Here is a 131,037-nt window from a genome sequence, read left to right as displayed (position 1 = left end):
GAGAGAGAGAGAGAGAGAGAGAGAGAGAGAGAGAGAGAGTGAGAGTGTACCCATGTGAGGACTAGGCACAAGCCACACACACACACACACACAGACCATCAGAGCAGTGAAGCTATATTATACTCTCATGATGACAGTTGCATTCAATAATTGCTCAGGTGGAACTCTACTTGTCTCATCTAGTTTCAGACTCATAAAGCGAGCCCCTAACCCTCCATTAGCCACAATTAAGAGAAATTGCTTTTGTGTGTCAGAGCTCCATTCCTCTGTTGTGGGGAAAATCAAATCCCCAATAAAGAAAACTGACACAGAACCTTGATTGAACCAGAAGATTGGCACCCTTTTTTTTTTGTTGTTGTATTTCAACACAGCCATTACCGCCCTGCATCTGAGGCCTTCTACTCAATTAAAGGCTCTCGTCGCACTGAATAAACAAGGTATTAATTACGCCCTTAATCTCTGAATCCAAGTAGGGAGTCTCTGTGTGTATCAAGTGGTGTTGAGCACATAAATGGCACATATGCTATGAGTGAAGAGATAGAAGGGGGAAAGGGAGAGATTGCAGTATAATTTAAAGGCCTTTTTGCTTTTTGGGAAAGATAAATATAACTATATAGAGATAAATAGCCTGGATGAATTTCACTGACCTACAGTAAATAAAGAAATAGTATAGAAATAGTAATATAATTGGTTATTCTATTTATTGTTATTATATTAATTTTCATGAGTAAGGATGTTTTGTCATTTTGATTAAAGAAAACTGTCCACCCTAGGATTTACCCCTCTTCAGTGGTACTCAGTCTCTGATGTGAATAGAAGCGATGAAATTAGTCATCGCCTTGATTTGTCTTGTACACAATTCCTCATTTATCTCCACCGGCTGTTTAGATGATATTAGATCCTATTGCTGCTGTGCTCACTTTACCTTGCTCTTGACAAATCGCATAGCGTCGCTGTCTCTGTCATGATGGATGGGCATTACCACGCCTTCATAAGCACAAACGTGCAGTTAAGGACACAATATTAGGCATAATGCTAATGTGTCGGTGTCCCTTGGAACCAAGGGAATGCAGCATCACCTCTGAACACTTTGTCACACACACAAACACACACACACTTTTGTGTCTCTCAGCACCACACTTCTCCGGTCTAAATGTTGAGGTTTGCATGAATGATAGCAATGCCTTTCATGTTGAGAATGTGAGACCCAAACGTGGGAAGTTAACCTTCTACTGATGCCTTAATCTCAGGCCAGAGGCTAATTAAGTAGTTGGAATTTGATGTTTGTGTGAAAGACATGTCTACTTTTAGCTCTTATGGGACTGTGTGTGTGTGTGTGTCTCTGTGTCTGTGTGTGTGTCTGTGTTCTTTAATTCTACACCACGCACAGTGAGACAGAGACACCAGTGAAGCAGCACAAAGGCCAAGGAACAGTCCTGTCTCAAAGACAGCAGGTGTTTGTTTTAAATGGCCTTCTGTGAAAGCGAGTTCTTTTGAACCCCTGCTTTGTAGCTACCTGGGGACACGACGCATCAAGTGAAGGCAAATTAAGAATGCAAACACAAAGATGGAGGAGAGAGAGTGGCCAAAAAAGGAACAACAAAGCTAATCATGTGTGAATGAGGTGAGTGAGACCAGACAGAGGGGACTAGAGGGAAATGAAGACATCTGTTGCAGGAAGAATACAACTTGTCACTAGTCATGACATGATTAATGATAGTAAGGAATCACCCTCCTACAGATCTTGCAAACTCTTTTTAAAGTTTGTCAGCTGCAGAGTTTGTCTCTTCCCTGGTCCTCATGAAGGCACATGCCAGATTGCTGAGGCCTCATGTTCGGTGTGAGCTGTACAAGGATCTTGTTTGTAGGCCTCATCCCAATCAGTAGTGATTACCTTCTCACCGTGAAAAGTTGAGTCAGCTAATCAAATGACACCCCTCACTTCTGTGCTCCTGATTGGCTGTTACTGTTTATGGCTCGATGTGAGACATTTTGTTTGTTTCCCATTTAAGCCACTTATACATTGTTGCATACTTGTGACAAATTTAATCTGACAGAGCAGAATGGTTTGTTTTCATGCTTGCAATGGTAACTTATCCTTCTACTAAACTTCTATTTACAAGCATAAGCAGTGAACCTGTGTTAGCACTTAATCTACTGGTGGCAATGATGATCTAAAGCAGCAACCTTCTACCATATATTAATACCTCCCAGTAGGCCTAGATTAGAAAGAGCAGCACCAGTGAGTTCGGAGAAAAACTACCCCTTAAAATGCAGTGTGTTGCCAGTGGCAATTGATTTAGTCCTTTTTACCTCTGCCTAAAAATAAAGTTGTCTGAGACACAGGGTGTCTGGCATGAAATTGGGCATTTTGGTTTCCATGGAAACATAACCACACAGCACTGCACAACAAACCTGGAGAAAAAAACAGCAATAAGCCTTTGTAGTTTAGCAGCCAATAAGTCAAGACCGATCATATCATAACTGAATTCACATTCACAAAAGTGTTTTTACTAATGGTAAACATAATAATTCTGAGATCATTCTGGTTTCCTTCCCAAAGCTGTTGAGGGTTAGCCTATGTCTCCCAGGCAAGCTTCTAATGATAAACCACTACGCCTGGGAGCTGTGGAGACTGTGTCATGCAGAAAATACACAGACATGTATTTCAGACCAGCCTTTACACAAACATTCTCACCAAGCATGTTAACAAGGAGGGGTTTCTCTCGAACAGAAGCACATTAAAGATACACACACACACACACAGAGAGGGAGAGCGAGAGAGACAAACACATTCGCAGAGAGAGAACTTTGGCTGCATTTGTCCAACATGCCAGGCTCTCAAATAGTAATCATGCCTGTCATCTTTGAAGAGGTGGGACAGTTGTTTCTTGCACACACATACATACACGCACACACACAAACACATGCCTAACATAACATTTATGTGTACACAGTAACAGAGCTACTGTCGCTATAACAGCATCATATTCTTAGAACTGAGAACAACAGAGAAAGGTTGAGTGAACATGACTAAAAGGGAAAAAAAGACAAATTCACATCTTATCTCAGATGTCCAGATGTGTTATCCAGGAACACCATCGCCAGTCTTTGTTATGAAATTGGAGCCGATCCAAAAATGCAGACTCGTATGGTAAAGCGAGGCATAGGCCTACCCCAGGACCCAGAGACAAAGAAAGGCTGGCTCGTCTCGAGGGCCATGCGGTGGGAACTTATACTGTACTGAACTGGGATGTCTCCAAACGTATTGTGCCATTGTATTAGTCATAATGGACCAGCAGCAGCACTCTCCCATTCAAATGTGTGTGAATGTTCAAGAGTGGACGCAGAAGTGAAGTGCAAGGGGTCGAGGCCACAGTGCACAGGCTTAAAGACTAAAGTCTACATACTACAGATATGTACAGAAAATACATCTGAACGCAGTGGTAGTCTTTGAATTTTTTTTGGAGAGTTCTGCCTTTTTTTTTTAGTATGACAAATCCTGTAGTAGTTTTAAATCACGTCCTCATGCCCACGGGCCCTCCTCTGAGAATTTGAGTTATCGTTGAATGATTCTTTTCAAAAGAGAGAGTGCATTCACCTACCCTTGCAAGGGAATGGGGAAGAAGGAGTGACAGGCTCCCAGAGGACTTAGCCGAGGAGAATGTAGTGAACGCTGATGGAGCGCTAGCTAAATGTGCACTTTGTGTCTCTTTTCTTTAACTGCTGCTAAGGCCTGACTTTCAGAAGCTAAATGAATGCAGCTGTACTTGCATCTACAAAAACAGGGCTCATTTTGTTCCCTGTTCAAGAGAGAGAGAGAGAGAGAGGGGAGAGAGAGAAAGAAGGAGAGAGAGACGTGGGTGGGGGGTTGAAAAGAGAAAATGGTTGGTCCTGCGCTGAGCCTTAAACACTTGTGAAGTGACACATGTGTTAATCAATGTGACAATATGTGGTTATAATTGCACCTCAAATTGTTGATTCATTGTAGCCCTTTAGATTGCCTGGCTGGATCTCGGTAAGTGGAAGGTAGGCTCACAGGCCTGTTTGCCTGTAGCATTTCTGGACATTTCAAGAGATCCAACAGCCTTGGCCCTGCTGTGATAGAGAACAGAGCCGTACTTCCAGCTGGACTTCAAAAATGGATCACAGCACTGGTAGAGTTAAATTCAACTGCTTCCGGTCTTTGATGTATGGGCACAGTCTAGTCATTATAAACCTCCCCTTTGAGCAGGATAAACCGTTATCCAGCAGACATTGCAAATGCAGACACTGATGCATTGGCAACCCTTTGTGCAATGCAATGGTTGGCATGCTAAACTGACTATAATGAAGTCTAACAGGGACAGCAGTCTGTTCACATCATCACAGAATATTTAAAGTATAGAACGTTATCTCTTAGTTATTTTAAATTACACCTACTGCAAAATTTCACACAGAAGTCCACAAATCCACAAATGAATCCAAATGAAAATGGTCAGTTCACACAAACTTTTAAACTAACAAACTATTATTGTATGTACATGACATTTTTAAATATTTTTCCACATGGGATTGTCATACAGTGAATGATACAGCACCACTAACTGTAAACAAATGGGGGGGAAATGTTATCCCTTCAAAGCTGGTTTAACCTTCATGTTGTCCCTTATTGGTGTTCATTCCATACCAAGTGATGGATCCCACAGAAAGAAGATGCACATGCAACAGGTAAAACCTACCTGACCACCAACACCCACCAGACCGTGCTACTACTACCATTCTCACCTTTCAGTTCTAAAAACACAGTTGCTCTTCTATGATAAGGTTAAGTAAAAGGTCAAGTCTCTTGAGATTGTTTTAGCTGGTATATTTTAAGATGTGGATCTGTCTATCTGTCGCAGGCCACAAGCCCCCTTTTATGCAGTGTGGGAAATTCCAGGATCTGAAATTCTTCCGCAGCATTTTGGAGCAACCATGTGGGTTTAGCCATTAGCACAGTTCTTGGTTCCAGGGAGGGTCAAACTGCTGATTGAGATCTGGCTCACTGTTAGTTGAAACCAAACCATTAGAACCTCCCTTTTGTCCACATTCCTCAAGCCCCCCTACATCAACACCACTGGCCTCTAGCTCTCCTTAATCTTTAAAACTGATAAAAAAAAAAATGAAGCGCTTGCCAATCTCTAGAGTACTGAACAATTTACAGGATTAATTTGATTCCTTGGCCAAGAATGTTTTTGGATAGCCCTGGCCAGTTTTTCCAAACAACAAACCTGCTTATCTGACTCTTTCCTTGCCGCTCCTGGAGCCAAGTCCCAAGTCTATGATCACATTTTCACACCGCTCTCCACCTAAGCCCATCCCGAGTTATGCCACACATCTCCACACCACAGGCTCTTAACTCTCGTTAAGTAAAGAAGGCCCCAAAAATGTGAAAAATCATTATCTCTGCTGGGAAAATTGTTCAAAAAGTGTCTCCACTCATAAATTTCATGCCGTTCTGCGGTTTTGCTTGATGACATATCACATTTCAGAGTTTCAAAGTAATTTCAGAAATTGCATAAGACTGAACTAATCTCTAACGTCTGTTAGACACAGTAAATTTGCAGCAGGCATGCAGACTCCACCCGACATACATTGTGTTGGAGAAAAAAAGGGAATACCAAGGGAAGAGGCAGAAGCTCAGCACGAAATGCCATTTAAGGTTTATTGTGATATCTGATAGTTTACAATACAGTGAAAAACAGACATATGTGACATTTTACTAGGACAGAATGCAAAGCAATGTAATCAAGTAAAAAGAAAAAAGCATATTTTTTTGCTTTTTGAAGAAAAAAAAAACAGGCACGACTTAATAGAGCCATTATAAATACAACATGCTTTAGACCTTATATTTTAACAGTCCTAAGAAAATAATTCTTCAAACTTACAATCTTTACCTTTGCATACCTATGATGCCTTAGACTAATGTCTTTAGTGACATCCTATAGATGAACATTTCTTTGAAACAATAAAGAAGATTGAAGCCAGTGTCACCAAAAGAAATAGCTTGGGATAAACAATCTCTTTTGGCAGCCAACGACAAAGATCTACCTCCTGATGCTGCCGTGGGAAGAAAATAAAAACAGTTTGTTTAGATTAGAATACACATTTCATAACCTTACACATCTATTCAGAATGTCACACTTGGTAAACGAGAGGCCACAGCATGTTTGTTTGTTAGTTGTTGTTTTTTTTGGTTTTTCCAAGTGTATCCAGCAGTGTGAGATTCTTGATAGTGAATGTATTTCAGGAGCATGGACTTGTTCACCCTTTAGAAGTCTCCATAGAGCACAGTAAATTATTTGGTGTGCACTTACAGTGACACTGGCCTCAGCAAATGTAAGTTTTTATTTGTTTTTGTTTGTTTACAGTCTTTAGGGAAATCTTGTGAGAAACGGTCTTGGTCGATGTTCTCCTGGGAATCGGCAGGAGAATCCAGCTCACCCCACCCTTCAGTCCACAACACTATAACATGACCAGCCGACTGCACTTCTACTAGGCTTTCGCCAAAGGGTACAACTTAAAGTAAAAAGAGGAAAACAAAACACACACACACACAAACAACAAACAAAATCGCCTTGTAAAAATGCTCCAGAAGCCAGGCTTCTATAGCATGCCACTGTGCTTCGAGAGCACTTACTGACTACTCAGTGTGACAGCACATATGACAACGAGATCTAACACAGAAGTGAAATGAAAAGAAATAAGGAAAAGCAAGTCAGTGGCTACAAAAATGGAAATCAAACCGAGGGGAAAGTAACAAAAAAAAACACACACACACACACACACATACACTCACACGAAGACATACACACATACAAACGTACACATAAAGCCAGAGGTACGTGAACAAAAGTGCTTCAAGTCGGGGAAGTAAAAGGAACTAACCCAGTAGAAATATGTATAAAACCTTAAATATTTTACTTTATGTACAAAACTGTAACAGGGACAATGTCTTGTCTGTAAGTTTTTTTTTTTTCAAGTAGGATACCACTACACCTATATAGTTTGCATTGTCTTTGTTTTGACTGATTAAAAGGTCATGTGACCTGACTGACCTGGACAATGAACACTGAAGCGTCCACTGCTGATTTTCCACCGTCCCCACACCTCACTATTTAACTACCTGCTCGGAGTCACTTTCAATACAGGCCTACGGGAAACTACCCAAACCTTTTCAATGGAAGGAGAATATGCCCCAACCCTCCCTTCCCCATTAATGTCCCACTACAACTAAACTCTGAGGAATACAACCCTTTAAATCATAGTAACTCTCATAACTTTGACAGGTAGACTTATGAAAAAATAGTAGATGATTTGTTTTCAATAGTCTCTCTAATTGGATATAGTTCTGTGAGGTTGAAGCTGTGAAGCTTGTTTTATTTTATGTATATATATTTTTTTTTTCAAGATAAATTTTCTGCCCATGTGGGCTACCGTAGATGTGCTGGGTTCATTGAGTCATGCACTGCACAACAGAGGAGAGAGGGAGGTTTTTTTTTCTTTTTGAAGAGGCACATGATTCATGCTGCTTAGAGGCAAAGACATGGAAACATCTAGAAACAACATGGCCATTCGTATGCTCTCGGACAGCGGTAAAGTGCAGAAGATCAAAAGTGAAAGCGTGTGGGATTGCATCTCTCTAGCAGCAGCAAAATATATTGCAAAAAAAAAAAAAAAAAAAAAAAAAATCAAATAAAACCATGATTTCATATCCACCAAAAGGAGAGGGTAGCTTTGAGTCATGCATCTATCCATGTGCAGAGCGGAGAGGTGAATCAAAAAACTACTAGTGTCTTTAGAGAAACTGTGTCGGATCAACAGGAAAGCAAAAAAAATAAAGAAAAGAAAAAGAAAAATTTCGCCTTTGCCGTCACGTAATGCTCTGAAAGGAAGGAGGAACAAAGAGGAAGGTCGACGCAATGGGGAGATGATTATGCCTGCAATCATCCAGCCCTGCGTTGCATTCAAAGCATCTTGTACAATCATTCAATCATCAATGAGAAAAAGGCCATAAAAAGACAGACAGACAGACTTTTGCCTCTAAACTCATGAACAAGGCCTCCGCAAAGTGCAAACAAAGTTATCTGCATTCAAGTATGCGATAATGTAATGCGCAAACAAATACACAGTATGCATGAGCATGTCCACACCTGTATGCGGGAGTATGTCACGTCTGCATACAGATGAACATACACATGGATAGGATTATTCTGCTGTAACGTTCCTGGAACGGTTAGGCTACACTACGACACATTTGGCATGGTTGAGGAAGGGAACAAAAAACAGTTTTTTTGAGTAACACGGACATTCTACTCACGGCTTGACAAAAGAATCAAAAGTTTCCCCTACTGTCCAGTGCATTCAATTTGCTTTGATCTCTTTTTTTCTGTTTTAAATCCTATTTTTTCCACATCTAGTACTGCTGCAAAATGGGACCAGCCACACAATGCCACGTAATAAAAAACAAAACAAAAAAACAGACACAAATGTAAAATTGAACAAAAGCACCAGGAACTGCGACCGATGCTTGACAGGGTGAGAGGGGCCATCCTGGTACCTGGGATGGGAAGGTCCCAGTGATTGCATGGTGAAGTCATCGGAGAAGGAGGAACAGAAGGGGTTGGGAACAAACCACAACACGACAGATAAACACAGGGATGTCAGAGACACAAACACAACGTCATGCCACTGCCAAAGCCGCCAATCTCCCCGAAAATAAAAGTAATATCAAACAGAAAATAAAAACTCAGAACTGCTACATGTCCAATCCCAACTCCAGCCACCCCCCCCCCCAAAGTCAATCCCCAACCCCTACCCCAATCACACAGCAAAGAAAAAGCATGCTTAGGGAGGAGGAGGTGAGAACACTTGACACAAGAGGAGAGAAATGCTAACCAGTAACATCAGTCTGCCATCAGATAAAAGATTTCCGCAAAAAAGAAAGAGCGTTAATGAAAACAACAACAACAACAACAACAACAAAACAAAAATGGACATGAAAAGCTAACAACATGTAACACCTTGTCCCAGGTTCATGTCCAAAAAGAAAAGAAGCGTCTTCTGAGCACGGTTTGCCTGTTCTCACACTTAGCAGTACACGTGTAGTTTAAAGCACAACAAACCTGTAGAGGAGGAGAACAACGAAAGAGGCTCTTGTCCACCCACAGACCATACAAAGAGAGAGCATGGATGTCACTTCGACAAAAGTTTATGTGACCACAAATGGAGGTTGGAGGGAGGAGGAGAGGGGGGAAGAGTCTCCTTGTGTCTCTCGCTCGCTCTCTCCTTCTCGCTCGCTCGCTCTCTCTCTCTCTCTCTCTCTGTCTGTCTGTCTCTCTCTCTCTCTCTCTCTCTCTCTCTCAATATCCCTTACTCTTTTGCCATGTCCCTGCTATAGAGCTTCAAAACAGGCCAGAGGCCGTGGGAGACTGGGGGGGGGAGTGTTGTTGTATGTGTCGTTGAGAGAGGAGAGGCAAGAAAGTGGCAGGGGGGGGGGGGGGGGGGGGTCGTCAAGTCAGTGTTGTGGTGTGTCGCCCTGTGAAGTCCGATGCAGGGCCACCCGCCAAAAAAAGGTCACAAAACAAGGGGGTAGAGAAGATCCTGAGGGGTCACTCCCAGCCATTGTCCTTGATCATGTGGGCCAGCTCGATGATGAACTTGCCCTCCTTGTACTTCTGACTGCTCTCGAACGCGTGCTCCTGTGGAGGGACAAACACCAGACGTGAGGAAACATGGCCCCCAAATCAGCTGACCAACACCACAACAATCAGCTGCTTGTATGGTTGTCCTTGTCACATTTGAAAAGTTACATACAGATAGTGTATTTGACTTTCTTGCAGGAACTGAGCTACAATAGCAACATGGATGCAGAACCACACAGAGCCCTCCAAAAAATGGAACACATAATTGATAACCATACGCCAGCACGCACAAATTACATTCTGCACCATTTGTGTTGGGACCCGAGAGCGGCGTGAGAAAAATCTGTCCCTGGGACAAACCTCAACTCCCCCGTCCAATAGTAATCTCTCAATTACCTGACAGACGTTCCTCTTAAGCGCCTGACATTTAAATCAGAGAGAGAGAGAGAGAGAGAGAGAGAGAGAGAGAGAGAGAGAGAGAGAGAGAGAGAGAGACTGGAGGTCCCTGGAGAAACAGGTCCGACTGCATCCTGGAACGAATGCCTCCCTCTGCAATTACTCTGATGGAACAGAATGACTCATCCAGTCCTGCCCTCTCTCTCTCTCTCTCTCTCTCTCTCTCTCTCTCTCCCTCCCTCTCTGAATATCTGTCTCAGTGCACATTAAAGAAAACCAAACTTCCATTCGCCTTTCATTTCTCAGCGGCTACAAAAAGGACCTGGCTGAACCGGCAAGTTCTTCCCCTTTACTCATTTAAGGGTGACTGTAAAGTGCTGTTAAGAGACACCAGTGCCAAATGTGCAAGTAATGTGGACACAAAGCGCTAAGATATCAATTAGCATCAAGCCGGAAGCAGGTGGTTCCTCGATGTGCTTCGGAGGTGAAAGATGTGTTGGATCTGTCGATAAGAACCAAACCCATGCTGGTCTTAGTAATCACAGATGAAATTCTAAACCTGGCCATTCAAAGGCAGCTGCGTCTCTTTTTTGCAATGAGAACTTTCTCTGTGGGCAAATGCCATTTTAGGCCCCCGCACAGTGCTCCAGTAGCCCTGACCACGGCTCAGTAACCAGATAGCCTGATCATAAATAAGTAACCCTGGAATAGGGTGTCGGGATGAGCAAACAGCAGCAACCACAGCAACAGTCCAAACACTAGCTTCACGACCACAACAATACACACAACTCCAACAGTCAAAACACTGGTGGCCACCATGCCGCAGTAGGTCCAAAAGCCTGGGTGAAAGATCCAGCATTAGCACTGCTACAGTGACAAGTGATCTACCTAATGGCCCTACAAAAAGTCTACCTAATGGCCCTATAAAAAGTCCATTCTCATGTTTTGGCCAAATAGATATAAGCTAACAGGGTATTGCTATTATCGTTAGTCATGACCTCATAATAGGCCTTACAGTGCGGTTTTAGGATACAAAAAATAAAGGCCACCCGGACATTATTAGCCCACTAGAGTAGTGACCCTAGTCCAAATCATTACTGCATACCAGTGCAGACGCTGAGAGGGGGATGACACAGACAAGTCCAAACAAGTCTCTCTACAGCTGCTTGTCTACATGTTTGTGTTAATTTTAACACTGTTAACCCCGGTACTAAGGCCAATTGTAATGTTGGTCTTTGTCTAGTTACTGTCTTCATGACCAAAAATAACAATGCATCCAAATGTTTGACAGCAAAACATTCTGGTGTGTTTACTTACGTATTTCCAGCCCAGAGTGGTTTTGCAGTTTTCACAGTAGATGTCTGCTACGGCGTGTAAACCTGTAAGAAGAACCCGCTCCTCGGCAGGGCCGCAGCCCACGTTCACTCTGCAGGGGAGAAGGAGAGAGGACCATCTGTAAACACCACGGAGTCCAGCCACTAATGGCAAACACACACACACACATGCCAGTTAGACTCCAGTCAGCTGATGTAAACATTGACTGCAAGAGGCTGTGGAGCTCAGTGGCTAAGAAACGCAGTGGCGTGGGGGAGAGAGCGCTTTCACTATTCTGCAAGACACACTGAACTTTAAAGGAATTATCCGGAGTAAAATGCACTTAAGATCAATTTACGGATGATTGGGAGTACATACGTTGAGTTGACATCAAAATCATGTCATTCGGATGTGTTTTGAGAAAGTTCAATTTTACCGTTTTTAGTCAAAACTCGTTAGCCTGGAAGTGACCAGGGCAAGTCATTTCGCTGCTACAAAACGCTATTTTTATACCTCTTCTACAGTGCATTTTACTCCAGATAATTCCTTTAATGCTTGGGCAACGACGACATGCGAATGAAATGTGACACTCTGACACGCCATCCATAAAAATGGCAACACAACTGAGCTAACTACCGTTGACAGCATTTCGCCCAAGACCCCCATGTGGCTCCTCCTGAACGTCTTTTCATGGTTCTATTGTTTGTGTGTGGGAGGAATATTTCTGACTGTGAAATTGATGGTCACGATTTCCATGCTTTGTCAAGCTGGCATTTCAAAGGCCATTTAGCACTGTTATCTGTCGCAGCATGACTTCACTGTCAAGTCACTTATGCAGGCCGACAAAAAACGTGTCACTTTGGATGCTGCGGTAAAGTGATGGGACAGATGATCCACTGATGCCAATCCAATCTGTATGGAGATCAGTGATCAGTGTCATAAAAAAAGAATGGGAGCGAAGGCTACTCTTTAAGTACTGGAAGCCGCTGAGACAAGTTTGTCCTCGGATCCAGCCAATTCCAGGCCTGTAAACACATGTATGAAAAGCAGCTGTGGGGGAGAGCTCGCCATTCGTGTTTGTGTTTACTGTGTTTACTGTGTTTGTGTATGAGTGTTGTGCCATGGCCAGATGCCATCTTGGAATAGAGAAACGCCTCCTAACAGCTGGTCTTGGTCATAACAAAAACAGTCCTGTTCTGAAGCGGCAATTGGCGTGATGGAGAGAAATCCGGGGGAACCGCAAGATACTCACACAGAGTTGAAGAGGTAGGCTCGTCCCTGACTGCCTTGGAATGACTGTGGAGGAGAGAGAGGGGGGAGGGGAGAGGGGGTGAGTGATCATATAGACACATGTGCACAGAGGTTGGCAAGGATCCTGCAAGACAGCCACGTGCATGAGAACACACGGCTCCCCAGAGGAATGCTCACATGTGCACTCCTCTGCTTCGCTACCTCATGTCTTTCACATACAAGGAAGGGGGGGGGGGGGGGGTTAGAAACCAAAAAAGAAGGGAGGTAAGAGGTGGTACTGCTGAAAACTCCCTTGAAGCTGAGTCTTTGGCTTAAGGCAAGGGGTGTGTGTGTGTGTGTGTGTGTGTGTGTGTGTGTGTGTGTGTGTGTGTGTGTGTGTGTGTGTCGTTTCTTAGAGAGTTCTTGTTACTCAGGGGCTCACAATGAAGAAACAGTATAGGCACAAGCTAATGAAAGCACAAAAGAACCATGTAGCTGAGACCAGTCAGCCTGCTTTTTCCCCTGTTAGCACTAGTGTTAGCACTAAAAAGAGCAGAGCAGGCTGACAGCATTAGCCTTATCCCCCCCCCCCATTACAGTGTCTAAGGATGGATCATGTAGGTCAGAGGAGATTGACACTTTGCAGCTTGCGCCACACAACAGAGGTAATTTAATTTGACTTCCTATATTTACAGTTTAGCTGACCTTTTCCACAAAACTCTTGACTAGCTCATTGCTGAGCCATCCTGATTAGCATACTGGTGAACCACACTGAATGGGTTAGCATATTGGTGTATCATAATGATTAGCTTATTGTTAAAAAACAATGACATGCATGTTAGTGAACCACTCTGAATTGACCAGCATATTGGTGAGCCATACTGACTGCTGTATTGCTAAAAGACTGAATAATAGTTCATTGTTCATTGTCACTCTGACTAGAATAGGTGTTAAAATAAGGTCCTGGAGTGAAACCAGGATGTTTTGTGATCACATTCAATGTGAGCTTCATAAGGCTTCTCACAGCCGTCTGCTTTCCATACAGCGTTGAAAACATCGCAAGACTTCATGTGTTTGGCAGTCACTGAATACACAACCTCTGTCTATGCGTGTCAGCTGTTCCCACAGTCATCATAAACTTTGGCTTTAGTCATGGCTGCCACGGCAATGTTCACACAGAACAGTGGTCCTCTACAGAGAGCGTTCAGCCTGTGTTTATGCTGTGTGCGCTCCAGCCAGTGGGTGCAAATGCTCCTCATTAGTCATTGGTCACAGACGTCAATGGTTACACTGGTCTGCCCTGATTCAGTGCTACCTGGAAGAGTGCAGTGCAAAAACTGATTTTGATCATCTGAAAAAGGGTGTTGGTGAGAGTGAAGGTTGGTGAGGTTTAGTTACTTCAGGTTTTCAGTCTGAATCATCATGCGTCATATGACATCACACACAAACACCTTGGCTCTGCATAGTGTACGTGCAAAAACAGACACAAAAGTCTGCGTGTGTGTGAAAGGGTGTCTGTATCTTTTTCTTGTTGTTGTTGTTGTTGTGTAGCCACTGGCCTGTCTGCCCCTTGTGGCCGCCTGTCATCCTCGGTCAAGAGCAGCGGGACAGACAGCGACCAATCGGCTTTTCTTTTTCCATCACTAAAGTCCCCTTGAGGCCCCGGGTCTAATGCAGGCTAATACAGCCACCAGCTGCTCCGCAGACTCTTCTGCTGGACTTAGCAGGAGCCAGCCAGGCGCAAACCCAGCCGCTAACCCAGCCGCACACACCCACGTGGGCCGGCCTCAGCAACCCCTCCGCAGCTCGGCGAGCGCTGGTAAACCAAAAGGGAGGAATATAGATCCTTCATAAAGATGCCAGCGCCAGGGGACAAAAGTTCCCCTTTTATTCCCCCTGTGTGCTGAATGAATCCCATTTGCAACCTCAGCCTCTACTGCCTATTTTTGTCCAGCCGAGAGACAGAGACAGGAGGGGGGGGGTGGGGGGGGGGGCATCACACTGTTGGATTTTATTATGGACAAGCTCCCTGACACAATTGTGTTAGCAACTGGCCAAAGGAAAGTGTGTCATTTACGGTAAACTGACACTGAGGACGACCGAGGAGGAGCCAAGTCTAAAGCTGTCTAAAGCTACCTGGCCTTTAGCCAAGTAAATTAGTCCATTTCACAGCATAGTTACACATGCTGTGTAACTATCACACTGTTGGATTTTATTATGGACAAGCTCCCTGACACAATTGTGTTAGCAACTGGCCAAAGGAAAGTGTGTCATTTACGGTAAACTGACACTGAGGAAGACCGAGGAGGAGCCAAGTCTAAAGCTGTCTAAAGCCTTTAGCCAAGTAAATTAGTCCATTTCACAGCATACAGCAGGTAAAGAAAAAAGATCTGATAATACAGGATTCTCAGCCATCACCCAATTATTCAATTATAATGAGAGCCAGAAAAGATTAAAGTATTCATAATTAACTATGGCAGGAAACGAATCTACTGTATGTCATAGCTTTAGAGGTTTACCGTGCAGGTGCTTGGTTTTAATAGGCTTAATTCAGGTCATTCGGCTGCACAGAGAGAAGACAGCAATCAGCTACATGTACTTTTTCTTTTAGGTGGTTTGGCAAATGGGCCGTTTGAACGGATATGTGACTCACATAACTCTGCAGGTTACCCTGCGTTCCGAGTTCAGCTTCATGAAAATGTTTGGGAATGTGTTGTATTGAACACCAGCATGCCAGCACAGCCGTTGGCAAAACAGATTTAAGACCTTAATGGCAGCCAGTCATCCTGTTTCCAGACTGTCAGGGCGGCGATTCGGGGCAGAGAAGTTCATGATTACACTGCCTATAAACAGGATGCCTGTTAGTCATTTTGGGTAATAATTCAACCGCCACTGCTGGTCAGGCTGCCTCCCATACCCAGCACACTGCATATGGGCAAGCGCTATCTTAGTAGCATAAACAGGCGGTGATTGTAATGACTTCTCCTCAAATTAGCTGATTTGATTGCACTGCCCCCACAAGCACAGAGTACAGGAACAGCACTGACCCCCCCCCCCCCGCCATCACAATTAGCTGTAATTGATGTAATTACACCAGTGCAACAGTAACAGTCTTTGACTTTGACCAGCTGACCTGAATTTTCCCTGGGGATCAATAAAGCATCTATCTATCTATCTATCTATCTATCTATCTATCTATCTGTTTCAGTGTATTTCATTACTTTTGGAGGCAGGTTGCGGGGATTAAAAGTTCCTCAGTGACTTCAGTACTTCCTTCAAATTGAGTTGTACCCTGGAACACCAGACTTTCAGGGGACAAAACCATGAGGAGATTGTATGACATATTTGTCATCCTCGCCTCCCAGTCTAGAGACCCTCTGGGAAAACTCAGGGGAGGTAATGTTTTGCCAAAATGTTTCACCCAAGCAAAGCATTCCTTCACAAAACATTGGGCCTGGCATTAAGACAAAGGGCTATTCTTTCAAATGGATTCATAATCTTCATTTATGTGTCGTTTGGGAGCTTACGAAAGACCAGCTGATTGCTGATGTCAAAAAATTATTCCCTTGTCAGAAGTGTAAAATTTTTCATCTAAACAAAGATGTCAGCCCATGCACCGTTACAGACATGTTTGGAAACACTCCAGATGTGAGCTCGGCCTCTTAAGAAGGCTTGCGCAACGAGTGTGTGATTTCAGAGACGACGCTGGACTCTGGCTGGCCAGTGGAGGATCTGCATAGCTGAGGTGAAAGTCACATAGCTGTCTGGAGTGCGTGACTATGACTCCCCCATTACCTGAGGATGACATGCTGCATTGCAGCCTCTGATCAGCTGTTCAAAACTAAAAAAAGCGTGCACACACTCTGCCATGGCGAACGTTTGATGCTGCTCCAACGGACCAGCATTGGAAACAGGCATTTCTTAAGCCAATGCTGAATTGCTAATCCCCTTTTTTTATGCCTCTCCAATTTTTTTGGCAGACGCTGACATCACAGCGTAGGAATTGTGAAACCTCTCTTCCAACCGAGGCGGGCTGGCACACTTCTGTGAATTGTCCCTTTTTTCCTTTAATGCTTAGAGACACTTCGAAGTCTTCTAAGAAAACATGTTTACAAGTGTGGCATGCATTGCTCAACATCAGACAAACTTTGCTACTTAAATGAGGCCATGACACAGTAACCTGCCTCCGGCAGCCTAGTTGGTAATCTAGAGGCTTCTAACAGAGGAGGAAGCTCACATTCTGAGGAGCAAGCGTCTACAAAGCCGTGACCGGCAATCGGCTCCTGATGGGACAATAGGATTGGCTTTGTGCAACCACTTTCATCAACACCTCCGCTTGACGTTACGGTTGACGGTAGCGAGCACTGGTTCTGTTGGGCTAATCCTTGCCCTCAAAGTCTCAAGACACAGACCCAATCAACATCAATGACAGGCTTAAAATAATAACAGGCTTGCTTGCAAAGAGGATAAAACATTAATGATCAATTCCTTTTTGTATACTGTCAGTTGCTCACATTATTTAATGATTATTCATTTCAATTACTTAATTATTTTACACAATTATGCAGGAGAGCCTACTGCTAGAGGCGAGAGGGACTTTTGCCATCTCCTCGACCAGTGACATAATCAGCTTATGGATGAAGCCAGGCTGAGCACGCAGCCACAAAGCACAAGTTCTGAGACTCAAGTCATACAGAGATTTTCCAGACTTTCCACTAGCTTTGCAAGAAAAATGGGGGCATATAAAGTGCCTCTGTCGAATGGCAAGACCTTTCCAAATACCTTCTCAAAAGGGAAGGCCATGTGTGCGCACAGGTGAAGGGTGTTCGATCCTCTGCTGGGGTACAGTGGCAGAGTACTGCTGCCCAACTCAGGGACAATCCAATTATTCTCAGGAATGCCACCAGCCATTAATGCTATTTGTGGTCTCACCCTGAGGCACTGGTTTAGTAAACCATGACATGGAAATGACTTCGTATACATTTCCTGGTTTTGCTTAACTGCAAGAATACCCCTGGTAACAACACTTGGGCCTCCTCCAGATCACAACAGTGTATTCGGCCAAAGGAAAAACTCCACAATACAAGGCGCCTATTATTTGGGGAACAGAGTGTTTTGTTGGAAAGGGTTCTTTTCAGATGTTGGGAGAGATCTTCGGCAGAGCTTCTCTAACTAACTTTGTGGTTCAGTTTACTTGCATCCTCAGGGTTAGTTGTCTGGTATGGGCAAATAAACAACATGCAAATACTTAATTATCCTACAGAGCAGGCATGCATTAGCCACAGCCACATGGTTGTATTCATTTAGACTTGTCTTGCAACATTCTGTTCCGACTTGCTAAAAAGCATGCCACAGCATGCCACAACACAACAAAAGAGAAACCTGAAAACACGTCACACCACCTAGATTAATAGCATGTTCTGAGGTGTGCTACTGCCAATTAACATAATTCCCTAAAGGCCTACTCAATGAATGCATTTCCTTTATTTTTTGATACTTTTGATTCTTTGCATACTTGTTTTTATACTTAATAAATAAAAGTGAACTTTTATGTAATTGTTGTGAATGGATGTCAGGTAACCTAGAAGCTGTTTTCTATGAAGTATTTCCAAAAGCAGTATAATGAGCAACTGCCAGGACCAATCCACCATATTATCAGGTAAGCAAAAGGCTCTTCTAAAAGGTTGAGTCAATCAAGCTCCTTGAAATGAGGAAACCAGTTTTACATGACAACGTTGAAACTTGGTATCAAATATGTAAACAAACCACAAGTTTTCTTTGTCAGTTCACTATACAAACCAGGATAAGTACTATCTACCTAACACTGGGATGTGGTTGTCTTTACATAAGATGGCAATCACAACAAGACATTAGCAGGGTGATATTGCTGTACGTTTCACGGTGTAACACGTTGAAACTTGGTATCAAATATGTAAACAAACCACAAGTTTTCTTTGTCAGTTCACTATACAAACCAGGATAAGTACTATCTACCTAACACTGGGATGTGGTTGTCTTTACATAAGATGGCAATCACAACAAGACATTAGCAGGGTGATATTGCTGTACGTTTCACGGTGTAAGACAGTGTTTGTGCTGCACGCTGTGTCTGAGGTTCATTACAAGAGCAATTTGCTTGGTTCTTGTTTTGTTTTCAGCTGAGCACAGAACAAGGAAGTTTGAGGTTAACCATGGCTATATCTTCCGTCTTCTCACTTTTGCTGCTTGAGATTGTCATACCTAGTTCTGTGTAATTAGATCATGGATTCTAAATCCTGGAAGAACCGGTGTGAAAATGATACTTGTGTTATACTGTAGCTCACCAGGGACAAAACACCAATAGCTGTACATTTAAAACTGACAAAGGACAATTTTTTTGAGAATTGTCAAAAAAGGAAGGGCCTTGCAGGTGTGTGCATGCATGTGTGGTTGTGTGCGTGCTCTTATGTTTTGCTTACTTTTGAGATTAGCTCATCATGGTTGGCTAGGTGAGCTCGGCAGTGGATGCAGCTGTATGTCCGATGACAGTTGGGCAGGTATGCCTGGAACGTCTTGGACTTGGTCATCTTCACCATCTCACTCTCGTGCTGCTCTTCGTTGGGTTCAGGACTGGCGCTGGATGAGTTGCAACTCTGCTGGACTTGCTGACAGAAGAAACACTGGAAGATGCAAGCAAAAGCCGTCGTTGTTCTGGAGTGGGTGTGTGGCACGTTCCACACAAACACCACAGGAGAAATAGCAACCTAGAGGAGAGAAGTCACAAGTTAGGTGACACATTTCGTTGGATTAAACTGAACCCTAGCCTTCCTTAAATTTGCCCCTACTTGTACTCCCTACTTGTAGTATATAACTAATCCCAAATAAGGCCTACATTCAGGCCATCTCACTAATGACTCCTAAATGACTCTTAATGAGTACCCCCCTCTCCCCACACACACACACACACATCAGTGAACACACCTTCAGCCCAAAGATTGATTTAACTCTAATTTCTTCAATATAACATTTTATTAAATAAGTTCAATGTCTTGTGGAAACGTTGTTTTCTAAACGGCATAATGCAATCTCACTAAAGGCATAGTCCTACTTTGTTGTTATGCCCACAACTGAGTACCATTGGTAATAATAATAAAATAATAACAATTGATTTAACTGTTCTGATAGGTGCTTGTGATAAAACGTTTACTACGGTGATGTTTTTAAAGTGCCTAACTTGATGCAGGAACTGAGGCCAGAGCACGTTGGTAGTTACACAAGCTGACTTCCGCATTAGAACAGGAAACTTAAAGCGCAAGTCGCGCGCTCACAATTGCGAGTGCAACAAAACAAGGTTGAAGCGCGCAACAATTTCCTCTATGCATTTCCAACAATATGTTCAGGTTCGTGTCATGCTTCCTGAGTGAAACATATTCCAGTGAGAGTGTCTGCTCTCTGATTCTACAAAATAGATTACAGAAGGAGAGGCTTCATTGTGTAAGAATAGAGAGAGGTAGGATTTGTGTTAATAGCTCCCTCATTTTTGTCCAGCTGGTCTATTTCGACGGTTCAAAAGCACATTAACTGCAATTCCAATGTGTTACACGAGTTCGCAGTTGATAAACCAGACCCGAGCCACGACCACATCAAAAGAACACAGCTATCGCTACTTCATTACTGCAGGAAGTTCATATTTCTACGACACAGACGCCAGTATTAGCCTACTTCTGCTCCGTTTATAGCACAGGTCAGATAACATTACAAACTGTTATTTACCAAGTTCACTGTGCATTTAGCGTGACGGTACATGAGGAAGTTGTGGGAAGAAAAAACGCAAATGTAGTTTGTCGAGGCTAGAAGTCCATTCCTGCCATGTGTTGCTGAACAAAGGAGGCTAAACGTGCGTGTTAACCTGGGATCGATTCTAGCCAACAGGAAGCGTGTCCCAAGGATAAAGCTAATCTTGAGCAAATCTGGGGAGTGCAACTGTCGGATTAAGGGTACATTAAAGGGAATAATGCAGATTATAAATCCTGTTTTGCAATAACTCCGATAGGACATAACTTGATCAAACAAAAATCCAAGGAAAAATGTAATGTGCAACTATATGCATTGAAACATTACCAGAAACACGGAATAAATGTTTTCTTTGCCTTTTATACAGGGTTACACATTAAAATGTTACACGTGGTTGAACTGCCAATCTATACAAATTCCTAAAACGGCTGCTTTTTGTCATTTTGCTGCCAGGCACAAATCAATTGTCTAGAGCTCTTCGAGTCACAACAAAGGAAAGCATGTGGTGATCTGCCTCAGAGTGGCCAGCATAGCACCACCACCGCATGCGGGCTAAAGCATTTTCAAAACAATGGGCAACAAAACCAGCCTTTTTCTTTGTTCAACTGAGTAACAACTTCCAATATTGCAACAACTTGCCATTGCCGGTCTAGGCAAGAGTCTGGATGAATTCCATTCTTGCATTTCCACATCACTCGATCATTTAGTTGTGAATCCACTGTCTCATTCCAGCGAATTAATGTGCCATCTAACTTGATATGGTGCACTAGATGTAGCCTGATTTCATTAAGAGAGCTTTTCATAAAATGCACCGACCCAATACGTCAATTACCTGATCCTGTAACTTTTCTGACGTTACAGATCCATAGAGTGCAATTGGTGTCAATCTAAGTCAACTACTTGTCAAAATTTAATTGCGTTCTATCAAACACCAACTTCTGTTCATGCATTCGTTGTGGATCAACACTCACCACCTGAATTTGATCTCAGAACGAAGCCTATCACATACGTCTTTCGATGTAGTTGATATCAATAGTTTTCATGGCACGACGAAGACAGTGTCACCCCTCAAACATGTCAAATTATAGAAAATGTCCCGAAAAAACATGAATAGATTCTAGCTGACAGTCTTGTGTGCCAGCTATGGTGTGCATTTCTGTCGTCTTTGTTGTAGTCTTTGTGTGCGTGATGGACTAGCCTGGCTGCTTTGGGATGAAAACGTCACTAGAAGGACGGATCAGGGTAATGACTGACAGCACCGCTATCCAATATTCAAGCGAGCAAGGAGGGACTACATTGTAGGTCGACGACACACTCCCGGATGTGTAAATAAATACTAACAATGATCACTAAAAAGTTAATATCCCATAATTTACCGTATGTGACAGTTACTTGAAAAGTGAAATATCCCCCCCCCCCCCCAGTGACACAAAAAATGATTGCTATAACGTCAATCAATTAGCTCATTATTATTATTTTTCAGTGTGAATAAATAATCGAATTTCCTAAATTGATAATTCAGTATGTTGGCAGTAGTATGTTTTATTTCTCAATTTGTTTCATGAGTCCAGTTCTGACTTCTGAAACAAAAGGATAACCGCCTTAGCTTCCCCAGTTTATGCGTCATCTATGCCTTATAAATAATGACTTGGGCTCCTAAAATAAACAACGGTCACGTAAGCCATTCTGCAGAATTTTTCTCAATAGATTCCATTGTAGATAATGATAATGGTGCCTAAAATTAGATTATCAACAACACGACGTTACCAGATCATATCTACATTGGCAGTATAATGTTTTTTTTATACTGTTTTATATATTAACCGTCTTTCTGAATTGAGGGTGGCCGTAAGTGGTTTTGGGTAGAAGAGGAAGCGTGTCTAGCCATGGCAAGGAGCCTGATGATGTCATATGTTTTCATTTTGCAACCATTCTTATTAGCTAATAACTTGTGATGCATTTGAATCGCACAAGGCGGTGCCCTATCCTGGTTTCTTTTGGCTCTACAGACAACAATAATACACTTTTAAAATATCGTTTATTAAATAGCACGACTGTTTATGAGCTCATTTGTCTGACTTGCTATCGCCTCCACTACATGGCATGTCGTTCATATGTCAATGTGACCTTTAGAATACTTGCTGATAAAAGGTATGCTCTATTGCATCTCTATTTAGAGTTGCGCTGATCATTAGCTGCTTTTCAATCAAGACAAATGCTATGCGTTAGGCTACACGCAGTCTCAATTTGGTGCAGCCAACCATGCATTAGGTAATCTGGTACATAACACGCAAGTTCTTGTGAGATAAATAGCAAAGAAAACTGTACCTTTCGGGTGGAAGTGGAGAAAGTATCTTCTCCACGGTAATGTTATCTCTCATTCACAAGCAGTGTGTCCACCACGACTGTGGCAGGCTACGACGATTCTTGAGAGATGCTCCTCACTGTGCTATATTCATTCTTCTGAATTGATTCCGCTTTATTGAATGAGATGGTTGTCTCCTCAGGGTTTCAACGGCGACAGTGAGGGAGTTTGCTGAGCGCTCGCCAAATAAACGGGTATACATTCAGAATTTGATTTCCCGTTTACTTTATCAGACTGCGCAATGAGTCCGTTATTCCAGTAATGCCAAGAAGGGTCTCGAAATACTAAGAGACGAAATGTCGCTTAACTCAATTCATTTTCCCTGATTGAAACCTACGTAGAACAAAACTTCTTGGTTCCCTTCAAACAACATTAGTCATACATGGCTGCATAAGAAGTGCTCAATGAAGTAGCAAAGATGTAGGCTAATCGCAACCCACCGACTTGCTCTAAATAAAAGGATGATCAGGATACCTTTCCTAAAGGCAAGATAAACTCCAAAGCCTCATAGGTGTAAAGCCGTTCTATTTAGTGGATAGTCTATACAGTTGACAACTGACGCCGCAATGTTTCATCTTACACTGTCTGCATAAGATACCTTTTGTTTTGACACTGTGGTGTGGCCACAAATATCATCGAACGCAGTATGAAAAAACAAGCAGATATTGACGACATTTCCCTCTACAGTATAGAGACCAATTAAAGACAGAATATACTCTACCAACCAACCCTGTTAAAGCAAAGACAGCCTGAATCGTGACTGGCCAATCATTTCAATCTGCTCGATCGACGACCATGCGCACAACGACGTCGCTTGTTTTTGGTTTTGCGCGGTCACGTCAGTAACACGTGCCAATTCTCACGTGAGCGCGCCGTAAATAAATCTCCAATCGAAGCATCAAGCATAGCCTATGTAACACGACTGCGTTAGCCACTGGAAAGGTTGTTTGCCCCCCCCCCCCCCCCATGTGCTACTAAAACACGTAATGTAGCAGCTAGAGGTTATCACATTGTATGTGTCTTCCCAATTCATCCAATGAATGATGTGAGATGCAATATATATATATATATATATATACTCTTTTACCTTATATGTATACCTTGATTTTTCAGTGAGCAAAGATAAAGCTCTGTAGCCAAATTATGGGGGGTCTTTAGCTTAGCATATTTCATTTAATGGTTTTAACTTAATATATCCTATCCATTACAGTAATTTAGGCTTACATTGGCCATTTAATGCTGCATTACCTTGGACCGTTTACTTTTAGGAGTCATTGTTACCTCCTCCAAGGAGGTTTGGGTCGTCTGTCTGAGGATAAGCTGCACAAAAACTTGGTAGAGGAAATCATCTTATTTGAAGCAGATCCGAATCAATGAGCATATCCAGGATTAGTTTTCACTCTATGTAAAATGGCAACATGGGGCATAAGTCTGTTGGCCTTGCCGGAGGTCCCTCCGACTTTCCCTCGTTTCTTTATGTAGCAAGGTCATGCGCAGCATCAGTCACCAGAGCCGTTTATTTATTAGATCTGTCAATCACTTTCCTTTGTCGCCACCTGCTGGGTGTCGAGATGCTACTAAGCAAAAATCAACTACCAGAAATCAAAAGAAAATTAAAACAAACTGTTTAGCCAAACAGTGCACGTGCTAAATAGCCAGATAGCCTAAAAGAGATAGGATTAATTGTCCTCAAATGTGATACTGTTCTGTCCTGTTGAGCACAGGCAAAATCTGTAATCAGTTATTAAGGTAGGCTATAATGTAGCACATAATTTGTCTTCTTGATGAAGCTATGGACAATTTACCAAAATGTCAGTTTCCATCCAAAATTAATTTATAGGCTATAAGGCTATTTATATAGAAAATATAGTTGTGGTGAATAACATTGACAGAATGGGTGACTGATAAGATCAGAGCCAACATGGCTGAATTAGCCTAAATAACTTGAAAAAGATAATTGCCACCATAAGGGGTCTGATATTTGATATTTGGAATTCTAACAGAGATGTTGAATTATGCATGTTTTTTTTTAAAAAGACCTGTATGTTATTGGCTAATAATTATGACAAATAAACATATTGGCTGCTCACAGGAGGGTTTGAGTGATACAGGATGCATCAAATCAACACCTATTCCTTTTGAATTAATGATGATAATGCATGTGTCATTGCTTCATCATGAAGAGGCCACCAAGACCACTGTCCTGTTTTTTTTTCTTCTTTTAACCAAATCCGTCACTGTCAGCAAGTGAACCAATACCCTGTAAACAGTAAATACTGTTAGTAAGCCTATAAACTGTACACTCTTTCTTTGATGACTAGAGAGTGAGTGATCAAGTACCTTTAAATTGCATCAGGGCTGCAGGTCTAAGAGACTTCTCCCCCACCTCTAGAACTGTGCTCTGCACCTTTAAAAGGTGGCTGACCTTGTGACACATGTGAGCATCCCTTTGCGTAGAACCACGGAAGAGTAAGGACCTCAAAACCATTTCTACTATCTCCGTTTTCCACTGCAGAGTAGTGTGGTATCAGTTGAACGTGACAAGCTGAACAATGGACTTGTATGTGTGCCACTGCCCACCACCCCTCTACTCCGAGCCCTTTATGAGCCCTGAAGATGCTGATACCAGTTGTCAAGGACCACATGCTTCCAAGGCAACAGGTCTATAACAGCCACACAGACCTAACAGGGAAATTGGTTTTAAGCGCCATTTTCCTAATTTTAAACCTGGTCGTCCTCGTCTTATCATTCCCACTACCTCTATTCAGCCAACCAGCAGCCTGAAAGACAAGAGCACCGCTGTTGCCTTGCCAACTGAGTCCTTTGTAAGCCTGTGCATTTATACACTTAGTCTGGTGAGCATTCAAGACTGGGGACATCTGCCATCCGCTGAGAGACCACAGACAAATACAGGATAGTGTTTTTTTTTATTCTGCCGTTACTAGGTTACATGATTTGACAGAGTTGCAAAATAAATCATTATCTGTAATTCAATATGGCAATCTTCATCAGAAGCAAAGAGGCATCTTCTGTAAGGGAATTCCTTCAGGTGATATACAGGACTTTAATTAATCTATTATGTTTTAATATTTTAATCACTTTGAAAACAATCCCTCCCCATCCCAGTGCTTACACAAAAACCCAAATGCACATCCAAAGAGACACAAATTCAAAAGGGACTCAGTCTGTAAGTAAAAACTTACAATAAAAGATCTGCTGATCTGCACATACTTACAGAAGAGTAATTTAATATACGGAAACAACTTTTGAACAAGATTAATATTCAATAGAAACATGACATTCATTTTACAGTAAAAAAAAGTGTGCACAAAACATCCAAACCAAGAAAGCAGGTCTAGAGAGGGGAGGGGGGGGAAAGCAGAAGTAAAAATCTTCACTTTTTAAACAGAATCACAATCACAATTCGCTGGCAATAGGATTTAAAATGAAAATATTCATGAGGATTAAGTGTCATTATTTTTGTTTGTCGTTTTTTTTTTTACTTTAAATATATACCTTTAAAGAATATACTTGGAAAACAAAAATCACAACTAATCCTCAAAACAAACAAAACAAAAAAAAAAACATACAAAACACAAACAAAAAAAGCTGCACAATAAATCTTGTTATTCATGACGAATAAAAGGCACACAAAAGAGACAGGTTGCACACAGATGTCAGCAGAAGCTATCTTACAGGGTTTTGCAGTGTTTCAGAAATAAACTGTGGCCCTGGGCGAGGGTCAGCACAGCACGGCATGTCCACAGCTGGCCCCCAGGACCCCCGGGCACAACTGAGGAACATGAGACTAGATATTAACGTGGGTGAGGACGCCCCACTGAACACATGATAACTGCTAGGTTCACACCAGTGAGACATCAAGAGTGAGTGCCGCACGAGGAGCCGTAATGTAAAACACAGCCGACTGCACCTACGGGAGAGTCCATTACTCACCCATGCCCGTGGGGCCAGGCAGGACTTGGCTAAAATGTTGTTCCGACCACTCGTGATGCATCAGCTTTTAGGTAAAGTTTTTTTTTGTGTTTGTTTATTTGTTTATTTTGTCCCCGACCTCAGAGCCTTATTACATGATATAGCTATATACATAAATCCACCTGTGTCATCCCATGCTTTATTTCTGCTGATCTTCAAATATGGCCATCGTTGACTTTTTCTTCCCTGTGAAAAATTGCCAGCCCATCCTCCTTGGGCATTTGCACAGGATTTTTACTTCCTCTCTCAGCAAACTGTCTTTGTTCATTTTGTGTTGAACAGGCTCAATTCAATTTTAAATTATGCAAAACCAAATTTGAGGAAAAGAAAAAGAAGAATAACTACAAATTAAGTGTTTTTAAAAAAAACTAAAACAATAAAGGAACCCTTTTCTACACTTTTCTAAATGGGACTTGTGAGACCACCAAAGATAGAATAACAAAAGTCCAGAGGTTCCCAGGTGGAACTCCCAGTTATGTGGCACTTACATAGTCTTTGTATAGAAAGCTTTTTAACAGTCATGCAAGGGCACAGTCTCGTTTGTTACAAGGCGAAGGGAATGAGCTTGAGAGAGCTGAAAGATAGACAGAGATAGCGAGAGAAAAAAAAGAGAGAGGGGGAGAGAGAGAGCGAGAGAGAGAGAGACACCAGGTAAGGAAGAAGGAGGCACCATACTTTTTAAAGTACAAAAGCATCACGTTGATTGTAGCACAACTACAGCTATTCCCCAAAGCTATGTCGACTGTGGATTTGCTTTTGCGACTATGCAAAACCCGAAGTGTCAACGCTAAAAGCCGTTGGCTGTAGCCCTGTCTTGTTTTGTTTTGTACCTCTGTGGAGGCCCAGTGTGCCTGTGTTGAGATGGCGAGGACCGGTGCCTGAGGTCATCCCAGTGTGATGCCGCCCTGCCTGAGCTGTGGCCCCGCTCCACACACGGCCTCCGGCCAGACTCATGTGGTTCCCAAAAAATATGGCAGTGCCATCTTGTATAGTCCCAGCACTATGTGTGGCACGACACTTCCTGTGATCGCATTTTTACTCGTCAGTACCAAAATACGCTTTAAAAGGGTATGTGCAGGGATGGGATCAGGGGAGTGTTTTGGGCTGAAGTACTAAACCAGCCCAGGAATGGAGCCTTGACAAAAACTGCAGAATTTTTTTTAGTTTTTTTTTCTTCAAAAAAGTGCATAGAGGGCATGTTACATGCACCCTGTAACTGAGCATCAGACCACTGCATACATCACATGTGATAAGATCTCTGAGCTCTAACCTCTCCCTGATCAGAAGTTTGGCCTCAGTTGACAGGGAGAGACAGAGGAAGAAAAAAAACGCTTTAGGAGACTTTCTGTAAAATGACACATTACCAGAACAGTAGCTCTATCAAATAATAATAATAATAATAATAATAATAATAATAATAATAATAATAATGAGAGCAAAACCGTTGCACAATCACAATACAGTACCTTTTTTCAAACTGAAATGCAGGACAGAAGAGCCTGACCAGGATTTGTATAATAGTCCAAATTCCCACTGATATGAAACACTCGTCAGCTCGGCTTCAGTCACACGTCGTGTCCCTACACTTCCAGTCCACCACCAGGGCACTCGTCTCCCGACATGAGTGGTAAGCATGCGACAGACAGGAGAAAAAGAAAGGAGCAGGGAGGAGGAAACGCTAGACTAGAAAGGAAGCAGAGAGGTTCAAAGAGGAAGGGGGGTGAGGGGGTAGGGGGCTAAGAGTGAGGAGGAGAAAGGGAATGGGATCTTTCTTATGCTGTTCCTGAGACATGGACAGACAGGAGGTTGGTTGAGGACAGGCTTTTGCCACAGACGTTTAAAACAAAAAGGAAATAAAATGAACCAAAACGATAAACGGCACACAGTGGAGATGTTGCTGGCAGAGAGCAGCCACAGCCAGTCAGGCTCATCACATCTGCAACGAGAGAGAGGGAGGGAGGGAGGGGGGGGGGAGAGAGAGAGAGAGAGGGAGGGAAGGGGGGAAGAGAGGGAGGGAGGGGGAGAAGAGAGAGAAAAGGAGAATGAAACTCAACGTCACCCATCACAGTCACAACCAACCCATAATTATTAAAAAAAAAAACATTATAAAGTCATCTTTAATTAGATGTAACACCCCAATCAGTCACAGCTAAGTGAAGAAGTCATGTCATGACATGTCAAGCCCTTACAGTCTTCCCTTAACCTACAACTATTTCAGGTTTAATTTCATTATTTAGAACACCGTAAAAAACATCTAGAATTGGAAGCAACGTCCTAATCATAGTCATAGTTAGGTAAAGTTGTATTATAGGAAATTGCTGTAAAGTGATTTCTGACACTGATTAGTTGAGACTCCAGTTGGTGGTTACCTACGGGTGACTTTAGGGCCTGAAGCCGGGCTGGAACCGAGCAGTCTCCTTGAAGATCAAGTCCTTCAGTGTCTCTTTGGGCAAGTCATCCAGTTCCATCTCAAACTTGAAAGGGGCTTCAGCAACAGGCTACAGGGGAACAAAAGCAGAGAGGACACCAGTTTAACCACCTGAGCATTTGATTAAAAGCACATCCAGTTGGGGTCTTCACATGTTGTCTCGCTTCTATGATATGAATCTAAGACAGTCTTTTGCTTTCAGCAGGTTGTGCTGCAGCATGCATTCCAGTGGTCAGTTCACTGTGCAGACATTTCACACACAGCGGAGAACCGAGGGGCGCATACATGAGGCTATGGTATGCGCTAGGCATCAGAGGGCTTCTCAAATACCTTGACCTCCATGGTTTGCTTTCTACACGCCACCACCCTCATGAGCACTAAACCCTGCTGATAAACAACCTTCTCTGGATGGGAAAGGATCAACAGCACCCATCACAAGTTACTTACTCTAATACATTTAACCTCAACATGCCATTCACAGCTACTATATCTAATAGTACATAAAGCTAATGTTATGAATTCATTTGGTTGACTTGTCTACACTTGACAATGCCAAGTCTAACTAACAGAAGTGGTGGAGGAGACTGGGTGTCTGTAGCTCACCTCATCTGTGGGGTCGTAATACTGCTCCAGGTAAGGATGAGCCAAAGCCTCCTCCACCTCAATACGCTTGTGAGGGTTGAACGTCAGCATCTTATCCAACAGGTCCAAGGCTGCATGAAACACAAGGATTTGATTAAATCACTCTCCCTCTGTAATTCAGCACAGTGCAGCAGTGGAGGTACTATATTATATCTGTAGCTTAGTTAGCTTTCGTTGTCTAGTGCTAGTAGCTTTGGGATATCAGATCAGATGAGGGGCAAGCAGGAAGTGAGGCAGGAACGACCTCTGACCTTTGGGATCAGCATTGGGGAAGAGGCGGTTCCAGGGCACCTTGCAGCGCAGGGGGAGGGACAGCAGGTAGTTCCTGGCCTTGATGTTGATGATACAGTTGAGGTCCTCCTGAGTCGGAGACCCTAAGATTCCTGAGGCGAGACGAGACAGAAAGCACAGCTTAAGGACTCGTTCCACACCCTCCCGGTCATCTGCTTTAAAGACCCCACATCTGCACATCGGCTGTACTTCCCCATCTTTACTTATAAAATAAAAAAGGCTGTGGGCTCATGCTAAACATAGACTTTGTAAGCTAACAGACACACAGACCTTTGGCAGTCTATGATTAGCACCGAAACCAGCCATTCAACACACCCAACAGAGAGAGGCTTTCAAGTGCAATGCAAACAGTGTGTTTCCTTATGATAACGAGGCGGAGAGGCCGAGATGGGAGTGTGGTGATGGCGGCCTCCTATGGGATAATGATAAAGGGGGATCTAAATAAGGAAATGACCTGCTATATCATTAGGGAAACATCTGCTGCTCAGCACAGGGGAGGGCTACTATGGACCATGGGGAGCACACGCAGCAGTGACCCCCCCCACCCCCCCCCCCCCCAATGCACGAGGGAAGAGGGGGAGAGGGGATCCGATTCCTGTTCACAGCAGTAGTGACAATTCAAACATCATGAAAATAACATATGGCACAAGATCTTTGTATGTTGCATGAGAAACAGGGGATGTGTCAATGTAAGGAGAGAAGAAAAAAAGGATACATTTTGATAGTTGTAATACTATCAGTATTGCAGTCTCGTATCAAATTGTAAACAGCTTTTTTCCTTTAAATTACATTTAGATTGTTGTCACTCGGCAGATGCTTTTATCCAAAGCGAGTTGAAAGCAAAGGAAAGCAAATGTGAGGAAAAAGCTACAACAAGGAAAGGACAGCAGCCATGAATAGCCAAGAAAAAGTCAATGCCAGATTAAAGACAGAGCATTATTGATATTAATGTGCAAACTTCTATGAAATCACGTTGATGAACTGTCCATTATTTGGCAATACAATTAAGTTGTACTAATCTGTCTTAACAGCCTCAACAGTGATTCAGAAACTGATGTTGAATGAACTTGCGATGGTGACATGTCACAACTATACAATACATGAATGCCTTAAAAGGTGGCAGTACTTCTAATGGGTTAAACTGGTGCAGGTTCAGTAGCCTGTGTGATTTTACAAATATGGTCTTGTTTGTGTGTTAAGGCTTCAAACACATCATGTTGGGAAACTATTAAAATGAGGAGGATGTCATTTGTTTATAGACTTGTAATGATTTCTTGATTGAATTGTTGTGAAACATCTCGGTTGGCCAAGGAAATGAGTCACTCATTATTAGGAGTTGAATAGATCTACAGAATATGCCCCAACAATCAATCATGTCATATAAATGTTCATATTAAGACTGGAATGATTTTAAGTTATTAAAACCATCCTCTGAAACCACTGCTTGAAAAGCCTGGAGATCTTTATCTGGAAACTGTAGCAATAATAATGGCATGCAGCAGGTGTACGGTATAGCTGCTACTTTTAAGGCTGGCCAAAATCAGAACAAAATGTAATAAAAATTGTAAAGCTCAAAATAAAATGCACTGTGCTAAATCAAAAATGATCATGCTCCCTCAGTCAGAGAAGAAATTTTGTAAAATGACATCAATATCACAACCTCCAAGGATGCTAAAAAAATAAAGCCTCCTTTGGGGCTCTGAGGGTAGGGTAAAAATAGCTCCTTTTCAAATCTGCATTTGACAGATTTGTTTTGCTGTTTTCTTTTCATATTGCCTTTTCACAGCTGGTGTTTCATGCAGATTTATGAGACCCACATTGAACGGTGCTCACTAAATGAGTAGCGTCACATTCACACACGGGAAGTCAGCTGTTAGAGGACAACAAGTCTGCATCGAATTGTCTTTCACCATCGCTGACGAATGAGCACGATGCAATCTCCTCAGCTGATAAAATGGCTCCAACGGCCGATGATTTGTCTTTTTCTCTTTTGGTGAACGGACGTTAACGCCTGCCTCCATCACTCATCTTCAGTAGACCAGCTTAAACCGGCCGCCGTGCTTAGAGACGCCTGGGACAAAGAGACACAAGGGCATAAAGTGAAGGGCAACGATTTAATACCTAGGATGTGGTTGAGTTGATCCAGGTAGTGCCTCCCGGGGAAAATGGGCCTGTTGGACAACATCTCAGCCAGGATACAACCCACGGACCAGATGTCAATGGATTTAGTGTAGCCCTGCGAAGAACAAGAGTAAAAAATAAAAACTTGGCCAAAAAAAAAAAAAAATTACTTGGCAGAGTGCTTAACCATCTCTATCTATTGGCTCATCTTTGGGGAAAAAACTTGGCAGAGCTCTTAACCTACTGGCCGGTCCTTTGTGTGAGGCATGCTATGTGTGCATGCCTCAGTGTGTGTGTGTGTGTGTGTGTGTGTGTGTGTGTGTATATCTATATCTATATCTATATATCTATATATATCTATATATATATATATATATATATATATGTAAGTGAGGGAGTGGAAGACCGAATGAACACACACACACCAAAAAAAGATATCAAAAGAAAGTGGGACACCAAACAGCGTTCCATGAGTCAATGCTCAGTTTCTGAAGCAAAGAGCTGACCAGACAACAAGTCTGCTCCAGCACTACGGTAGCAACTCCTCATTGATTGGTGACCATTCCAGCCTGCCTTTGGGCCTTTTACAGACACGGGAGGCTTTTCAAGAGGCCTTCACCTAAGGCCTCTTCACATCTGCTTCACATCTAAATTTGATGACATCTTTAACTATTAAAAGAACTAGCAATTCATTTGAGTAATTCAATTAACCTCAGCCTCATGGGCAATGAATAAACTAGTTAATCAATGACTGAAATCCTGCTGAACTACTGATGTGAAAGCTAAAGTCAATGGTAGCCTTAGAAGTGGTCATCAGTTGAAAAGCTTTTGTCCTTAGTGGTGGTGGTGTGTGAGTGGGTTGTGGGGGTTGACTGATTAGCTGAGGGCCAGGCTGCTGTGGCATTTGCCCTTGTTCTCATAACTCTAGGCTGTAAATAAAAGCTGTGTAATTACTCTGTGCGTCGCCTGGGGGCATAATCAGCGGCGGCCAGTGCCATCCATCACCGCCCATCAGCCAATCAGCCGATTTTCACCACAAAGCACGGCCCCGCGCTCCACCCAACTAGACAAGAGTGGACCAACGCGTCAACGCCTGTCTAAGCGTCACAGTCAGAGTAGGATGAACTGTGTGTGTGTGTGTGTCTGCGTGTGTCTGTGTGGCTACATGACTGTAGGTCCGATTAATGAGTGTGGAAGGCTGAGGGGGTATGTTTTTGTTTGCCTACGTTCATTCATGCGGACTTAAGCGAGTGTCTGCGAGTGTCTGCATGTGAACATGCCTGTCTGAGCAGTCATGGGTGTGTGTGTGTGTGTGTGCCTGTGAAATAAAGAACAGACGCATGCCTGTGCAGGTTACGCACCACTCCCCCCCCTGATACTGATACTTGGAGCTTACCTTTGAGTTGAGCATGATCTCGGGCGCTCGGTACCAGCGTGTGGCCACGTACTCCGTCAGGAAGCCGGTGTGGTCATGGTCGGGGTCCGCCACACGGGCCAATCCAAAGTCACAGATCTGCACACACAGAGCAACGGACCAGCTGGCAATGAACAACCAATCAGCAACATGGCTGAACCTGCTGTTCATCTTGTACTGAGCAGGATTACCATTACAACAACATGAAATGAACATGAACTATAATTAATATAATGAAGGCTTCTTCAGCCATTGTTCAAATAAAACTGTATTTTCCATTACATTTACATCAATTGAAAAAAAATATCTTCTGACAATCTGGCAACACAGTGAAAAACAGAAAAGTACATAAAATAAATTTCAACAGCAGCAGTCATTTCAAACCAGTGTTACAACTAATGTGATAATATTACAAGACGTAAGCCTGAATAATGTCATTACCGTGACAACTATCAGCCATTTCCCAACTATTAGCCATTATTAGCCGCGGCTTATACATTGATTTTGCTAAATTTCTTTAGCTATGAAGTTAATACAAAGGGGCAGTTAAATATGGTATTAATATGGTTTTGTTTCTTTTTTCACTTGCATAAAACAGTCCTGACCTGCGGCTTATACACAATTATACGCTACTGTGCGTATAATAAATGTGGCTAACACACAGGAAATTACTGTATGTTTTTAGCTTGACGCCCTTATCATCGGTGATGGACTAAGCACCCAAACATCAATGAAGTAGTGTCACCTTATCTTATGTATGAGAGGAAAGTCAAACCACAAACAACCCAATGAGGAAGAACTAAGGCCAGCTCAGATGCTAATCGAGCAGATGCTACCAAACCATAAACAGGTTAGCAAGAACATGTGGCCAGTACGGTTTGCACATATGATGCATACATCTCCCACGCCATGCACGTCATTGCAGTTCAGTGCCTTTCATGTTTTGCAAATGCAATTCAAAACCAGAGCTCCAAATCTAGCCACGTCAAAATCAACCTTCTGAAAATGATGGCAAGTCCCAGTTAACTGCTGCAAGTCTTATCAGCCAGACGATTTCAAAAGCTGCAGAGCAGCTGCTTTCTCAAAGGGCATCCCTCTCTGATGATGCTTTTCACTGCATTTCCATGCAGCTAGCATGCAAAACAAATGCACACATGAATCACAATGGAAACAGCAGAACGCCAACCTGCACATTTCTTTCGTCTTTATCATAATCATGATTACAAGAGCTCTGGCAAGCAGTCTGATCTTATCTGATCGACCACTGAAATGTAACACTTGCACTTGGTCACTGGACCACATCACACATTAATGGTAACAGAAGAAACATTTTTATTTTTGTTGTTGAGAATAATAATGCATCCATCCATCCATCCACCTTGTTACAGAACTTCTCAAGCAGCTCGTGGCATTGCTGAAATGGCCTCACCTCGAGGTCAGTGTGGGCTACAAAATGCGCTGATTGTAAATAGATTGTGTAAGTAAGCTGTTCTCTTGAAGCTCAAATGGCAGAGCCAGGTGGCAGGGACCCCAAGGTTAGAAGCTTGATGCTTTAGTCAGATTTCTCAGTGGGTTTAAAACTCACTAACTCACTCATCTATAACCTCATGCACAAGCTCAACACAATTTATACGACGCAATTCATATAATTAAAGCATTCACAATAACAACTGTATCTGCGCTTAAAGAGAAAGAAGAAACAACCTCATCTCGAGCGCATCCTCTATGGAGGGCCAAGTCAAGATGTTGCCATCTAGTAGTGTCTGGCTCCACAAATTGAGCTTCAACACAATTTCAAAACACGCTGAACATACAAAGCAAAGGCCATTTCCCTCCAAGGTCTTCAAACGCTTGCCTGTCCTCTGCACATGTGCTGTTCGACATGGCTCATAGAGCTTGGTCATGTAACCTTGAAGCTCTTCTGGCCAGTCCAACATATCAGCACTCCTTTGCAACCATGTGGCTGCTTACACTACAGGTCAGTCTAATTTTTTTTCCCCTCAAAGATTTGGTATGTGGGAGCAATTCACCAGAAAACATCTAAAAGGGAAAGTGGACGAGATGGAACCACAGGTTCCAAAACTAGAAACTATTAGACAGACACACATAAAGCCTACAGCAGCAGCTGAAGACGACAAACAGATCAATACACTCATCATCACCACCCACTGGCCAAACTCTTCACCCCCCCCGCCCCCACACTATACCTTCAGATCGCAGGTAGTGTTGAGGAGCAGGTTGGAGGGCTTGAGGTCGCGGTGGAGCACGTTGGCCGAGTGGATGTACTTGAGCCCTCGGAGGATCTGGTAGAGGAAGTAGCAGATGTGGTCGTTGCTCAGGTGCTGCGTCTTCAGCAGCTTGTACAGGTCCGTCTCCATCAGGTCCTGTACTATGTAGCTGCGCAGTCAAGCGTCAAGGAGCTCACCACTCTTTAAATAGTACCTCTTCAATAACTCATACTTCATACTATTTTAAATAGAGACATTATATTCAAATGCATGAGTACTGTGCTATCCACTGAGATGCTTTTACTTTAAGGCAGAGGAGCATGCTAGTATGTATGTGTGTGTGTGTGTGTGTGTGTGTGTGTGTGTGTGCGTGCGTGTGTGTGTAGTGGGAGCTGCTTAACTGTGTTAGTGCTTAGTTGAACTTGGGAGTGACGACCAGCTCGTCAGCGAAAGGATACACATCTTTCATCTGGTCGATGCTGGGCGCTCGGATGATGTCGTTGATGCCAATGATGTTCTCGTGTTTGAAGCGCAGCAGGATCTTGATCTCGCGGAGTGTGCGCTGACAGTAGGTCTGGTGCTCAAAGGGGCTGATCTTCTTGATGGCCACGCGCACCTTGCCGTCCCGGTCAAATGCAGAGCTGTGGGGGGTACAAAATGAGTGACACGCTTAGCTGTAGGGGGTGGGGGCAAAGTGACACACTTAGCTGTTTGGGGGGGGGGGGTTCAAAGTGACACGCTTAGCTGACATGCACTTCATCAGATGATCAGATTTTGTGCTTTTTCTGCTGTCCAACACACGCTCTTAGATAAGTGGTGAAGACTGGGAACAAGATCGCAATGGCCCCTGCGGTGGTCTTTATTTACACAAGCTCGAACAGTTTGGTACACTTGAGCATCGCACAAAAGACAAGAGGCTACGGAACAAGTTTTGTAGTGTCGCTCTGATCTTGACAGCGTCTACCGCTCAAAGTGGGTCAGTCAGACTCATGCGAACAGCCAACCAACTGCTGACCTTCAGTCTCTTTATCTACTCTACAGCCCACCCCCTTTCACACACACATACCACCTCCATCTCTCTAGATGGAGTGTGTGGGTGGATGGTGCTCTCTAGCCTGCGGCTCGAGCGTCAAGCTCTGCCAGCTTCAGTGTGCTCCTCCACAGGCCAGGTGCCAGGAGAGGACCCCCTCCCGAGAGCTGAGCGTACAGGCGCTCACACAAGCCCGAAGCAGGGCTGCTAGCAGCATTATTATCAGTGCTTTCACTAAAGTGTGTGTGTGTGTGTGTGTGTGTGTGTGTGTGTGTGTGCGCGCGTCTTCTATTATTAGACTTGCTTCTGGGACAATACCCATGCAAGATTTGCGGCATTCTGTGGGGTTTGTAAATCAAGTGCTGGATTAATGACGACGGCCAGTTGAGACCAGCGAACTTGGAGAACATCAAACTAACATTGGTGTATGTGTGTGTTTGTATAGGCCATATATGAGAGAGAGAGAGAGAGAGAGAGAGAGAGAGAGAGAGAGAGAGAGAGAGAGAGAGAGAGAGAGAGAGAGAGAGAGAGAGAGAGAGAGAGAGAGAGAGAGAGAGAGAGAGAGAGAGAGAGAGAGATAGATAGATAGATAGATAGATAGAGAGAGAGAGAGAGAGAGAGAGAGAGAGAAAGAAAGAGAGAGAGAGAGAAAGAGAGAAAGAAAGAAAGAAAGAAAGAAAGAAAGAAAGAAAAAGAGAGAGAGAGAGAGAGAGAGAGAGAGAGATTGTTTCCACGGAGACGGACTACAAGACTTTACATATATTGCGGCAAGCAAGGCTGGTTATGCAACAGGCTGTTGCCATGACGACCTGGCCAAGTGAGTAGAGGAAGGCGCTCGCACTGCCATGCTTGAGCTTCTACAGAGCGAGGGAGCGGACAATCTCTGATACCCTTGAGGCAACAGAAGCACATACACACTAAAAAAAAACCTCAAATAAATCTGAACACTTTTTTCCTTTTCATACCGCCAGAAATACAAATTTTTCTACCCTCTGCAAGGCCTTTTAGGCAAAAACCAGGCTGCAAGTCGGAGAAAGACTTGGTGGTGGGGGAGGGAAGAAAGAAAACAAGCAAATGTGACCAGCCTTTGACAGCGGACACATTATGGAGAAAAGCTCGAGACAACCTGCCAACCTTTGCTCTCCTGCTCAAGCTCAGCGACGAGAGGCTGGGGACAGTTAGACACATTAGTCCAGGAGAGAGGCACAGCGGGCTCAGGGCAGCCATGGAGCGTGTGCCAATCATTTGGGTGGCAGAGAGGAGGAGGAGAGGACGGCAATGTGCCTGGCTCTGCCAACAGCATGGTAGAAATGGACACTGTTAACTTGTTTTCAGAGAGAGAGAGAGAGAGAGAGAGAGAGTTGGCCATTTCCTGGTGAATGACACGATTAGATTGGGTCTTTGCGACAATACCTGTACGAAACAGATGTGTACGAAAATGAAGCAAATACACTTGGGAGGTAACTGTACAGGTTAGAGCCTAAACAAAACGTATGTGCCAATGCCTACTGCTATTGTAACCACACCTTCTGACAACACACATTAACACACGACAATGCACCTCCTACTCAGGAAGTAACACTTGACAAGTTAAACCCTCAACCAGCCAACCAAAACACACAGCCTGTGTGGCAATGTCGACTGCTTTACCAACAGTACTCCATGAATATAACAGGGCTAGGCAACTTATCGAATCAAACGATTAATTGTCAATTATGACTTCAAACAATTATGAAAACAACATGATCGAGGTGTAATGATTATTTTGCTGCATTCCGTTTTGCAACAACGCTCTCGTTTTGTGAGTATAGATCCAGCACACCACTTTGCTTTACAGTGGTAACTGTTACATCATTTGTTTTGCATGCATTTTCTATTTGTTTTTTAGTTTTGTATCTACCGTTTGTTGAATTTGTAGTTTAGAAAACGGACGACGTTTTCAAATTCATCGGGTTAAAATATTAGGATCTAAATCAATTCAACTACAAAATAACCATGATTATGTTTTTTTTTTTTTTGCCATAATTGAGCCGGCCTACACACACCAGATCTCTTTCTGCCCATCAGAACCAGATTGATTTGAGTGTGGGGCGCTGACGTCAGCCCTCGGAGAGGTTGCCTTGGCGACTGGCGTTGTGGCAGAGTTTGGCAGAGCAGCAAACCCTGGCAGGAGCGTGAGCAAGTGAGCGCCCGTAGCATGCATACGAGAGAGGTAGTGGTGGTGCTGGGGACCAGGTTGGCAGAGTGGAGGTCAGACGTGGTCACCAAGGGCTGGACAACGCATTGGTGCTAGTGGCTGTGGTGAACGGTTCCTTTTTTCAGTGCTCTGGGTACCTAGAAAGGGATTATGTAAATGTAATGTGTTGTTATGCTATGAAACATGGTTTCTAGCATATCTATCCAGGTCACTTCAGGAGTAAAGACTGGTCTCAGAAGAAGTGGTCACTTTTGAAACGATAGATGCTCAATCCAGTGTTTTCGTAGAGATCCATGGTTAGTCCTGAAGTTGCCTGGATAAGCCAGTATCCTTGCTCTGCAAAACAACCCTCTTTATAGCCAGGTTTAATGGGGGCTGTCTTCGCCCTTATACTGCCAGCAGAGCCAAAGCTTGTCCCCACACTCTGCCAAAACTACCATGACATCAGTTTGGTCACCAGGAAAAAGAGGGATGGGGGGGGGGGCTGCTGACTGCGTCAGCACATTGGCCTTCACCTTGCCAGAATCCAGGCTCCACTCCCAAATGTTTCCTGTCTGTGGCCACTGAAAGCCTGCGCTGCCGTCTGCCATTTGATGTAGGCCACTTCAAAGTGACTCAGCCAGTGTTCCTGAGGGAACCTTTCACATAAAAGCTACCAACATTTACCTCAGATAAAGATCCTCCTCAAAATGTAAGTCACATGTAATAGTCAAATAAAAAAAACTAAAAAAACTTTAAGAAGCTTCAGCAGAAGAAAAACAAATGTCTGAAAACTAGCACCACTTTGCATACGATGACACGCACGCATAACAGAACTGTGTTTGCAGACTAAATAATTTGGTTAACAAAAGTAGTGCACAGCGATATCTTTGGATCACAAACAGCAGATAGGCAAAGCTGCATCACTCAACACTGTCTACAACAGAGCAGGAGTTGGGATTCTACCCACCAGCAAAAACTAACGACCAGTAAAGAAGGTAACACATTTCCACTAAGTTCAATGCACAATTCACACCGGTCATTTTGGTTTGTTTGACCAATGGCAGGCTTTTCCACTATCAAATCATGATTATTGAAATGACTTCTACCAGAGAAGGCAATTAGTAGCACCTATCCTAATTGAAATTGCATTGTAAATCAAATAAAGAAGGGGTAAATTCTACAATCATTAATTCCCTAAATGTTTCTCCACTGACACTACGGTCAGTTTTAGGTGTGTTGGAGGGAAGGTAAGATAAGCCATAGGCTAATAGGCACCACATTAACAAGGCGGCCATTGTGTCACGGAGCCAAACATGCTCTCCCCTTATCCTAGTGAGCTAGTGATTATGCTGATAAGGACTTTCTGTTTTGAGTGTGGAGTGCGAGTTGTCCCAAACAACAGTCTTTCTGGTACAATGTAGACTCTGAAGCAAGGCTATCCACTAGCTTTTCATCATGGAGTAAACGTAGATTAGGAGTCCACCAGCTCCAGATAACCTGCTTTGCATTAAGAGGGGCTACAAACTATCTAGACCGTGACTTATCCATGATCTCTGACCATGATATCATTCCATCATGTGAGAACACAGACAGGTTGAGCAACTTTCCCTACATAAACAGGTTTACACCAAAGCTCATCCAAAACAAAAAATGACTGATTTCTGATCCAGACATGACCGAACCCATAAACCATAGCTGATGATGAATCAGGACCTGTCCTACATTGAGAGGCTGACAACTCACAAATGTCACCACATTACCATAACCAGACAAGTAACTACGCAGAGAAGCGCCAACATCGGAAAACTGAAAACTAGAACAGGCTGATGTATAGAAAAACGATGCGTTAAGAAGAACAGCGCTTTCGAGGAAGCTGAAAGATCTTCAGGATTTCCTGGCCACAAAGGATATCAAACTAGGATCTCTCCAAACAGGCCAATAGACACAGTGCTGCTCTTGAGATAAGGCTTTTAGGCGTCCTGTACCTGATCGTAAGATGGACACCAGCAGGTCACTGCAAGCAGGATAGATCAAACGGTTAAGTATGTACTGCTGCCACTGATGCATTGTAGCCAGGTGTTTTAGCACAGGCCTAGCCTCCAGTTTATTCGTGTGCCACTAGCACTTCAAGGGGGTGTCAACATCTTCTATAGAAATGGCAAAATCTTTGGCGTTTCACAAAGACAACATACACATACATATTACACACATAGGCTAAGCACAGAAAGACAACCATGCCATGTAAGGCCTCAGATGCCGAATCTGAACGAAACTCCACAGCTACCACGGACAGGTTACGCGTATAGCACACCTCTCTCTGTCTCTTTCTCTCAAGATGCACAATGCTGAGTGATATGCTGTTTCTGTGTGTGTGTGTGTGTGTGTGTGTGTGTGTGTATGAATGAGTCCTGAAGCTCACAGCCACATTCTGAGCTCATTGCATCACCATATGCTCTGCAGAGAAAGGCAGATGATGTGGACTGTAGCAGTTTTGGACACACAGGGTCACTAAGGGTGCTGATTTGTCCCCAAAACAACCAGTTCGGATCCACTGTGTGGAACATGCCGTAGTTACCTAATGTCTCACATTCAAATTTCGGCTTCTCCTGGCGTGAGCCAAGAGTGTCCACAAGGTAAAGCCATTTCTGTGATTAGACGGGCTGAGCCAGGCCTCCCATGTTTCCAGGGCGAGAGGCGGCCTGGAAAATTCTGATGTTAGCCAACAGCAACGGCGCTGCTGTACACAAGAAAAACAATCCAAAAGAGAGGGAGAGAAAAAAAAAAATGTCACTTCCTAGTTCCTCATAATACCCCCCTTGGGATTGCAGAGTGATTACACTTTGTGCTAATTTAATCTACTACTTTTATGGAGATGTGCAATTTCTTTCTGATACCACTGATCCGACTGATGGGTTCATCTCAAAGCCTACACTATCCAGCCTCTACTTAACGTGGTTGAGTGTGATGTGTGCTGTAGAACTTCTTCACCTATTGTTCAGAGTGCTGCTACACGTTCCACTTATGCGAACATCCACGTGAGGGTTATTTTTTCCAGCATGTTCTTCAGCAGGATACTCAGAACTGCTACTGACATAAATGTGGCTTTGCGGGTTTTCAGTGGTAGAGTGGATGGGAAATTAACTGGAAGGGGTAGTTCAGACTGGCAAGGGCAAGATGGCTTGGTAAATGTCCCTTAATGTTTAGAAATGAAAGACATGCAAAGTAATATTAACAATACGGATATATCATTAGATGATGCAACAACCGTGATGTGTTCAGTCTTTTCAAAGGAATCACAAACACTGTGTTACTGTGCACAGCATCTTTTCACAACCAATCTATACACATCTATTTAACACCTCCTCCTCTGACTTTCACATCTGAACTCTTCAGTTGTAGCCGTTGATGTGCTGCCCATGATAGACTTTTAAATGCACATCATAAGTCATATTCGGATTTGAATGTAAGGGTTTCAGATATCATGAGCTCCCACAATGTTAGATTCAGAATCATTATGACTGCCTGCAAACTGGGCCTGTCTCCTTGTCCAATGACTCTAATAATAACACACACACACACAAAACTCACGGCTGGCAGATGTTTTCCACCTGACGCGATTCGAATATTCGCTTTCCGATAAATAATTGCGGATTCCTTATGTCGGCTTTCACTGGTGTGATGCATCAAGGCACCATTGATTGCACTTGTTTGTAAGCGCGGTATGACAGATGACCTTGAGCTTGAATAATGGTTTCTGGTATAAAAACATAGGCCTGACCTGCATGCATACATTGAATGAGTATCATTTGAACATCGAGTTGCACGGTAGAACATTAGCATAGGGGGGTAGAAATGAGCAGTGTGGCGCATCTCAAAGCATCCTGTTCAGCTTTCGCATCGGCACCCACGCCACTGTGGTGGAGCCTACAACAGGGCTTGCTGACATCCTGTTGCTCTTACAGTTGTCTTACTGTCGCAGCAAGCTCCCACGAGCCAATGCCAAACAAAGTATTTCTATACATCAGCTGATGCATTCATTTTATCTGAACCTGAAGGGTAGGATAGCTTTTTGTGCACGTTGCACGTTACCAAATCACTGAAGGCAATCGCCGTCGATATTATGGCAAAAGCTGGTTTCAAATAAACCACTTAAACGCGTGGTTTCAACTTAATACGAGTGTTCGCGACATTAATGACAAACTGTAGCCTATGATTAAAAGGCTCCGACATATAGCAATAGGAAGACGCTGGATTTCGACATTCTGTAGCCTAACCAAAGAATTCAGTATAACAACTTGTTGCTGATACAGTGGCGGCGCGTCAGGATTCATACATCAACTTAACTGCCTTATTATGGAAACGATTGGTCCAGATCATTATCAAATGAAGCTTGCATCAATCTACAACCTAGGTAGCTACTAGAGTAATTTGAAAAGGACACTAATTATGTAGCACTAGGCCTACACTTTAACAAAGTGGTTCAACAGATTGGCGTTAGTTTATAAACTATATAGCCTATAGGCTATCCAACAACCACAGCCATCAAGCAACCCAGATCTGGGAAATAAGACCACAGATTAACAAGTAATTTAGTAGCTACTTAGATTTTCACTCCACCCCTGATGTGGCAAGGACACATTGCAAGCATTAGTATCTCCATCTAGCCATTTTACGTCCCGCTGGGTAACGTTACTGTAGGCTAATAGTTAACATTTAAAGGGGGTCCTTGCTGGGCATATGGAGATTCATGATACGTTATCTCTTAGCTAAACATCTAACACAGCGAAGTTAGTCATCTTCACTAGTCAATCTCGGCAGAAACAAACACTTAATGTAACTTACCAGACCATACCGTAGGCCCCCTCTCCAATGTAAGACAAATTAGTGTAGCGGGGCCCGACATCGAAGGCCTGCCCACGGACCAACTCAGCCCCGGATCCGGGGTTGGGGCCGCTGCCTGCAGGGCCAGATACCGCAGCTGTCGCCATTGTTAAATCTGAGCTGCCTTCGATAGCTCCTAACGTTCCGTAATAAAATATCAAAATCTTAATTTAAACTCGGCTACAGATGAAAACAGCTCATGTAAAATACAGACTTCTCAATATAGCCAATGCCAAGAATAAATGGCAATGCCTGCATAAAACAAGGTTTTTAAAATATTGCGATACAGTATGAGCAGCCTAACGTGCACTTTCGTTTGGTGCCGTGTAGCCACACAGACTGCAACGGAGTCAAGCATCAAATGTTGCTGCAGGAAATAACGGGAGGGGGAGATCACGTGGAAAGAAAAGAAACGATACGTTATATCGCGAGAGTTGTCTGATGCTCAACTAATTTTCAGATTGAATAGGCCTTGATTCCTAAAACCTTAATACATCAAACCAGAAAACAGGCTGTGATCAAACCGTATGCGATAACAGCTTACAGAAGCTAAATGGAAATATAGATGAATTAAACACACGTTTAAAGCTAAAATGAAATAGGCCTACCAATTAAAAAAAAAATTCACACATAATTTGTATTTTGTATATTATTCTTTATCTTCTACAGTCCTTATTGCTTAGTTGTGTTTTTTATATTATATACTTTTAATTACTTTTTCTGCTGTTATTGAATGTGTGTGTGTGTTGTCTGTATGCTACTGAGACCTTGAATTTCCCCTAGTGATCAATAAAGTATATCTATCTATCTATCTATATACACAGGGATCTCTGTTGCATTAGCCTATGCACTTGAACAAGTTTTGAGGGCTGGGCTGTTCAAAAATGTTGCTTAGCCTAAATGTTAATTCAATATACTATATCTAAACTATGGGCCTTTTGCAAACTCAGAACATATGGCGTTCAGAAGGTTGCATGAATTTCCATCAATTGTTTAACATGCAATCGAATTTTAAATGGGTGGCTCTTAATCAACTAATCTCAAGCTCTTAATCAACTAATAGTTTCCATTCAAGGTGTAACTATTTGGTTGCTTGGGTACAAAAAAAACATGAGTAATGACTTTCCTAATGATCATTTTCTGAGATTGCTTGGCATTTAAAGTTGTAGCCTACTAATGATGTGTTACCAGTGCCACCAGTATAGGAACAGTACAGGTAGCCTACAGTGGCCTACTTCTTTAGTCCTGACTGGCTTTTTACTGATGAATTACCAACAAAAGATACAAAACACTTAATTTAATCAGTTAATTTAATCATGAAATTGGTTATTCTGAATACATTTATGCTAAAATGTAATACTGTAAAATTGCTTCAGGAAATTGTCATACAGTAATAAAGTTTGGCAGTTAACCTTGATCACAGACATGATACATCTCAATGATATGTACTAAAGTACAGTGTAACATCATAAACATGTACGTTAACCCTAATAACACAAAAAAAGACTACACAAAAATTGACGGTCCAGTTAGAAATGCAACCCCATCCCTGTCCCCTTCATTGACCATCAATGATTTGCAACCAACCATCCATTAAGATTTCTGCCCAGCTCATCTTGTTGGGGTCATGAGGAGAGCTGTTTAAGTTGAGAAATGTTAAGATCAGGGGTGAATTAAGGCACTACTATGTCTGGTTGAGAAATGGAGACAAAACAAGTAACAAAATGTACTGAACAGCACACACACAAAAAATACTGAACAGCACACACACACACACACACACATAAAATAATTGGCACAGAATATCAAAGCTCCACAGCCTCAAGGGTGGCACTCTTGTGTAAAACAACATGCGGTCAATTATATTTACAGGTCAACACACTCCAGATTTGCTGATGTTTGTGCCTTGTGAGACATGGCAAGAAACAGCTTTACCTGTGCACTCAGCATTCATAGTAAAAGTATTTGAGAGAGAAGTGTAGACATCAACGACTTGTGGACAAGTCACCTCATTCACAAACACAGAGCCAAACTGTGCAAAAAATAAGGCAGTCATGGCACAGATTTTTCTCTCTGATGGGCGTTGACAGATTTGGTTTGTTGTATTTTTTTGCCTCTTAGAATTTGGACAGGTAAATTATATAATTAAAATGGTGACCACAAACTGCTGGGTCAGATGAGATAGGAGGGAGAGCTTGGATTTGAACAATGAGGTCATGCTACCTTCCCATCAGTCCAACAAATGCCACAGTGGGAAATGCTGATTCAGTGGAGATGGAGGCGGCAGATTACCTCAATTACTGGCAATGATCTTAATCTCCCCCTGCACGGTAGATGTCCACACTAGACAGGCACCACATCAGAAAGAAAAGCTCAATGCACTTGACAGCTGTACAGAAAATACAAAATACCTACTGCAAAGTTCTAACACAGACAGCTCAAATTAAACCATTATTTTAGGTTTAACAGTTAGTTGCTAACAAATCTCTCTCTCATATATATATATATATATATATATATATACATACACACACACAAAACGGCATTCTAGGTTTGGAAGAGAGAAAAGCAAAGGTCAGTGTTTCTACACAAAGCAGTCAATGTTCTTGGAGCTGGTATTGAAATAACATTTTGATTAGCTGGACTGCATGCTACATTGTCCATTCCTCATTGAAGATCTCCTTTTAAGACCACAAGGCAGATGGCACAGTTTACAAAAACGACAGATGACCACTACAGTGAATTGCATTGGAAAGTAAATTAAACAGTCCTTATATCCAAGTTACACAAAAAAGCGCAGACATGTTTAAAGCTTTGCACAACAAAAGCAAAGCCAAACAGCTTACTGCGCTCATACACAAAAACCTTATGTAATACCATTGACTGAAACAGCAGTTCTTAAGGAGTTCGGTCCAGGAAAGCCAAGGTCACCAGGGTGGGGGGGGTGTTAGGGTCTGAAGTATTTTATTTCACTACATCAACACTCAGATCCCTCTCCCCTCCCGCCCTATGCTTCAATATGCACCAGACCTGGCCTATAAATAGCACTATCGCATTATAGCCACGCGCCGGCTATATTAGCTACATGTCACAAGGCTTTCAAATATTCATGACATTTGAGCAGGCAGTAATTTGAGACACTAACGACAGGCCAGCAGGCATTAGGACGTCAGACATCAGTCTACTGGGAAGACAGTCCGTTAAACACTCAACAAATCAAACTGCTGGACTTGAAGACACATTTTGCATATTGCAGATTTTGACACTGTATGAAAGAATTCGAGAAAAAAGGCCCCCATATGGGAGAGTAGAATGAATACTGATATTGAATACTGGTAAGAGAAATCTAGAACATTTTATATAAAATGGTCCTGAATGAGTCAGCGTTGGAAAGAAAATTGTGGTAGGTGGTCCTTAAAGTAAGTGCTTGACCTGACTCACCAAAAAAATACTGAACGTCGTAAATGCATTTCCACATTTGTGGGGAAAAAACAGACTAGCTATGACTATGTACTGCTGTTGTTTTGATCCCTCAAGCAGAGAGGCTATTGTTGTGGCACATCACCGAAAAGTAAAAAGGGGTTTCGTTTCTTTCCACCAGGGGAGAGCAAAGAGCCCGTGTGGGGATCAAAAAGACATCAGGAGAGAGAGAGAGAGAGAGAGAGAGGAGAGAGAGAGAGAGAAAGAGAAGGTTGCAGCACCAGCAGCATCGTCTCCTCCAGTATGACCTGGACTTGGCTGGCAGCCCTTAGTCCTGTGTTGGTGCGGCAGCGGCGGCCTCCCCCAGGTCACTCTGGTCCTCCAACAGCAGCTGACCGGGCTCCCGCAGGAACACCACCATGACGGTGATGTTGTCACTGGAGCCGGCCGCCTTGGCCTGGGCAACCAGGTGCTGGGCCACCTCCTCGCAGCCACCACGGCCCTCGGCCTCCCGTAGGGCCTCCAGGACCATGCCCGGCACCTCGGCCGGACGCACCACATCGAAGAAGCCGTCGCACGCCAGCAGGACATAGTCCTCGTTGCCGGTCAGCTTTGTCGATGAGCTGTCGGCCATGTTGGAGACGTATGGCTTCTGGTCAAAATCACCTGATCAACCAGGGACAGAAGTTAAAAAGGGAAAAGTGGAGTTAGAAAAAGACCAAAGAGTTCTATATTCAAATAATAACAGAAGTTACAAATATAAATAACACCAGAATGAAATACTAAAGTCTGAGATTTACTTCATGTAACATTTCATTTGCTCGTCTATTCAATTTGAAAGTAAAATGTAATCACAGTATTGAGCCAAGGTTTTGCTGGAAAGTGATAATCAATTAGAAAGCATCGTCATCCTGCAAGTCACTGATGATGTAGTGTAGTAACTGACATCATCCTTTTCCAGGATCCGATCGACATACCAATCGCTCGAGAAACAGCGTAAGTGCCATTCACACGCCAGCACCCCATGAAGGCGATACATCCCCCCAGACTCTCAATCCGCTGCTTTTCATCCTGAACAGGGGGAAGGAGAACAGCAAAGTCAGCTTGGCTCCCCACAATATTGAAGTTTCAATACAATGTCTAGTTCTGTATCTAGTTCCATTGGTTCTGCCAAACCCACACTCACTGCTTTCACTATGGCCAGTAATAATCCTGCTGGATGCAAATTGGGCTGTTGACATATTATTCAAATACTCTCCTTACAGTACAGTCTACACTGTCAGGTTAATTGAATTGTTTACGTGGTGCGATGTACATTAATGTATGTTCATGAACATCCTTTAAAAGTGGACTAAATTTGTTGATGGGCAATAGTTGCTGGTCAGCAGTCTACACAAATCAGTCAACTTTGTAACATGAGGAAATGTCTCATGTTCACGCGCAGCATTACAGCTAAATGCTAAGTTACACATTAAACAAGATATTGTTAAGAAATAATACTGTAGTTGGGTAGCCTTAACAAAATAGTGGTGTTTTCAGTATGAAAGACTCACCTCTCTTTCTGGCTTGTGGGGGTCCATCAGGGTGACCGGCTCGCCCTGTCTGACCAGCATGGCCTGAGAGTCTCCTAGCCAGGACACATGCAATGAGTCCCCGGCCAGCAGTACTGCTAGAGCAGTGCTACCACTCCGCAGACGCTACAGGAAACACACACACACACACACACACACACACACACACACACACACACACACACACACACACACACGTTTAAACTTCAACATAAATCAATGAGGTAGGTCATCTCGATTACCAAGTGAGTGGACTGCTGTCTGTTTTTCGCTGACCTCTCGCTTGGCCTTAACCTTGAACATGTCATCCACTTGGGTGAAGGCACTCTTGAATGCAGCAGCTGGGTCTTTCACTAGGTCCTCTTGTTGGCTTAGAACAACGTGCAGATGGGTGGCTGCAAATGTGGCAGCATCTACACCTCCGTGTCCATCAAATACAGCATAATACTGTCTATCCACAGCATCCTGTAACGAGAGGACAAATGCACTGTGATTCTATTGTTCATATAGGCAATGGTATAGCAGAGAAAGCATACAGAGATGAGCATAACATGCAAAGTAAAACAAATGTAGGAAATCATGGAAGGATATGAGTAAAAAATGTGTGACAAAACTGTGAAATGATGAGCTGTTTCCCATAAAAACTGATAGAACACTTGAATCAAAGTGGCTTCAGTGGCTTTGCCTAAATTGAACACTTTGACATTAAAAGCAGACAAAACACAACAAGAACATCTGACCATATTGGACACTGTGTCCTGATCTAGCACATATTACCATCACCAAACCCCAGCTGTCTTAGAGCTGTTGAAACAGCGCCACACTGTGGAAACTGCTGATGTTTACAGAGCTTTTGTTTTTGCTGATGTTTTTTGAGCTTTTCTAGCCTCTATTGATAGAACAGTGGAGAGAAGGCAGAAAATGAGTGGGAGTGGAATCGAAAAAAAAATGACCTCAGGCTGGACTATGGGCACTGGGCCCGTATGCGTTATGGGATGCTGGTGCTCTGACAGCAGTCCCTCACCTGTATCCCAAAGAGCTGGTTGAAATCCGCTATGGTGACGTGACGGTCCTCCATCTTCCTGCGCGTATTGCGGATGGCGTGCACAGAGCAGCGGTTGAAGCGTTTCGATGGCCCCTGGGGGGTGGGCAGCTGCTGACTCCAGGAGGCCGCCACATCGCGGAGCTTGTTGAGGAAAAGGTGCTGCAGCCCCTCTGACTCCAGCACTGCACGACAGGGAGGACAGAACATTACTGTCATAGAGCATGGGGTCAGAGTAGAGTAACATTACTGTCATAGAGCATGGGGTCAGAGTAGAGTAACATTACTGTCATAGAGCATGGGGTCAGAGTAGAGTAACATTACTGTCATAGAGGACGGGGGTCAGAGTAGAGTAACATTACTGTCATAGAGGACGGGGGTCAGAGTAGAGTAACATTACTGTCATAGAGGACGGGGGTCAGGGTAGAAGAGCATTTCTCTTCCTCCGCACCCAGCCCTTTTTACATGAGTATGACCAACCACACCCAATAAACAGGCGTGAGATAAACAGAGTATGATCATGTGCATATAGAAAGAGTGAGGGTATGAGTGAGTGCATGCGTACGAGTAGGCGTGCTCTTTGGAGATCAGTATGAGTGTGTGCATGCGTACAAGTAGGCGTGCTCTTTGGAGATCAGTATGAGTGTGTGCATGCGTACAAGTAGGCGTGCTCTTTGGAGATCAGTATGAGTGTGTGCATGCGTACGATTAGGCCTGCTCTTTGGAGATCAGTATGAGTGTGTGCATGCGTACGAGTAGGTGTGCTCTTTGGAGATCAGTATGAGTGTGTGCATGCGTACGAGTAGGCCTGCTCTTTGGAGATCAGTATGAGTGTGTGCATGCGTACGATTAGGCCTGCTCTTTGGAGATCAGTATGAGTGTGTGCATGCGTACGATTAGGCCTGCTCTTTGGAGATCAGTATGAGTGTGTGCATGCGTACGATTAGGCCTGCTCTTTGGAGATCAGTATGAGTGTGTGCATGCGTACGATTAGGCCTGCTCTTTGGAGATCAGTATGAGTGTGTGCATGCGTACGAGTAGGTGTGCTCTTTGGAGATCAGTATGAGTGTGTGCATGCATACGAGTAGGCGTACTCTTTGGAGATCAGTATGAGTGTGTGCATGCGTACGATTGGGCCTGCTCTTTGGAGATCAGTATGGGTGTGTGCATGCGTACGATTAGGCGTACTCTTTGGAGATCAGTATGAGTGTGTGCATGCGTACGATTAGGCCTGCTCTTTGGAGATCAGTATGGGTGTGTGCATTAGAGTGTGGCTACCCGACCCGAGCCCGACGGGACCCGACGGTACCTGACGGGTTGGGTCGGGTTCAGACAAATATTTAGAAATTGTAGTCAGGTTCGGTTCGGGTTCGGACACATGGGGGCAATATGCATTGGAAGCTTTACATTTAAAATAGCTTATTATTTTGGGTAACCAACAGATCTGCTTTACATGATGCAAACGTTTGTTTTTTGAGAATAAAATAAAATGTAAAAAATACCTAACAAATGTCTTCCTTTATGCAAGATTTGTTTATGTAGCCGTGACAACGCATGTGCATTTCAGGCGGCACGTCTTGGGTGACGTTAAAAAAAAGTTGTTAGCCTATCAGGAGATTTTAAGACCAAAGAAAACTGAGCAAATTAAGTCTAGGCCTACTATGTGAATAGGCTACCGATAGGTCGTCTCGTTCAACTGGAGGAGGATTTCCTTGAGTTGCCCCAATTAACGTTGATGCTGCATATGGATCAGTGACAGAGGGACTGTAGTTTCAAAGACTGTTGCAGTTCATTTCAAGACTTTTCGTCAATGGTAAGACTAGAATTCTACTTGCTTGGGCCTCTTGTTAATGTGCTGTGTGTGACCTGCGTGTGTGCACGCTCATCTTCTATAGACAAGAATTCCATTTGTTGTTTGTTCCGTTTAATGGGTAGGGATGTAACGATTACCGGTATAATGGTAAACCGCGATAAAAATGTTGACGGTAACAATTATCGTTTTCTTTTGAAATATCATAATTATAACGGTTGATTACCGCGGTGTTGAATCTGTGTGTTTAATCCTTCCCAGCTTCATCCGAGCCTGCTTTTGACATACAGTAGGCCTAGTACAATGAAACAAAACTGGTACCCTACTGATTCTGTTGTCTAATTGATGGTTTTAACTGCGATTCGGATTAGGCTACATCTGATTTTAAAAGGCGGAACAATTTCACCGCAAAACGTGCACTGTATCATTTAGCCACTCTGCGTCTTTTTATGTTCGCGTCCACCTGAAATCCATTCCACTCACGTTATCAGGAGAATGCCATAGCCTAAAGTTTTATTTTGAACACTTACTTTGGTCTCACTCATTGGATCCAAATAACAGAAATAGCAAACTCCATATAAGCACATAGCCAATTTAATATGAAAAAGTGAACGGGACACATTTTGAAACTATTTCAGCTTTTGTAGGCCTATCAGTGCTTTCTGAAGATATTGAACACACTTTTAAAAACACCGTGATAATACCAAAAAACCGTGATAATTTTGGTCACTATAACCGTGAGGTTAAATTTTCATACCGTTACATCCCTATTAATGGGCTAAAGAAAGACAGGCTATCCACAAATGTGAACGTTTAATCACTAGCATGGGAATAACTGAGGCATCATCTGCGTCGGGCTCGGGTCGGGTTCGGACATAAAAATGAAAATGCCTGTCGGGTTCGGGTCGGGTTCGGATGCAACTCTGTCGGACGTGGGCCGGGTTCGGACAGAAATTTGCGGCCCGAACCGCACTCTATTGTGCATGAATACGAGTAGGCGTGCTCTTGTGAGATCAGTATGAGTGTGTGCATGAGTACAAGCAGGCGTGCTCTTGTGAGATCAGTATGAGTGTGTGCATGAGTACAAGCAGGCGTGCTCTTGCGAGATCAGTATGAGTGTGTGCATGAGTACAAGCAGGCGTGCTCTTGCGAGATCAGTATGAGTGTGTGCATGAGTACAAGCAGGCGTGCTCTTGCGAGATCAGTATGAGTGTGTGCATGAGTACAAGCAGGCGTGCTCTTGCGAGATCAGTATGAGTGTGTGCATGAGTACAAGCAGGCGTGCTCTTGTGAGATCAGTATGAGTGTGTGCATGAGTACAAGCAGGCGTGCTCTTGTGAGATCAGTATGAGTGTGTGCATGAGTACAAGCAGGCGTGCTCTTGCGAGATCAGTGAGTTTGGTTGGTATTTGCTTTATTTCTACTTGCTCTGCTCTACTCTGGTGGCTCCCTCTTCTCCCGCCCATGATCAGAAAGCTCTAGTTTTGATATTACATTATTCTGTCGCCTCCTGTCCTTTCATTACTACATTGTCCTTGCTAAACAGTTAATTGGTAAAGTTACTTGGTTGACCACTAATGGTGTAGTAGTCATGCATTCTGGACATTAGTAATATGGTACAATGACACATACACATTAACTTAAAATACACAAAACTTAGAGATCAATCCAAATGCAGGATCCTGATCTGAACACTAGAGGGCATGCACTCCCTTATGATTAACAGACCAGTAAATCTGCAAGCCACCAGTACCTCACAACATATTTATATGCTATTCTCTGCAGAGAGCCAGCTTTCATTTGCATGAAGCGCCAGATATCATCACCCTGTCTGTGTGTGAAAAAACAGAGAGAGAATGCTTATCTCAAACTGCCAAGCATGACCAGCATGGCAACAATGCCAACAAAGATGTCACTCGAACACTACAGGATATTACAAGTGCAGTCTTCTACTATAATCCGCTACACTTCTTGAAACATTTGTCAAAACTCCTCACATTTTTTTAGTTTTCCATCCAACTTTGATGTTCCTGCACAGTCCTGACTGGGATTGTGGATGGGAAACAATGAAAGTAAGCTTGGACAAATCAATACACTCCTTTATACAATCAACACATTGATTCAGGAGCGTGTAAAGAGGGGAATAACTCACAGGCAGTAGGTGGCCCGTCCTCTTCTTGTTGCTGTTCTGCGTCCTTTGGAAGCTGAAAGGGTGTGAGGTCACTCCTCATCAGCTCACACACCGCTGCCTCACACAGTGCCACACTCAGAGACAGAGGGGTATCCCTACACACACACAGTTTTTTTCATGCATATGCAAAACTCCAAATGATTGATCAATTTTGAGTTAAATGTACTGGAGTTTTCCTGATCCTGATATTTCCACAAGATAATGATTCAACTTAATGTATGATAAGTGTGTTACAAATGCAAAGTAATTCATTTTATTGTTGACATTTTTTAACAAAATAAATGTTTGAGGTTATGCATTTGTGGAAAATAGTTGTTCTGTACCAAAATAAATGATGTAAGGACTTTATTTTAAGGAACCATGACAAGAGGAATATATGCATTATCAAAACAGGAAATAAATCAGAGAGCGACTTAACACACTTGTGTGTGTGTGCATGTGTGTGTGTGTCTATGTGCCTTCATGCAAGCTGGAAACAGAATGGGAAAAGCAGGAAGTGACTGGAACAATGGTGATTTAACACACAGGAAGCCTGTCTTTACTGACAGACACATCCCCACTACTTAAAACAGCACATGGAAAGACAAACTTATGCCTCAGTTCCTCAACATATTACCCACAATTTAATGTGGGATGCTTGTGCAATTACAACTACGCACAACTATTCATTAAAACTAAGCTGAGAGACGGTATTCCATTTTCAGTCTCTCATATTCATTTTCGTTCAGTAACAAACAGAATCTAGACTTGAAGTTAAAACATTAAATTATTTTTGGTGATTAACAAGTCCCTGTGACTCTGTGAAGTGTACATTCACTGGGATCCTCACTAGAAGAGAAAAAGTGCGTCCTTGCCGTGCCCAAACATGAAACAGACAGGATGGACATGATTGCTTCTGCTTGACTGGAATCTCAGGAATGCACCACAAGGGATCAGCCAGTATGTAATGCATTCGTTACTTTTAGCTTGAAGTTGCAAGCCTTGACATTAAAGGTTAACCAGAGTTGTTTTCTTTTTTCGCAAAAGCTTGGCTGTAAGCTGAACACACCCCCAGATAACATACAACATCAAAATAAAAGATAATATTGTAAACTGAAAGATTATGTTGCGTGTTATTAAGGTGCAGAATTCATTGTTAGAGAGGGTGTTGGTAAAAGTGGGTTGAAGTGAACTGTAGCAAGGAGTTGAAGTGTGTCTTGCAATAAAGATAAAACAACATTCTCTCGTGATCAGGATCATACCCCCACAGGGTATCCTACCCTCATACTTATGCATACTACTGTGTCAGGATTACTGTTTAAATAAATAAATAAATACATAAATGTGTGTGCATGGTGCACTCACTAGCAGTCCTACCAACACCCACCTGGCTGCTAGCAGGCGGAGGCCCAGGTCCAGGCTCTCCCCCCTGATCTCCTTGTGGCTGATTTTGCGGCTAAGGGGGTTGACAGGTGGAGGGTTGTCTGGGCTGAACGGCTCCGGAAACTCCTCTAGAAACTTCTCCAGGAAGCTCCGAGCCACGGCAGGCTCAACATTACCCATCATGCCACCCCCTCAAAATGCAAACTCTGGGCGATACAGTATCATCCACAGGGAGCAACCCACTCCTTATGTCTAACTGTCACTAGTCAAACAGATGCAGCACCTGTGAGTAGCAAAATTAGATAAAAGCACAATATGCTCTAGGTGAAAAAGAGGACATGCAACAATTACAATTCTATTTTTCTATACATTAATGAGTGTCAACATTCTCAAAAGTTTCTGGAGGTTCCATAATGTTGCGATAATTTGATTCTGCAAATTATGTCCAAATACATCATTATCCTTGTGCCAATTATATCTCAATAAAACTGTCTGCACGTCAGTGTTTGAATTGCAGTTGTAGCTGTTACCTACAGCAGAAGACCAAATTATATCCTAAACAAATTCAACAATGTCTATTACCAACTTGAATAAGTGCACGTAGGCCTTTATGGAATTGTATTTGACTCCAAAAAGTGTTACATCAACATTCTAAACAACCAGTGTCCACTACAGTGTATCGTAGTGTCAACAATGTATCGCTGTCGCTTGCTACTAGCGTTTTCCCGTAATGTGCAAGGCTGATTATGCCAAGCTACTGTAACAACAACACAATGCAGGCTAGGCTACTGTTTCTGTTTTGGTTTCATGTTTCATTTGTCGGTGAAAATAAAATCTCTTACATGTTTTAAAGTTACTGCGAAAAAAGTATTCAACCAATTATCAACTCATGTTAACATGTTGCGGTTGGCTCTGCAGAAACTCAGGCGGTGTCAGACAGGCCTTTGAAAAGGAAAGTTGCGTTTCCTTAGGTTAATTTCTAAGACCCAGAACAAAATTATTTCAGCTGTTTAGTTGTAACTGCATAATAGGTAAAACTGAGTGATTATGATGAGCACACAGGGTTGTGTTTCATACCTTGGAGTCTTTTCTCTGTGAAGCAGGTACCCCTTCGTACACAACCAGTTTAAAATCTCGAGACTCGCGTGGCTGTAGAGCGGCTTTAACACGCCCTTTCGGAGGCTAAACAAAAAGCTAGAACGTCACGGAAGTCCCAGCAATTTAACAACATTCACATCCTGTACGTGATAAACAGTATCGTTAGGAGAAATTGCTAATAAAACAAACATGTGTGATGAAAGGCCAATGGCGCTTGTACCATCCACTTCAACTAGAGATTGGCGGAAGTTGAACAGTGGTCTGGCGTTTTGAGCTTTCAGACATGAAATAATTTGCCCCTAGTGGTTGGCTCCAGAAATGATTTAAAACGGGCCATGATAAATAAAACCAAGGAAGATACGCAGCTGCTGCTAAAATACTGTATATTTATACTACCTTACACATCAGATTTATTTTATAAACGAATCTGGAATATGTTGCAAACTATTTACACTCAGGAATAAGATTAGGCTAACGGAATGTATGACATCTCTAGAGGGTAGTGTTTTCAAGAAAACAAAGGTGAGATGCTTACCAGCATGCTTACAAACAGCTGGTGTATTCGGGAATCTTGCCCCCTTTCAAAAACTCTCTACTTGTATATAATTTACAGTAAATATTAAATGGACATTCTGTGCAGTTGTGAGTGTAACGCCCATAAGCAAAACCAAATCTACCCTAGTTATAATGTACTGTACTGTATAATGCTGAACCAATTATACTATAAGCTCATGAAAAAAATAAAGAGACCACTGGAAAATTTGAATATGACAATCAACTCATTAGAATGGCATTCAGCAACAGTAGGATGACATCAGAATAATTTGCAGTGGTCTCTTAATTTATTAAAAGTTTAAACTAAGAAAATAAAAACTGAAATACCAAAAACACTTTTCCATCTCATTCTAAAAGTTTATTATTATTAACAAAAGGCGAACACATTTTTGTGGCAACAGATTATTCGGAAACAATTTACACAAAGTATGCTGCTAGGGCAGCCATTTTGTCTTTGGGTTTTTTCGGGTTTCCTCTGCCGCCCGGGCGTCGACCCCTACCCCTTCCCCGGCCCCCTCTCCTCGCTCCTCCGCCCCGGTGCATGGGGTGCCTCATGGTGGCGTGCTTGAGCTCCACCAGATCCTGAAAGATGGCGTCGCAGAATACGCAGCCCGTGTGCTGTGTCTCACCGTCGGGCAGCGGCGATCGTGCCTTGTTGAAGTCGACCACCACCAGCGAGGCCTCACAAGCCTCGCAACTGTCGGCGGCCACCTGCACCTTGTGCGCGTGCTCGAAGAAGTGCACCACCACGTTGCACTTGTTGCAGGCCATGCGCCACTTGGGGCCCGAGGTGGGGTCGAACACCAGCACGCCACTCTCACACTCCACGCACTGGCCGATGCCCAGCGAGTTCAGAGAGTGCTGGCAGGTGGGGTGGGTGCACTCGTTGCAGCCCATTCCTGCAAAAGACAAACGGCAGCAGAAAGATTAGAGGCAGTTGAATGCAGTATGAAGGCAGTTCTCAAGGACCACTAGAAGGTGCAAAAAAAGAAACCGTTATCCATTGGTAGGGGAAATGGGGAGCTTCAAGGAAAAAGGCCAGATAAGGCCTATGGGAACCTGTTAGACTCTAGAGGTATAGTAAGAGGTCCTTGTCTGTGTCCATAAGTATAACAACAGCCTAACACTAACAAAAATAATTTGTATATCTGTGCATGTTCATATGTATTAATTCATACACAAACATTAATGGCAATGCTCTGTACCTTTCTTCATGTCCCTGAAGGGGGGGTTGCTGAAGCAGTAAGGGCAGACAGGGTAGCTCTTCCCCTTTGAGCCGGAGGTCCAGAGCACCAGCTCAAAGTCGTCCAGCGGGCAGCGCAGCTCCTTGTACAGCTTGATGGCTCCCATCTGGGGCAGGCTGTACGTGTCGTCACAGTGGGAGCAGTGTAGCCGGCTTGGCTTGGCCTGGTGGGGGGGGGGGGGGGGGGTCACATCATAGGGCCAGTCAACAGTCATGCTTCCATGGTTCATGCATCATGCTTGTGAAGGATAGAAAGAAGCAGCTCACAAGGCAAGGATGACTTGCAGTTCAAGGAGCTACAGTCGTGCCCATAGATTCACAGACCATGGCACAATTTGTAAAATGTGTACCGTTCTTTTAAGAAAACACAAATGATCAGACAAAACACATTGCTTTTATTTGAATGGGATTCAAATTAAACCATAAGGCACCACAAAAGAGTGTAATCATTAACCAACACATGGCAATAAAGAAAAAATTTAGCGAATATTCCATATGTTATCTTAATGCAGAGGAAGTAGATTGGGAACCAAATAGAACATTCAAGCATTGTTTTTGTTTACCTTGTTGAAAGGGTCAATAAAAACAAAAACAATGCTTGAACGTTCTATTTGGGCCCCAATCTACTTCCTCTCCATTAAGATAACATATGGAATGTTAAAAAGGAAGTCTTGTGGGACCAACTATGATGCTGATAATGGAACTCTCTTGAAAGGGTCCATAGAACGCCGGTCATTTTTGGGAAAATAAGTCCCGACAGCGCGAACCGGACCCCGACGCGCCAGCGGAGGCGTTCTATACATTATCCCGCTTATTATACGGTACTTGCCAAAACGAAAAAATAAACTCCATGATATGTCTCTTTACACTTATTTGTTACCGTTTCGTCGTGGCTTTTGCTGAGAAACAAATAGTTCGCAACACACGCTGAACTTGAATCAAACATTCTTTAGAACACAGCTGATCAACCGTCTGCTTTAACTTTTGAATGAAGTTACAAAAAAACTACAGTTTTAAAAGTGCTAAGTGGATTGTGGTTTCTGCAAGATCAATATGGATTATAGGTCAAAAGTTGAATAAACGAGTACTTACGTACTTTCGATTTCTTACAGGTTGGGTCATTAGCTTTCTGCTAATGAATGACGTCATTGACACGTTTGAAAGGCTTTTTAGAACAAATAAGTGACTCAAAAAATATAATACTCAGCGGTGTGTATTTTCACTGCCCTCACTTTCGCATGCAACTGCCCTCACTTTCGCATGCAACACTCAAATTTCTGGCCAAAAAATTATATCCCGAGAAAAGTGGATTTCAGGGGTACAGCTCCATAGCCCTCCATTCATTCTGCACATTCTGCACTCTCGGAAAACTTCTGGTTTCTGAACTGGTTGCAGTTCCTTCTGTGGTTCCACATGAGGGCGCTCGTCCACGAGTGCAGAATGCATGGAGGTGTATGGAGCTGTACCCCTCAAAATCCACATTTCTCGGGATATATATTTTTTCAAGTAATTTGAATATTGTATTCGAAAGGGGAGGCAAAGACAATACACTTGGTTGAGTATTATATTTTTTAAAGTCACTTAATTGTTCTAAAAAGCCTTTCAAACGTGTCAATGATGTCATTCATTAGCACAATGCTAGTGTGTTATGGGCAACAACAACCCAACCTGTAAGAAATCAAAAGGACATAAGTACTCGTTCATTAAACTTTTGACCTATAAACCATGTTGAAGTTATACAAACTACAATCAAATCTGAGATTTGTCAATGACAATCAGGTGAAAGAGACAAATTTAGCTGTCTAGCTCCATTGACTCCCATTCATTCTGCACTCATGGCGACCGCCCCCAGTGGAACTCTGGTGGAACTGCAACCAAAATTCGGTACAATGGGACTTAATACGGAGTGGCCAGGCTCTCCGTAGACGGGCTCTGGATTAGGGTGACCAGATGAGATTGGCTGAAATTCGGGACGCTTTTTTTTTCGCGGGGGGGGGATGGTAGTAGCCTACAGCGAATTTTCAAACCTGTAGGCTACCAAAACACATTTTTATTCAAACAGCAAGTCTGCCTCAAAATACAACAGAGAAATCATGAACTCAAAATGTCATTGTGGGAAAAAAAACTAAAAACAATGACTGCGTAACAGTGCAAATCTAGGGTGACCAGACGTCCCGAAAAAATCGGGACAGTCCCGATATCCAAGCAGTTGTCCCGAATCCCGAATCCTGCCCTAATTGTCCCGAAAATTATACTCAATCAGAATACTGAGAAGTTATTTTCTGATAAACATTAAAAACTGTCCGTAGAGAGCAGGGACGGATTAAACAAATATGGGCCCCTGTGCACAATATCAAAAAAGGCCCCCCCTCCCCCTGACCGCGACGCGCGCGGGCGCGTTTGCGCATCTGCGAAGCAGCCAGCGCTTCTTTCTTTGCTGTCGCTGTGCAGGCTGGTGCACAATTTCACACAATGAAAATGTAGTACATTATGTCATATATTATAACTCAGGCCCACCCAGAAATGAATTCCAGCAGCTGTTTTTATTATTAGGCTGTAATCTCCCTTTGCTAGCCAAACAGTCTACAGCAACATTTTTCACTAAACGGACCGGACAACAGTTGTCATATTTCTGACGGACCGGTATGCAGGGAAGTTGATAGTATTTTGTGAGAGGTGGTGCTGATCATATTAGGGGGGTTAGGGGGTGTCTCCCCCGGGAAAATTTCGAAATTCTGGCTGTTAAATATACCCTTTTAACGCAGTTTGGAAGGGGCATACAAACTTTTAACAGAGCAAGCAGGGCCCGTTTTCTGTCTGACTCAGGTGACGTGAACATTGGCTACCTGCATGATAAGGTTTTCACTTCACTGCTGCTTGACACTACCTTGCATGGAGACATATTTCACGTTAACAGTGGAGATGTTAGCAAAACTATAGCGTTTGGTAAATGGAGATGCAGATCATCTCCCTAATTAATTTATTTGCGCAACAGCCCACATTATGCGCTCACTCATTATCTGTAATCGGCATCGCCATAGGCTATTAAATTTGCTACGATATAAGCTACTGTTAGGCCTACAACAAGTCGCGATTTATTAGGCTATCCAATCGCTATGCTGTTTTCATGAACATTACAGGAATCCACTTCATTCACCTACCCACGAGTGGGTCAGTTTCACTTTCGCAAACACGCATACATTGAATGAGCACTCATAGCCTACCACTTCCACCTAATGTTATGCCTCTATATTTTATGAATTAAGAAGTATTTATTGATCAGGAAAACATTTAGTTTATTTTTCTTTCGGTCCGCGGTTCCATAACACCATTCAGTTGTGCCGCAAATTAACAGACAGAAGCACCGGGCATAATCTAGCCTAAATTCATGGCGATTTTTTTTTTTAATCCGAGGGCCCCCATTGGCTGAGGGCCCCTGTGCACGTGCACACTTGGCACAAGCCATGATCCGTCCCTGGTAGAGAGGTTGAGTCGACTGCATGCAGCCCCCGACGGCAGCTAAGTGTCTGGATGCAGCCCGGCTACTTTGTTTCTTTTTGACGTTCTATAATTAGGCGCGAATATGAACTGATTTCGCGAAGCCGAGGACATTGAATGTGCAGGCAGCGCAGCAGGCAGAGCCAGCGTGTGTGCAAAAAAAAATAACTTAATCTAACAATTATTTTGTATTCTTACTTAATGACCCATAATTTTGGCAAGGCTTGTTATTAGCGTTAGGCTATTATCCTTATTCTGAAAGGTCTGATTTGCACTGTTACGCAGTCATTGTTTTTTTTTCCCCCCACAATGACATTTTGAGTTCATGATTTCTCTGTTGTATTTTGTGGCAGACTTGCTGTTTGAATAAAAATGTGTTTTGGTACAGGTTTGAAAAGGTTCCCCACCGCGAAAAAGAAGTGTCCCGAATTTCAGCCAATCTCATCTGGTCACCCTATGCAAATCAGACCTTTCAGAATAAGGATAGGCTAATAGCCTTAGGCTAACGCTAATAACAAGCCTTGCCAAAATTATGGGTCATTAAGTAAGAATACAAAATAATTGTTAGATTAAGTAGATTATGTTAAAACGACATGGACATTAGGCCGAACTTCCGACGTATTTTTTTTGCACACACGCTGGCTCTGCCTGCTGCGCTGCCTGCACATTCAATGTCCTCGGCTTCGCGAAATCAGTGCATATTCGCGCCTAATTATAGAACGTCAAAAAGAAACAAAGTAGCCGGGCTGCATCCAGACACTTGGCTGCATGCAGTCGACTCAACCTCTCTACGGAGAGTTTTTAATGTTTATCAGAAAATAACTACTCAGTATTCTGATTGAGTATAATTTTCGGGACAATTAGGGCAGGATTCGGGATTCGGGACAACTGCTTGGATATCGGGACTGTCCCGAATTTTTCGGGACGTCTGGTCAACTAACGACTGGCCTTTGGCCGTAGCAACCATCCATTTAGAACTAGTAACGGCAGTTTGTTCTGCAAGTTGAGAAATTAGTTGATAGGCCTATGTGTCGGAAGAAATTAGTTCTACAAACAAGACAGTTTTAGCGATTAAAACGTTAAAATTGTAACAGGAAATGAACACAAAGCAAGTGGCAACAGTGGAATAAGCGGGATAATGGACTCCACGGTGGTCTGTTGTTCACAGAAATTAATGCACTTACGAGGTTTAAATGGCCCCCTTAGCTTCGCGTCGGAAGTCCATTATCCCTTAGCCTAGGCTACTTAATTAATCATTTCCTTATTTAAAACTAAGTTTGATATGTAGAGGTGTAGTCCATATGACCTTGGTCCCAAAACATATTCGCATGTATCAAGGGCCACACGTGACCATGGCATCACATGCCAACAGTGCAGGTGGAAAGCCAAGAGCTTTTCCTGTCAATAAAAAAGTCATTGACGAGGGGCTCGGGATGATTAATTCATGACTTGAAAAAAGACTAATGCTTACGACCATGTCTATTTTCAAGGGCACTGCTAAAATAGACATGGTCGTAAAAGCAGCCCTCAGGATTGTGCCATGGCGAAGGCTGCTAATGAGGGCTCGGCTCATGAAAGCGTGACCTATAAAGGCCGCAGATTAGGTAAACATCCACCCAATGATGGCGAGCGCCCACCTGATATGAGTCAGACCCACTAGACAAATGACCGGCTCTTTGAATATGCATACATACAGGGCACATGTGGGGGATGGCAGTTCAAGCCAGGTGGCACTGACCAAAAGTCACGTGCCCGCCAACACATGCCATGATGACGTCACTGAGTCACTGAACCAATTACATCAGTCATCAGAACCTTCAGTCCAGTTTTTATATTATCAATGCAAAAGAGACTTTTTTTTTTACCACAAGTAGACATTGCAGACAGACAGTGACACGGCACTGTCACTGATAACAGATGGCAGATAATGTGGGCATACAATCAATATCTTGTCAGAGATCAATGTCAGTCTTGGTAAATTACTTAAACTCAGGTTCCAGGAGTTCTGAGTTTTAAAGTGACACCAGGCAATTTGCAAGTTTCTCTACGAAACTCCCCCTCGCTCGGTCTGAAGCTCTTTTCCTTTTCTTTGCGTCTTCTGTCAAGGGTTTTCGTTGCTTCTTCGCCGGCTCTGCCATTATACACACGTTTGCAACAATCTCTAGCGTTTCGTTGGCCTGCCTCTGTGCTGTCAACTGAACCTGCTTTGGTCGGCGGGTAGGATACACCGAACTTGCAAGTGGGATATTCTTCCTACAGACAGTAGGGGCGGGCGAGAGAGCCTTCATTCGCCCCGTAATGAGTCATTTAACCATATACCAACTTACGAAGATGATTAATTAACACGAACACGTTGCCTGGTGTCCCTTTAAGACTGGTGAGAATTGACCCTCTCCCACCTGATGTCAGAGGGGACAGACATGACCCAGGTAGAACTGCAGATACCCATATGAAAAACGAATTCTACCAAGTGCCTACTAACCAATGCTACTGCTTAAGGTGAAAATGCTCATTTAGAACCCATTTCCTACACTGATGTTATGTGCTTAAGCCTACTTGACATTTTTTGACTAGCACGGGTTGAACTCTTACCTGGATGTATTTCATGAAACGATGGCACTTCCCACAGCGGGAGAGGGGTTTCCCAGTAGCAGCAATCGGTGAGAAGGACACCTCCATTAATTCATCCATACCTGAAGCCGAGGGGAAAGATGGGTGAATGTCAGTATTATCACAATGTTCCTTAAAATTCCTTAAGGGACTCAAAGGGCATACAGACACACACCTGCAATTGAGTCCACAAAGTAGTGGAACTTTCTCTTGAAGATGTCTAGGGTGTGTTGGAGCACCTGCTGGAAATTGGCTTTGCCCAGAGCGATGAGGGTTAGCTGCTTCTCCACCGCACTACGAATTGTCGGCAAAACCAGCTCTGCATCTGTAACACACACACACACACACACACACACACACACACACACACACACACACATCATAACCATCAATCTCTCTTACTGGTGCTGTCATACTCACTCAAACTCAAAAACACAAAGAGGTTTGATCGGGTTTATACACTAAAACACAATGAACAATTCATGCAGCCACACCAGCAGATATACTCCATACCCTACCCATTAGCCAAGGAACTGTGGTTAAGGGGAAGCCAGATGGGTGTCACTAAATGCGGTTTACTTTGTGGCATTAGATCTTAAGAGTGCGGATTGTGCGTGATCATAATTCTCACCAATTTTGTAGTACCCATGGACAAGCACGATGCCCAGGTTAGTAGGCTTCAGCCTGCGTCCACTCTCCACCGTCACATAGTTCCTCTGGCAGACGTTATTGATGTGGACGGGGATGCTGGCATCAGTGCCTTAAGAGCAGAGAGTTAGCTGTCTATAGACTATGCAACCAAAGTGCTACCATCACTACCAATACCTGACAGTATCTTTGCAATTATTAGACGCAGAAGAGAGGAGTTGTGAACAGTAACCAACTTAACACTTTAGGCTTAAGGAAACAATAATACAAAATATCAAAAAAGATTTGATGTGAATTTGAAGTGTGTCCGTTCAGGATTTCCTATTCAGATGTTAAACATTAGACAGATGTTTCACATTAGAAAGCTGACTTTACACCTGTGCTTGTGCACAGTGCTTAGGACAAATCCAATCTCAAAGCATCTGAAATATGGCTACATGTAAATATGAAATACAGGGGACAGCCCCTTTCTCACCGATGCCGTGTTTCTCCATGAGCGTGATGAGCTCTGCTTCGGTCAGGTAATCTGGGGGATTGGTCTGCTTCTCAAGCAGCTTGATCTCGTCCACGGTGAAGGAGTCGCCCCTCTCACACACAGGCATGGCCTCCTCTAGAGGGATACCTTGCCAGGGCATGACCTCTGTGAAACCTGTGAGTGCACACACACACACACTTTTTTTTTAACTGTTTTTCTGTATTATTCTCCCTGTCACCATTAAGCATTGAATTTGACTGGGCTGGGTCAGTGGTGAGGACCTACCGGGTGATATGAGAGTTTTTCCACTACAGGAGAAGCCTTCACAGCCGACGCTGAAAGTGATGGTGGTCTGAAGGTATTTGCAGTCTTGGCTGATCGTTGCAATGAAGTGCCGTGTGATATAGTCATAAAGACGCCAACCATCACTGCCTGCATTTAAACACACACCACACACCAACACACACCCACATCATTAATGTAGACAAACTGTTAAATTAACCAAGTAATAAAGATAACTGATGGTAATTTGTACCGTTAGTGTTCAATACACTTATGACAGCAAGCCCAAAGTCCTGTGTGTGGTCTACTTACCTAGTTCACTCTCTGATGCAGACCTCATGGGGGTGATGGGCGGATGGTCTCCTGCATCCGCTCCTTTCCTGGGTCGGTTGATCCCCTCTGCAAGCAATGCCTTCACCTAAGGCAACAAAACCAGACATGGCATCAATCATATTGCCAAACATATGACCTGTGAAGAACCTGTGAAGTCTTCCATTGAGGCTTTCGTTTAGCCTTCACACAATGAGACTTAAACTACCAGGCTTCCAAGTGATCTTTGGTGGAGTGGCTTACAGAGTCGGCCCAGAAGGGGTTGTTAGCCTGCTGCCTCAGTGTGCCCTTCAGGTCAAAGTTCTCGGGGTAGTGTGTGGTCTCCGTACGGGGGTAGCTGATGTAGCCCGACGTGTAAAGCCTCTCGGCCACTTGCATAGTGTGCTGTGGGCCCATTCCTTTAAGGGTTTAAGGGAAAAGAAGTGCATGGGTGGACACAGTCTCCTGATTTGTTTATATTTTCAACTGAAAGACAGTCGATCAATCAGCACTGATTAAAAACACTTTCATTATCCATATTATTGTTGTGGATTCGTTATTTTATCATCCTGTTTATGTTGTATGTGATGTCTTTAAGCTACTGGGACCTTGAATTTCCCCTTGAGGATAAAGAAAGAAAGAAAGAAAGAAAGAAAGAAAGAAAGAAAGAAATAAAGAAAGACTGTCTGTCTGTCTGACCATATACAGTTTTGTCATATAATGTACATCACAATCCTATAACACACTGACATTATATGGTCCTACTTTTACCTTCAGGATTAACTAAGTATTTCTTATCTCATTTAATGACATGAACGCTCATACAGTTGTAAGGCTACTCACCCAAGGCTGAGCTGGCCACTCTCAGCATCTCCACAGTGTTCAGGGCCTGTGGCCGCTGCTTGGCTTTTTCCTTCTTGCTCACGGACTCCACCTGAGAGTGAAAAGGTGAAACTGCTTAACCTCTCGTACAAGCACTCAATCATCAAGGTCCAGCTAAAGGACTGCAAGTACCAAGCCAGGAGAACTGTATTAAAAAACACAAATACAAATCATGAAATACAAACCTTTGCCTCTCTAGCTGTTTTGGCCAGATTGACAAACATTTGGCCAACCTCTCTGTCAAACACTCGTCCCCGATCCCAGTCCAGGGCCAAAGGACTCTCCTTGCCTTTGAACACCTTCCATGAAGAGGAAACAAAATAGCAAGCTAGACTGGTGAGGGGTTTTTGGGCTATGCTCCATAAACCAAACCTTCAAATATCACTATGGGAGTACATGCAAGGTTCATTTTATCACTTCAGTATAGCAGTGCAATTAAATACCAGACGCCTAAGAACGGGAAATCATACATCCATATTCTATAGCATATTGTAGGATTAAAGCTGAAAGAATAGCAACTGGAACAGATGCAGTGAACCAGTGGCAAAGCACATGAACATCATACAGGGCATGACTATGGTTATACCTTGGCCTGGACGACCCAGTACATTTCAGGTTTAAAGGACTGGATTTTGTCGTGCCGCTCCACACAGAAACCCAGAGTAGGGGTCTGACAGGGTCCGAAAGAGACGAGAGAAGAATCCAGGTTCCCATATTTGCCTTGGAAGTATTTGGTCTGAAAACTGGAAGGGGATAAAATAATTAATTTCAAAAGGTTATCATAATAGTCCCCTGCAAATACACCCTTGCAAACTTGATACATTTTCAGATTTAAGTAGCTGTGCTTAAACCTCTGTACTTAAATGTGTGTGTTAATCTGTTACACATGAATGCAAAAAATAAATAGCGCCCATCAGTCGTTGCAGAGGAGTTTCCTACACAACTGCATCTTAAAGGGACACCAGGCAAGCCTGATGCTTTTTCTCTACGAAACTCCCCTCGCTTGGTCTGAAGCTCTTTTCCTTTTCTTTGCGTCTTCCGTCAAGGGTTTTCGCTGCTTCTTCGCCGGCTCTGCCATTATACACACGTTTGCAACAATCTCTAGCGTTTCGTTAGCCTGCCTCTGTGCTGTAAACTGATCCTGCTTCGGTCGGCGGGTAGGATACACCGAACTTGCAAGTGGGATATTCTTCCTACAGGCAGTAGGGGCGGGCGAGAGAGCCTTCATTCGCCCCGTAATGAGTCATTTAACCATATACCGACTTACGAAGATGATTAATTAACACGAAAACGTTGTCTGGTGTCCCTTTAATAAAGTGCTAAGGAAATCAACATTGATTATAATTTCAATCCAGCAAGCAGTTTGTGCATGTGTGTGTGTGTGTGTGTGTATGTGTGTGTGTGTGTGTGGGGGTGTGTGTGTGTGTGTACCGTGTGAAGGCACAGCCAATACGAAGGTCCAGCTCTTGGCGAGCGTCCACAGACAGTGCCTCGTTGCGGTTGGGCTCACCCAGCTTGTTCATGGCATTGCAGATGTCCAGGTCTGTGATGGAGCTGAACTTTGCACGATACACTGTGCGGTCATTGCCATATGGCTTGTTCATGACTGGGTTAATGGCATCCAAAACCTTAATCCAGAAGCATACACGTAGATAAATTAAAATTAAGCGAAAGATAAAGAGTGGTGCTACAAATTGTATACAATTTTACAAAAAATGATATATAATGATAAAATAATAAACTTATAAAGTTAAATTTGGATATATTCTTCCATCTACCATCAGGGATGTAGTGGAGGCTATACGCAAGTAAACACAATTTAACCACCTCTGAAATGTCAGAAATAGAGTTTATCCACCTCATATTGGAGTTTATCCACCTCTCAAAAGAGTTTATTCACCAATTGCAATTCAAAAATCACACTATATTTTCCACATTCACAATATGTACACTCATCAACACTCCAGGAACCATTTAATACAATTGGTATTGTTATAAACATTGGACAATAACCTCCACCAACATCAAACATGTTCTGATGCCTTTTTTACAAATCCGATACCGCAAGTTGCAGTCCACCTCACCGTGATCACAGAATTCAAAGTTTACCCACCTCTTATTTTACCACTACAACCCAGTCTACCATGGTAACCTAATTTTCACTGGCAGCAATTTGACAGACCTCAAAGCAGATATTCTCTCCCTCTTTGTCACAATCCAGCCACAGCACCACGTAATCACATCCTTTGGCCTCCACCTGTTAGTGGTACAGAACAATGGTTAAAAACTTGGTCAAACTCAGTGAATAAAAACTAAATACAGAATAATTTATTAAAGAATAAAATGCTAAAAGATAAACAAAACCATTTTTCAGCACAAGGACTGTTTGTTACTAGAGGTCTGGAGCCACAGAACCAACTTGCCTGTAAGAATTTCACCATGTTTAGTTTTGGATTGGCCTCCTTCTTCTCTGTGGGGGCTTTGCTGAAAAGCTCTGCTGGGTCTACCTTGTCCCAGTTGTTGTACTTCCCTGTAGGCAACAGAAAATGAGAATTAGAAAAAATAAGGCTATGCTGGATTCCCCCACAAAATTTCAGTTCAACTAAGGAAGACCAAAAGCAATCCCATTCACACTTGTTGTGTTCTAAAAGTTGTCAGCAGATAAACACACATGCCATTCCCTCCACAGCAAGAGTCCTTCATTACTCTATAATGCTGCTCCGTGAGGGAATGGATTTCCCAGCCTGTTCAAAAGGCCTTACCAAAAAGCAACAGCATTCACACCTACTGTGTTCTAAAACGGGTCGGCCTTAAAACCAAGTGTATACACATTTAATCTGAGTCAACAAGCTCAGGGAGCAAAAGCCAATCTTTCTCCCCATCAACTGAAGCTGACTTTTGCAATAGACCCCAAAAAGACAAAGGGACACCCCGTACCTATGAAGTCGAGGCTCATGACATGACCACACACAGATGTCATCTTGAATCGCACGCTCTGCCCCATGAAGCTTCCCGTGTACTCGTGGACGGAGCATGCTCCATTCAGGCCTTTTCGTGATGAACAGCTGCCTGAAGGTCAAGGACAAAAAGGTCAAGGCTCATGGAACAGATCGGTAAAAGGGTCAATTATGTTACCAATTTTGGATGCATGCATTTCTCATGGTAACCTTGAGAAATGCATGCCTTCATGGTAATTTTCTATGGCTCATACAAGAGATACAAGGTATGTTGAAACCAAACACCTGGAAACCTTGTTATAACATACCGTGACTGAGGCTCTGTTTATATAGGCTTGGAGCACTGCAAATTACACCATTAGACCATTCTGTTATTGTTTACATATTTATATTTTTGGATATGACAGTCATAATTGCTCACATTTTGACAAGATTACATGTAGTTTTAAAAATCAGGTTAAGCAGTTTGTTTCAAAACTTGAAGTGTCATGCAGGGTTTTTTTTTTTTTATTAACTGAAACATCAGTTTGAGGGTAAAAAAATGTTGGGTCAACATATGGTATCTTTGTACTACCATCAATTGTGCTAGTGACAATTCTACTCATTAATAATATAGGCCTATACAATTATCAATCCTAAAAATATATTTTGAGGTACACAGACATGTCAGTGATCTTGAGATAGGTGATCTCAAATCTCAAGCGCTGAAATGACCCTTATGCATCTTCACAGCCAGTATCATAATAGCTACCCTTACCACTAGGGTGACCAGACGTCCCGAAAAATTCGGGACAGTCCCGATATCCAAGCAGTTCTCCCGAATCCCGAATCCTGCCCTAATTGTCCCGAAAATTATACTCAATCAGAATACTGAGTAGTTATTTTCTGATAAACATTAAAAACTGTCCGTAGAGAGGTTGAGTCGACTGCATGCAGCCCGGCGGTAGCTAAGTGTCTGGATGCAGCCCGGCTACTTTGTTTCTTTTTGACGTTCTATAATTAGGCGCGAATATGCACTGATTTCGCGAAGCCGAGGACATTGAATGTGCAGGCAGCGCAGCAGGCAGAGCCAGCGTGTGTGCAAAAAAAAATACGTCGGAAGTTCGGCCTAATGTCCATGTCGTTTTAACATAATCTACTTAATCTAACAATTATTTTGTATTCTTACTTAATGACCCATAATTTTGGCAAGGCTTGTTATTAGCGTTAGGCTATTATCCTTATTCTGAAAGGTCTGATTTGCATAGGGTGACCAGATGAGATTGGCTGAAATTCGGGACACTTTTTTTTTCGCGGTGGGGGGGATGGTAGGCCTACAGCGAATTTTCAAACCTGTACCAAAACACATTTTTATTCAAACAGCAAGTCTGCCTCAAAATACAACAGAGAAATCATGAACTCAAAATGTCATTGTGGGGGAAAAAAACAATGACTGTGTAACAGTGCAAATCAGACCTTTCAGAATAAAGATTAAGTAAAAATTTTTTGCACACACGCTGGCTCTGCCTGCTGCGCTGCCTGCACATTCAATGTCCTCGGCTTCGCGAAATCAGTGCATATTCGCGCCTAATTATAGAACGTCAAAAAGAAACAAAGTAGCCGGGCTGCATCCAGACCAAAGATTCTAGAACAGAGCTCTGTTCTAGAATCTTTGATCCAGACACTTAGCTGCCGTCGGGGGCTGCATGCAGTCGACTCAACCTCTCTACGGACAGTTTTTAATGTTTATCAGAAAATAACTAATCGTGACCAGATGAGATTGGCTGAAATTCGGGACGCTTTTTTTTCGCGGGGGGGCTGGGATGGTAGTAGGCTAGGCCTACAGCGAATTTTCAAACCTGTACCAAAACACATTTTTATTCAAACAGCAAGTCTGCCTCAAAATACAACAGAGAAATCATTAACTCAAAATGTCATTGTGGGGAAAAAAAAATAAAAAAATGACTGCGTAACAGTGCAAATGAAACCTTGCGCTATTTTTACATCCAGTTGGATTCAGTTTTACTGTGATGCACATGATGTTAACATGACAATGAGAGAAGCTAACCGTCCAAATTCAAATTTTGGCTTCCAACATTTCATATTCTTTACCTAGCCAATGACGCTGTCTGCTAATGCGATTTCTTTCTGAAGGCCAAATGCTAAACACAAGTAGTCATTATGAATGTCTACGTGGTTTGACGTAGTTGAAAACCCACTGGACCCCCCTGTTGTTCCTTTCATACTTTGGTAGATAAAAAGGCCCGTTGACAACTGATGGACACAGAACATCTCTCCATCACCAGTTGAACATCTCCCCTGCCCGCAAAGCATCCTCCATCCACCAGACTATAGCCTACAAGATGTCACAGCTTCAGGTGAGTCGCTCTTTTTGGACAGAGGAGAAAAGATTGACTGAAGAGTAGACTCGGCAGTAGTGGTCACAGGACAGAGTATAGGTTATCCTGTTAGTTCTGTATGATTTTCTGCTTCTTCTACTACATAGTTTTATTTTTATTAGTTTGTTGCTTGTTTAGGGGCATAAAAATGATCTATCAGCGTTCACTCATTCCATTCAGGGTTTACAATAGCCAGATGAATGTCGTTCCGCTTAGCTCCGCCTAGCTTCACTGAGTGGAGCTAGGCCAGGGGTGGGCAAACTTTTTGGCTCAAGGGCCACATTGGGTTTTGAAAATTTACCGGCGGGCCGCAAAAAAACCTCACCCCCCCCCCCCCCCCCCCCCCCCAACACACATAAAAAAATACATTTTTTATAGCGTATAATTTCGTATGAAAAGTGTTTGTTTTAAAATATTATTTGCTTAAAAAATACTGCTAATTTGATGCTGTTTAACAAATGTATCAATTGTGCACTGTCGCTTTAAGACAGTCGCTTTAATTCACGTTTATTTCTCAATGATCTTCTGCCTGCTCCGCTATGGCTAGTGCTGTCTACGGCTGTGCCCTCTCACCGTTTTTAAATGGTCAGTAGTGGGAACTACTGTTGCCTTCATGATTTCCTTTTAAAAGTTTCTTATAAGAAGGAGATATCATTTATCAACAATGACAAGCCAGCTGGAACCTGCCGCTCTCTGTCCCTCTCGTGAGTGCAGACGCGCTCCCAATTAAATGGATCGCATAACGTTCACGTTAGATCTGCTGCAAAAAAGATAACTAAGAGTAGGCCTATCTCTATTTAACATGATGTTTTGACATTGACATTGTAAACGTTCTTTAAGGAGAGTGAAAAGCAGTTTGCAGTAAAGCTAACCAACGTCATCTCCATCGCAGGAAAAAAATAGCGAGCAGCCTGATAACCAAATTAAATGCTCGGCGGGCCGGGTGAAAGTGCTTGGCGGGGCCGCAGTTTGCCCACCCCTGAGCTAGGCGGAGCGAAATTCATCTGGCTATTGTCAGGTTAAAAAAGATTGGGTTTATTCAACCATTCCGTTTAGATTTTAAGTTTAAGTGATAGTGATTTGACATCAATCAATTTACAGTAGCCTAGAAGTCTTAAAGTTCTTAGGACTGAATTTCAGTTTGAATATTACATTTGAAATAGATAATACGTTTATACCACCATAGGTTAATTAAGTATTATATTGACATATTTTGCCATAGGATTGCACAATACTGGCCAGTGCAATATTTTCTTTAGGGGAAAATAGGCTATATTGCAATAACAAAATACCAAACATTTACCAGGTGACTTGAATAGCTCTATTTCGAAAGAATGGACCATTTTAGAATGGTTAAGGTGATTTTGCAGGAGTGTGTCTACTGTCTACATAGAAATAACAATTACAAAAGCTGAAAAGAATTCAACTTCCTGTAGTGTTAGTACCAATTTCAATAACAATAGCTTGGCAAATAACTTCTATACACTCGTCTCTTCATTTAAAGCCAAAAGGATGTGTCTGCCATGGGTTAGGTGGCTAACTGGCATTCTTTCTCGTTTATCAATACAGCTCCTGGGACTCTTCAGCCTTGTCCTGCACCTGCTGTGCCCCTGTTTGGGGAATCCGTTTACTGACCGCTGTGTTGACAAGACCTTCTGCACTAACAGCTTAGAGGAGTACCATGCTCAACTTATAAACCTGCCAAACAGAATCAACGAGCGCAGCGTGGCACCATGGAACTATGTGTGAGTACTTGCAAGAGAGCTGATGGGTCATTCCACGTCAATTCAACCAGGGCCCACGCACTTAGGTCTCAAAAAATTTTGAAAAATTACCAGGTGTACCTATGTTACCCAGGAGACACACTGTAAAATTACTTTTATGTAAGATCAATACATTCCAAGATACAGAGGGGGTGACGATTTTGTTCGGCCTCTTTTTTTGTCAAAGTTCACAAGCCCATAGCGCAAGAACTAAACCATGTAGGAGGCTCAAATTGTGCATGCTGGTACATAAATAGGAATAGTATATAGCAAAATTGTCACATTTTGTCTGGATGATCTTGCATGGTAATAGCTGTCCCTCAAAGTTGATCAAAATTGTATTGGTGTTTTTGGCTGGGCTCTGTTTAGGCCTTCAGAAGACATATTTGTACTCGACATAGGCTCTTGATTTATGTTCCTTATTGAGAGAAGTAGAAACACTTTCACAAAAAGCAATGAACAGAAAATAAATCCATTCAGGGTCTGAACAGCAGACCTCACAAGTCTGAAAAAATGTTTGGTTCTCATTTTCAGAGCACCCAAACACCTTGTGGAAATACACAAAACTTTTTTTTATATATTTTTCTTTATTCTCCATGATCTCTTCTTTTTAAAAACAGCAATTTGACTTGTCTTATGCAAATGTTTCTTTTTTAATGTATCTTTTTTATTTTCCACCCTGAACATGGGCAAAATGCACCATTGAGATCAATATGTTTTATATAGAGTTACCACAGTGCCACCTGTGGTTGTATAGAGTAACCTGTGGTAACGCTATACAAAAAATATTGATCTCAAAGGTGCATTTTGCCCATGTTCAGGGTGGAAAATAAAAAAGAAACATTTGCATTTGTATGCCTCCTGGTAATTTTTTCAGAATTGTTTGAGACCTAAGTGCGTGGGCCTTGGTTGAATTGACGTGGAATGACCCTGATTATTGTCTCTTCCACTAATATAACTGGCTAATTCAAATGAGGCCATTTTAGAAGGCTCTGACAATCAGAAAACACTAAAACAGAAAACACTAAAAATAATTTTAAAAAACTGCAAATACTTATAATATAAAACAATAATAATAATAACAACAATTTTTTTGTTGTAATGTAACAGTGTTGTAACAATTGTTTCCAACAAATTATTTATAATGTCATGTTTTCATGTTTGGCAGTGAGAAAGTTGACTTAGACAGAATGCCGCAAGTCATCTTCGAAGCAGAGTGCCTTTCCAGCCACTCGTGCAGGGGAGTGGACAGCGCTTTCAGTCTAGAGAACATCCCCATCACTCTGAAAATGCCAGTGCTTCGCAGAAACCCACGATGCGCAACATTCTCCCTAGAGTTTGAGCCAATCAATATAGCCTGCATATGTGCAACCTCCAGACATGGCTAAGTGGTTTGAGTGTACTTAAAATATCATGATGCCTTTAATGCCAAACCCATGAACGCATACTTTCTTCTGTAACAGATCTCTCCAATATTTTCTTTTGTTCCTTTCAAATGTATACTGATGCATTTGGTTATTTATTTAACATGGTCAGTGCACATTATTGAGCATCTGTATATGCCAACAGACCCTTCTCATCACAATACTTCACTTCAATTACAGTAATAATGCCATTCATCATAGCCATGTCTACAACGGAGTCTTTAGTGTCAACTCTTGAAGCTTGCAAGCAGTAATAATAAAGAAATATGTTTCATAACAAAAAACTTGCTGTTCAAACTTAAGTTCTTTAATCTCAATAATTTGGTGTAAAGGCACTACGGTCCAAGTCAGTGTGGACGGCTTGGGTGGGGGAAACGTTGTGAATTCTGATCCGCCAAAAACACATTCATAAATTGCATGAACTTCTATTTGGCCACTCTGTGCACGTCCCGTCAGTTTGGCAGACACTTCCTTGCAAACACTTATGCTTGCTAGCTAGCCATCACAGCTTATCCCACTCACCATGAACATTCACTATAACAATTTTAGACGTGAGTAGCCTACCTGGGGCACACGGTGATAGCACAGTAACACTGCATAGTCTATGTAAGGGAATATCTGGTGGAAGAAACTAAAGTGCTGTAAAGCTTGTATGATGATGTGGCTATCTGAAGTGGCTTGAGAACTAAGCAAACAGACACTTCACTTACTTTCGTGTAGCCTATTCGCATCTGGTTTCAACAATCAGAGGCCAAATGACCTAAACTAGTTTATAGATAAATGTACCCACCTTTTGACAAGATTTTCGCTATAGATTGTGCCAACGACGGCTTCTCTGCTACCATCAAAACAGTCCTCATTTTCTTTTCATACAGGATAAAATGTCTTCTTCTGCAAGTTATATGGCAGATTTCCCGTCATATGGCGCATTTACCGCCACCTACAGTTGGAAATCATGATCGAACCAGTTACAGAGATGCCACTCAATTCTGTCCACAGACAGTAGCCTAGTCTATATAACATATAGGCCTACAATGCTTTTAAAAAGATACCATTCAGCTATTTTAAACCTATTTGCATCCGGCAAACTCCACATTCCGCCTGTCAGAGCTGATGAAAAAAAAAAAACGTTCTGATATGATCTGATTATGTTAATCCATGTCAAGGCTAGAGGAATCATCTGTAGGCTACAATGCAAGTCTGTAGGCTACCACAGTGTCCTCATTAAGGCAACAAGTGACTAATACACCAGACAATTCAAAGGATTAATACTCAAACATGATGAGACTCAGGCAGCAGTGTAGCAGAGGGAGAAAGCATCCTCAACTAGCCTCGGCACTTAGGGGACAGTACTCAGGGACAGTCAAGTTTAAACCCACTAAAGACAAACTTTTGGACTGAACAGAATAAGCAACACACTCCTGTCCATGCAATAAGTCCAAGACTAAATCACAACAGAGAATTCAGAGTCAAACTCCAAACTATGTGACCAAAACAGCATGTTGTCAACAAAACAAAGACAAAATCATGTAAATTCACAGAGTACATAGCTTGGGGATTAGGCTGAAAAATGCTTCTGACGCTTGACTCCAGATGTCATGGAGACACATGCACAGCAAGAGAAGGCCTAAATCTGTGCATACAGCTTAAAGGAAATACAACACAATGCCTGCCCATTAAAATCGCTTTAAACTGTCCAGTGGAAATAACAGCCAAGTAAACAGCAAGTTTAGGTGTTCAGCACCATACCCACAGGACAGGGCAGTGCTTACTGTTTGCAGTTTTTTAGGTTGTTGCAGTAAATGAAATATCTTTGGATAACAATATCCATGTGGACAAAAAGGCATTTGAGGACATATTCTCTGGGAAACACTCACTCATTGACATTTTACCATTTTCTGACATTTAATGTATAGTTTAATGTATATATAAACAACTACCCAATTGAGCATATCGACAGATTAATCATCTATGAAAATAATCATTAGTTGCAGCCATAGTTATAGCTTATATCTGACATCTATTATACTGATATCTTGAAAATTCTCTTGTCTCTTGAAAATGTTTGCGGCATTGCTGTCAAACTTCAGCTCATATTCATCAGACTCAGAGCTTTCTGTGTACCGATGGGGGGGGTGGGGGGGCAGAAAAATGGATATCATAGTTTGATACAACACTTTCAGTCTGACATATATCCTGAGTACATCCTATGTCTAACCAAGGTAACTTCATTCCGTTGTGTAAACCCAGCTGCTGCCACCAGCCTCGGAGTCAGAAGACTTGCAAGTGGACATCTGTATGCCCTGTTAGTTAGTCCGTGCATCTAGATTTTAGTGGCTCATCTTCTGGTCAGTGCTATGTCACAATGACATAAATATCATTGTGTCCTGTCACTACTGGGATCCTAATTATCTGATGTTACAATTGAGAGTAAGGAAAACAGAGTGCTGTCGTGCATTTTACATTGTCATGACTTGCATTGACCACTAGATGTCAGGTGAGTCCAAAGCTGAATCCAAATCAACTCTGGGGAAGCGCAAGCACTGAGAGACTAGAAATTGAGACAGTCCATCAAATCAGTACCACAGTAAAGTCAACTGAAAAAAAGATGATCTTGCACATGCTTCTGACTGTGAAGGGGATGGATTACTTGTTCAGTGTTGTGGTTAAAATGACAGCATAAGTCTTTGTCAGCATTTGGATGTCTGTGTGTTCACTAAATCGTTGTGTGCTGTCCTTCTTCAGCGCCCCCTCTCCTCTTTCTGTAGCCCCCAGAGTAAAGGGGGTTTGATCCATGAGAGGACAAGGGATGCTGGACCACGGGGGCAGTGCAATATGGGGGTTAGGGGACCTGGGGCTTTTTTTTTGTGCTGGTTGACATGACCCCATCACAGATGGCAAGGGGTGGGGGAGGTAGGCCAGAGGCTGGTTTCTATACCTCAGCTCCTCCAAAGGGGTGGATAATAAATGAATGCATCCTTTCAACAATGTCTCCACTGCTGCTGATCCATCAGGCACTCTTTGAACATGTGCGTGAGCTCACACACACACACACACACACACACACACACACACACACACACACACACACTACACACACACACACACACACACACACACACACACACACACACACACACACAATCATATACATATACACATCCCTCTGAGATGTCTTAGGGGTTTACATGTTCTTGATTTCAAAGTCTCCATTACAACTTATTTACTAAAACTACGTCACTTACTACGTAAATATGTGTGTGCATAATCAGCTCTACTGGTCCACGGAGCATACAGACCCTCATAAAGATTCATATGAAGAGCAATTTTTGTTGGTCTTTCTTTGTCATGCGCATGTGTATAGTTACACAGTCACTGTAACTGATTGTTCCATCATTGAAATTATTTTTAAAAAGAGAATGCAATATCAATTGATCAAAAAATCGTTAAAAAATCCATTGAAAAGCATGTTTAGGGACAAGCAGGTGCACACCAATCCCTCTCTCACTCCCGGTTCCCTCTCACACACACACGCACGCACGCACGCACGCACGCACGCACGCACGCACGCACGCACACATGTTCACACACTCACACACACAGCTTAGAGCTTTGCCCAGTCATTGGAGTGTTTCAGGCTGTGGTGGGGTAGGCTCTGTGTAGCGGAAAAGGTGCTGGGTCAGAGGGATTCTGGAGCTGGGCAGAGCAGAGCATGGAACAGAGAGAGAGACAGAGAGAGGGAGAGGGAGAGAGAGAGAGAGGGAGAGAGAGAAAGAGAGAGAGACAGAGAGAGAGAGAGAGAGAGAGTGCACTGAGTGCATCAGGGAAAACAATGATGCTCTCCTCATCTAATCTCTTCTCTTCTCTCTCGTCTCTTCTCTGCCCTGAATATGTTCGCATGAACAAATGGCATATGGCTGATCCCAGCCAATCAGCAGTCAATGAAACTAAAACTAGAACTAACACTCTTATAGTGCTGATGGTCAATGAAGATGGGCAACACTCAGCTTGATGTTGCTGTAAATTATTTTTGTACTGCAGGAAGACAGGAAAGCAAAAACTATTAGTGTCTTCTACTGGTGTCTTCAAGGATGTTTTTACACATTTTTATATGATTGATATAACTGATTGTCAACATTGTTCCATGAATATCCTTAGACGCAAGCAAATCCAATATTTGGTTACCTTTCTGTTACTTTTTTCTCATTGTATATTTATTTTTTTCATATTGTGTACATTATCATTGCAATCGTAAGGTGTCAGTGGAAGTCAGTAGAAATTAAAGAGGTAAATGTTTTGGTGAAACACAACATAGCTCATTCCTTTTTGTCACTGGCGGAGACCATTTATTATTCAAAATGATGCAGTGAAGACATGCGGTCTCTGTTACACAAAATCTAGCCATAGCTGGCTTTAGATCAAAACCTCAAAACAAACCATAACTGTTGATGGAAGCTTTGCATCAACAGAGGCGCTAAAAACACACGTCTTTCCAAATGATGAATGAAATTGGATTTTTTTTATTCACATTTAATCCACATAAGTCTGTAATCCTTCTTGTGAAACATCCCCCGATTTAAGGCTAATCAAAGCATATGGCACAGTGTACTTAAGATTAAGTTTCAGATATTTGACACAAGCACTTTTGCTGGAAGCAACTTCTGAGTGAAACAGAGACATTGTTGCATTTAGAAGATACTTTCAGAAGATGTGTATCATGGATCCACTGAGTTTGCCAAACACAACAAATGAAACAACAGAAATGGAAAAAAAGTGGTTTACATTTAACATTAACATGTCTCTTAACAAAGCAACACAGAAAAGAAACAAAAGGAAAAGCCCTTTCAACATGATAGAATAAATGTTTTGATGAATTTTTTGGTACAAATAGTTTGACTGTTATTTCCCCATGCAGGAATGTAAAAGACTATGACAAACACTGGTGGAGACACCATTCACAAATATAAAGATTATGTTTTTTACAAGTTAGTTTTTCCAAAATAAATTAAATAAATCAAATTAAATCCTGAAGAATTTCAAATGTTACCTGGGGATTGCTTTAGAAGAATGACGGTACAACAATTGACTTAATTGGTGAGGATGACATTGTCCCCAAACACTTATAAAGAATAAAAACAACCTTGACATATGTCACATGTCAATGTAGTATTTTTTAGCTCTTTTTATTTTAGAGGGAAAGAAAGAGAGAGAGAGAGAGAGATTCATGGAACTAAACTAAACTTTATGGGATTAAAAAAATATTATTTATCAAAGTATGCATAGAAATCTACTATTATAAGTTTGCTGAGAATAACAGGATCTAAAATATCACTAAAATTCAAAGGCACACACATACAGTCAAACAACAATCAACTCAAAGTCCCAGTAAAAGCCCAAACCATTGATAGCTGTGACCATGACAACACATCAGATAAATGTGTGTTTCAGCTTTGCCTTGAGCATTGGCTCAAGTGACTAAAATACTTCCTGCAGTGACGATCGAACAAATTAATGAATATTCCAAACTAGATACACCTGAATGACTACATATTCTGCTCAAATTATAACTAACTTGCAAATGACTTAGTAAATATTTTCTGTATTGGTCATAACTGACTAACAAATTCTACTGTAAATATTGTTTTTTTCTCTTCATTGACCATAACTGTGTGACTACATGTAAATATTTCACATTGTTGACCACTCATGCACGGTGCCCTGCTTCACATTCACCTGTCAGGTATGTTGGCCCCGAGCTGCACCTCTCCAGGCAGCCCTAAGAGTCAGGTCACACTGCTCTGCGGTGCTAAGGATTGTCACACATATCTGTTAGAAAGGGCTTTATATGTGTCAGCTGGGGAGGGAGAAAAAACAACATGTGACCGAAGGAAAGGGAGTCATCTAGGATTTTCAGAGAGATGTTGTCAGAACTTTACCATTTGCTCACCAGTGGTTATGTGCTATCGAGTACAGTATTTATACTGCATAATGTGACTTTTGGTGACCTCAAGAGCATTCAAAAAGCTGCATTATTGCAGCGTCAAGAGGAAAGTTCCTAACGGCTTCCATCATTTACCCACCAGTTGGGAGACAGTTAAGTCAAAACCATGAGTATACTAGGGGTGCAGGCTCATAGCTCTGTGAGATTATTCTCTTTGTTAATAAATATGATTGAATTGAATTGAATTGAATTGAATTGAATTGAATTTAATTGAATTGACTAAAAGAGGGGAACCAGACATAGTTATTTGGACGCTGCTTCAAACAAAGGTGACTGCAGTCTGTTAAAGGGGAAAGTTGTCTCCTTATGTATAAAACACTGAGAAATATCTCTCCGGGGTTGGGAACAGAGAGGACACATGTGAAGTTGACTCATGTTTCAGTTCATTCCAGACCACAGGTAGGATGGTCAAACTCCAACATCCTGGCATTTGTGCATCACATAAAAGACATTAAGATATAAAGACTCGTTTAACAGTAATAATCTCCTTCTAAATCAATGTGCACTTCATTTGAATCAACATTTAAACCCTTTTTTATGACAGTTTTAAAACTCTATTGGTGGACATTATTTTTGGCAGTCATCATAAACAGATGTAGTTGGTTGTTAGAACTTCAAAAGGTTCCAAATGTTGCATTATTCTACATGTTATGGTTTGTTTTATGGTTGAACACTTGACACACTATGACGTGAATCGTAGATTCATTTAGCATTTCAATGCCTGTCTTACAGGCTTTTGCATGGTGTCCCAGTGTTTTTGTGAATACCTGTCAGGTTTGAAATGGGACTTCTCCAAATCCTGTTTCCTTGACAATATGTGGTGGCCCTTGAATTATACAGTATATGATGGATATCCTTGATGCACTCATTCTTTATGTCCTTTTATATGGCCTTCTTTGGTGGCACGATAGCTTAAGAGCACCCTCTTATTTTTCATGTAGTATCTCTCTCTCTCTCTCTCTCTCTCTTTCTCATTGTCACCCTCTTTCTGTCATAGCTTGTGAGGAGATGAGATCTTTTTGGAGCTTCTCCGAACACTAGGATTCTCAGTTGGTCCCTCCATTAAAAACAAAGCACAACTCTGAGCAAGGCGATTCCATCCCCAAGTGGACCTCTTCCACCCGCCTGAAGAGCATCTGCTTCTCTCCCTTGTTTTCCAAGTTCTAACCTGGAATTCCAGGATTGTTTGAACAGGGCCCTCTCGTCATGGAGATGCATTTCGCTCTGGGCCATTGCCCTTTGACACGCTGTGCATTAGGTATGCGATTTGTAGTCTCAAAGGGCTGGAATTCCTCTGAAGTCAAACCTGTATACTTACACACACTGTAGACCAGGGGAGCACTAAGAGGCCAACGGCAGGGTCTTGGAAAACAACATATCTCTCTCCTACTGACACACAGGGATGGACACTTAAAACCGCACATTTACAACAGAGTAGCCTAACTAACCCCTTAGCACCCTTCCCTTTTCTGACATATAGGAGACACATAGCAGCAAGCCCAACGCAACAAACAAGAGCAAAAGAAGAGAAGGATTGAAAAGGGATTGAGAGAAAGTAAGAAAGAGGGAGGATATCTGGACATATGGAAACTTGGATGAAGTTTATATATAAATGTATTGATGATATGATTTGATATGATATGATATGATTTGATATGATATGATATGATTTGATATGATTTGATTGATATGATGTGCTCTCTTCTTCTTCTTCTTCTAAGAGCTGATTGATTCACTATCCTACTAGTGTGAATATAGATAACTATATAAGTTGTGTTATACAGTGTTTGAATTGTTTTGAGGATCATAGTTTTTATTTGATCAGGATATTTTAGATTAGTGAATGGGTGAAAGATGTTTTGTGAGAACTGTTCCAATTGTGACTGGTTAAAGCATTTCTGAGTAATGTATTTTTTAACAACATTGGATCCTTGGTTAGAGTCATAAGGACCCACATTGATTAACTGACGCAAAACATCAGATGTTATGAAATGGCAAGGATTTGTTTTATTCCTGAATACAACAATCCCTGATAACCATATGGTCAGATGTTCATAACAATCTAAACATCAACCAAAACAATGTTGGAAGCATGGAAGCACACTATCTGAAACAAACATCACAATATCCATTTGGTTGTTTTAATTGTCCCTGGCAAAGCACAATCATATTAATCATTTAACAATTTAAAACAAAGCTAGGCATGGACAGATACATAAATAGGAAATTATTTCCATCTTAAAATCTTTATTATCCCCCACTTTGGGTTAATTGTCAATGAGATGTAACTTCTGTCTCAAACTTCACCTAAAGTTAACTCACTGAAGCACTGATGCTATACTCTTTATGACAAAAGTTTAAACTTTTATTATTTTTTGTGTTTCAAACTAGCTTCCCAATGTTTCAGATGATCTGAATGATCTGATGAACTTGAATAAAATATAGCTACCTGGTTTTGAAAAATGTATCCCCTTGGAGACAATGTTAAAGCCTAAAGATATTAGTCTAGAATAACTATTTGTCAGAAATGTAAACAAAAATGTTTCCTACCTGAGGGTCAATATTTTGGAAAAGGCATAACCTAAGAGTAACACTTCTTCATGACTAACCTAGTATAATTTGACATTTCCATTATTTTTAAAGACATTAAAAGGTATCCCACAAATGCCTTTATGAAAAGAGAGACAGAGACCCTGGCTTCTTTAAGGACTTTAAGTGTACCAACGAATTTTACCCTCAGATCTACACACAATCATAACGTTTTTTTAGAAAAATTCGTTCAAAATAAATCGGAATATTTTAATGAGTTCAGCCATTAAACAATTCTTGTGAAGTTTAACATTCAATATCACCGTTCGAAAGAATAGAGTTGAGATTCTGCATTAAACCGCTGATATTTTTCAAGGTAATTTATTAGGTGAGTTTGAAAAAAAAAAAGGATCACAACGTCTCCCACACAAGATGAATCAGCTGGGTGATGAAGTGTAGGCTACCTTGTAAACTTCCGCTTTAAATCGTTCAATGATTCGTCATCACGGGCTCGCGTCTATTTCCTTCCTAACATGTGAACGATTGTAAAATGGATTTTTGTCCAACAAATTAACGAAAAAGCAATGATCAAATGCCTAACAATATTTCAGGCAACTATTTGAGTCTCATCCCAGAACTGGAAAACCGTCAAAAACAGACACGCCTCTTTTCAATCTCTACCGTGCCAAACAGGGCGTCTGTATTAGTTTATTCCTGGTGTAAAATGTGTTCATTCATCCATTTTAAGAGCTAAAGACTCACCGTATTCACAAATATACATTTTAATGTTGCAATGGCATTATTATTGTATTCTAACATGTGTTTGTTTAAGTCTAACCAGATGTTTATTTTTAAAAACCTAACCTAAACCAAACCTAAAAAAAACTAATTTAAAGCACAATAATCTAGTAAGGTGTATTCTCAGACATGATATTAAATCATACATTTTGCTTATAAATTAACTTGTAGTCAGTATTATTTGAACTGCATTCTTCCTCTATTTGAAAATGTCTTTTTCACACAGTGTGGTCTATGGATGAAAGTGTGTCATTTTGTCCTTACATCAAACATGTGGTTTAGCATATATTTCTGCAAATGTGGTTTCAGGTTTTACCTTGATTTCTGTCAAAGTAAGTGGGCACATTGTCATAGCAGTTCTCTGGTTGTTATGAAGTCCCCTTTGGAGAGATATATGTTGCTGGAGTTCAGGTATGCGCTTTAGCTCTGTACAGCACTATATAATACTGCAAAGAGCAGAACTCAATGGCGCCGCAGAACCCTTGGGAAACATGAGCCTGCCAGAGTCAAGCCTGACATCTGGGAATTCTGTGGAAGTTGACCTGAATAGGTCAAAGGTTACACAGGGGTCCAACAGTTTCCTCTTTTAGTGGCAGTAGCCATGATGGAAAAATTTGGCAGAGTGCTGCTTGTTGAAAATTTGAAATTTTGCCAAAACAAATGAAACCCATATATTTCATAAATTCAAGTAAGTGGTAAAATAACATTCCTTGCTATACGTAACATGTGAAAGTTCAATACAGAGACAAAAATCTTCATTTCAAATTAAATTAATGTGTCACAATATTGATGACAAATCAGAAAATAACAAAACAGAGATCACCTTAATGATGAATTACAACAAAACAATATAAAGATATACTAACGAATTCACTGACGTACATTTCTACTCACATGACCAGATATATCATTAACTGTTCACTTAGTGCTACAATTTACTGACAAGTTATGAAATCAGGTAAAGGCTACACTTTGATCACATTTTCTGAAGCACAGTCTTGTAAGGTGACATTTCCAACCAGTTATATCATTTTGTGTTGTAACAGTTTCCAACAAACAAATTATGGCTCTGAGTTAGACCAAAGGTCAGGACTCTCCAAACAAAAACTAAAAGAGCATCCAAAAATAAGTGAGGGTGTGTGGTGTGTGTGAGCGCTCAATGGTCAGTGGTATATATGTGATACATCCCTCTCCATTTTCAAAAAACTCCTGAAGACCCAGCTCTTTAAAGAACATCTCTCTCATAGCACCACTTACAACAAGTCTTGCTGATACTAGCACTTACCAGCCGTCTTGAACTGACACTCAACTGTTTAAAAACAGCACTCACTGATGCACTTATTCTTATTGTACTCCGTTTTTAAATTGTCCTAAAATTGTTGAGAGAATTGCTTTAAAACTGTTACCATGTTGTTAGTCGCTTTGGTTAAAAATGCATCAGCCAAATGTAATGTAATGTAATGTAATAATGTATCCTCATGCACGTGCATGTGATTGGACGCTGGTGCACTCTCCACAAACACCTCTTGTCTGGTGATAACTGTTCACAGCACATGCAAGGGAGACTCCATGCCACCCACCCAGTTGGAATGCAGTGCATGCAATTAGTGGCGATTGCAGGCGGAGCTGGGGGCTGGGGGCCAGAGAAGAAGTTGGAACTGGGGGTTGGGGACTGGGATGGAGGCCTGGGAGGTGCCTCCGGAGTCAGTAGGGAGAAGGGAGAGGGTCCTGCACTGAAAAGGGTGGGGGTAGGGTGGTGTGTGTGAGTGTATATTTGTGTGTGTGTGTACGTGTGTGTGTGTGGGGGATGGGGGGGTTAAGAGGTGGATGCATATGGGTGGTAAAGGGGGGGGGGGGGGGGTGGTCTGATTCAACAAAAAGGAGAAAACGAGAACAGACTGGCAGTTCCACACCTCCCACCAACAAGTAATCCTTGGTTCCTTCCCTCGCAGTCATCAATACCCATCAATGAAAACTGGCCTCCAGACCTCCTTTTGGGATAAGGAGAGAGGGGGGGTTGTGTGCTGTGAAACCCAGGGGAAGGGAAGGGAAATGGTTGTCTGAAACAGGGTGTGTGTTTTTAAACATGTTTTAAAATGTATGAAAATGACAGAAATACCAAATCAGTTTAATTTAATTTAATTACAAGCAAAAAACAAAAAACATCAACAAAAATATATATAATATTTCAGCAATTATATGACTAATAAAGGTATAAAAATTTGGTAAGAGAAGGTAAAAATGTACATGTGTAAGATTACTGCAAGTCAGTTTTTGGTGTAAAGATTTCCTGGAATATATCTGCCCTCGTGCTTTATTAAGATCTGGTTACAATAAAATTCTTACATGTTGAATTAATGTTTTCATTCAATTTGATTGATTTTGAATGAACATATCTTGATATAAAAATAAAAAAGTAAAACAATAGACACGTTAGACATATGATGACATGTTTGTTTTGGTATAATCTGACTAACCATAACTGCCCTGTAATATTTAGCTAGAATAACCATTGAATTCTTCTTTAACCTTTAAATACATTGTAGTTTCTGGTAGCTCTGCATGTGAAAATTCATAGTATATAAATTACAATATATTTGTATTAATATGTCAATAAATATTACAAGTAATTGAGCTATGCAGAGAATGTTATTAGTACATCATTCATTAAAGCTAAGACCTTTCCACAAACCTTATACTTGGGGCAAATCCAAGTATACTCTGAAGGGCTACTCTCCAGATTAGGAAAGGAAATGATAAAGGCCTCCCTTTACTGTGCAATTAAAAACTCAAATGGTAAGAGTATTGTGTAAGGGCTGGGGGCCACATGGGTTGACCCCACACACTGAAGGTGTGCCAGTGGCCACGTCACGTGACTGCAGATGGGTGGAGATTTTGAAAGGGGAAAAAAACTCCATTGATCTACAACAGCGCCTGCTGCCAAAAGCTAGCCAGAATGTTTTTGACAGAAAATAGGTGACTACATTCATGAACACTTTTGGACATGATACAGATAGATAGACTGGGAGATGATGGCTACTGAATCCGCGTGCTTGCATTTCGTGTCAGAGATGTGTCAAAAGGGACACAGAACTTCTGAGCTCTATATTGCCTACACGGGAACTCACTAAATCTGCGTTCTGTTCTCTGCAGCCAGAGAGGGAAGTGGAAATGGAATTTGTGTATGGCCCATTCACACCCTTTCTCATAACTGATATAAGTAGCGAATCTTATCAACTGATCTTGCATGGGGCCTTTCATGAAAAAAAAACATTTGTCAATATCGATACAGGTTACAGATCACAATTCGACTGTTTCTATATGCGTCTATTTGCTCTATATGCGTAATTGCGCACGTATTACCAAGTATTACAATACTACCATAGTACCATCAATCACACAGGATTTGTATGATTTTTGTAAAGGGTCTAGATTTATTTGAACCCAACCCGCAGTCCTCAAATTAATTAGACTACGTCATGTTGGCTCCGGGCACAAATCTCGTAGAACTAAAAACTTGAAACCTCTCTCAAGTCAGACACATCTAACACATAGCTATAGCCTATTATATTCTAACACATGTAAGATCTCATGTCACTCATGTGGTAGTGCCCCCCCCCCCCCCCCCCCAACCACAAACACACACACACACACACAAGAGAGAGAGAGAGAGAGAGAGAGAGAAGAGCTCTCTTCGTCTCAACAAACAAGTAACATGGTCCCTCCCTCTTTTTCGCTCAACTCATACATCTATCTATATGTCAGAAGAGAAGAGAATAAAAGAAAAGACATGAGACAAGACTAGAAGAGACGAGAAGGGAACATATATCAGCGCGAAAGGGTATCCTCAATGCTTTCGTTGCATATTAAGTTCACGCTTTGCTCTGGATCAAACACTCTGCCGATTAGCTGCACAATCAGGTCCCAGCCGCAAACGGGGAGAGGATGGTGGCGAAAGGCGGGTTCTTTTCCGTTGGACAATGCCATTATTTGAGCTCCATTGGCCAGGAATGCTGAATTTCACAGGCCGCTGCCCTCCTCCAGGCGTCAACCAGAGCTTCTCCAGGCTCCCCCTTTCCACCATGCTTCTTATTGAGAAATGCGGTCCATAGATAGGCTACATGTACCTATGCCATTGCAAAAGCGTTCGCCCCTTTCAGACATATTCATGGAAAAAATACCGTCGTATGAGAGAGCAGTTACAACATACTTTATATATAATATTTTATAATACTCATATTTTTATCTCATATTATAGGGCGACCAGAAGATTTAAGAAGACAACCCATGAGTTCTTTGAGTTAGATTATTTAGACTACTTTGATTTGTTGCGCCGACATCCAATAGAAAATAATCAGGAAAAAAGCAGTCTCCATCCAATCCACCATACCATAGGCTGATTAAAAAATGTGCTCTTAAGATTTAAGAGAGCAACACATATAAGGGGCTGAAGTATTTAGTTTTTTTCCCCCAGCACTTTGGAATTTACTGTAAATATTAAAGTAAACAATCTTTTGAAATCTCTGTGCGTCGTTTGGATAAGCAGATAGATATTGCAATTTGCGCACCGTCGAACGTCGTTTACAAATATTAGTCTGTGGTTTCCATTTTGCACGCAAAAGATACATTACTAGAAATTTGTGAATGGAAGGGTTGTATATGAGTGCTCATTGTTAAACTAAAAGTATACTGTGACGCTCCTTGGTATGTGACCAATCATGAACGTGATAAGATAGTTAAATACCTCAAAGTTCAACCAATGATTCGTCAAGCGGCAAAGACTAGCGCAGAAAAGGACCAATCGGAGAAATGCATGCAAATAAGGAATTTGCTTCTGCAAGAGCTGAATGTCAACTAGTCAAAGATGGAGTCTGGAACTAGGAGGCCGCCAGGCTGAACTACACTTTTATTGTAAAATCGCTACGAAGACAGAATGTGTTTTCTCTTGGACAACACAAACAAAGGCTGGATAAATGCGGCGAGACAAGCGAGAAACATCCACGGCGCTATAGGCAATCGGCCCAACTTTTCTTTTTGTCGTTTTTTCTGCTTTCAAGGATTGTCCCTCCCTTGGCCAGGTACCATTCATGAAATTTGGGGGTCCTCTCTCCGTTTGTGAGTAGCATCCGGGTGATTGGGTGAAAATGGCGGGAGCTGAAGGCTAAATAAGGCAATTGACTGAGGTATGGTGGAAAAGGTAATTGTCTGAGGTACAGTTTTCGGTGTTGGGGACTGACTGGTCAGAGGGAGGCGTTGCATTCGCCCCTCAGACAGTGGTTCCCGCAGAACATCGAACTGAAAACCCTGGAGATGGACTATCATTTTATTACTGTGGTGTGAACCTTGGGAGTTGTTATCATAGCAAGACGTCATATCACTTAGGCTAGTCTAAATTGTCCAGTTTTACATGCTTGAGTCTTTCGTGCATGCGTACTCTCGTGCGTGTGTGTGTGTGTGTGTGTGTGTGTGTGTGTGTGTGCGCGCGCGTGCGTGCGTGTGTGTATGTGCTCTCTCTCTCTCCTTCTCTCTGTGCGTGTGTAAGAGAGAGATAGATTGTGTGTGAGTGTGCAAGAGAGTAGGCTATCTTCCTTAAACTGGCACACTTCTAAATCTCACCAAATCGGCATTTCTGGAATAAACCCATATCTTTCAATCAACTTGAAACGAGCCTGTTGTATAGTATGGAGGAGGTCCATACTACTGCATAATGAATTGTTTCAGAGCAAATATATATTCTTGAAGCCCATCATCACAGTTGTGGGTGATCTATATTTAAATAGAAGTCGGGGAATGATTTAGACGGGCAATTAAATCTGCGATATCCGTGCCACTGTACCTCTGTAGATGTTGGTGAGATCCACGAGATTATACTAGCAGGCAAAATACAGTAACTTAATGACACTCTGCCGAAGTTTGTTGTTAGTTTGTTATTCTCTCTTTGAAGAAGAGAGAAACTCAAATAGTGTCTGGCTCAAATTTTAAATGACATAGATGTGTTAAACATTGAAGATTACATCCCTGTCAAGCCTCCGCCCCCTCAGTATGTCTTCTAGCGAGGAGCGGGGTTTCAAATTGCCACTCTGGTAGAAGGGACAGGAATAGTGTGTATTAAATGATGAGGGTTTCGGTATAGGCAACTATGGTGGAATTTGCTCTTTGCCCTATATATTTTTTTCTCCTCCGACGTATCGTTTGGAGAAGGATCGTTGCTTACGAAACTAATACACCATTACTATTAAGTGTTTTATATTTTCAGCTCTAGGATTCGTCGGATTAAATAATGCTTGCCTTTTAAATAGCGTTTAGTTTTGATTAGATTTTACAGTTCTGCAAGCAGGTTTATAGACCATCTTTAAAAATAGCAATTTAAACATTTAAAGACTTCGTAGTAGTACGACATCCTTGCATATTTTATATTGCAAAATGGAAATTAATACATTTTAGCATTGGTTTGATCCTAGTTTAGTGACCAGGACAATATTCGGACGAAAGAGTGTTTTTATTTTATCCAACATTTTCTTCCTAGCCTATTGCTATTGATGAACTGTTTGGTTAGTCATGTAGGCCTACTGTAGCCTACTTTGCAATATACTTACGACTTCCTGGCGCATTGCTTATAATTTAGTCACTGATCCAAAATGATGTTGCTGTTTTTTTCTGTTGGCTTATAGTGGCCTGCTTTGTGATGTTGTCCATGGCCCTTTTTCTGTTGTACTACTGTGAAATCAGTTGAGCAGTGCAATATTAAAAGGGCATTGGCTAACAGTAATCTCTACTCCTACACAGGTACACTTCCCATCTAAATATGGACATCACTAATTTCATACTGTGTATTGTTTTTCATATCTTGTTTGATTGTTGTATGTAGCATAGCCTACTCTATCTTCGCAGCACCTGGGCCCACTTGCAGATCAGGATTTCAACATCTGTTGTTTCAGGTTATAGCATTTCCTTGGACATTTTGTAACACAGAAATAGATAGCATTTTAAATGGCACAGAACAGTGTTAAACCGAAGGTAAATATAGCCCGATACTGTCAATGCTGGCCTAATAGAGAACCACATCCACTGCTAACATCAAACATTTGAATACGGTTCAAGATTTTGTGATTTTGTGGCCTATTCCTATCACGGCACATGGTATGATAAGGCAGTATACTGAGGATGTTTTGTTATAATTTGTAGGCTATTTCTGACAAACATGGGTGTCCTTCTCACAATAATATAGCCTATCAGTAGACTCACAACATGTGTAGGTAAAAGATCTTTGTTGGATATGTTGTAAGGCTTTAATGCAGAAATGTATCTCTTTTAAGCTCTTTAACAATTTACCCTTCTATAGAGCTGAGGTCTGTTGCTTTGACGGTGTTGCACTACTGTTCCATTCACTCAAGCAGTGCAATGGTATTGTCATGGCATTCGGCCTTCGCCAGTAGGCTACTCACCTCAACCATAAAACATCTACAACTTGAGTTTGTCGTCAGGGGCGTGGGTGGAATTTCTCAGATTTTCTAAGTCAGTGTTTCTTAAACTTTTACAGACCAAGGACCACTTAACCATTAGAAAAAACCTCACGGACCACCTAGCTAATAGACACAATATAGGCTAGGCCTACTCACTGAACCACCTTGCTTATTGTCTTTGCACCTTGCTTATTGTGTCAGAGGATTCATATGATTTAAATTGTCATAGCTTACATAGGCAGTATTGCAGAACTTTGGATTTACATACAAGTTGGTTCAATATTGCAAACAACTCATCTATATTATTTTTTACAACGTCTGCTCGCGGACCACTTGGGATAGCTTGCGGACCACCAGTGGTCCCCGGACCACACTTTGAGAAATACTGTTCTAAGTAACCTATAAACCTATGTGTTTGGTACCGATGTTGCTTTAGAATCATCTCAACAGTTTCGGTTGGGTATGCTATGTCACCTTAACCCACAGGCCAACGACATCAACGTTGACTACTGAACACAGTTCGTCCACAATGCTGGCAGTATTTTTTTTAAACTAGAAAAGGACGACAGACCACGCCTCTTTCAAAGGAACATTTTGTTCAGTTGAACTTCAGAGGTCATCTTCGTTTTCACTGCGAAAGACACGTGTGAGATTAAATAACACTGGAGATATGTTTAGAGAGCTTCCCAGATTATCATGTGTAGTGAAAGGTTGTGTGGCAGGAATGCATGGCTTGCCACCAGTGACCAGTGATAGCAAAGTATATTTGTTTTCAATAGTTTTAGGCTATTGAGAAAAACTTTCCAGGCAGCCTGAAACAGTAACGCTACATTATTGAGTTAATTCAGAAGAAACTGAGTGAGGAATAATACCTGATTTGCTTATTAGAGGTCCGCGACTCATTGGACCATACCAGTCATCTTAGTAGGCCTATTCACTATTTTCAATGGCATAATAGTCATTTTAAAAACTGGCACATATAACAGTCATCAGAATTAATTATTTCGTGGTTATGATATGGACAGTAGGGCCTAATATTGGATAAGTATCAAAAACGTTTTTACGCATTGGACTTAAAATCATTGTGTTTATTTGTAAAAAAAAAAAAAAAGAACTCATGATATATCTGCAGTAAACAGCTATTAAAATATGTCAATATATAGAGGACCACGTCCAACATAATCCAGCGACTACAAGGCTTTAGAGACCACACATTTATCAAAATAGGTGCATGTCAAAAGCCATTAATTCTGAACATCTCAATAATATTTCGTGACTTTTTATGGAGGAATCATTATACCTTTTTCTTAGCTCCACTAGTCAATAATATTTTAAGAAGTAATGGTATGGGTGGGGGGAGAGGTGAATTTCCTATTTGTGGAGGTCTGTGGGGGGATGGGACTACTTTGTGGAATGCAGGGGGCAGGTTCCTCTCGGTTGGGAAGGAAGGAAAATAGCGTCTTGGATAAATTCCGCTGTTGGTGTCAATGGTCTGATGACCGAAGCATATGAGTGTTAAATTGACAGCTTATACTTAAGACCCATTATAAGAAAATTATCTGCATTAGAGAGAAAGAGAATGCGTGGTTTTGCTTGTGTGTGTGTGAGAGAGAGAGAGAGCGCAAGAGAGAAAGAAAGAAAGAGAGAGAGAGAGAACAATATGCATTCGCGCCCGCCAATGTTTCAACTAACTCGCTCTTCAAGTCATCAGCATGTATGCCTAGGCCTCTAAACTGTCATCTCCGAAACAATTGTAGCCTATCGTGTCAAACCACAACAAGCGAACAGCCACCCAGTCCTAGTTTTTCCACTAACCCAGCGTCAAAACTAGCTTCTTAAATATACCCATCAAAAAGACATCTGTTATGTAGGCTATTTTACTGTGCTTGGCCAGTATTCGGCTACCTAGCACGGTGGACATATAGCCTACTGGAGGACATGGCCTATTCGTTAAATCATTACGAGTTGCCTAATATGGCTGCGACCCTAACATACTTTAAATGGATATTTTCTTTCACCAAACACACACGCAGTAAATATAGAACTTTATACGTTTGAAGCATATAGGTAGCACAGTGAACTGAATTGTAAATTAATGTTGAAGGAGCACGTTAACAGGAAAACTGTGGTTTTATTTTGGGGTGGCTTCGCATGCCCTCCCCCAGCTTCCTCTAATTCCAGATCCGGTTTCACTTAAAGGAGGGGGGATGGCAAGTAAATTCATGCAGTGGACCTAAATAGGCTACGGAATCCCCCAAGACAAAAAACAAAACAGAAAAGATATCGTGTAGAAGCTTGTCGTATGCTTCAAGGCAAAAGTTGGAATGCATGGAATGGCAAGGCGGGGGTATACCCTTCATAGTGTGTGGAGGGAAAAATTACCAATCTTAGGCACCATAGCCAACTGGAATACGTAAACGTCTTTCCAAAAAAATGTATGAAGCGTTCTGATTTAATTTCGTTGTAGGCTAGTCCAGGCCTACAACGGACCATGCTTCATTCTCGACTATACCGGATATAACTAAGAATAGTTGCAAACAAAAGTATTTCATAGTTTGTCTATGACATGAGTAGACAGGGTTCGACAGGTCATTAGGCTACTATGTTAATACTTTTCTGCAACTGCAGATATTCGCAAGCAGTAGCCTGATATACATTTGTGTGAGGAAGTTACTGTCACCGAATGGAAGGAAATGGTTTTCCAGTGTTAGGCGTGTTTGCCCAGTACGTTTCTAACGCCCAGATCAATTGCATTTGGACACAAGGTGAGCTGCAAACACATTTGTAACAAGGAATTATATGTGATATGACACTGAGTTTCCATTCTTTGACATATTCCATTCTTTTAGGAATTATGATGTGACTGTTTAATGTAATTAATGTTATGGTGTATGTTGGGGGTGCTTCAGTAAAAGAGATAGCATGTTTGAATTTATGGAACAGTAGCCTATGATGCTGTCTAACTCCTTGTAGACAAGACCCTATCAATATTGCCTCTGCTTTTTTGAATGTGAATGGAGTAGTGCAATATTGCTTATAGGGTCTTGTCTTTGAGGGATGACTGCAAAATATCATGTCATGATCTGGGTAGATATTAGCCTTTTCTGTTAGTAACCAAATGATTATTGTTTTTTAAATTAAATCATACAGGTGGAGGTAAAATAAAATCATGATACAGATTATATAATCTCATCTAGATTTTCTGAGAGATATTGTCTCCTTTCAGATTTCTGTGAGAGAAGATAATAGTTTAATCTGTGGATTTTTGTTGTTTGTAAATTGTTGATTATCCTAAAATCTTCTTGAACAGCACAACATGTGGAGAATGACACCCAGGAGCATGTTTTTCTTTTTTCCTCATCTTTTAACCATCATTGCACTTTCAAAGTCACTAGTCACTGTAGTAGGCCTACTCTAGTGCATGGCTTCTGAATTACAAAGCGGGCGAAGTTCAAAGTGTGATTTATAAAGGTGTCAGGGGTCACCAGTGGCCTGTAGCTCCTTCGTTAAGGTCCAGTAAACATGCCAACACTTGATCCTGCTGTACATAATGTTCTCACTATAGTTGACTTTCAACTTTTAACAGGTAGCACAATTTTAGAATATTATAAGTTAATGAGATAGTTTTGCTGAGGTTTTATAAGCTATACTTACTGACCTACTTCATCTTCAGTGGGCTGATGGCAATTACAACACCAACTGCTCTGAAGTGTTAAGTAATACCAGAACTGGCTGTTATTGTTTCACATTTGTATTGATAAGACCGCTCTCCATCGCAGTTGTTAAGTTAAGTTTAGCTTGGTGTAAAACTGTATTTCTGTAAAAAACAAACAAACCAACAAACAAAAAATAAAACAGACAACCATTAAAAAAAACCTATTGCCTGACACTCTTTCCCTGTTGCACTACTGTGGGAGCAGTAGCAAGCAGTGCAATAAAGAAAGGGCATCAGTCAACCAGGTTCGACTACACTACAGTCTTCCACACATGCTATTGAAGCATACAATAGAATATCTTCATTTTGAGAAACTAAACTATGACTGAAGGATTTCCCATATCATGTATTATGTCCTCATGGACAATTTGGAATGAAACGGAATTTATTATTCCAAGGTAAAATGGTAGTAAGTAGTAGTAAGCAAGTAGTGGTTGATAGAAGGCTGTAACTTCTTCTGGAGGGCAACATGTTGCATAGGTCTTGCCATGGAATAGGCTGCAAGGGGAAACAACTTTGTGAATCAGCTCAATTCAACTGCCATTTCATTTATTTGATGATTGATTAAATCACAAGCTGGCCTACATGAATAACACTTGAGCATATTAACACTATTACAGGGTCCATGTTTATCCTGTTTATTGTCACATTTAGTAAATTCCTTGAGCTGTGTCTGATAAAAGGAGTAGCTTAGCCTCCTGAAATAAGCAGGATGGTAAGAGAGGGTGGATGCCAGACCGTTTGAGCAGCTTTGCTCAGTCCTCTGCTCAAATGCTACATGTAACTATAGGCTACCATATGAGACACAGTTTCTCTTTGAGGTTGCAGTTGGTTTTGATAAATCAAGTCATCTGTTAGGCTTTTGCGGAAGACCTCCGGGTATGGCGTCAGGCGTAAGGTATTCGTGTTCAGTGAATTAACCACTCCCACCCCCAAGTTGTTTGACGAACTGCCAATGCGTAAATAGGCTATCATTCACAGTAAAATATACTGAGATTAAATTTTTCTTCATTTGAAATTTCGCAGCTTTAGTCAGCCTCAATTTCCGGTGTAATCACAACTTTCACTTGAGGCTTTTCTTCAGACAAAAGACGAAAAAATCTTCAGCCTTACAAATGAGCCTAGTAGTGGTAGTTCTCCATGGTAAGCATTGTGTTTATGGGCAACGGAGAATTTCCTTGAGTTTCCCCTGGGGATCAATAAAGTATCTATCTATCTATCTATCTGAGAAGGTCTTAATTAGATCAATAGGCCTACATGGCCTAGCTTTAGCAACAAAACAACAAAAAGCACCACGGTGCATTTGGCCTGATTAGCGCATGCCCATCATTTGCTTGAGCCTCACTCAGGGTGCATCTATTTCTTTTGCTCATAATAGCCAGTTTATTTCGTTTAAATCTGTCTTCCAATATAGTCTGCAGTTGGGCTATTAAGCTAGGCTATAGATAGGCTATTCTTTTTAGGCCAACATTTAGGACCGTGGTCCGAGGCAGTAGCCTATCATGAACATCAGATGACTAGGCTATAGCCTATGAATAACACAATCTTTAAATCTCACCCTGTGTTAGCCTAATGATTTGATCTGTGATTTTGATTTAATTAGAATACTGATCATATATAATATAGGCTATTATGTTGTAAGGCTATTATTATTGTTATTATTGTGATGATTATTATTATTAGGCTACTAAGATAATGTGTTAACTTGGGGCACAACAGTCTTAGACCGATAGCCTATGGATATGGGGTAAACAAACCTATAGTTTAATTGTTCTTCCCATAAATAAGATAATTCATACAACTTGCCCATGGACCGCCTACATTGAACGGAAGGGGCCAGATGATCGACATGCAGAACGTCGAACCAGAGTCCGCCACTTGCACGACGTTAAATTAGCCTGATGTCTCTCGCAGACAGTCCACAATTTTGATTATTGTAGCGATTTAGCCTGATTTCACTACACGCTAACTATCCCATTATTTGATCTGCAAAACCTTTTACCTGATGCACTAAAAATAAGTCCCTACGGCACATTGTATGGTGCTACTGCCTTGGTCGACATTGAGAACATCCAATTTAGACCAGTTGGTTGATTTTATCAGTAGCTTATTCCCATCATTATAGCAATCAGACGGCTTATAGCACAGCGTCATTGCACTAGATCTAGCCCAGATATGAAAAGTATCAAGCAAGGTCGGGGACATCCAAAGCTTTTTATTTCTAGGCCTATGCCTATGCTTTTATCGCCATCTCCTGGTGGTCACTTAAATTCAGGACAACGCGAAGATACACAGGCAACAGCGATGCGGCCTATCAGGCTACTTTTTCACGGTTGCAGACACAGGCCTACCCCAATAATGCTGTAAAGTAACAGTGTTGTAATGAGCCAGATTAACAACAACATTCAACATGTGGTCTTGCATCAATTTGCAGCAGAGGTGTCATGGAGAATAATAAGTGTAAAAAAACATTTTAGTTATTGGAGAGTTTCCTTTCCACACTGAGAGATATTTTTAAGAGTTATCTTCAGTGTCCTGTCGGCGGGATGGTTACCCCACCTCCCCCCAACATTCTAAATCAATTGTATGCACCATATTGCTATGTAGCATAGTAGGCTACTGTTATACACCATTTCAAAGCTTTGACTCTTGGGAATCCAAAAATGACAATGTTTTTCATGTACAATCTGTATAGTGTGTTACATTCTTAGATTAATCTTATTATGTCTCAATTAAATTTGATCCAAAATGCCCCCCCCCCCCCCCTCCGCTTTTGGTGCTACCCTGACTTCTGGCTGCAGTGTAGCTGCAGCACAATAAGAAGATGCATATTGGGTAGGCCTACTGAAATATTCACAAGAATCCATAGAAATTGAATCTTCATGTTGTATTATCCAATATTAGTTGTACAGATGTAGTCTATTTTATACACACTCATTGAACCAACAAAGTACATGCAAAAACAGAGACTTTTTTTGTAATTATTCCATATTTTGTGTAGTCAGTCTATATCAGAACACCTGACATACAATCTAAATAGTTCACAAGAAACCTCAAAGTTACCTTTCATTTGAGACCAGGATTATGCTTCTACACAAAGGGGTTCATGTTGTGCAGTAAGCATTTGATTGTCAGTATGCATTTTGGATAAAAAGAAGTCCTATGGGAAGTTTCCATAGGCCTTTTACAAAACGCATGAGCATACCTTGGCACATAATAGTCTAAAGCACTCATATTTTCATTCTATATTGATCTACTTTTGCACACAATTTCACAAGACCTGGTGCTAGGGCTCAGTTGTGTTTCTAAGTGATATCAAGTGGTTAGAGGTTCTCAGCTTTCTATAGAGGTCCAACATTTGATGGTAGGCCGCAAAAAAGGTGAGAGGTGGGAACAATGCCCTTGTAAGGCACAGTGCAATTTCAGGCAAAAACATAGTATTGAGATCAATGTGGTTAATTCATACCTCAAAATAAACCCACATCAATTACCTCCACCATTTTGTTTGATGTAGCCTAGTAGAGAAAATCATTTGCACTTGCATGAACTAAATGCAGTAGGCCTAATTTCTGTAGGCCTACTCTGATCATGAAAATCCTGTTTGATCCTGTTTGTTTGTAGGTTTTATTTGATTTTATGTGACAAACTTTTCTTTAGAAAACAAGCCCCTTTCAAAAAACGTGGAGGTGCAGAAAGTCTCTTTTCATTTAAGGAATTAGGCTACTTATCTTCATAATATGCAGAATATTCTGAATAAGGAGTTACGCTTAAGATAATGATTTGCAAGCTTGTTGTATGTTAGCCTACCTACAATGTAAGTCCATGGTTGTAATGAGCAAATAAAGATGTACAATCAAACCCCGATCCTCACATTGTTTTTTTTTTTCTTATCTGGATGTTTTGCAAACATTGTTTTATACCTTAAAGGACAAATCCGGCGATTTTTCACATGGGCCTACAGTAGGCTACGTCGCTGCTAGAAAAAAAACAGTTTTTTAACCTAGATGAAGTTGCTGCAACCAAGAGTAGCCGGTCAGCTCTTCACTCTGGGGGCATGAACATCAGGGTTGTGCACAATTCGAATTGCAATTCTGCTTCCTGATTGCTACCTCAATTGAAATGCAATAAGTGAAATTCAAGAATTGAATTGGAATTGAAGAGCCAGTTTCAATTCAATTCTGGAATTTTTGCACAAGCCTGATGAACATAGGGGCTCATGAACATGCCCCCCAGAGTGTAGCCTACCTGGAAGCTCAACTCGAAGTAAAACTAGTAGGGTAGTACTAGTAGGGCTCGGTGACCTCGAGAAACAATGATATGAAAAATCGCCGGATTTCTCATTAAATGACCACAATGCTGGCTAAGCTTACACAGGTGAAATAGTTTGTAGGTGCCATAGCACATACCACCAACAAGTAGGCCTACTCATCAAAGTTTATATTTTAAAGTGTTTGGTGGCAGTAGAGGTCGTGTTCCATGCATTTTCCTGGAACAAAACTCACTCAGGCACCATAATATTCAATGTCATGTTCTAAATGGTGCATGGGCGGTGACGTAGCCTATGCTCTGACCAAACTTTGGTGAAACTTGGTGAGGAAAAATTAAGTAGCCTAGCTTTGATGCATTCTGGAAAATACAGTATCGGAAGCATTACTTGTGATTTAGCCCTACATATGGTTTTGTGACACCAGTTTTGAGTAATTTCCTGAAGGGATGACCATGAAAAAGCAGTTTTCATATTATCTCTATGTGGCCATGACATTCCTTGCTAGTAATATCAGAATCCGTGATCATGTACTTTCTCTGATTGGCTAAATCAATGCAAATTACACAGGATGGTAAGTGGCTAGGCCTACATGGTTTGGATGCATGTAAGCAGGGTGGACAGTAACTAAGTACATTTACATGATTACTGTAGGCTAAGTAGCCTATGATTTAAGTATCTGTACTTTACTTGAGTATTAATATTTTTGGAAACATCAGACTTTTACTCTAATACATTTGAAAGACAAATACGTACTTTTGACTCCAATTGAAATATGAGCATTATGAGTAATTAAGTTACTTTTAAGCACATATGAAGTGATTCTTTAAATGCAATAATGTGATAGACCATATTGAAGTTAATTTTTTCAATAGTTCAATTTGTGGTAATGATGCTGACAGCAGGTTATTCATCAGAACATCCTCCATTTAGCCTGGGAGAACCCAGATGAATCTGTTAGCAATTGAAATTTGAGAAGTGGTCTGGTGTTAATTGCATCCATTTGATGAACAGTTGCAAAGTTATGAAAAAGTGTCAAATGTTTTTTGTTGGATGTAAGGAACTAAAGGTCTGTTCAAGTCCTATGACCGACTAAAGGATGTATACCCTATTAATTACCAAATAAACAGTACATTAAAAAGGGAAAATAGGCCTACTTGTACATTTGAATAGTTAAGTTTTTTTTTTTTTTTTAAGTAAGTACTTATGTACTTCAATTAAGTAAATGTCTGACTTGGCAAGTTTCCCTTGTATTGAAGTAATAATTCACACAGTTCATCTATACTTTCACTTAAGTAAAGAAATTGTGTACTTCATCAACCACTGTATGCAAGTCATTGTAAACTACAAGACAGATCCCCCTCAAAACCATAATTTATTTTAATAAAATGCCAGTTAAGGTCAGATGATTTTTCTTTTTGTTTACCCTCTTTAAATCATAACATATAGCCGTTTCAATGATTATCCGCAGAGACAAATACCACAATTTATAAAATTTGTGGGGACAAGTCCTTTCCTCCCATTCTGAACTCCTTCTGAAACAATTTAACTTGTAGGATGCCACTGTGCAAGGAGGAAACAAAACACTGATCTCAACCAAATATTTATTGTGCCTTTTAACTAAGAAGAAAGACAAAGGAAGGTATGGATTCACAGTCCAACCAAGGATGAAGACACCAGAATACCCATTTGAAGCAACTTCCCTTGTGCATCCTGATGTTCACCAGTCTGTAGAGCTTGGGGTCTGCCTTGAACTGTGTTTCAAGTTTTTTTCCATCAAAAACAAAATCTGACCCAATGGAAATTTTAAATATCTCATATTACCAAAACCATACATTCAGACATATAAAAGTAGGCACAACAATCCCGACATAAATTTGGATGAAGGAACCATTCACAAAACACTCACACTTCATGTGGTCTCTTGCAGCTGCATACTCACATGCACAGGCACACACGCGCGCGCACACACACACACACACACACAGTTATCCTCTCACAAACACAGAAATGAGTACATACACACACACACACACACACACACACTCTTCAGATCTCTGGTTCCTGATGTAACTGTACAGTCTATGATGTCATTAGAGCTCATCATGTCGGAGCGGTTCATTGCTTGGCTGAATAAATACACCCTCCATAACCTTCCAGTAGTTGTGATAATTGGGGGAGTGCATCCCATGGACCTCTCTCTGCCCACGTATGGGGGAACCGTACTGCTCTCCAGTCACGCTCAGGAAAGCGTCGGTGCCCACGTGTTTGAAGCGCACCGAATCATCCCGATCCCAGTAGGTGCCTCCACACTGCACCATCCAAACATCTAGGTCATCTCCTTCACCACTCTCACCAAAGGCACTCACCTCCTTCAACAACAAACACAGAAAAATTAACACTTGACATGTTTCAACAAAGCTGGGTGCAAAGGGAAATCTGTAGGGCATTAATAAAGGTTAAAGATTTATATTTAATTTCTAGATATAGTGACCTGGGGATCCTCAACACAAAGTATGCACAGTGTTTTTGTATGTTGTTCATTAAATTTTTTACTATTAGGGCCTAATACTATTGTACGTTATGTGTTCTATGTGACACTGTGGTCCTTGTGAAACTCAATCTCCTTTCTCCAGTATGTATGATACATGCCTATATGGAAATTATAATGAACACAGACTTGAGACTACTGGTTTCTGTAAGACTAGAGGAACACAGGTGTGTGTGTAAAGCTGATGCACAAGGCAACTTTTTGAACAATGTTGCCAGGCAATGTTTGAGTATTGTTGTTATGGCACGTTCCCTTTGATCTTTGATCATCACACATGGAACCAGTTATGTGGTTGCCCAGCATCACTGCCCATCCATCATCACCTTCTCCTTACCTGATTGTTTGACAGAGGAGAGCTGAAATGATGAGAGTGAAGGTTGCGGCCAGTTGTCATATGAGTGATTCGGATTTGCTGCCCACACTGGATGGGAGATCCACGCTGACAGAGGACATCGGGCTTCCCACGGATTCTCCAGTAGCTGTTCGAATCATCTGCGCTGTCAACTCCCGTCACAGACTGCTGACCGCTACCTGTGGTCATGGTCATGGATAACTCAAATTAACATGCAGAGCTTTAGCTAGGTTTCAACACTTAGCCTATCATGGAACATGCAAAAGGTAAAAGCTGCATGGCGTTGTCTTTGGCAGGTACCTCGAAGACAATTCAGAAAGCCAGTTTAACACGAAGCTGATAACGGCTACTATTACTGCTATAAGCAATAACAAAGACCTTTGCATTACTTTCACCTTCCAGCAGTTAGCTTAACACGCTATCCTAGCATGCTCATGCTAATAACAGAGCCTTTATTAACGTGTCCTTACCATTAACTATGTCTATGGTCCTTACAGGACTTTACTAATACCATGGAGATAAAATGGCAAAATCCATATGAAACCACGTGACGTTAGTGGATCACTAAACATGGCTCTATTGATGGTTACCTTGGGTAGCTAGCCAGCTATACATCCAAGTAAAATACATACCATTAGACATTCTCTGTACATACACTGTCATAACGTTTAGCCATAATGCCTGTAACAACCTATCTATGTAGATAGCTCATTAAATATCAACCCACTGCTTTCAAAGAAGACAAGCCCAGTAGAAAAACTGACATTTAATCAACGAAGGATTGTATACACCTCACTATAAATACTAACTTACCAAGCAAGTCAGAAATTATTTAACTAACTCAACAGGGAACTAATGTTAACGTTAGCTATGCCAGCTGGTTAGCTTACCTGATCCGTATTTTACATCATGAGAATGTAGCCTGACGTTGTGCCTGGTGTTTAGTAGTTTCACGAGAGATCCACATGTAACATAGTTTGAGTCTAGTTCACGTCCTTCACTTTTAGAAAAAATAAATACCAGACAAAGTAAGTTCATTAAAATGCGAATAACGTGAGAGAGGTCCATTCTCTCTATACTGTACAACTGGTTTCGGCAGCTAGCTAGCTGGCTAGCCACATCACCACCACAACTAGAGGTATGGTGAATGGACGCAGCTTGATTCAAACGCCGGAGAATTCAGACCAATCACAGCTTGACAAGTCCCACAACCCGGAAACTCAGTACTTACACGGAACGTAGTCATTGGTCACTGTTTAGTTAACTCATGACGCCACAAAATTGACAAGAAACTAGGCCTATTATGTAATAGGAATAAACTGTTAAAAAAAAGCCTGTAAAAATGGAGAGATGCATGCGAGTCATTTATTTCATCAAGAAAGATAGTAATGTTCAGCACTGCTCACAGCATTAGGCTATGGGCAACTCATTTAGTGGATCCAATGGGAGGTTTGACTATTATGCCGAGTTGGTTGGAGAGATGCCTTTCTATTCTTGTCTTGCGGGTTAGACTGATGATGGCTGACTGCAGGATATCTGACAAAGTCCTGCTTGCGTCTGTTTGTTGTCTGCTTGACAGGTGTCCACTGCACCCAGCAGATCCTTGACTTGATGTCTAAAGGACATGAAGATCAAACAATCAGTACTGCTCTATTTAGGGTCAGAAACAAATCTTGGCACACAGAGACTGAAGAACCTGACAGATAAATTACAACTTGAAGAGAGACCTGGTCAAGCCACTCCACTGGAATTGATGGAATCATTGTCCCTTTATGCTCCAATGTTTGACAGTTGTTCTGACTTTTTGACTCTTTGCCTTGATTTTTTGAGCACCCATCTGACGTAGTGCCAGTAGACCGCAGAATCCTCTTCTTTGCTGACCTCTTAAGTGAAGGTGGAACTGATTTATTGGTGAAGTTATGTGATAAAGAGCTTTTACCCGAAGTAGGCCTAGGACCATTGTTTTCCGTAGATGAAACCTCTTCTGTATTCAGAACAAAGAGAGGACTTCCATCTGCCCTTTTAACTTGCAGGAGTTTAAGTAGGACCCTGGAGACTGTCCTCTCTAGCTCTTCATAAGTACCCCTTTCCACTAAAAACTGCCTGAATTCATCTTCTAGTTGAGCTGCCTGTGGGTCACTGCTATGAGGAGAAGATGCATTCCCATGCATAGCAGCAGAACTAGATACATTATCATCATCCTCAGTATTAATCCACTCCTTGTCGTCCATGAGAATCAGGGGTCTGAGAGAACTGATAGGCCTACTGGAGTTAGATACATCAACCATGAATGAGTTACACTGACTGCTGGGTGTAACATGAAAATCACTGGTACCCTTGGAATCCATCTCTACAAAGTTATATCAAGCCAATGTAACCTCTCAGACAAACCAATAATGGTTTGGAAGTCAGTGCCAAGGACTAGTTTTCACTTCAGCATGATTCCCCCTTCAGCTCATCCACAGTTTTGTTCATTGAATGCTGTGTTGTTGACAAAGGATCTTCAGAAGGTTCAGTTAATTGTGACGTCCTCGAACGGCACAAAAAGGCACAAAAGCAACATCTATCCAAACGTAAAATAACATGTCCATAAAGTTGGCAGTTCCAAACACCGGCGAGCCTACACTCTGGTACAGTACATGTCCACTAGAGGGTGTAAAAACCCGGAAAAGGAAGTTATAGAATCTATTAAACGCGCCCTGAGCTGAATTTGAGGTTCATGTTTTTTATGGCACATATGTGTTAAAATGGGTGAGTTTTGTAATTATTTTGCTTCGATAACATATATGATAGTTTTGTGAAGCATTAGTTAATCGTTTTATGTAATGTGCTGCTAAAAGAGTTGGGAACTGTCCATTTATTCAGTCCGTCTGTGCTATTAATAGGTTTGGATTTGGTCTCGATGCCAAAACTGGTGTGGAAATTGGTTAGCGTTAGGTTGGAAGTCAACCTCTCGTGCGCAATTGTCACGCGGCAAGGATTGATGTAGGCTAACCTATTTAAGAAATATGAGGCACTATGCATTTGTCTTTATATTGGCATCTGTTCAAGTGCAACCAACATAGTTTGCGAACTAGCTATCTTAGAAAAGAGGGAGATAAATCAGCTCTTACATGTCTAATCAGATGGTTAGCTAATCTGCTCTAGCAATTTAGCATTGACATTGAGGTTGCCACTTTCTCCAACGTAAACATGCCACACAGACTCAGCTGTCAGTGAGTGAGCGGAATTTTTTAAGACAAATATTGGTCAAGTATAAATAGAAACTACGATAGGTGGAGGCGGATAAGCTAGATAACTTGAATACCCTGTCATTATGGATATTCTTGGCCAGTGCATTTTCACGTCGAAGTAGTCTTAATATGGTTACCCACTGGACGTATTCACATCAATTTTGTGACACAGAATAATTTAGCAGTTAACCTTGAACTGCTGTCGGCCCCGTCGTATATCAGTCTTTCTTTCTTTAATTGATAGCACTTTCGCCTACAGCCAAGTTGAGCGAACATGCCTCAGCCCAAAGTCAAACTGGTAGTGACTGGGGACGATTTTGGGTATTGTCCGAGAAGGAATCGTGGAATAGTGGAATGTTTCCAGTCCGGTGGTGTGTCAAATGTGTCGCTGTTGGTTAATGCCACATCGGCAGTGGATGCCGCAGATCTTGCGAAAAGGTAAGTCAAGCTTTTTCCGAGGACCTCTCAACAAGTGTCAGCTGATACAACCGTCAAACTTTTGCGTAATGTACCATTTCCTTTAACCCTGTTTCGTTTATTAAAGACATCTTATACCCATTGGACTACATGCGAATCTTTCTGAAGGTGCCCCAGTGTCTCATAATCTGAAAGGGTCCACGCTCCTGAATGAGGATGGATTCTTCCATGGAAAGACAGAATTCCGAAAGGTTTTACAAAGCGGACAACTTAACATGTATGAGGTAATATTTAGTTTTATTGTTTTTGAAACATCTAGTGTTTCAAATTTGGGGCCCAAGGCGAAGGTATGTATGCCCCCCCTATCCGATCTTTAAAAGAGAACGAAAAAAAATGTAGCCTACCGACTGAATTAGTCCGGTGGACAGCCCGTAGAGCCCCATTGTGGACCCGGAAATGTTGAGTACACCAAAGTTTTATGATGGAAATATAGTATGGGTTCCCAGCATGTAGAAACTGCCTGATGCTAATTTGCATATGTTGGGCAATTTGTGTAATATTATCAATATTGATCATATTATAAGAGCTGCTTGGCCAAAATTGACAATGTTAGTATGTTTTTAGGGGTTACTGGAGATGCTGAGTCCATATCTGACATTTTCAAGATTCAAAATCACTATTTAAACTTGGTTTGGTCACATTTTACTCTCATTAAGCTGATTTTGCTGAGTTTTTTGGTACAATTTAGACAGATTTTTGGAGGATAGGGCTGTAGCGATATACAGTAGAGCTATAACGATACACCAACCTAACAATTCGATTCGTATCATGATTTTTGACCCACGGTTTGATACGAACCTCGATTTTTCTTTTTTTGGAGGGGGGTGGGGGGCTAGACATTTCAATAGCCTACCTTAGAATACCAGAGGATTACAATGTAATATATCTGTATCCTGATATAAAAAGAGAGAATACTGAATGTCTGATATTTATGACAGCACACTTTATGCAGATTAGCCTATAGCTTAGGCCTACTATTTCTATTGCAACTCTACCACATTCAGCTGTCTGGTTGAAGCCTGGAAATATTGTAAACAAAGTAGCATAGTTGGCTAGCTTATCCTAGTCTACTGATTGGACTGTTCAGTTTCCTCATGTGTGTTTAAGGTAATACTGTTCTCCTTGGGACAAGCCCTTTTGGGAAACATTGGTATTGAGATGATCATTCAGTTCTCCCAGAATCCCCAGCGCGAAACATCGTGGGAATCTCAAGCACAGTCCAGCACGCTGGCGTTGCACAGCTCCCCCAGCAAGCCATTGCCATCCTCGGCGCGGGCGTTCCCACATTCAGTCCAGCAATTAGTCTCTGGCACTGCCACACAGCAGGTGGGGTGCACACACCGCAAGAGCCCTACTCACCCTGGGGAACCACAACCACCAGCGGCCCAATGCGGGGCGTGCTAGCAGTCACCTGGTCTGTCGCCTCTCGTCCCCAGCTCCCTTCAGAGAACGCCCTCAGGTCGCACTTTCGCAGTGTGCACCACCGCAACGTTCCTCCAACACCTGGCGGGGCCTAGCCTCCACCGCAACGTTCCTCCAACACCTGGCGGGGCCTCCACTGCCACAGACTCCCCGGCGCTGAGCACCGTAACTGGCACTGCACCTCCGATGCTCCACTCCGTCGTCTCGCCAGTCGGGGCAGCAGACTCCAGTTCCATCGCAGCCGGACCACGCTGTGCAATCAGGCTACAGCTACCGACGTTGCCGTCCCTCCTCTGCTGCCTTGTCGCAGAGCTGTCCTCCGCTGTTCCGGCCGCTCCACACCGCCCCGATCGTGCCAAGGCCTAGACCTTCTCTCTGGCTCGTGCCATCGGATTTCACACAACAAACTTTTTTTCCACCTTATTTTTCTAAAGAGCACAAAATACACCGCAACATCAAGAAACATGACTGGTGCAAACCATAGAATCACGTTGCGAATGCAGCATAAAAACTACACCTCCCATTAACTTTAGCAGTTTCGCGTTGTGACTCGCTAGTAGTCGCTTCTATCAATGGAAGCCAGCCAAGATGCAAAGATTGACGAAATTAGTTCTTTTATCCACCAAATTCATCGGATATCGGAGGAACAGGATGAGATTCTGAGAATGCAGTGAGAGAAGGAAAGGTAACCTAACATGCCTTTTAGCCCAGTTGACGTATTGGCTGCAATATTATGCAAAATATAGCTGTAGCGAACAGGCACAAAAGTAGCTTCCCGTAATACTCCCATTTTATTCAAAGGTAGAACGCTACTGACAACTCCAGGCTTCCACGCATGCTTGTTTGTTTACACCGAATACAAGCTGAAGCGCAAAACGAAAGTAGGCCTAACGTTTGCCTACTGCCCCCATCAATGCAGATATTTCAAATAAAAAGTAAAAGTATAAAAAATATATATATCCTTGATTAGCCTATCTTGGGTTTTGTGGAAGAGAAAATGGACTGTTTTAGTAGTAGTATTAGGCAGTATGCAGTCAGATAGGTCACCATGGGCATATTTGGATTAGCTAAAGATGGGTTCACAAATAAATAAATTAGCCTACATTTGGCAGGATACTTGATATACTGGCTAAATGCAAATATGGCAATGTATTATATTTTACATTAACAAAATGTAGGAAAATAGAACAGACTGAAAATAAAGTAGGCACTGATCTTTAAAATCCTATTTCCTGTAGCCTAAATGTTGTCAGTCATTCTTAATATTCGCAATTTGTGCACTGGCATGTTTAAGTGTTAGCTGCAGTGTAATGTTAGATTATGTTTAAGTTAAGTACAGAACTGACTGTGCGCCCAAATTTTTGTCTGTGCTCCTACATTTTTTAACTTGGGTGCACAAGTGCTCCTGGAAAAAAATGTTAGTGTAGAGCCCTGTGTTGATATTGAGGCAATGATTTCATGCAAAGGCTTGGGCTTCAGGGTCCCCTGACCCCTTGGGCCCCTAGGCCTGGCCCGGTAGGCCCGTGCAGTAATTCATCCCTGGCGGTGAGGTCTTGCTCCTCCATGGAAAACGTGCCCATCTACAGGTGCTGCTTTGGAAAGCAGCAGACCGTCCTGATCCACCGGCTGTGGATATAACCGCGTTTGGAGGGAGTTAGAAGACAGGTATGAAGAAAGGAGAGGAACTTGCCCACCCTTAATTCTGTCCTGTCCTGTTGCTCCTCCTGATTTGTTAGATGTTATCAGCTGTAACTGCAAAGCTGGGTTAAAACTGTGTATACATGTATCTGGAAAGTGCTCTGTGCAGCTTCAGGCCTGGCCTGTACTAATTATTGTTTCTGCAAAGGCAGTGATGTTACATGTGGCAATATATTTACACAGCAAAAACAGCAGAAGGACAGGGATGAAGAGTCTGGAGAAGATGGACAACGGATGAGGACAGTGAGGAGTAGTAGAGGCTAGTTCTTCTCTTTATTACTCAATTGTGAGTCACAGCAGAGGGCCAGTGAATAGCTATTTCCAAAATGATTGTGGAATTCAGAAATAACTTGAGAATCCAAATTATTCCTAAACACTGAACATTTTTATCCTCCCAAAATCCTTCTAAATCGCCCCCAAAAACTCAGCAAAATCAGCTTAATGAGAGTAAAAACGTGACCAAACCATTACATTACATTTAGTGACTTACATATGTCAGCTATATTACAAGGGATCACATTGTCCCCGGAGCAACTTGGGGTTAAGTGCCTTGCTCAAGGGCACAACAGTGGAAGCTGGGAATTGAACTGACAACTTTCAGGCTACTTAGTCCAGTCATTTTAAGCCAAAATAGGGGTCAAGGTTGAACAAATTGCAACACAAGCAAACTTAACTGATTTTGAATCCTCAATATGTCCTGAGTAAGGGAAAAAAAGCCCCGAAGATTCCCAATAGGGGAAAGTTTCGAAAAAGACCCAAATATACCCTATTCATGCGCCTATACAGTATTTTTCTCACGTGAATAGGGGAAAAAAATTAACCTTCACATATCACCATGAAAATTACTGAGTTGATTACTTACATCAAGACAAACAAAACATTTATTATACGTTTTTTGAAATTGTTTGTTAACATGGGCAAACAGGGCATAATGTAATTACGCATAGTTAATTTGTATAAATATCACAACGGAGCTAATAGTCCAGGCAAAGGTCTGACCCAAAACTAATTGCAACAGAATTTATTTTCACATTTTTATATTTCAATTGTTGATCTTTACACCATAGTAAAAGACCATGAAAATCCAGTTGGTGGAAATATGTTAAAATGAGGGTTGTTTTATGCATTATTCTTCAGCAAATACTGACAAAACTGTAATTAGAATGTTGTAGAATACACATTCTAAAGAATATCTGACCCCATCTAACTTAACATGGAATTTTAGAATCTTGCATTGTTGAGGAACATTCTTTTATTTTCAAAGAGTGAATTCCTTTGGCTTATTTCAGACTGGTTTGTTGCAAAATTGGTGTCTATTTTTACATTGTGGCCCTTTGAATCAATGGAAATGGTTGTTGGATCTTTAAATAGAGCCAAGTGGTTTTTTTGCATGTAAGTGTTCCACAATGTGTAATCTGTACAAACACATAGTTAGGCATTATTCAGCCTAGGAAAGTGGTTTTGGTGTTTACGTAATCTGATTTAGAGGTCACTGAAACATACAGTATATCACACTAAAGTATCAGTCCATCATTTTGCAAGTCTTATAGTAATTGACCTCTTGCCCAGGGGTGACTGATATAGTGTCTGTCCAATCAGAGGGGCCTGTATGCTGCCCCTTTACTTTGCACAATTTTTGTCTAAAACAATATTCGGACAGCAAAATATGTTCATGTTAGTGAATGCAGGAATATTGTGAAGGCAAAGTTGAAGATGGACATGATCATGTCCTAATTTGACAGAAGGGTGCAGATGGGATAACTGCAGTTAGCCTCCAAGTGACTCTATTGTTGTGACATCTGGCAAAAATGCTATATTAATAAATATAGTTTAAGACTAATAATTAACAATGCATGCCTATGCATGGGTCATGGTTTTACCAAAGTCATAGAAGAGTCAAAACTATACATATTCTAAAAGTATATGCACTGTACATGAAATATAGCATCAATCAACTTATGTCCCATCTTCCTCCATACCATGCATAACACATACTCCTCTATTCTGTATAGGCGAATCAAGTGAACAGCTGATACATTTTGGCCTGCACTATTAAGGGAAACAAATTAAACACCCTAAACTATATATTTTCTATAAGCATATACCCTCCGGAAGAGATATAACACCATTTAAGACATTTCCTATCTTCCTCTATGCCATGCACAATACATTGCCCTCTATTCTGTAAAGGCGAATCTAGTGTAAAGTGGATACATTTTGGCCTATACTGTCCAGGGAAAACAAATTAAACACCATAAACTATATATTTTCTATAAGCATATACCCTCTAGAGGAGATACAACACCATGTAAGACATTTCCCATCTTCCTCTATGCCATGCACAATACATTGCCCTCTATTCAGTAAAGGCGAATCTAGTGTAAAGTGGATACATTTTGGCCTATACTGTCCAGGGAAAACAAAATAAACACCATAAACCATATATTTTCTATAAGCATATACCCTCCGGAGGAGATATAACACCATTTAAGACATTTCCCATCTTCCTCTATGCCATGCACAATACATTGCCCTCTATTCTGTAAAGGCGAATCTAGTGTAAAGTGGATACATTTTGGCCTATACTGTCCAGGGAAAACAAATTAAACACCATAAACTATATATTTTCTATAAGCATATACCCTCTAGATGAGATATAATACCAGTTAAGACATGTATTATCTTCCTCCATGCCTTGGACAATTTGTTTGTCAAATGTTGCAATTAGTTTTGGGTCACTAAACATTAGCTATACGTAATTACATTATGCCCTGTTTGCCCATGTTAACAAACAATTTCAAAAAACTTATAATACATTTTTTGTTTGTCTTGATGTAAGTAATCAACTCAGTCATTTTCATGGTGATATGTGAAGGTTAATTTTTTTCCCCTATTTGCGTGAGAAAAATACTGTATAGGTGCATGAATAGGGTATATTTAGGTCTTTTTCTAAACTTTCCCCTATTGGGATTCTTCGGGGCTTTTTTTCCCTTACTCAGGACATATTGAGGATACAAAATCAGTTAAGTTTGCTTGTGTTGCAATTTGTTCAACCCTTTCTCCTAAAATGACTGGACTAACTGCATGCTAGCCCAGCTCCTTAACCACTACACTACCACCGCACCGCAAGTTTAAATAGTGATTTTGAATCTTGAAAATGTCAGATATGGACTCGGCATCTCCAGTAACCCCTAAACACATACTAACATGGTCCATTTTGGCCAAGCAGCTCTTATAATATGATCAATATAGGTGATTATGCTAGTTTATGCTCGATTACACAAATTGCCCAACATATGCAAATTAGCATCCGGCAGTTTCTGCATGCTGGGAACCCATACTATATATTTCCATCATAAAACTTTGGTGTACTCAACATTTCCGGGTTCACCTTTCTGTCCACTGGACTAAATGGTGGATAGGCAGGTAAAGCTAATCTACGGTAAAGTAAAGGTTGGAGAGGAGAAAAAACCCTTCCCCTTTAAACCCTGCATACACTTCTTTACTCCAAAATGAAGATGGAAAGCAGAGAACACACAAAGTGTAGCACTACACAAACTAATAGTCAGGGATAGGCACAAATACATCAAAATGTATTTCCAAATAAAATACCAAATACCCACCTTAAAAATGTATCAAAATAAGCTACAAAATACAGCAGCCAAAAAATGTATCAAAATAAAATACTGTATTTTTGTATTTTCAAAATACTACAAAATACTTCTTTCTAAAAGCCTTTTTCGTCTATCTCTTCACTTGTACACTACCTGGAAAAACATCTGAAAGCAAGAGACTCCTTCCATAATCAATCAACAGATGAGATATGCTGACCCCTCATGTTAGACATCCCAATATAAACCTCTGCCAGGGTTGGAGCCAGAGAGCAACCGGTGGGGTGGGGGGTGGGGGGGTCACCTCACGCCACTTTTATCAGTTATTTTTCCAAAATTGCCATATAATAAAGAGCATCCTTCAAGCCTTTTGGATAACTGAAACTATATGATCATGGGAGAAAATAGTGCAAGACCATAGCGGTCATAGCCTATAGTGTTTAATAGACTAGCACATAGCGTTTAATAGAATAGTTGCATAGGCTACAATACAAGTAAATAGACTATAGTCATAAATAAACAGACTCACCACTAGCAGGCCTAGGCTACAGTTGAGTGCAAAATCTCATCATCACTGTGTCTTTCCATTCATTTCAAAATGTTCTTTAAGATCCTGCTCAAAAGTCAATTGCACATAGGGCCTACTGATAATATTGCAACATTGAACGTAGGCTATGTGATCACTAAAACTGTTCATTAAAGTACAGAACTTGGATAAAGCAGGTTAAGACCTGTGCCGTGTTGCACTCACTAAAGGGCGATTCCATCTCCCCTATTAAAGTAGCCCTGAGAAATGTTCGGTAACTCATGGAACACTTCCTTAAGTATACTGACAGTATTTACTCTGTTGGTGTAATAGATTGCCCACTATGAATCTGTGACAATAACTCAAAGAAAAAAATTCAAATGGATGACTTATTTAGGTAGCATTTTAACCTAACTAAGTTATTTAACACCATTTCTACCATACTTATGGTGAGTTTCATTACAGTTGAATAATTTTGTATACACATGAAACTGGTGTGTGCACAACCTCTATCAATGTAAATACAAAAAAAAAAAAAGAATCAGGTTGTCACATTAATACCATCCTATCAGGTAAGCCAATTAGAAGCCAATAATTCTGACATTATTAATCATTTCGTATTTAAAAAGTACAAAATTGGAAATGTCCTTGTTTGAGGTATCTTGTCAAGTTACCAGAGCACTGAAATATTTCACAGGTCAGAGAACTGTAACTGTAAAACAGTTGATAAGGGATCAGATTCCAAAAATAATTCCGTAAAAATGCATGGATTCCAGTTGCTGCTACTGGAAGCAACTGAATCCATGCATTTCCACTGAATTATTTTTGGAATCTGATCCCTTATCATACCTGTTCGTTTGTACTCGTCGCTCGACTTATCGTGACTAAATTCAAGATGGCGTCGAACAGTAAAATTCCTTAAGGTACTGTCTGTATAAATCGTCTTGTAAATAAACTACCAGTGCTTTTTCAAAGTTCTCCATGTCTCGTTTTAAATGTCAAGGCCCTCGGAAGTCTACCAATGAAGTATGAAGCTACTTTGAGCCTCGTAAATGGTGTAAAACAGTGATTTATTTGCATGGCTAGGCCGATGCCCGAGGCACCACAACGAAACACTGTGTTGGTAGCATTGGCTAACTAGCGCCAGATTTCTGAGTGCAGGGGACAAGCCGAGGTGAGCTATGAGACATACGTTCACACTCGGTATCATGTTTCAACACACTTTAGGTCAATATCACACCGGAATTCTCCTTTAAGACCGCCTCTGGTTGTAAAGCAAGTATTGTTTGTCTGTGACCAGGATGGTGATTTTCAGAACTTGTTGTAATATTTGCGCTGACAGATGTCTGCATTTCTGAGTACTGTCGTTGTGAAATGTTCATGTCCATGATGTACACTACTTTCACTTCCACCCACTGAATGTGACTGATTGAACTGGAAACTTTCCAGTAAACGGAGTATTTAAATGTAGCACTTTTAACGGCAAGCATTGAGTAACTTTGGGAAGTGATATGGCAGGAAAATATTATCACCGTGTAACTTAGTAAGATATTCAGGGTTCCCATGGGTCATGGAATTTCTGGAATATCATGGAAATTTGGAAAGTCTATTCCAGACATGGAAAGTCAGGGAATTTTATCATGTTTGGGTCAAAGTCATGGAATATCAGGGAATTTTGTTGTAGAAGTTTAAAATGTATTTTCCAGAATACATTAATACAAATATTTCTACGCAGAACTGGTGTATGAACGCTATACGTTGGTAAATAGTATAGTAAGTCATGGAAATCAGTTTTTTTGGCATAGAGTGGGAACCCTGGATATTAGCTTCATTCCTGATTCAGGAGTATTACTTTTCAATTAAAAGAGGATTTGGATAGTAGAAGAGATAAGATTTTATGATGTGGTAATGGTACATAGTTGTCTATAAATACACTGTATGTTTAGATAAATAAGAGTGACCAGCAAACCACTTACTGTATATCCCCTGGTGGAGTCTAGTGGTTGCAGAGCATACCCAACACAAATAGATGAACTGATATGGATATTTTCACTGTGCTCATGATGTAGAGCTACTGTTCAGTCAACACAAGGGTCTGTAACTTGATATAAGGAACCTGTTTGTTTTGTTCTAATTATGTTTGTTGTGTTCCCCTGACTGACAGGTTGAGCAGGAGCTGAGAGCTCAGGTGAAGCGCTTCTGTGAACTCGTCGGCCACTTGCCCTATCACATGGATGGCCATCAACACGTGCACGTGCTGCCAGGTAACACAGGGTTAAAGTCCAACTCACCTACCCAGGACAGCACCTGTGTAATAGCTGTTTGTTTCTAAAAGGACACATGGTGGTTTGGTCAAACCCTCAAAAATTGGTCAAGGGAACTTATTTGTGTGTGTGTGTGTGTGTGTGTGCACACACATGTGTGTGTTTAGTTTCTGATGTTAAAACAGGATCTGTATATTTCTATAGTCTCTATGTGCAGTTCAGAAATGGTTACAGCTAAACATACATCTCTAAACATTATTCAATCTATTCATTGAAAACCATCACATTAAAATAGTCCATACAGGACGTAAATTATGCAGTATATAGGTCACACACTAACAAATGTATACACTTGTTTATTTTTGCATACATTTTTTGGTGAGGCAGAGGTGCGAGAAGTGTTTGCGCAGGTTCTTGCAGACTTTGGTATATGCTACACCCGGATCCCCGTAGAGCCTGGTCTTCACGCATGCCCCAACATCCCACCCCAACTGCATGACTTTTACACCCAGGTTCAGAAAGATGCTTTGCTGTCTGTGGAGGTTTTCCGTCGTCACAGGATCAGGTTACTGTTTATACAGATTTTGATTTGTAAACATCTGCATTTAGCATGCCAGTATTTCTTCATAAGTAGTCTTATAGTCTCTCTTTTTGTTTTGTCATAGATGGCCAGATGTTTACCTGGGCTTGACAACCATGGGAGAGAATATGTCAGTAGCCAACATTAAACAGGCTTTAGGTTATGCTCTTGGAGCCAGATGCCTCGCCAACAGTTTAACTGTACCTTCGACGGGTACACAGACTGATGAAATCGCTGCACCAGACACTGACCGTCCCATTACTGTAGAGCTAATGGTCCATCCTGGATACCCTAGCGATCCTCTGGAGGGAGGGTGTGGTCAAGGTCCAGATGACTTCTCCCAGTCAGAGGATCGCCAACATGAACTGGAAACTCTAACTGACCCCTCTCTGTTGGCATATTACAAGCAAGAGAGCATACAGCTTTGTGCCTTCAGGGATCTTTAAACCTGCTGCTCACTGGAAGACACTTAAAAAAAAGAGAGAAGAAATCACCTCAGTTTGTAAAAACAAAATCTTGATTGATTATAAGGGTTAAATGAGAAGTCATGAGGTGTCAAGCACCAGACACTACCGTTTATTTTATATTGTAACCTCATACTGAAACAGATAGTTGAGCCATGAAGAGGGGGACATGTGCCCCTAACAGTAGCTGGATGTTTTAGTGAGACTGAGACTGAAATGTCCAAATCAAATGTGGATTATGGCCATGAGATGTTTTTATCTGGTAATTTTATATGTTTTGTAGGGACCAAAAAAAGTATTTATGCTATTTCAGAAATTTTAAACTGTCATTGTTGGTAACTGAGTGAAGTCTGATTGATATAATGAAGAATAAAGAAAGTTTGATGTCTGAATCTGAATTAAGTTTGTCTTATTAAATATGGGGTATCGGCATACGCTTGAGTGTACCGGTTTTTGTTCAATGTATCTTCTAAAGAGAACCCTTTGTCATTCTTACAGTTCCCATAAAGCCACACATTTCCTATACACATGTTAGGTCATACTAAACCATAACTGATCATGATTGCCAGGTTAAATAAAGATCCCATTCTGGATAATTAAAATAACTACCTAAAGCAGGGTTTCCACGGTCATGAAAAAAGTCATGGAATTGTAAAATCCCAATTTCTAGGCCTGTAGAAATCATGGAATTCAGTAAATTCATTGAAAGTTTCAGAAAAGTCATGACATTTCATTTGGTTATACCAGGGACATACTGTAAGTAGGAGGTGTATCATGTCAAACACTGTGACTGCTTGTTTCCTACTATATATAGAATGTTGGGTGTGTTTGGTGCGATTATAAGTGTATAACTAAGTGTTTCAGACTGAGTCAGAATAACGGGGTGTTGGAACAATGAGCAGCCCCCACTGAGGTCACTGCCTCGTCTAGGCTCACAGGTTGTTGAAGGAGAGCGCCTCTAATCGAGCTCAGTGATTTTATGCTTTTGTGAGAGGGCTCTCTAAAGCAAGAATTGAAACCCTAATGAAAATAACAGTGGGAATTCACAACCCTGTTAGTAGTGGTTGCAGCATGTAGCCCAGTGAAAACTTTGAAAATGTCCACTACGTATGGAATGCTACAAGGCTGATTCATAAAACTGGTCTCAATAGGAGGAGTCGAAAGGAAGCCCATATCAAAACATATATGGAGATAGCTTAAGATGGTAAAGGGACATCTCTAGAGAAAACCTGTTCGAAGAACTGGGTAGAAATGAATGTAATGTTGTATAAGAACCTGCAGTGCTAAGGCTTGTGGTTGACCATCCAGAAAAAAAAATATTATCCAAAGCACAAGGCTCAAGCAACACCAGAGTGGCTTAAACGAGTCCAGTGAGTGTTCTAGGATGACCAGGATGCTGATCTAAACCAGAATGTGGCACTGTTTGAAAGACATGGTGCAGAATTACCACCCCACCAACCCGATCTTAAGAATGGGGGAAATCACTGGAGAGCTATGCCTAAAGCTGGTACTTTACCTTAGAGTACTTAAAGCTCTTATTCAGTAAATTGGCTCTTTACCCAGGATTCATTCAAGTACAAGCACTTTATCTCAGCTTTTCTATGTTGCAGGATAATGATTTTTGGCATAATTGTTCACAATAAAAATAGCCATGGGCCAAACTTAAGTGTTTTTTGTAATCCAGAAAAAGGCAGGTGATGACTCTAGGTGGCTGAATTTTTAGTTTAGTTTAGTGAACTTTTAGTCATTTACTCACCCTGAAGTAATATGAAAGTATAGGGGGACTTATTTAATAGAGCCTGTGTATAGTGTCCCCTTGTGGTGCTGTCAAAATTACATCTAGCTACTCCAGAAGCTTAATTAAAAAAGTACCACACTGACATTTCACTTATGATTTTCAACCAATTTTTCTTTTTTTTACAATTTTTCTTGTAAAAAGAGAAAACGTTGCTGTTGTGTTGCAAACTTAACTCTCCATCTTTCATTGACTGGTGTCATGACTTAAACTTTACTGCACATGTTCACTCACAATTTTCCTCAGAGGCCTTGGCGCGACTAGTGGTTAATCCTTGACAAGGATGAAAATGGTTACAGCAATTTATTAGGCAATGCCAAACCAACATCACAGACTCATCATACTCCACTGAGTCCTACTCCCCACAACGCATGTCCCTTGACTGAGAGTAACAGTGCTGACTGTTAAGAGGGACATGCATACTGAGATTTGCAGGGGCAGGCACACATCAACTCATTTGATACACCAATGTAAAACCATTCATTTTCAAGAGATAGATAAATGTATATGCTTACATCTGTAGGCAGACAAAATTTCATTACCATGTATTCAAAGGGTTCCCTTGCAGCAATGCTGATAATGTGGCTAAAACATTGTGCCTAAGTTGGGGAGAGGTTGAGGGACACTGTTTTAACATCTAACGGTACTATCACATATAAAATAAGTACATGGAGATGTTTATATTCTTTGAAGTGCCATAGATTAAAACTAAGTTTATTTTGGTCAAAGAAAAAGGGGCTCCAAATGTATATATGCACTTTGCTGACTCCGCAATTTAACAGTTTCTTGATATTCATTCATACCATGTCAGGATACTGGGAGCCAAAAGAAAAAATACAATTGCATATGATATCTGTTAAATCAGTGTCTAACTTTTTTTTTTTCTTCAAAATTAGCATTTTCCATAAAAATTATGTTCAGCCGCACTCTTATACACACACGTACATACACACACACACTCACACAAATCTCTGTATCCTTCCTTTCATTTTCTGAAATGTTAGTGATAACAAAATTGGTACCTATGGTGCATCTGATAACTGACTAATTAGTGACTTACAAACTGAGGGTGGAGAGAGGGATGGGGTGGGTATTTACCAACACAGTACAGTGCAACTCAAATGCAAAAAAGAGAAAAAAGAAAGTATATTAACTTTTTTACACCACATGTTCAGATGTATACCACTACCATCTCTTCGCTCTGTGAAGAGACATTTGTCATCACTTAGAAGGGGCAAATAATTCACCTTAAAGAGCCGGATAATGATAAACAATATTCCTCCCCTTCTCTCGGATATCTCATATCCAAACTTCAGTGTGGAAACAGAATGCTGTCCTACCCTCTTTCTTCAAAAAAGAAAAACATGGTGCATTTCCCTATCATAGCAACCTAATCACCTTTTTATTCTTTATTTTTTTTAAACTTAAGAAAATAGTAGAAAGTTAGTAATGGCCTCAAACTAATATCAGGCAGAGAATCTTTGTCGTGTCCACATGAGTCCTGCTTCACAATGGAGCTTGCAACTGGGAGGCGCTTCTCCAGGTCTACTATAATGACAAGTGCGCAGGGAGAGGACGGGGGAGACAAAGCGCAGAAGGAGGAAGAGGAGAGGAAGAGGAACAACCAGGGTACACAAGAAGGTAGAAGAGGGTTGGTTTGGGAGGAGGAGTTGGTGGGAGGGAGGGACTACACACTTGTCAGGTATTAGTCCACTGGCCGTTTCTCGCCATGTTTCTTTGTAAACTCTTCTGCATTCTTAAAGAATTTTTTACGGTCCTTTGAGTATTCTTCTGCTAGGTCAGCACGCAGAGGGTGTTCTGGCTGAGGGTCGTTCACCAGAGCAATGAGCGACTGGATTACTGAAAAGGGAAACAGACAGGCAAATCACAATTAGCAAATTGGAAGTAGAGATACAAATGGTCTATTCTTCTGTGTGAATGTAAGAGCTGCTCAGTTCAACCACTAATGAAACATGCAATGGATGCAAAAATCAGTACCCCCCCCCCCCACACACACACACACACATACACACACAAGGTGTATTGGTGAACATTCACAATTACAGATAGGAAAGACAAAAGAATGGTGATAGAAAGTGAGTACGGTCATTTACCTTGGTCAGTTTTGGTAGCTGGTTTCCAGTTTTCTGCACTGATAACTGGCAGACAAACCTGTCCTTTCTCGTCAATATTTGGGTGATAGATCTTTGTTTTGAACGTGATCTTAGGGGGTTTGAAAGGGTACTCGGCAGGAAAGATTATCTCGATCCTGAATGCTCCTTTGTCGTATGGGGGGTTGTCCTGTGAAAGGAAGACATGACAGCATAACAGCATTGTGGATGAAATTGGTACATATTCCTGCAAACCATCCAAACTGTGTGGGTTTCCAAACACTGAATTTATGCCAACAAATTGATTTAAAGCTCCATGAATGGACAAAGACAACAGCTAGTTTAAGGACTAGTAAGACAATACTCACAGGAACAATAAGTCCTTGCCAAGTCAATATGTTTGATTCATCGACTTGAATGTTACGGAAATTTTTCATTCCAGATTTACGGATTTCTTCAAGTTCCTGGGGAGAAAAAAAATGAGAAAGATTTAGGCACCATTGAGGTATTTGGGTACAAGGACAGCCCTTCAGGAACACTGAAACACCACCTTCGCCACTTGAGCAATGAAAGCAGACGGAGCATGCAATTGTCCAGGTAGTAAGTAGTCTATTTAAGTGAACGGCAGCATTATTCAAGTAATTTAATAGAAATGTAGAGCGTGTGTGCGATGAAGTATGATGTGGCCTTCATCAAGCAACAAATAACATGCTTTCAATACTTATATGCTCTATGATGGCGAGCCACTGTTCAAAATGAGGAAGTAACAGTGTCCATATAACATCAAAGGTTACACTAATAAAAAGTTAAGATAACGTAAATTAACCCAAATTACACTTAAACTAACGTTAGCTGACTGTGCTTTTATATGCCGAAGTTATAGCTGCTACTAGTCTACTGATAGTCTATCGTTTGTAAAAGACTAAAAGACTACTGACTGTATGGCCAATAATTGAATTATTCTGCAATAACATATGAAATGTTACTGGAAATGACAGAGGCACACCCAACGTTTCTGCTGCCATCACAAGGGATTGAATGAAGTAACCAGGCTGTTAGACCAGTTTCGGTTTATCGATGCGCACAAATAAGCTAGCTACAACCTACTTATCGACAGCACTCTAAAATCTAGGTACCTCGCCAAGTAAGATAGTCATAGCTAACGTCAACTAGCTAAGTAACGTTAAAGGAAATGTGTCCCTTTTAAACAGCATTAGTGTAAACAGGTGGATAATGTTACAATAATAGAACATGACAACACACAACACAACATACTGTCGTGATGTTTCCTGATATAATGGTTTCGATTCTGGCAAAGTAACGTTAGATGCTAACCCCCGGCGTCCTTTCTTCGCTAAGGCTTTGCTAACGTCAATAAGCAAGTTAGCCAGATATCCTAGCCAGTACCGTATGTCTACGGCTCTGGTCCTAGCTAGCTAATGTTAGATGGCTAACAAGATAGAAGGCACTGGATTGTCAACGATGTATGTTTTGTACATCAATTAAATTAGACATCGCTTACGACATGGTTAGCTAGCTAGTTTAATAATGAAAGTTGAGTTTTAGAGGACACCGTAATTCATTCCTAAACAACACAGAGACTCGTCATCAAGCTAACAAGCTATCGACCTATAAAATGCCCAAACCGGGTTCCTGCACCCTGGCCTTCTGTACCGGTGCTTCTCTTTTCCTCTGATTAGAAGTGTTTAGCTTGCGAGTTAGCTATGGCGTTTCCTTTGGATGGAACAATTCTTAAATCGATGTGTAGAAACCTTATAAGAAAGATCGAACGCTCATTACTTTGACTTTACGGTCATCTAATGATCTTAGACATGGAACGGGGTTTTAAAAAGTAATCTGAAAAGAATGAGGTGTAAATTCTACCTTATGTAGTCTCCTGCTCGCCGCCATCTTGGATCGCTAGACTGTTTCCCAGAGTACACAGCGAGAGCATGCAAGACTGCATAGTGGGACTGAATGCATCCTCCCCATGATCCTCCCCCATGTAACTGATTCAGGAACAGTCTATTCAGAAGTCATGAACGGTTGCATTAACAGTATAGAATAGCTTTGTTTGACTCTTTTGTGGTGCACTTCAAACTGAGCTTAACAGCTTTTCTGAAAACATTTGGTTTTGTTTAACTTTTTGAGTTTAAGCCTATAAGCAACCTAACCTAAATGTGGTGCAACTGTACACTACATGGCCTAGGCTCAGTGTTAGGGAGTAGAGAACTAGCCTACATATTGAAATAGTTTAAATTTGCAGCTTGCTGGTAGTTTAACTATATTCACTTAGCCTAGTTCCATTGCTTTATTCGTGTAGCCAAGTTAACTGAAACTGAACCATGTGTTTCTCTATTGTAGGCTAATTGAACAACTCCCTTTGACCAGCCCCCCACCCCCTCCCATTATTTCGCTCTATCCGAACTACTGTGAGCGCATGTCCTGTTGACGATGCATTGGTCAGGTAGGTAGCCACCACTACACCTGTGACCTTTGTAGTGCAAAAAGGGTGGCCATTGATCAGTGTTGTTTAGAAAGTAATGTCCTCATGCATAAACCTCATAAACCTAACCCGAGGATCACTGTGACCTTCAGCAAAGTGCAAACATGTCACGGTAGCTCCAGCGACCATGTTTTTACTCATGAGCTATACAAGCCCAGAGTAATAGGCTCTCCACATTATCTCTATACTACAACGTCATCACACAAATCTAAAAACACATACAGTATGAATCAGAAGTTTTGGTTTAGGTATGATCAGTGAACAAGTAGGCTTTTTCACTCATTGCACTTCACAACAATACAGGGTATACAGCAATAGACAGACTCATGCAAAGTATTCTACTTTTACTTGAAAGCACTATGAATATATACTATGAAAGCAAATTTCTACAAAGTAATGATAAATAGTTAAAAATAAATCATGCAAAATAAGCGATTGGAGAAAGAGACCCCCCCCCCCCCCCCCCCTTAAAGTGACTGACCTAAATCATGCAGGGGAGCATTGTTGCGCTCAGATAATCTAGAGTTTAGCCAGGTGCGTTTGAACCAGGAGTTGAAGAGAGGTCAATCCAGCGACACCAACAGCCTCCAAAGTGTCACACGTCATCGCCTAAGAAGACGCGCCGGGGTCGACGAGGCGGCAAGACAAAACAGGCCCAAACCAACGGCGAGAAAGCAGAGCAGGACAATGAAAGCTTGATCTTCAATCTTACAGGCACCCCCCTACATCCTGATGAAGTAAGACTCCTCAATAAGGGTTTAAGTTTTGTCCCTTTTAAACCTGCTGATTCCTTTACTACTAAAATAGAACTGTTTAAATTTTTCGCAATCTGAGACTGAAAAGTTTCTACAAGGACACAACCACCTTTTTTCAGGCATCCAACAAACAAGAGCGAGGTAAATTTAAACCTACAAGCACTTTTTGCCCACCTGTCTTTAACTCCTCATTAGATACTTTCTGTCGACTTGTAGAATGTGATGTTGAGCAGCTTTTTAGCAATCATCCTCCTACAAACAGTACGAACAACATGACACTATCTGAAAGACAGGCCCTGGACAAGGTTTGTAAAGACAAACATATTGTTGTGAAGCCAGCAGATAAGGGAGGTGTCTAGTGATTATGCCTAAAACCCTCTATGACCAAAAGGCTCTAAGACAATTACAAGATCAGACCTATTACAGAACTTTACCCTCTGACCCTACTAGTAAATTTCAAAAGGAGATAGAGCTTTTTCTCCAGCAAGCTCACTCTTCTTCCATAATTTCTGAACGAGAGTTTAAATACCTGTTCAATCGTACCCCAACTAGACCAGCTTTTTACATTTTGCCAAAAGTCCACAAAAGTCTCTCCAATCCACCAGGTCGCCCAATTGTTGCAGGCAACAATAGCCTTACTGAACCACTCTCTAACTTTGTAGACTTCATTCTAAGGCCTTTGGTCACCACGCTCCCTAGCTACCTCAGGGACACGTCTGACTTCCTAAAATGTTTATCACAGATTGGTCATTTAAGTCAGAAAGTTCTGCTTGCCACTATGGATGTAACCTCTTTATACACGAACATCCCTCACATTGACGGTTTGACCGCTCTTAAATATTTCCTTGATCTTCAGACTGATGATGATGGACTAACAACTGAATTCGTTGTAAAAATGGCTGAACTAGTGCTTACTAAAAATTACTTCTTGTTTGAACATCAATTTTACGTTCAAATCAGTGGCACAGCCATGGGTGCCACTATGGCCCCTGACTATGCCAATTTATATCTTGGTTTCTTGGAAGAACAGTATGTGTTCAATAATTATCCTTTTTTAGAGAAGATTATGTTGTTCAAAAGATACATTGATGATTGTTTTGTGATTTTCCATGGCTCATTACCTGAATTTGAATTGTTTGTCTTGTTTATGAACTGTCTAAGACCATCCATCAAGTTTACATATTCAGCTAGTACCACCTGTGTGAACTTTTTAAACACTTGTATTTCACTTACTGATGGAACATTGTCTCCTCTTTGTACAGGAAAGACACAGAGACAAATAGTTTACTTCATGCCACAAGTGCCCACCCTACATCTTTGAAACGAGGTCTGCCCTTCAGTCAGTTCACCAGACTGCACCGGATTTGCTCCGACAAAAATGACTTTGAGGCCCAAGCCAGAATCCTATACAGAAATTTTAGCTAGAGGATATCCCATCTGATACACAACCACTCAATTTGACCTCTAAACAAAATGAGAACCGCTCTATTCTAAAATTGACATATAGTCCTTTGAGCAGTGACATCAGAAACATTGTTAATTCTCATTGGCATATAATTAAAAGCGATGACCAACTGAGTGGTCTCTTTCAGAATTTACCTCTCTGTGTCTTTTCTAGAAACCCTAATCTCAGAGATATGCTGGTCCATGCTGACACTGCCACGCCGCCTCCTCCTAGCACTCTCTCTAATAGACCTCTCCAGAATAAGTCCCGCCTCCGTAACTTCCGTATCCATCCAACTTCCGGGCGTCGATTGTCTATGGGAAATAACATGGCGTTTCGGAATATAATACCGGTAAAACATCTGTAGGTAGCGAAGTAGAAAAAGCTGTTGGGCAGATTGGCCTACACACTTCTGCCATCTAGTTTCCACTGGATTTTTTGATTGTCGGTGCCGTTTAAGTAGTATACTATAGACTATACTACTTAAACAGCACCGAAAATCAAAAAATCCAGTGGAAACTAGATGGCAGAAGTGTGTAGGCCAATCTGCCCAGCAGCTTTTTCTACTTTGTCACCTACGGATCATTCCACGTCAATTCAACCAGGGCCCACGCACTTAGGTCTAAAAAAATTCTGAAAAAATGACGAGGTGTACCTATGTTACCCAGGAGACACACTGTAAAATTACTCTTATCTAAGATCAATACTTTCCAAGATACAGCCAGTTTTACAGGGGGAGGGGGGTGTCGATTTTGTTCGGCCTCTTTTTTTTGTCAAAGTTCACAAGCCCACAGCGCAAGAACTAAACCATGTAGGAGGCTCAAATTTTGCATGCTGGTATACATAAATAGGAATAGTATGTAGCACTGTCGGGAGATATGCCACGATAATGACCGCCTTACAGAACGTTATTCCTTACACAATCATCCTCTACAACTAACAATAAAACTTCCCATTCTAAGAGCACATGGCTACATTTCATGTAACATAAAGAATACCTGAATTATGACTAAAATGGCACTCCATTGCTGACCTGAGATTTCTGGGTGTGGAAAGGATCTTGCCTAAAAGGAGAGGCGGTGACTTCGATAAAACACTGCTTCAGAGAGAATGTTTCTGGATTTCGGAACTTGGTAGCCTTTGTCCAAAAGGGATGAATGAGGACTTCAATCTATCATGCTTTTTGTAAAACTTTTATTTCACTAACTCTTTTAAATGAATGTCTACAAGTGTTGTAACAAAAACAAATGCATCTATACTTGTTGACTGGGTCTGGCCTAAAGCCCCTCCCACCACCCCTGTCTCTTGATTGCCCTTAACCGAACTGGGTACTTGTTAATTGCCCTTAACCCAACTAGGTACTTGTTAATTGCATGTCTGCAGTTGATTCACTGTTAAACCCTGAAGAAGAAGAAGAAGTTGATTCACTGTGAGCATTGAGAATAGCCGGACGGCTGAAACGTCTGCTCTTGCTCCCAAAATTAAATGAATAAACTCCTTTGGGAAGACTTTGTTTAATTCATTTTTTTCAGTGTGCGTACTACTCCTCTCTCTCTAGTAGTCTAGTAGTGAAATGGAGATTGCCTGAATGCAGTGAATGTGTGTAGTATAGTAATATAAAGACACCACGTCTGGAAGATACAGTGCTGGTCAATCAGTATTCCTGCCTACTCCACCACGAAGACAAAAGAACACTCCAAACAACTCAGTAAAGGTTATTGAAAAGCATAAGTGAGGGGATGGAAACAAAAAAAATATTCAAGTCACTGAACATCCTCTGCAGAGTTCAGTGAAATCCATCATTAAGGAAGAAATATGGCAAATGTGCAAATCTGCCTATAGAGCAGGCCCTCACCACAAACTGAGTGACTGTTCAAGAAGAATAGTGGTGGGGGAGGCCACCAAAGCACCTATGACAACTCTGAATACAACAACTTTTGCCGGAGTTCTTCACCAGTCAAAGCTTTATGAGTGTTATTAAATATTGACTATATTGATAAGTTCACCCAAAGCCATGTGGGAGACTCCAAGGTCAAATTGAAGAAGATTCTTTGGTCTGATAAGACCAAAATTGAACTATATGGCCATCAGACAAGATTCATCGCTTTTTGAAAAGCTTCCCCAACACGGCTTCAATTTAAAAGCTTCCCCAATTTGGCTTCAATGGCTGGCTGTTAAAGCCAATGCATTGTTTCTGCCATATGTGCATTTTATTTGGAAAGACAGGAAAAGGCTGAAATATGTCATGACCAAGTCCAAACCATTGAATAAGTAGTCATGGGCTCAGCTCCTGCATCCTTAGCACCATACATAACCACAGGAGGACAGTGTTGAGCCACACAACTTTTAAATGTGTGTTTGTTTTGAGAGATAGAGAGAGAGAGAGGGGGAGAAAGAGAGAGATGGGGATTGGTGGCTTAGAATGCTAATAAAAGCACAACACTAAGATAATTAAAGGAAGTTTGTTGCGCGATCACAGATTACATGTGATGTACAGAGTGAACAGTGCCACAGCAAGGGCCTATTTTGTATAGATGCCTACCTATATGCCTTATCATGACTGACATTTGTTAAGTGTTACATCTCCTCAACAAAAATGTTTTATGTGTATCACATACAGGTACACCCCCTCACTCACACACACCATTACACCATAACCCCCCTCAAACACACATGCACACCAGTACACCCCCCCCCCCCCAAACACACACACCATACCCACACACCCTATTACTCCCCCCCCATACACACTGCATTTCATCGGCCCCCCCCCCTACTCAAACACAAAAATACCCCCGCCCCACACACACAGAGGTACACGCCTTTAAACTTGAATTTGAACTTGATGGTTGCCATAAGCTGATGAGAAGCTGATTTCCAAACCATTTGGGACACTGTAAATGTAAAAACAGAATGTGATCATATACAAATCACATAAACCCATATTTAGTTACAAAAAGAACAAGTACCACTGTATCACCCCTAATTTTACAACAGTCTCTAAACATTTGGGACCTGAGTAGACCAATTGCTGGACTTTTGACTTTTGAGCTCAACAGTTGTGTTTTTTGTTCCATAATGCACCAGAAACGCACAGATCTGGACAGCAGGCAGACCATCACCTGGATTCTTCTGCTTTTCTACTATGTAGCCATGCTGTTGTAATATGTGCAGAATACAGTTTGGCATTGTTTTCCTGAAATATTCAATACATTTTCTGAAAAAGACATAGGCTGGATGGCAACATGTGTTGCTAAAACATGTATAATTTAGCATTTAATTGTGCCTCTCCAGATGCAAGCCATAGGCCTATACAGCAGGGGAAATAAGTATTGTTTTTCAGTAAGTATACTTCAAGTGAAGCTATATGCATGACATGTACACCAGACATTTGTATTAACTCAGGTAATCCATATAAGACATCTAAACATAATCTTGCATAAGTAGAGTTATACACTGTAAATAAACAAATATGTACCTCCACACCATAGATATATGCTGGCTTTTGAACTGTCCATTAATAACATAAATAATAATTAAAGTTGGATGGTACCTCTCCTCTTTAGCTCGGAGAATGCAAAGTCCATTTCCAAAAATAATTAAAATCTTTGATTGGTGTAACCACATAGTGTTCCACTTCACCTTGGTCCATCAGCCCAGATAAGATGGAAGCATGTCTGGATCATGTCTAAGGTCTCTTCTTTGCATGGTAGAGTTTTAACCAGCGTTCATGGATGGAGTGTCAAACTGTGTTTATAGACAAAGTTAACAGAAATTTTCCTTGTGTTTTCAACCTTTTGTTGAACCCGTCCCAACCTTTTTGTTAAATAATATTTTCAAAATCAAAATCAGAATAATTTATTGGCAAGGTTATTTTTTCCACATAAAAAACAAGGAATTTGACTTGGTAAAATGAGCCCAATAAGCATAAACCTTTATTAAATGAATACAGTTAGTCAGTTTCAACATTGTATGTGTTTTTTATGTTCTTTTTGCAACTAAATGGGTTTGCGTGATTTGCAGATGATCACATTCTGTTTTTATTAGAATTTTCCACAGCGTCCCAACGTCTTTGGAAATGTATTCTAATTGTTATTATTACAATATTACATATTGCAAAAAAGGATTAGGCCTTATTTAAGTGTTTGTTTGCCAGCACTTTTCACAATGTTAAGCTTAATGAATAATTAGATTGACATATAAATCTCCAGGTGACAGGGGGTGTGAAAGAAATTGTCTTGAAAAAGGAGCAGTGTTTTTTTTAGTGAACTGTGCTTTTGTCGACTCTTGGCCTCATTTGATTCGACTTCTTGATCTCTGTAAATGAAACTGTAAGAAAAGAAAGTTAACTGCTACAGTTTCCAGTAAGCTGTCTAGCCCAGATGACCTGAACAGACATGTTCAACCAGAAGCTGGTATGTTTTTTTTCAGAGAATACAGTGGTAGACTGCATTGTATACATTCATATTGAACAGTAGAATAGAGATAAACTTGTTTTTTTATCTGCCTATATTATAAACGGCCCGGGTAACACCGTTACTTAGGAACAGGGATGTAGTGGAGGCTAAACGCAAGTAAACACAGTTTATCCACCTCTGAAATTTCAGAAATAGAGTTTATCCACCTCTTATTACAGTTTATCCAATTCTCAAAAGAGTTTATTCACCAACTGCAACTTTTAACATTTAAAAATCACACTGTTTTATCCACATTCACAATATACACTCATTAACACTCTAGGAACCATTGTTTCTATCTTGTTGGACAGAGATATCATCTTAATCCTGTTTTTCTTAACTGACTTCTCAGAGCTTGAACTTACACTCTTTCAGACAAGCCTTCTTCTTGCTGCTCTTACAGCGGCTAAGAAGTTGCTAGTTAGCCGCTGGAACCCCCCACACTTAATGTGTAGGCGTTTATGGGCTCTTAGTCTGCTTGATATTATCTCGATGGAGCTGTCAACCGCTAGGATACATGGGGCTAGACCCCAAACATTGATAAGATGGAGTA

The 131,037-nt window shown here is 41.5% G+C and overlaps 7 protein-coding genes across 13 annotated transcripts; 1 reads left to right on the top strand and 6 right to left on the bottom strand.

Moving 5' to 3' along the window:
• Positions 1 to 9,522: 9,522 nt before the first annotated feature.
• Positions 9,523 to 23,450, bottom strand: ypel1 (yippee-like 1). Of its 4 annotated transcripts, none has more exons than XM_076271078.1 (5): positions 22,707 to 23,450; positions 19,064 to 19,348; positions 12,628 to 12,671; positions 11,379 to 11,487; positions 9,523 to 9,722 (listed from the first exon to the last, which is right to left on the bottom strand). In XM_076271078.1, the coding sequence occupies exons 2-5, from the start codon at positions 19,178 to 19,180 to the stop codon at positions 9,633 to 9,635; spliced, it is 360 nt and encodes a 119-aa protein (XP_076127193.1). In that variant the 5' UTR covers positions 19,181 to 19,348; positions 22,707 to 23,450; the 3' UTR covers positions 9,523 to 9,632. The 4 variants fall into 4 exon arrangements, with proteins under 4 accessions (XP_076127193.1, XP_076127192.1, XP_076127194.1 ...); XM_076271077.1 differs by lacking the exon at positions 22,707 to 23,450 and adding an exon at positions 21,350 to 21,561; XM_076271079.1 differs by lacking the exon at positions 22,707 to 23,450 and adding an exon at positions 21,388 to 21,561.
• A 2,201-nt stretch (positions 23,451 to 25,651) lies between these two features.
• mapk1 (mitogen-activated protein kinase 1) lies at positions 25,652 to 44,289 on the bottom strand. 2 transcript variants are annotated; one of them, XM_076270913.1, is made up of 9 exons: positions 43,912 to 44,289; positions 36,319 to 36,501; positions 35,840 to 36,029; positions 33,615 to 33,731; positions 32,219 to 32,333; positions 30,058 to 30,189; positions 29,768 to 29,877; positions 29,106 to 29,234; positions 25,652 to 28,672 (listed from the first exon to the last, which is right to left on the bottom strand). In XM_076270913.1, exons 1-8 carry the CDS (start codon positions 44,055 to 44,057, stop codon positions 29,118 to 29,120), a joined length of 1,110 nt encoding a protein of 369 aa, XP_076127028.1. In that variant the 5' UTR covers positions 44,058 to 44,289; the 3' UTR covers positions 25,652 to 28,672; positions 29,106 to 29,117. The 2 variants fall into 2 exon arrangements, with proteins under 2 accessions (XP_076127028.1, XP_076127029.1); XM_076270914.1 differs by having other exon boundaries at positions 29,110 to 29,234.
• A 953-nt stretch (positions 44,290 to 45,242) lies between these two features.
• ppm1f (protein phosphatase, Mg2+/Mn2+ dependent, 1F) lies at positions 45,243 to 56,619 on the bottom strand. Its single transcript, XM_076269923.1, has 8 exons — positions 56,424 to 56,619; positions 55,351 to 55,629; positions 53,946 to 54,079; positions 49,966 to 50,168; positions 49,218 to 49,406; positions 48,924 to 49,067; positions 48,348 to 48,441; positions 45,243 to 48,036 (listed from the first exon to the last, which is right to left on the bottom strand). The coding sequence occupies exons 2-8, from the start codon at positions 55,527 to 55,529 to the stop codon at positions 47,699 to 47,701; spliced, it is 1,281 nt and encodes a 426-aa protein (XP_076126038.1). The 5' UTR covers positions 55,530 to 55,629; positions 56,424 to 56,619; the 3' UTR covers positions 45,243 to 47,698.
• A 716-nt stretch (positions 56,620 to 57,335) lies between these two features.
• On the bottom strand, positions 57,336 to 76,345 carry top3b (DNA topoisomerase III beta). Its single transcript, XM_076270499.1, has 17 exons — positions 76,259 to 76,345; positions 69,884 to 70,015; positions 69,370 to 69,476; positions 69,129 to 69,203; positions 68,378 to 68,574; positions 67,533 to 67,689; positions 67,132 to 67,245; positions 66,908 to 66,998; positions 66,329 to 66,483; positions 66,068 to 66,173; positions 65,759 to 65,905; positions 65,474 to 65,647; positions 64,982 to 65,110; positions 64,526 to 64,675; positions 64,333 to 64,433; positions 58,205 to 58,406; positions 57,336 to 57,898 (listed from the first exon to the last, which is right to left on the bottom strand). Exons 1-17 carry the CDS (start codon positions 76,326 to 76,328, stop codon positions 57,417 to 57,419), a joined length of 2,589 nt encoding a protein of 862 aa, XP_076126614.1. The 5' UTR covers positions 76,329 to 76,345; the 3' UTR covers positions 57,336 to 57,416.
• A 25,480-nt stretch (positions 76,346 to 101,825) lies between these two features.
• Positions 101,826 to 104,284, bottom strand: sdf2l1 (stromal cell-derived factor 2-like 1). Its single transcript, XM_076270516.1, has 3 exons — positions 104,032 to 104,284; positions 103,124 to 103,320; positions 101,826 to 102,610 (listed from the first exon to the last, which is right to left on the bottom strand). The coding sequence occupies exons 1-3, from the start codon at positions 104,207 to 104,209 to the stop codon at positions 102,332 to 102,334; spliced, it is 654 nt and encodes a 217-aa protein (XP_076126631.1). The 5' UTR covers positions 104,210 to 104,284; the 3' UTR covers positions 101,826 to 102,331.
• A 1,511-nt stretch (positions 104,285 to 105,795) lies between these two features.
• On the top strand, positions 105,796 to 117,799 carry ydjc (YdjC chitooligosaccharide deacetylase homolog). Of its 3 annotated transcripts, none has more exons than XM_076269778.1 (6): positions 105,796 to 105,892; positions 106,634 to 106,812; positions 106,919 to 107,075; positions 116,273 to 116,372; positions 116,760 to 116,937; positions 117,038 to 117,799. In XM_076269778.1, exons 2-6 carry the CDS (start codon positions 106,649 to 106,651, stop codon positions 117,396 to 117,398), a joined length of 960 nt encoding a protein of 319 aa, XP_076125893.1. In that variant the 5' UTR covers positions 105,796 to 105,892; positions 106,634 to 106,648; the 3' UTR covers positions 117,399 to 117,799. The 3 variants fall into 3 exon arrangements, with proteins under 3 accessions (XP_076125893.1, XP_076125892.1, XP_076125891.1); XM_076269777.1 differs by having other exon boundaries at positions 105,799 to 105,892; positions 106,619 to 106,812; XM_076269776.1 differs by lacking the exon at positions 105,796 to 105,892 and having other exon boundaries at positions 105,899 to 106,812.
• Positions 117,800 to 119,495: 1,696 nt separating this feature from the next.
• Positions 119,496 to 123,281, bottom strand: ube2l3b (ubiquitin-conjugating enzyme E2L 3b). The gene is made up of 4 exons (XM_076270257.1): positions 123,207 to 123,281; positions 121,691 to 121,786; positions 121,326 to 121,512; positions 119,496 to 121,071 (listed from the first exon to the last, which is right to left on the bottom strand). Exons 1-4 carry the CDS (start codon positions 123,231 to 123,233, stop codon positions 120,917 to 120,919), a joined length of 465 nt encoding a protein of 154 aa, XP_076126372.1. The 5' UTR covers positions 123,234 to 123,281; the 3' UTR covers positions 119,496 to 120,916.
• Positions 123,282 to 131,037: the final 7,756 nt, after the last annotated feature.

Source organism: Alosa pseudoharengus, unplaced genomic scaffold (assembly GCF_046254945.1).
Source record: "Alosa pseudoharengus isolate Yale_2024_CS ecotype anadromous, Long Island Sound unplaced genomic scaffold, YU_APseudo_1.1 YU_APseudo_1.1_scf_6, whole genome shotgun sequence".
NCBI lineage: Eukaryota > Metazoa > Chordata > Actinopteri > Clupeiformes > Clupeidae > Alosa > Alosa pseudoharengus.
Note: the sequence above shows the minus strand (reverse complement) of the source record. Positions and strands in the feature narration are given on the sequence as shown.

Bases quoted from the DNA above. Each gene is read 5' to 3' on its own strand.
- ypel1 (XM_076271076.1), bottom strand. From the start codon at position 20,642: ATGTCCTATCGGAGTTATTGCAAAACAGGATTTATAATCTGCATTATT. The intron at 12,672-19,063 runs GTAAGCAAAACA...TCTCCTCCACAG, and splicing joins ATGATGAGCTAATCTCAAAA to TCATTCCAAGGCAGTCAGGG. The intron at 11,488-12,627 runs GTGAGTATCTTG...TCTCCCCTGCAG, and splicing joins GCCTACCTCTTCAACTCTGT to AGTGAACGTGGGCTGCGGCC.
- mapk1 (XM_076270913.1), bottom strand. From the start codon at position 44,057: ATGGCGACAGCTGCGGTATCTGGCCCTGCAGGCAGCGGCCCCAACCCC. The intron at 36,502-43,911 runs GTAAGTTACATT...TACCCCCCACAG, and splicing joins GGGGCCTACGGTATGGTCTG to CTCTGCATTTGACCGGGACG. The intron at 32,334-33,614 runs GTAAGCTCCAAG...TGTTCTTCGCAG, and splicing joins AGATCATGCTCAACTCAAAG to GGCTACACTAAATCCATTGA.
- ppm1f (XM_076269923.1), bottom strand. From the start codon at position 55,529: ATGATGGGTAATGTTGAGCCTGCCGTGGCTCGGAGCTTCCTGGAGAAG. The intron at 50,169-53,945 runs GTGAGTTATTCC...CCTGTCGTGCAG, and splicing joins GGACGGGCCACCTACTGCCT to TGCTGGAGTCAGAGGGGCTG. The intron at 48,037-48,347 runs GTATGTCGATCG...CTGGTTGATCAG, and splicing joins CGCTGTTTCTCGAGCGATTG to GTGATTTTGACCAGAAGCCA.
- top3b (XM_076270499.1), bottom strand. From the start codon at position 76,328: ATGAGGACTGTTTTGATGGTAGCAGAGAAGCCGTCGTTGGCACAATCT. The intron at 67,246-67,532 runs GTATAACCATAG...TCTTCATGGAAG, and splicing joins ACTGGGTCGTCCAGGCCAAG to GTGTTCAAAGGCAAGGAGAG. The intron at 64,676-64,981 runs GTGAGAATTATG...TGTGTGTTACAG, and splicing joins CCATGGGTACTACAAAATTG to ATGCAGAGCTGGTTTTGCCG.
- sdf2l1 (XM_076270516.1), bottom strand. From the start codon at position 104,209: ATGGACCTCTCTCACGTTATTCGCATTTTAATGAACTTACTTTGTCTG. The intron at 103,321-104,031 runs GTAAGCTAACCA...CCATGACCACAG, and splicing joins TGATGTAAAATACGGATCAG to GTAGCGGTCAGCAGTCTGTG. The intron at 102,611-103,123 runs GTAAGGAGAAGG...TTGTTGTTGAAG, and splicing joins CTCCTCTGTCAAACAATCAG to GAGGTGAGTGCCTTTGGTGA.
- ydjc (XM_076269778.1), top strand. From the start codon at position 106,649: ATGCCTCAGCCCAAAGTCAAACTGGTAGTGACTGGGGACGATTTTGGG. The intron at 116,373-116,759 runs GTAACACAGGGT...TTGGTGAGGCAG, and splicing joins ACACGTGCACGTGCTGCCAG to AGGTGCGAGAAGTGTTTGCG. The intron at 116,938-117,037 runs GTTACTGTTTAT...GTTTTGTCATAG, and splicing joins TTCCGTCGTCACAGGATCAG to ATGGCCAGATGTTTACCTGG.
- ube2l3b (XM_076270257.1), bottom strand. From the start codon at position 123,233: ATGGCGGCGAGCAGGAGACTACATAAG. The intron at 121,787-123,206 runs GTAGAATTTACA...TTTTCTCCCCAG, and splicing joins CGAGCAGGAGACTACATAAG to GAACTTGAAGAAATCCGTAA. The intron at 121,513-121,690 runs GTGAGTATTGTC...TTCCTTTCACAG, and splicing joins GGCAAGGACTTATTGTTCCT to GACAACCCCCCATACGACAA.